The sequence below is a fragment of the Patella vulgata genome, chromosome 8 (assembly GCF_932274485.2).
Source record: "Patella vulgata chromosome 8, xgPatVulg1.2, whole genome shotgun sequence".
Taxonomy (NCBI): domain Eukaryota; kingdom Metazoa; phylum Mollusca; class Gastropoda; family Patellidae; genus Patella; species Patella vulgata.
The window spans coordinates 37366866-37511044 of record NC_065886.2 but is presented as its reverse complement, the minus strand read 5'-3'; the positions used below and the strand labels follow the sequence as shown (position 1 = coordinate 37511044).

General features: G+C 35.8%; 5 protein-coding genes and 3 long non-coding RNA genes across 11 annotated transcripts in view; 2 read left to right on the top strand and 6 right to left on the bottom strand.

The window, feature by feature from the left end:
• Nucleotides 1-31123: 31123 nt before the first annotated feature.
• LOC130010301 (uncharacterized) lies at nucleotides 31124-49232 on the bottom strand. 2 transcript variants are annotated; one of them, XM_056102730.1, is made up of 10 exons: nucleotides 49097-49232; nucleotides 47329-47358; nucleotides 40482-40856; nucleotides 39592-39915; nucleotides 38853-39236; nucleotides 37861-38196; nucleotides 37434-37493; nucleotides 36791-36901; nucleotides 35498-35725; nucleotides 31124-34243 (listed from the first exon to the last, which is right to left on the bottom strand). In XM_056102730.1, the coding sequence occupies exons 1-10, from the start codon at nucleotides 49134-49136 to the stop codon at nucleotides 34227-34229; spliced, it is 1905 nt and encodes a 634-aa protein (XP_055958705.1). In that variant the 5' UTR covers nucleotides 49137-49232; the 3' UTR covers nucleotides 31124-34226. The 2 variants fall into 2 exon arrangements, with proteins under 2 accessions (XP_055958705.1, XP_050415001.2); XM_050559044.2 differs by having other exon boundaries at nucleotides 31124-35725.
• Nucleotides 47500-98357, top strand: LOC126829288 (uncharacterized). Of its 2 annotated transcripts, none has more exons than XM_050559078.2 (4): nucleotides 47500-47547; nucleotides 59400-59768; nucleotides 94224-94589; nucleotides 95444-98357. In XM_050559078.2, the coding sequence occupies exons 1-4, from the start codon at nucleotides 47514-47516 to the stop codon at nucleotides 95626-95628; spliced, it is 954 nt and encodes a 317-aa protein (XP_050415035.2). In that variant the 5' UTR covers nucleotides 47500-47513; the 3' UTR covers nucleotides 95629-98357. The 2 variants fall into 2 exon arrangements, with proteins under 2 accessions (XP_050415035.2, XP_050415033.1); XM_050559076.2 differs by lacking the exons at nucleotides 47500-47547; nucleotides 59400-59768 and adding exons at nucleotides 81449-81596; nucleotides 91897-92265.
• LOC126829270 (uncharacterized) lies at nucleotides 65844-81418 on the bottom strand. Of its 2 annotated transcripts, none has more exons than XM_050559041.2 (9): nucleotides 80162-80268; nucleotides 79350-79733; nucleotides 72754-73077; nucleotides 72114-72497; nucleotides 70977-71315; nucleotides 70522-70581; nucleotides 69899-70024; nucleotides 69182-69355; nucleotides 65844-67449 (listed from the first exon to the last, which is right to left on the bottom strand). In XM_050559041.2, exons 1-9 carry the CDS (start codon nucleotides 80262-80264, stop codon nucleotides 67412-67414), a joined length of 1932 nt encoding a protein of 643 aa, XP_050414998.1. In that variant the 5' UTR covers nucleotides 80265-80268; the 3' UTR covers nucleotides 65844-67411. The 2 variants fall into 2 exon arrangements, with proteins under 2 accessions (XP_050414998.1, XP_055958704.1); XM_056102729.1 differs by lacking the exon at nucleotides 80162-80268 and adding an exon at nucleotides 81064-81418 and having other exon boundaries at nucleotides 65959-67449.
• On the bottom strand, nucleotides 82739-85740 carry LOC126829302 (uncharacterized). The gene is made up of 5 exons (XR_007683344.2): nucleotides 85666-85740; nucleotides 85188-85222; nucleotides 84709-84761; nucleotides 84177-84245; nucleotides 82739-83408 (listed from the first exon to the last, which is right to left on the bottom strand). It is a non-coding gene; the product is annotated as an uncharacterized LOC126829302 (long non-coding RNA).
• A 1344-nt stretch (nucleotides 98358-99701) lies between the features above and the next one.
• On the bottom strand, nucleotides 99702-102126 carry LOC126829310 (uncharacterized). The gene is made up of 3 exons (XR_007683351.2): nucleotides 101869-102126; nucleotides 100338-100520; nucleotides 99702-99875 (listed from the first exon to the last, which is right to left on the bottom strand). It is a non-coding gene; the product is annotated as an uncharacterized LOC126829310 (long non-coding RNA).
• A 5061-nt stretch (nucleotides 102127-107187) lies between these two features.
• LOC126829292 (uncharacterized) lies at nucleotides 107188-112111 on the top strand. Its single transcript, XM_056102970.1, has 5 exons — nucleotides 107188-107414; nucleotides 110385-110487; nucleotides 110940-111078; nucleotides 111356-111505; nucleotides 111856-112111. The coding sequence occupies exons 1-5, from the start codon at nucleotides 107229-107231 to the stop codon at nucleotides 112049-112051; spliced, it is 774 nt and encodes a 257-aa protein (XP_055958945.1). The 5' UTR covers nucleotides 107188-107228; the 3' UTR covers nucleotides 112052-112111.
• Nucleotides 112112-113922: 1811 nt separating this feature from the next.
• LOC126830439 (A disintegrin and metalloproteinase with thrombospondin motifs gon-1) lies at nucleotides 113923-121329 on the bottom strand. Its single transcript, XM_050560826.2, has 6 exons — nucleotides 121095-121329; nucleotides 119931-120116; nucleotides 119064-119329; nucleotides 116218-116388; nucleotides 114923-115064; nucleotides 113923-114314 (listed from the first exon to the last, which is right to left on the bottom strand). The coding sequence occupies exons 1-6, from the start codon at nucleotides 121327-121329 to the stop codon at nucleotides 114265-114267; spliced, it is 1050 nt and encodes a 349-aa protein (XP_050416783.2). The 3' UTR covers nucleotides 113923-114264.
• Nucleotides 121330-141615: 20286 nt separating this feature from the next.
• LOC126829301 (uncharacterized) overlaps nucleotides 141616-144179 on the bottom strand; it is a 3299-nt gene continuing 735 nt past the window's right edge. The window contains exon 3 of the long non-coding RNA XR_007683343.2: nucleotides 141616-142632. This is a non-coding gene — a long non-coding RNA (uncharacterized LOC126829301). The remainder of the gene's footprint in view (nucleotides 142633-144179) is intronic.

Below are 144179 nucleotides of genomic sequence, written 5' to 3'. Positions count from 1 at the left end.
AGTAAATTACCTTTAAAAGAAACCTACGAAATAAATATTCGAGGATGGTAAAATCTATCGTTAAACGGGATACGGATTACCAAAGTTTTAACGATAAGGTCATACAATTAAGGATGTTGGAGCAAACACGGGGGAATGTAATGCTAGTGGGCGTATTTACCAGTCGGATAAGCCAATGTATTCTATTTGTGTATGTGTATGTATATTTTCGATTTGATTAAAGTTAATCGTTTGGGTTTTCCACATGATTAGCGCAGTTGACATGCCATATTCTACATGAATTTAGTGTTTACTGTTCGTTAATTCCAGTGATGTCACAGTGTATTCGAGATCAAATAGTGAAGGTCGGTGCAGTGGCTAACGTTACCTTTGATGTAAGGAATGTCGATGTGGATACGTTCATAAAGATAGCTCATGAGAACAAGGTATTATTTGTTGAGAAAAGGGGGTCATTGAGTCGAATCAGTAACACAAGAAGATATCTCGTCAGTGAAAACAACAATGAAACATGTAACATGTAACAATGAGTGACTTTGGTCAATATTATGCTTCAATTGGAATGGAAAGAGAGATCACTGGGTGTGGTATTCAACTTATTATAACAGGTGATTTTAAATAAATGAATGCATTCAGAAGCCGTGTTTATATAGTAACCAGGGTGGCTGTAAGGTGTGGCTCCAATTCTATGTTAGTTATCCCTGAATAACGGTTTCTGTGCCGTTAAGTGTACAGTTACATCTGTTCCTTGGAACTATACAAACACGTCTCATAACATCTCTTTTTCTGGGTAACATACTTTAAATCTGTAGCATTTGGTTTGGGGAAATTAGGTGCCAATTCAAGAACTAGCTCGAGGTCTCACGGTCTGAAATCCACGTGCATTTCTTACACTTAATGATACATTATTCAAGAGCTAAATTTGCCTATTGCAGGTCTTCCTGTAGGATTTAAATGCTATATAAATTATTAATAACACATTTATTGACATGACAAGACCATAATCAATTCTCGATGCAATCGGGTGCTCGAGATTTTAACTAGATTAGAACGGTTCGGCCATTTAATGATTTAATTTAAAAATGGTGAAGCGAGGCTAAGACTGGAAAATACCAGTAACGTGGTTACGGTAACTAAATCGATGCACACATATAGTCCAAACTACAAACAGTTATAACTTGGTTCAGAATAAAGTAATATGAATGAAATATTCAATATATTTATTCATTTTGCATTATTGAACTATTATAGCAAGAACTGTCACCTCTTTATCTAAATCTTACACAATGTATCTTTAAATGGTATATTAGCTATAATATTATAATAATTACCGTATTTATTGTAGATGCCCCAGCTACCACAATAGCACCACCACAACAGCCAGTGCTAGCTTTTGATGGTGAGATGAGTCGTTTTAAAGGGACGATTGTTCTAAAATGTAATGCGATATCTCAAACAACACCAGATAATCACCTCCTACCCATATTCCTGGTTTAAAAATGGAACATACTGGAATTTATCTAAGAGTAGTATTCTGAACAGTACAGATATTGATTTAAGTTATAACGATGATGTAATATACTGTGTGGCTACTGATTATCCTGGATGTGGATCAGCTTTACAAGATTTAAACTCTTCGTCTACTTTAAACACAAGTAAGTACTTACCACTACAGACAGGTCCGGGACTGTACAGCGCAGTGGACGCTTACGTCTAGCTCCGGATCCATTCACTTGGTCTGATATGTAGTATGTTGTTTGTGGTGCCTGTATTGTGTCCCGTCAGTAAGGTTGCTTTATTGTATTTGTGTGTGGTGCGGTCCACCTGTACTATACACTAGGTTATACACTAGGTACCGAGTTTATATCAGTTTGTAAAAATATTTCCATTGATATGTAAACTGATGACTGGTACCAAGTTGATATCAATTTGTAAAATACTTCCATTGACATCTACACGTCAGCTCATCCCTAAAATTATACCCTGACTATGAAAGATGTAATTTGTTTTTATTAGTATTGGGCTTGGATTAATATGCACAGCTCCGTTGGTGCTGACGTGCCGTTAAACACTATTTCCTTTATTGTAGACTAGCTCGGTACCCGAATTCGCCCGGGGCCCAAATTCGCCCGGGGCTTAAATTTCCCCGGTGCGCAAATTCGCCTTGGGCCCATGTCCACCCGGGCTCCAATTCGCCGGGGAACCAAATTCTCTAAGGGCCAAAATGCGATGACCTAACATATTCACGAGGTCATGTTGATGGGCGAACATACACACATCTTTGATTTTATTTACATATTTTTTTTTTCATTAGCTTTGTTATTTTAATGTTATTGATATATACATAATATTTTAACATACAAAGATTGTGTTTATGATTTAAGTTTTCCGGATATGACTGAGTACCTCGCGTGGCCAACAGAAACCTCTGGATTATGTAATGTTTAGCACGTAATTCAGATATATGTCCCAAAATACCAGGAACAGCCTACTAGTATCTACTATTGATATTAGATTTCAACCAATGATCTTTCTTTTAAATAGTAAAAACAGATTCCAGATGTGAACAAGTTTTGGGAATTTCTAACAATTTTACCATACGTGTAGAATGTGAGTATTGAGTTTTAAGACAGAGTGAGTAAATTTTAAGATAGACAATCTAGCTTCAGTTTAATGATACGTGTATGGATGGGGCTTGTGTGTTGTAGTCATTTAATATGGAAACACATGTACCATTGGTTGTTTTAATCCTTATATAGTTGATAACAAAATTCTGAAATTTTATGGAATTCAATAGAAATTTATAAAGCCAACGTATTACTCACTGAGCCACCTCGGCTGCCTATTCCTGACATAGACGATATATATATTTATATATGGTGGTGTGCTTCTAGAACATCTAGTACCACGTTAGATATATTTATGTTACAGATGGTCCGTATAATGTAAGCCTACATCCAAGAGGTGATAATGTTACAGTAGTTATTGGACACACATTATCAGTAAATTGTACCAGTGAATGTAACCCACCTTGTAATATCAGTTGGTATAAAGAAGACGTGGTGTTGAGTAACCAGACACAACTAAATATACTGGTTCGTAATGTTTCAAACGCTGGAGAATATAAATGTAGAGTAATAAATCAACATGGTACCACAAAAAAATATCTTATTGTAGGATTATCAGGTAAGCTGTTCTCTCATTATATAAAATCCCCCCCCCCCCTGTGTTATTTCGTAATATAATTAAAATTGGACCATCAGTTTGTTCACCTTTTATTGGTACAGTTGTCTATTCGCAACAAGAAAACATTGTTCACATGTTTTAAAATTAGGCCATTGATCAATTAAAACAATTAAACGGAGCTAGTATCAAACAGGAAACAACTTCCCCAAGTTCTTAATCCCTCTAGATGCTATCTTTTTAAACCCCGAGTTTCTTGCTTTAGACGGTGTGCCTGTAGATGATGGATGTGTCATCGACAGTATTATACCGGTTATGGCTTATATTGTATTACCAATGTTCCTTATAACCCTACTTGTAATCACACCGACAGTTTTCTACTACACGTATAAGAAAGGTAAGTTGGTTTTTTTTTATTAAATGTGGTCGGGGGAGGGTAACGCGTGCGCGTTTGATAATAAGGTCTGTCTTTGAACCAAGTGGCGTGGTTTCTATTCCCTGCGTGTACGTGACAAGGAGTAGGCTCGACTGTCCAATCTCATGGGTTTTCTCCGGGTCCTCCCATAGCTAAAAAATCCTACGCGCAAGCGACTTATTGAAATTAAATTGAACCATGTTGGTCCCGAAATGACAGTTTGTGTCGAGTGGACGTTAAGCCCCATTTCTCTCTCTCTCTTATTAAATATGTTGATATTTTACAGACCAATTTACACACCAAAATAACTACATAATTTCTAATCCTTTAAGTAAGACGGGAATACACAATAACACATACTTAAGGAAAACTATTTATTTAGGCGACATTTCGATGAGTATCCTCTCAACGTTATCTAGCTAATACACAGTAATACAAAATTGTGAGGCAAATATATGAAGAAAATTTCTATTATCCAAGGCATGCACCAGTCGTGTTATTACATAATGCCCTCATCTGTCGTCACTCTAAAGTTATCCATTAATATAAAATAGTGATATTTTTTTTAAGAAACTAAACACAGCAAAGTGAGTTTGTTTGAAAATCAAGAATTGTGAAAACCTTTTCAGTAGGATTAATATTTAATTACTATTACTACCATTTATTTTTATTTTCTCTTATTAGTTACCCATTATTCCCTTTTATTATGTTCTTCTGTCGTATTAGTTATATATTTCTTTTATTAAGATGTTTCGCTTTTTAATTTTTCATTAACGACCCTTTAAACCATACATTTATATTTTATTTTTCAGAGACTAGACGGCTTCTTACATTACAGACCAATCCTGAATTGTCCCATTTCTTGTAAAGTCTTAGTAGTAGTCTATCACATGTCCCAATAAGTATTTATCTGTTTATCTTTTTCAAGTTCTTATCTGAGCATAACCACCTCCTCTGTCCCACAACAACTGAACCTGGTAATACACACGGAGACCATGATTTGGCAACATCTGGGGTCGGCGGCAAGTTCGTTCTAAATCTGGACACAGGACACGCTTTTCACCACTTTTTCCTCAAGTTTTCCCATGGGCAAGCTTTTTAGTGTTTACTTTGAAAAATGACCTGGTGGTAACCATACCAATTTGATTAAAACACAGATCCTATTTCGTTTCGTTTTTTCTTATAGTTTGAAATTTCATTTTACTTGTCTTCAGTACACTAGGATCTGAAAGAGTTGTAGGCCATCGAAAGTATAGATCTGTATTTTAATCAGATTGGTAACCATACATTTACGTATGCACTTTAAAAAATGCAGTCCCATCAAAATGATTTAATATTTTCTGAATATTGAAAACCATGAGGATGTTTTCTATTATTAGAAGGATGTTTCGCCAAAGTTTGAGTTCAAAGAGATCAACATCACTTTGCAAAATCTTATTAACGCCGTTTGTAAACAAACTTGGGATTTTTTGCTCTGGTTTTAAAAATCTGAGTTATAGAATTTTATAACTGCTTCTTCCGGATTGGCTGCAGTCTTCGTCAAAAGGTCGTCGAAGTGTTAATTACAAGCAGAGATATAACCTTACATATTATCTACCAATCGGACTGCTTATCACTCCCACTAAATATTAATATTGAGGTAATAAAACTATCCTGGCACAAAGCACCGACATATCATATTGATTGTCTGTTTAGCCTGCATGTACAGAAAGGCTTATCTTGAAACTCGGTCAAGTCATTCACCAGATGAACATCCACACCAAATTCGCGTTGTCTACCTCAGTGGGAAATTGTTTGATGAATGTTTAAGACGAGCCTAAGTTTGTGCGAAAGGCGCGGGGATAATCATGGTTCAATAGGGTGAGACAATCGAAATGTAATATTTACAGATTAATCGAAATCCGTAAAATTGCAAAGATGTGGTATATTACTTGTTCTAGAAGAGTTTACCCGCTCGTGTGCACGACACCTCTTCTTGTTTATTGAAAGGAAATAGAATGGAGTTTAACGTCCCACTGTTCTGCTCCGATTGGGCTAATGAAGAAGGCGCTGTATCGATTTCCAACTGCCAACGGATCTCTAACATGCGAGCCAATGTGTACACGGAACCTCGGTCCTGCACCAAGGAGGAAAGGCAACCACATCGGAAATTTCCCATGGACTTTCTTGGTCAAAGCAGGGATTGAACACGGGACCCTCAAGTTAACCAGCCAACGTCTAAGGCAATATAATATAGCTCATCTATACATCCATGATATACATTACCTTGATTTGGTCTTCTATCTTCTGCATGAATATAAATAAAATGAAATTAAAGATGTTTACTTTTTGTACCGATAAATAGATATCTAAATAAAAATCATGAGTTTACTTTATGTATTCGTGTGTTAGTTGGTGTATCTCAATCATATAAACCAGCAATTTTAAAGACGTGAATGGTCACCAAATAAATAAATAATAGTTAAATAGATTTTATTATAACAACTTTTAGAACAATACAATAAGCATTATGTAAATAAAACACATTGAGTTACCTCCCCTGGTGTTTTCATTGGTCTGTCCCTCGAATCTAGGCCTCTATATCGGATTGATATTTGTAAGAATATCTATCGATAATATGTATTCGGTTTCCTTTATGAAAACATTGTGTGGATATATATCTTCGTCTGGTTGTAACCAGAGTGTTTATTCTATTCGATATTTTAGGATAATATTATTCAGATGAAATTTAGGACAATATTATTCAGAGCAATAACAAATGATGATTCCAATTGGTATCAATCGGTACCTCACTCGTTCAGAAAATACTTTGTCTAGCGACGATCACTCATACGCCACATTAGTCACCTGAAACATTTCAAACGACGATTCGTTTAAAGTGGCTTCGACAATATAAGAAATGTTTTATGAGCTACACGTTATTTAATTTAAGTAGATTAAATCTTAGCCAATCGAATTTTTTTTTCCGTTGCAATGTTATTATTATTATGTTGAGTGATCAACAGTGTCTTGTTTAAAGGGACCTTATGTGACATTAGATAATGCTAACAGTTCTCGCTATAATAGTTAAAAAATAGATAATGATAAGGGAATATGTTGAAAATTTCAGTCAAATCACTTCAGTCTGAGTCGAGTTATCGGCGTTAGAAGAACAGTGTAGTCTCGGTTGTCATTGCCACCGTTGTTAAGATAATAAACAAAGTCTCGATTATCCATTTTTAAATTAAATCATCAACTGTCAATCATATTTAAATTTGTTGAAAATCTCCAGCATCCGATGGCATCGAGAGTCGATTATGGTCTTGGTAAGTTAATTAATGTCTAATTAATAGTTTATATAATATTTATGGCATATTGTCTGTTCAATCTACTGGTAATGCATTTGGTGGCTGCCAGTGGGAATCGGGCTTAAGACTTAATTCCAGTTATATACACTTCAAAATTGGCGACTTCTAAAACGTGCCACTTGAAAAAGCTAAAATATTTTTAATTTTGGTAAAATCAAAAAAAGAAACACAACATTAATCCGTTTGACAAATGTTTCAATCGCTCATATTTCATTTATGCGTATATTATCGCCAATTTATCCACATTTACTGCGCGATTGTTCGGCTAGTCAATTCAGAATAGTGCTACGATTTTACGGCCCATTAAGCCCCGTAAGGGCGCTACCTTGGTCAGTTTTTTTTCGGAATTTTTAGCGCTATTTAATTCTCCCAGTTGCTCCTTGTCAAATAAACAATGTTCCCGATCAGATTGGTTTATCAAATTAGACTCGCCAGTCGATTCGTCTTGGAATTAATGTCCATGACATGTGTGTCAAGTGGCGAAAGAGGGTTTATTTCAAACATGGTAGGAATGTTAATCTGACAAAATTTGAGTGGACAGCCCTAGAAGAAACAAACATTATTCCGCTTGCTCTGTGGAAATGATGAGTAATCTTATATAGAGCACGGTTCATCAATATGTGTAAGACCAGATTAATACTTTATAGATGGTATAGACCCTCCTTTAAATTACCTTTGAATACGATTTATCCACATCGAACTGGAAGTTCTTATATTGAAATGAAATGTGACAGTAAGTGGCCCACTGCAGATAAACTTTGAATGCGGATTTAGATCCCGTATCATACAATAGCTAACAACCTTATCGACATATTATCTTTCTTGCATTGGATTTATTACTGTTATTTTTTAGCCTTTGATTGGTGCTTTTCATTTTGCTTTGAAAAAAAAAGATTCCCTGTTTAAATATTATTTATTATATATATTTGTTGAAATTATTGATTTTTGAACGTAGACCTACCGATTTAAGTACTTGTCATAAAGATACTCAGTCTGGAAAAGGAGACTTCGTGAGGTATGTTGGTTTTCACAAAGTTTAGTTTTCCTAATGTAATTCGGATGGGAAGTATTAAACCATATTCGAAAAAAAAAAATTGGGGTTATATCAAACGAATGCTATTTTATTTCGGGTGGCTATTTAGAACGTACAGCCGTATTCGCCAGTCTGGTGTCCATTTTTAATAGGTGAAGGACGGGGGGACTATCAATGGATAACCATCTAGTCGTTCTCTTGGGACGAAAAAGCAAGGTTAACCCCTGTACCCACCAGCGTGCACATAAATCAGCCACTGGTAGTTAAAAGTATATAGATGAAGTGCAAGCTGAAATGCCGCTATCCATATGTATGTTTTCATGAGTCTCGACTGTGTGAAGGAAAGTAGGAGATTGAGCCCAATTTCATTTTGAATCCCTGGGCAAAAGACTGTCACCGCCATTTCAATTGCTGGATTCCAACGAGATCATGATACCGAGATAGGTTTCTGAGTTGCGACCAACATAAATGCGTCAAAAACTATGAAGAAAGATAGTAGCTTATCAGTGTTCCAATCTTTTATTCGATGGTGATCGAGTAGCTCCACTCTATTGGTGACCATTTCAGTTCGTCTTCCACCTGCTCTTCATTCAATCATCATCATATTGAAGCATGTTATGTTTTGTGATTTTTTCCCCGATTTACAGGTATTGGCGCGGCAGCTACGACTATACGACTTGATCATTGTGACTTGTAGAGAGTCAACAAGCTATAAAACCCCGCTATTTTTCGAACAATCAGGGGCCATTATCCAGGAAATTACATTCGAAATGCGCGAATATCGAAAGGAACCGAGATCCTTTGGGTATAACTACATATTTTAAGTTCCATTGAAATGAGATAAAAATTCTGACTTCTAGAGGGTCAACAAACTTGGTAGTACATACTTCTACACTATTTGCGTATAAGGGGCAATCATTTATTCGGGCAGTTTCGGTCGAAATCTCAACCATCATTAGGGTGTAGCAGTGATATATTGAAACGGTTTTTAAAATTGGATACAAATTGTAACTTCTAGAGGGTCCACAAGCTAAAAATGATATTTTTCGAACAAAAGGGGGTCCCAATCCAGGAAGTTACGTTCCGATATAAATATATATTTTAAGTTTCATCAATATTGGATCAAAATTGTGACCTTCATATTTCATACTTTCACACAACTTGAGAACAAGGAGCGACCATTTTGTCGGGTAGTTTAGGTTCGATTTTCAGGAAATTCGACCTTAGTCGTCTATATGGTGTAAGAGTGATATGTACCGTTTTTTTTAAATCGGATAAAAATTGTGACCTTTATACGAACCACAAGCCAAAAGCGTAATTTTCGTACAATCAGGGGCCAAAATGCATAAACTTACGGTCCGATACATGCCAATATCGAAAGGAATCGAGGTCTTTGGGAGATAAACCTTCATTTCAGGTTTCGTCAAAATCGAACAAGAACTGTGACATGTAGAGTGTCCACAAACAAATTGTGGGGAGACGATGATTTTCGTCCACATAGAAATGTGGGCGTATAAAACGTTCAGCAGACAGCAAACTAACTTTATGTAAAATCCTAATTTCTACATAAATAATAATACTATAGTAACTATGTTATAGGATTTAACACATTTAAACCTAATATGTCAACCATTGCTATTTTAATCCAGCCGTCTGCCGGGAAAAAAAACGCGCTGTTTTAATTTATATAAAAAGTTGTGATACGCAATATCCCATCTGTGGGCATTGTTCAGTCAAATTATGTGGAATTATGCACTATTCAGCACGTGTATCATTGACCTTATTATTGGCATATTAGAATAGTTTACAATATTTATTTTCAGAATTATCGTGATTTTTTCTTATCATTTCATTTCTAATGAAACAATCATTCCCATTTTCCATTACAATTCAATTTCAATTTTGTGATTCGAGAGGCGGCGTGCAGTCAGGTCAACCTTCTTTTTATAATATTGTGCAAATCTGTAATGTACACATATGGCCGGAGACCTTTGACCCGGTAAAAAGATAAGAACATAGAATGGTAACATTTCAAAAATAGCTGAGGGTGTGGAACTGCGCAGTATCACAATTTATTATATTATAAATCATAATTATAAATAATTATGTTAATCATATTATTAGTGTATTTAATAGATTGTGATAGTATTAACTACTAGTACTGTGATAGTTTTTAATACGCCATCTTTCTCTTATCGATGTATTAGGTCGTCGCCACTGTCCGCCCGGACATCTGTTAAAAGATAGTTAAGAGGTTGCCATTTTTATCCGGATTATATACACATGATTATACCCAGAAAATCTTGGATGTGGTGGATTTTTGCACATAGTGGACTATAATAATAACTACTAGGTTATTGCCCCTAATTTTACATAAATTATCTACAGAGCGGTGGGTTCCTTTTGCCAAATACCTAAAATGCGTATTATTGATCGAGATTGAAGACTTTGTTTAAAATCACAAATGTACGTCCTGATTTACTGGAACGAAACGATATTTATTCTCTCTATTCAGCAAATACTACTGCCCTTATCGCAAGTTGCCACCTTTCTTTTTGAACCTAACGTATAAACTTATTTAAATAGATGAACAGCGATTTTAATAAACCTTTCTCAATGATTAAACTATGTAGAAATGTTAGAAAATAAATCTAAAAAAAAATACCCTTTATAACATTTAAAATGTCACCCCATTAGATTACTTAGTTCTATCCAATCTTAACCAACAAAGTAACCGTAAAGCTCTTTTTGTATTGGACCTGAATAGTTCCTTTCCAGTCTCTGATAGGACGCCTGCCCACTGATCGTTCCTATCCGTCCCTACAAAGATACAATATAAAAATACCGCTCTTCCCCTGCTCTGTTCTGGGGTCATTTCTTAATACTGACCGAGTATTTTTCATGGGATTCTTCTCTGTTCGCCAAACGGAATCATTTGTCGCCACATCTGACACTGCGACACGCAATAGCGCCATACACGTGGAAGGGGTTCATTGTCAAACTTGACACTTCAAGGAAGGGTTGATGAAAACTGCCGTATGCAGGTTTATCCTACCCATGTTTGCTTTCCTATCGGTTCTTGCATAAGATTTACTGTTTAGCGTATCTTTGCTTTAGTGTGTTATATAATTTAATTTGCAAAGAGACTTCTTCAACATGATGAACGTCTACGTGCTATTGGCATGCTTCAAATGGGTTCTACACAGCGAGCAGTAGCCAACATGCTTAATGTGTCACAGTCTGTGATCAGCAGACTGTGAAACCGGTACCAACAAACACACAATGTTGATGATAGACCTCGTTCAGGTCGTCCTAGATACATTCGTACACAGGCCCTGCGAAATCCATGACAAACGGCCAATCAGCTTTCTGTAAACTCGTACTAAGTTACAGGAATTCGAGTTACACCGAAACGATTAGAAATCGGCTACATGCAGCCCATTTGCATGCTCGACGACCACGTGTTGTGCCTCCATTAACTCGCCAGCACATGTCAAACAGGCGTAAATGGTGTAGGCAGCGTAGAAATTGGGACAATCGTCGATGGGCGCGTGTAATGTTCTCAGATGAGTCCAGATTTACCCTGGATTTCGCCGATAGGCGTGTAAATTAGCGTCATGCTAACGTTAATGTCAGACAGCATGATAGATTCGGGCGTGGGTTTTTGAAGAGTATATAAATGACCTGCTGTGTGCGATCGGCACATCGATAATGCGTAATTTAAATTTCCCATCGCCCAAGAGATCCCCTTTTCCAATCTCGGCTCCCAGAGAGAAGTTTACTGTTAGTTTCTCTCTGGGGCTATATCACGTGATGTATCCTTTCGTCGGTCGCTTCAGAGATCCAAGATGGCGGCTTAAACTCGCGTTTCTTCAGAAATTTACGCTAATTCTTGGATGTATTGCGGATCTAGGAATCTTTCCACTAACACTAGACACTTATACTCGCATGCTTATGTATCATAAAAGGCTTAACGATGCTAGGATGAAAGAAATATTTCCTCTACTTTCAGCAATCAATAATTTAACATCGAAACTCTAAATAAACCATGATCATTTGCTAAATAAAGAGAATATAAAGAAATCCTCGAATCAAAACTTAACTCCATCTACCACATATCCTCTAACTCGAATAACAGCAAATTACGTACATATTTCATTTCTAAACCTAATGTTACAAACTCTTCAGGCTATTTGTATTCGGTTGAAGGTAGAGATCATCAGAAAGCCATGACTTCGACTCAGTAGGCATCACCTAGAAATAGAGAGGGGCCGATACAAAAATACTCCCGCTAATCAGCGTCGATGCAAATTTTGGGACTTAAATTCGATCGAAAACGAGCAACAATTTTTGCTAAACTGTAGCATGTATGAAGAACTACGTAAAGCCCATTTATACCCAGCCTTCTCAGTAAATCCTGAGATTTCTTACAATTTTCTTAATTGCTTTAACCCACTAAAATCGATTGCCAAGGCAGCGGATTTATACGTGTTTTTGGCTTTTGACAAGAGATCTAAATAATCAAATTTATTGGTAACTACATGTAACTGAAACCTCTTAGATATACATGTACCATACTGTTTGTATGAATGTATGTTTTGTCTATGTAGTATGTATTATTAATGTATATGACTGTGTCTAAGTGTATATGTATGCATGCTGTCCATAATGGGCGTTTTTATCTATCGCCGAATCACTCACATTGCGCGCTAAATAGTTCCCGGTAAATCATCAAATCCGCCTTTTTCGAATGAACATTTGATGTCAAATGTTTACTGTTAGTATCTCTCTGTGTAAACACGCCGGCCATTAATCAGTCCGATCGCACATAAGAGGTCATTTTATTTTTTAGTGGACAATAGGGCCGTATCCTCACGCAAATAGTGTAAAAGCATGTATTACCTTCTTTTCTAGAGTTATAGCCCCTGCTTTTTACGGAAAATGTGAAATTTGTATAAAGTTTTTAGACCCTCCAGGGGCTACAATTTTTGTTCGATTCCAATTAAAACTTACCAAATATGTTAAGGATTACAAGACCTTGTCATCGAGATCACTTCGTTCCGGTAGACAAGAACATACATTTCTGATTTTTAACGGAGCTGCCCATCTCGATCAAAAAGGCGATTTTATAATTTTGGCAATTTGTCAAGACAAACCAATCGCCTACCCTCTTAAGATTACAGCAGTGGACCGCCAAGATTTCATTAATCAGTTACCCTTGTCCGTAAATGTGACGCATTGGGGTCGTGAGGGGGCGAGCTGTTCTCTGCCTATTTCGATTTCTGAATTGTCCCTCCAATGCTAAAAAAAAAAAAAAAATGCAAGGTCCAGTGATAGCGAATATAGTCTTGCGTTTGATACTTTTAATTAGTTTATTTTATGTTGTTGTTTTTATTTACAGGAATCCTTGGCATCCCATCTGGTTTTTGTTTCTTAACATGTTTCAACTGCTGTTTCTCCTAATCACTACATCTACTTGCAAGTTCAGCGAAGGTCGGTCATTTTCCCTATTCGACTCATCCGATGAGAACACAACCCGAATGGCTACGCGTGTCCCATTAAAAGCTAGATCGGCCTTCGAGTAAATTAATACTTTAAAATGATGTTATTGATTCTAGATATTTCGATGCAAATACAGCAGAAAAATAATATGTTAAACCAATTTTATTGTAGCGAGAAGGCTGTGGAACATAAGTTAGATTTTTTTCGGGACTAACAAAATGGCATATCTCAATCTCGTGACAGGAAACCCAATGAATGCAATTGAGGTCACGACCAGTGACCTCTTTAAAAGGCGCATGGCTCTATTCTTGGAGAAGGGTTCGATGGCCGAATGGTCTGTCATTAAGTTAACTGGTGTGGTTTCGATTCCACAAGGAGTAGGGCCGAATGTCCAACCTCGTAGGTTTTCTCCGGGACCCCGGTTTCCTCCCACTGCTGAAGACCCTTGAGCAAAGCGAATTATTGAAATAAAACAGAACTATATGTTAGTCCCTCGTTTGTATCGAGTAGACGTTAAATCCCATTTCTATCTATCTACTCTTTGGAACCTTTAAATAGGACGAGCTTGGGTCTAAAACCACATATCAATGCAAAAAAGATGTTTATAGAGTGATTCATATTCAATTGTTAAAACAGTCACTGTAAATTCTAATCAATTATGTTCAATGAAATAGGCGAACATTCCAGATTGAACGACGGCTGTTTATGCCTGCTTAGTCCATTCTACACAGTATTTTGTTAAATAATTAATTTGTCGTTGTGTCTTGTATAAGTCTTTCTTTGTTCATTACAAATGGCAACTGAAACCATTGAATGCACGACTCCTGTATCGATTATAAAATGTAGATTGTCTTAAATATTGGATATTATAATCCTATATTTTTATAGCGATGGGGATACAGAAATGGGGTGCTATGTCCACTCGACACAAACTAGGTCATTCCGGAACTAACATGGTTCAATTTTATTTCTATTATTCGTTTGCGCGTAGGTGTCTTTAGCAGTGGGAGGAAACCGGAGGACCCGGAGAATACACACGAGGTTGGACAGGCGATCCTACTCTTTGTCACGTACAACCGGGGAATCGAAACCACGCCAGTTGACTCAATGATAAACTTTATGATACAACGCACACGCGCTAACCATTTGGCAATCCAACCCCCTATTTTCATAGCAAGATAACACAACACTAATATTGATTAAAATGTACCAATATTGAATTCGAATTCTGGTTTCAATTAATATCGAATATTATGGAAATATTATACATACAAGTGCATATATAGTGAATTAATGAATGTTATTTCCAGAAGATGGACGTTTTTATTTCTACAAGGACAAAAGGCTCTTCAACGATGCGGCACAACAGTGTGATGGTATGGGTATGGAATTGGCCACAATAGCAACACAGGTGGATTACCAGGCATTAGAGGCTTTTTATGGGAGCGAGAAGTAGGTATATTGCGCTAGATTGGGTCACATGTTGATTACAAGTTAGAGGGCTGGTGACGTTATGTAATTATTTTCATTTTGAACCTCACGTATAGCTGATAAAGAAAGGACAAAACTACAATAAACGTGTATTTTTGATTTGATCTTCAGGTGTACATTTTGAGGTTAGGTAATTTTAATATATTGCAGGAGATATATCTGGATTGGTTTTCAATATAACGATACCGAGAAGAACTACCAATGGATTGACGGAACATTTATGGACGTTGTTGATTGGGGCCCGGATGAACCGTCAGCTGATGCCAATAGTTGCGCCTTTATGGATAATGAAGAGTGGAATTGGTATACGGATCCATGTAGTAATGAGAAACATTACGTATGTGTGAACTTCAATCTCGGTAAGGTTGTATGGTTAATAATCAATAATCTGGTCTCCTTACAATACATCTTTCCTCCAAATACGGAAACTGACCCGAGAGAATGGTGTATTATTTTATGTTTCGCTTTATTACCCCCGATTGGGTCACAACTGGTTATAAAACAATTCCACTACTTCCTCGGACCAAACTGAAATGAAACAGGATTTTATGGTCTCGCTTTTCAGCACCAACCTGGCTAATGAAGATGGACATCCTTCATGTATTGTGCTATGAGGGGAATGGTGTCCAGCGAGCGGTGTTTTGGCATGCTGTTCATGGAATTCCAACTGTTACAAGTAATCTAGACATTGTATCTTGCCACGCCTCTATTATGCACATCTGGTAAGGGGAACCCGCACTGGACATAACGGAGGTCGATATGTTGGCGTATCACGTGATATAAGCCTGCCATAAAATTGTCATTGGTTCTCTTTAAATACTCAACATGGCTATATGACGTCAATAATACTATGCACACAATTCACGATAAATGGTCTGTACAAATCACATAAAAGTCTATAATCTATAATACTTAAAGATGCGTTATTCAAGCGCTAAATCTGCCTATTGCATGTCTTTCTGTAGGCCTTAAATATTATATAAACTATTAACTAGACATTTATTAACAAGACCATAATCAACTCTCCATGGCATCGGACACTCGCGATTTTAACTAGATTAGAACGGTTCGCCATTTAATAGTTTAATTTAAAAATGGTGAAGCGAGACTAAGCTTTAACAACCAGTACGGTGGTTACAATCAGTGCACACATCTTGTCAAACCATCAAAGGCTCGTATCTTCCCTCAGAATAAAGTAATTTGAATGAAATTTTCATTATATTCATTTTGCATTATCTAATTTTGAGTTATTGTAGCAAGAACGACCAGCTCTATCTAAATTTTACAAAATGTATATTTGACATAATTTATTGTGAAAATTTGACTTGGCCGTCGTGACATCAACTTAACTCATTTAATGTGATTATGATTATGAACAGAAATAGGAATAAGTATGGATTCAGACCACTATTCTACAGGCGCTGTGTTCCATTGAACAGGACATTCATATTTCAGGGTCAGTATCTGATATTCATAATACTATACGAATGAAGAAGAAGAGAAAGGTTGTTCCCATAACCATTTATTTAATAATAACAGACTTGGTGTTTGATTTTGTTAGAAACATGACAAAATCTGTGATACATTCAGGCGTTACAATAGACTCTGACGCGTCGCGTTACAGAGCGAGAGACAAATGGGGTTTAGCGTCCACTCAACACTAACTAGGTCATTTCGGGACTAACATATTTCAATTTTGTTTTAATAATTCGCTACCGCGTAGGTTTCTTTTAGCAGTGGAAGGACCCAGAAAAAACCCTCGATGTTTTTCATAATGAGTATCCCGTGAGTATCCCTAATTTAATAGCCAATTGTATGATTGGGAACTCTTTTATTTTTCCAGTGCCTGTCTATACGTATGATTCTGTCCAGGTCAATCACGCCGAGGCACAACAACGATGTCTACAAAATAAAAGTATTCTACCAATAATTACCACAAAAGCTGAGGAAAGATCCTTAATCGCTTTCCTGAACACGCTTAATTTACCAAAGTAAGATATCCATTTGTTTTATTTTGTACTAATATTCTCGGCTTACCCTGCTGTGAAAATATATTGAATTTGCAAGGGTTGTAGCAATATACGTCGTCGGCCAGATATGGAAAGCCAAAAAACTTCTAAAAGCCTACCACATAGGACGATCGATGTATTCTCTCCTACCACAGATCTTTGTTAGCCTGTGACATTCTAGTCATTTCTCGAATATTGTTGTAATTCTTTTTCTATGGGTTTTTCTGTCACAACAGTTACACAATAGTCTACATTACAATAGACCCCAACTCCTGTAAAAGTCTAACCAGCGTGGCTAAACTCAGGAATTCGCTACATCATATGGTCGTCTAAAGAAACCAGTCGTGTCTGCCGAATTCTACCCCGCTCTCTCTTTTATATGTACCTACTCCTAACAGCTGCATGATAACAGCTAAATTCCAAATATGGAATGGACATGCACCATACCCTGGATATCAACATCGATTGTTACCTAATTCTGTCAACAAATATGATATATGTTTTATAACAAAGAAGCATGTAAATGACCAACATGTTTATTAATCTATAGCTCAGTTAAAATATCAAAACAACCAGCATGACGTGCTATAGTATCGTGATTATCAATTTTAGAATTAATAATTGGTTAAAGATCACAATCATGGTTATTGTTACCGCCATCATATTGTTACGGGGTTTGAATCTTATAGTCCGGTAGAACTATAGCTGAACCTGGAAATTGTATACAATTTTTTTTTTATGATTGGTTTTAGTAGCCTAGGGTGACCTCTTTCAGAATCTGTCGGGTGACCCTCAGTCACTCTTGAGCGTTTGGAGAAATTCAAGATGGCGTCACAAATAACTCCCTTTGTATTTTGTCTAGGATGATAATGTTGGTGTCTAAACGTATGTTCCCGGGGTCAAGGAATACACTGAAATCATTCATTATGTTGTAGGGTGATTAGATGATAGTAAAATCCCAAATGACGCTTTAACTCGATAGCGGCGATCGGGGCGATTATTTAACCAAACCAAAATATATCTAGAGACAAACTATATATTTCTGGACAAAGGGATATATGAGCGATATGATAACACCACATACATGCCTATCAGGGGATACAGGGCCAAATGAAACGGCTCTGAAAAGGAGGACACAAGCTGTGTTTTGAACATTTAACAAAACAAATTCTACCTGCATAGTATGAAAATAACCCACACAAAACTAGGTAATATCCAGTTTAATCCTTTATTTGTGTTTCTGGATGCAACCAACGACAACACAGGTGCAAAATACTGTACATTATAAGCCATCCCAGTAAAGCTACAAGCAAGCGAACTACTTGAGGTGTCACTCTTGCATCCACATCTGATGAACGACAGATGAGCGGATGTAATGTTCCCAATATAGTGTTCTTATAGCCCAGCAATACAGTTCCGGATCAAGTTCCGGTTGATTACGATCTTCCAGTGAACGCCACACCATAGCATGGTGGTGACCTTTTTTTTACGTTCCCTGCAAATGCATCTTTCGTTGGAGCAAGAATTCATGATGGGGGTGATGACGATATATATCCAGTTTTGGATGCTTATACCCCCCCCCCCCCCCCCGAGCGTCTTTCAGGTATAGATTTGCAAGAGCTCTGTCCATAACTCCCATAGGAACATACACCAACATTATCATCCTAAACAAAATACTATGGGAGTTATTGGTGATTACTTGAAAACGCTCACGGGTGTCCGAGGTTCACCCGGCAGATTCTGAAAGAGGTCACCCTAGGCTACTAAAATTAATCATAAGAAAATATTTGTAGACAATTTCCAGATTCAGCCATAGTTCTACCGGACTTTAGGTTCAAACCCTGTAACAATATGATGGCGGTAACAATAACCATATTGTGATCTTTAACCAATTAAATCTAAAATTGATAATCATGATACTATAGCACGCCATGCTGGTTGTTTTGATACTTTAACTGAAGGCGCGTGGAAACGCGTACTTCGAATTTTCTTTGTGGATACTGTTGAGGTCTGGCTATACGTTATACTTATGTCAAGATGTAAACGAAATGTGAATTGGTGCTTAATCAACACAACATCGCTGATACTAAACAATACTCCATATTATGTGAAAGACACGTGGACTAGCGCAAATCAACACAATACTAGGGATTAACATATTAGAATAGGTGATATGAAGACAAGGTTTACAGAAGACGCAAAGATAAGAGTTAGAATAGATCAATAAATCGATAGTGGTGTTGAAATCAGTTGATCTGAGGTATCGATAAGTAATGAAATTCGGTTTAATATCTTACTTGTCTACACCCACCGTGATAATGGTGACGGACACGCTTAGTGCAAATGTCAACATACATGCCAACATGTACACGAGATCTCAGAACGACTAGACCCTGTACCTTGTCAGACCCACTCCTGCAGCAGTTTTTATGCTCCCTTATCTTAGTTTTATTTATTATTGGCCCACACTTTCGAACACGAAATCATTTCTATATTGACACTGGCTCTATCACGACATTGGGCACATAAATCAAGACATCAAATTTAATTAAATGGACACAAAATTTGAAATATCAAATTTAATTACATTTGTACTTTCATATTTTACCAAACTATAAAACATTGTCTTGTTATCAAGTTACACCGCGGTGGAGATTTTACACCGAATTCGTTTTTATTTTATTTCAACTAGAGATGAAGAGTTTTGGATAGGGTTGTACCGAGATGATACTGATGATGAATACAAGTGGATGAATGGTGTGGAACTTGCTGACTTCTATGAGTGGGATTACGTTGAACCTGTTGGACCATATGTTCATATCCATGAGGGGCTCAAGCTACACGCCGGCCCGGATAACGAATGGTCATATATTTGCCAAAACAAATCGGCTACAGGTAATATATTACTATTTGATTCACGGTGGCTAATGAAGTTACATATTGGAAGCTACCAAATTGGTTTATAGGTCTAGATCACGACTGCACGAAACAACTCCAAAAAGTACTGACGTGCTTCGGTGCGTCACGTCACGCCTTGCCACGTCAACAATCAAGTTACACCATGCATTACTGAGTATAGTAAGATCCAATACCTATTAAAGTGGAAAAATCGGTCATTTTGAACCCTTAATAAAACCGGAAATTATACTTCATGACCGAAATTAAAAAATCGAGTCTCTAAGAAATGTTGCCATTTGGAGTAATTTAATTAGGTTCAATACAAATAAAAATTTTCGAATATCGGAATTAAAATGGCGGCTAAATATCGATTTGACTAATATAGCCCAACTGACCTGAAATTCAATCAGTCAATCAATCATTTAGAACATTTAACCGCTGCAAATGCGTCTTAATGCTAGTCTGTAAGTTGTCAAATACCGGTCAGACTGTTGCAACCGCATTTACAAATATTAATTTATGCCCGAAAAATGTTGCACAAAGCAGAGTGGTTGCAGATAAAATGTTTAATTCATAGCCAACGCAGTACACATTTGCGGCATACAATTTTTAAAAAAAGTAAAATTAGTGTTTTATTAGATTTCGGGCACTTTACTTGGCTAAACAGATAATATGTTCACTTTACTCGTCTGGCCAAAACTTCTGATTACCCAAAAATTAGGACATCTGCCCCCACCCTTTGCCCCCCCCCCCGCCTATACGTAAACATATAACTTTTTAAAAAATTAGTTATCTATGACACAAGTAATGTGTGATAGGTAGGTATCACTCAAAACAACTTAGTGTGCTCGTTATATCGTAAGGTCTGTCATTAGATCCAGTTACGTGGTTTCGATCTAAGCTTGTACGTGACCTCGTGGGTTTTCTCCGAACCTACCTTATGTCAGTCCCAAAATCACCCAGTGTCGATTGGACGTCAAACTAATTTCGCTCTTGTAATGTTCTGTTTAGAACATTGGCGTGAACTTTTGCGAAAAGGCCATAGTCCCTCACAGCACACTGTTTAATGTATGTCCGTCTTAATTATCTCAGTCGCTGAAGTAGTACGTTAAACCCTATTCCAAGTCAACTCTGTGTAGAAAAAACTTCAGATATCTGCTGACGATTGATTAGAAGTAAATGTTACGTTTGTTTAATTTGACAAACTAGATTGTCCATGCCTGTTTATATCTGATACTTTACTTTTGAAGGATTTCAAAAAATATAATCCTATTAAACAAATTATAAAATTTACGCTGTTTGTGTTGCTATATCTAGGCGTGGAAGAGAGAAAATCAGGTTATTACTATTTGGAATCTGCTAATGCTTGGCCTTGGGGAGTACCAAGAAAGGAGGTATCTATCAAGAGGAGAATTGAGTGCGCTGCCTACTGTTCAAGAGATCCTGGTTGCTTTCAATACACTGTCTATAGATCAAACTGTAAAACGTTTGGCAATGTTTTCAAATCAACCTTTTCAGAAGGAATTCGTTTATACAAGAGACGTTTAATTATCGCTTAGGATTGTGTTTAATCTGATAAATATACCAGTTTTAGACACATAGGTAAACGGCAATACTGCAATTGTAATTCATATCAGTGGAATTTAGTTTGACATCAATGTAAGCGGTTGGATATCCCATTTTGCCATTTATTCCGACACATAAACAGTTTCTAGACTGGCATCCGACACTCCATGTTAAAAGTACTTGTTAATGGAAAATCAACTGTCTGTCGCTTTAGAATTAAAGTGGAACGGCATTATTATTAACTATTTTAAGTAGTGTTTCTTGTTTTTCTTCACAGTTACTATTTGTACGGTTAAAAAACCACAGAGAGTCGAAACCTTTACTGTATTGTTCACAATATAATCTGGAGCGTTTTAATAACCATTTTGATGTATTATATGTCTTGTTTCACAATAGTTTACGGTATTTTAGTGAAAGAAACAAATACAACAGGAATGTTTTTAGTAGTTGGACACAAATCTATAAATAAAATATAGTATAATACCATCAATTTCGCCCATAGCACACTGTATGACGTATGTCGGTCTTTATTAGCCCTGTGGGCGTTATACCACATTTCTTTTCATTTCATGTAATTATCGAGTGGAGAAGGTGGGGTAAATAGAAGTCGCTGTTCTATCTAAGGTTTGAACAAAAATTAAAGGGAGGGAAGAGTGTATGGGTGGAAATCCTGTAGAAAAGCCGAGACCAATAGTGTGGGTGATGAATTAGGCTTGGATGGTGGGGTAAACGACAAACCTCGGGATAATAATAATCTGAACATGGGTAAGTTACGGCTGCTAAGGTTGATGTTTTTGGACGGGAAAGCTGATTTGGTTGTAGTAGGGCAAGAAGGGTGCTTATCGAACTTCTTCAGTACACTCTCCACCTATCCTCGGTATCCCCTGTGGAATTGCTCATTTCTTCTCCGCTAACGAGTCAATATTATGAAATTTTAGATGACAAATTAATACAAACGTTTACACCAAATTCCTCTTCTGGTGTTATTTCCAAGGGTGTCTGGATTCCCTTTTCTGATTTTGTATTCAACTTAATACCAAGTATTTCATTACTTTCATCTGGTAATGGACATGAATGACTGTCGTTTAGCTCTTTTTTCGGATTGTTGACTGAGTTTTTTTAAAATGAATATTAATTTTCATTGGGATAATGTGGGTCGGTCAAATTTCGTAATATTTGCTGTAGTCGGTTCATTTTTTAAATACAGGAATAACATACATCCAGTTGTTGGAAAGAAATGCTCTGTCATCGTTTTTTAAATGCCATTCCCCATTAGTTACTTCCCTCCACCAGCTTCCTTTCTATTTATCGATCTTTCTGATTGGTCGATGGAAGATAATTTTAATATTGCTTGAAGCAAGGACACAGAAACAGCAAAGATCACATGCTTCAATGTAGATGACTATAAATAACACAGCAATCAAAATAAGTCAGAAACCATCCAGGTACATGTTTGATGGCGGAATGGTTAACGCGCGCGCGTTACATCATAAGGTCTGTTATTGAGTCAAGTGGCGTAGTTTCGATTCCCTGGTTGTGACAAGGAAATAGGGTCGCCTGTCCAACCTCGTGGCTTTTCTCCAGGTCCTCCGGTCTCACCCACTGCAAGCGCATTAATGAAATAAAATGTAGGTATGTTAGTCCCGAAATGACGTTAAATCCCACCTCTCTCTCTCTGTCATATAAAATAACCCAACGAGATTTATGTAAGAACATCTGTCGATAATATTGGTAAAGAGATCCTTTAATCAAAGTCCCTTTGTATATATATTTTCGTCTGAGATGCAACCAGAGTGTTTGTTCTATTTTCCGATTTTAGGATAATATTATCAAAATATGCAGTACTTATCATAAAAGTTGTTTATTTTACAAAACCTAAGGGGCCATTCCCACTGGCACCACAGGAATAAACTTAGGGATGTTTTGTTTGGCTACGTTTGAATTAGTCGTTTCGGTAGGCCTTATCTGGTTGGAACGGATCAATTGAAATGACGAATTCGTTTAAAATGGCTTCAATAATAAAGTAAATGTTTTAGCAGCAATATGTTACTGACTTTAAGAAGAGTAAATTAAATGTGTGTAGACATTATGCTTCAAACCATCACCAGTATATTATGGTTACAGCGAGCGGGAATCAATATTCCCGAAGGAACAACTGCGAGTTTTACAATATCTAGCCGTTGATAGTTTAGTCTGAAATTCCCAAACTTCTAGGTAGGTAGTTATCACACAGGATGCAAGAAATGAAATGGGGTTTAACGTCCTACTGTTCTGCTCCGACTGGGCTAATGAAGACGGGTATACGCCATATAGTGTGCTATGAGGGACATTTTGCCCGGGCAGCGGCACTATGGCCCACTCTTATATCGAATTCCAACTGCCAAGGGATCTTTTACGTGCAAGCCAATGTATACACGGGACCTCCGTTTTCCGTCCCATCCAAACGACTAGACGGCTGCCTTTGTCTGGCCCTCCGTCCTGCGCCACTGACAAGGCGGAACCACGCCGGAAAATCCGATGAACTTTCTCGGCCAATGTATGGATCGAACACGCGACCTACAGGCTAGCGAGTCAGCGTCTACCCACTTAGCCACGTGGTAAAAACACTTACAGGAATAAATTGCTTTACAGCCTTTCAAAGCTTTTCTTTAGTTGAAAAACTCACGGAAAACAAAAGATAAGCAACCTTATACTAAGATGTACGGAGATCAAACCCTTTATAGAAGATGGTAGGAATTGGGCTTAAGACTTTCTAGTGATGCTCATTTTAAACATATTTGGTAAGTTTGATATGTTGAATACGCCATAACCTGGCGTGCGTGTCGTGTGTTTGCTTTCGTTTCCAACTAAAATAAAAAGAATATTTTTTTGTGGCTTAATACAGAAGACAAAATATTGTTTCAACTGAAGTATTATATACCCGCTTGGTGCAGATAGTTCTAGCAATTATTGTTTGTTCAACATAACGATGTATCAATATTTTTCAAAAATAAATGCTGTATGGAGAAGGCGGCTTTATGAGATATGTCGGTTTTCACACCGTTTTTAAATTTCCTAATATATAAAAGTATGGTAAATGGTAGGCCCAATTCAACGGCAATCAGTCGAATGAAATATCTACAGTGACACCGCTAGGCCGAACAAATATTTAGATTATTCGAAATATATTTTCTTTACATGAAATTGATTTTAGTCAAATGAAAGTGAATGAAAGTTTTTAGTTGATCTTTTATTAAATGTGGATGTTTGGATGTGCACGCGTATGAAAGACGGTCATCGTTATTCCAGTTGCCTGATTGTAATAAGAATAATGTAATTCGAGTGAACTTTTCAAAAATATTTATTTATTATTATCTTTTTGTCCCCCGTCTTTCGAAGAAAGCAGGGGACTATTAAAATGGGTTCGTCCGTCTGTCTGTCCGTCACACTTTTTGGGACACAATAACTCTCTTTCTAATTGAGCTAGAATGTTCAAACTTGGTGTAGGTGTTTATTAGGTCAGTGCCTTGATGGAGTTCGAAGATGAGCATTTTCTGCTTAGGGTAAGCACAGATAAGCAATTTGATTGGTTGATGCTTTGGGACACAATAATTTTAGTTCTAATTAAGTGAGAGTGATGAAAATTGGTGTATAGTTTCATGATATCAATACCTTGACTAAGTTCGATAATGAGCATTTTCTGCTCAGGTTAAGCAGAGCGCTAAGCAATTTGATTGGCCGAGACTTTGGAACACAATAACTCTCCTTGTAATTAAGCTATCAAGTTCAAACTTGGCGAAGGTGTTTATTAGGTCAATGCCTTGATGGAGTTCCAAGATGAGCATTTTCTGCAGAGCTAAGCAATTTGATTGGTTGATGCTTTGGGACACGATAACTTTAGTTCTAATTAAGTGAGAGTGATGAAATTTGGTATATAGTTTTATTACATCTATACCTTGACTAAGTTCGATAATGGGCATTTTCTGCCCAGGGTAAGCGGCGCGATAAGCAATTTGACTGGTCGAGATTTTAGAACACAATAACTTTCATTCTAATTGAGCTGGAATGTTCACACTTGGCGTAGGTGTTTATTAGGTGAATGCCTTGATGGAGTTCGAAGATGATAATTTTCTGCTCAGGGTAAGCAGAGATAAGCAATTTGATTGGTTGATGCTTTGGGACACGATAACATTAGTTCTAATTAAGTGAGAGTGAGTCTATACCTTGAATAAGTTCGATAGTGAGCATTTTCAAATCAGGGTATGAAGAGCGATAAGCAATTTGATTGGTCGATGCTTTGGAACAAAATAACTCTCCTTCTAATTGAGGTAGAATGTTCAATCTTGGTGTAGGCGTTTATTAGGTGAATGCCTTGATGGGGTTCGATGATAAGCGTCTGCTTACGGTAAGCAGAGATAAGCAATCTGATTGGTTGATGCTTTGGGGCACGATAACTTTGGTTTTAATTAAGTGAGAGTGATGAAACTCCGAGTATACATTCATTATATCATTACCATGACTAAGTTCGATGATGAGGCTAAGGAGTGATAAATACTTTGATTGGTCAAGACTTTGGAACATAACAACTCCGCATTTAATTAAGGTAGAATGTTTAAGATTAATATAGATGTTCATTAGGTGAATGTCTTGACTGAGTTCAATGATTAACATTTCGAGCTAAAGCTAAGAGGAGCTAAGAAATTTCACTGGTCGATGCTTTGGGACAAGATAAATTTGATTATATCTGATAGAGAGCGATGAAACTTAGTGTATAGTTGATAATCAGTTTGATTGCTTGCTACTTTTGAAAAAAAAATAAATGTGCGATTAATTAATATGTGTCATCTATTTATTTTGGGATTTCTGCGGGGGACATCAGCCTCACTGTTGGCTTGTTTAAACAGGAACGTATCTACATAATGCATTTTTATTAATAGAGGAAATGAAATGGGGTTTACCGCTCTACTGTTTTGCACCCACTGGGCTAATGGAGACGGACATACGCCATACAGTGTGTTATGGGTTAAACTTTGTCCACTCGACACAATCTAGGTCATTTCGGGACTAACACATGGCTCAATTTTATTTCAATAATTCGCTTGCGCGTAGGTGTCTTTAGTAGTGGGAGGAAACCAGAGGGCCCGGAGAAATCCCCCGAGGTTGGACAGGCGACCCTACTCCTTGTTACGTACAACCAGGGATTCTAAATCACGCCAGAGGACCATTCGGCCATCCAATTTGTAATTTTATAATTTTAGTCAGGTTGCTCGTTAACATTTTCAACCGTTTGACCGCCATATTGGATTTTACAAAAAGGCTTTAAATTGATATTTAGCCGCCATCTTTAATCCGGTTTTACGCAAGTTTTAAAGCTAGTTTAAGTAGCAACAATCCTATGAATTTTGATTTGGTTTATTTTTTGCAACTTTTTTAAAGGTTTCCCTGACCAGCTATTATGTGGCCTTATCCGTCAGTGACCTTTACACATTGGATGACCCGGGCCTCTACTAACATCTTATTCAAAAAAATTGAGCTTGAAATATAACTTCCGGCTTTAATGTTGAAAATGGTAGTTTTTCTTTCCACTTTAATAGATATTTAATGTTAGATACTCGACAGTACATGTTGTATCTTGATTGTTGTCTGACTAGACGTGACCTGACCAATCCGATTAAACACGGATCCTATTTCGTTTCGCTTTATATAGTTCAAAATTTCGTTTTAATTGTTTTCACAACACTAGGATGTGGAAGAGTTGTTATATAATAGTTGATGTGAGGTATTAGCCAATGAAACGGTCTGTTACGGCGAGTTCTTGGCGTGCTCTGCAGAACAGAAGAATAAAACAGAACTTTATTCACAACTCAGATCAAATACATGACATGTGAGTGATAGTTGATTTACCTGTTTACAAGATGGAGGCTTTTAATTTCTTAGTCAATGGACATAACTTTGTTAAGCATTATCTTTAAAAACATACATAATTTTATAATTATTGATTGTTTGCTTGAATTAAACAGTTTATTATATTTAAGAGTATTAGGTCTTGTATCATGATTTCTACAGTACATTAAAGAGAACTAATATATAATGTACAGGACAAATAATTATAGATAGATAAAATAAATAAAGCGTAAAAATCAAAGACAATGGAGAATATTAAAAATTTGTAAAACAAATTATTGATGAATAAAACCATCTCATATAAAAGAGGCATAACATTTGAAATGTTCACCAAATGTTTAAAAATAAAGGTTGATTTCATCAAACAATAATACATCCGGGCATCTTACTAGCACAAATATTTCATTCCATTTCAGGGTTGAATTGTTTTTATAGCCGACTGTTACTATTAATTATTGATAATTCCTCTTTAACATTTCAAGTTTTCAGGCCAAATTCTTAGTGTTTAAGATTACACTGCAATCTATATAATGAAACAATATTTAGAGAGGGTGGGGTATTTGACATTAAAAACAAAAAAGGCAATGGTGATAAGTAACTTATGGGTTTCCATAATAAGATCTATAAAAGAATTTGATGGCTTTATATTCACAGCAATTTGAGTCTGAAAGAGGAGTAAGCAATAATGCTACCTGACTAAAATACTTTCCCTTGCATTCACATGTAGCCATACATGCGAGTCTCAAAATTGTTAAATTATGCTCTTTTTATTTCCGGGGATCACGTGGCTAAGTGGGTAAGGCGCTGGCTCGCTAGCCTGGAGGTCGGGTGTTCGATCCCTGCATTGGCCGAGAAAGTTCATCTCGATTTTCCGGCGTGGTTTCCCCTTGTCAGTGATGCAGAACGGAGGGCCTGACAAGGACAGCTGCCTAGTCATTCGGATGGTACGAAAACCCGAGGTCCCGTGTACACATTGGCATGCACGTAAAAGATCCCTTGGCAGTTGGAATTCGATATAAGAGTTGACCGTAGCGCCGCTGCCCGGGCAAAATTTCCCTCATAGCACACTGTATGGCGTATGCCCGTCTTCAATTAGCCCAGGTTAGGTGCAGAAGAGTAGGACGTTAAACCCCATTTCATTTCATTTCATTTCTTTTTATTTCCTTCCCTAGACTCAGTAAGGTATTTTACTTTTATTCTATCTAAATAACTCTGTACAAATGACTGGTATGTCGCGTAAATTATTCATTTCCGTCCTTAGTCCGAAATTTTTTTCCGTATGCAAATGAGCTTCGTCGTAGATCCCATATAAGGTATATGTTCCAATATGCTAAGTTCTGTTATGCATTTAACTATTATGCAAAATGCAGAATGGAGAAATGTAATGTGCAAAATAACTATTATATACTGTATTTGTATTATTGAAAACTGTATTCTGTATTTTAACACGGTAACATTGGTATTGTGGAGCAATGGAAAATGCAAATTGTACTGCTGACATATGCATCTTGCACCGTGAACATTGAAATAATATTGGCAACGTTATCCTTCCATACCAATATAGCATGTACTTGTTGTTTTCAATAGTCGGGAATAATGCTATACAAATATTTAGCATGTAAATGTAGTATTCAAAATATAAATACAGAAATATAGTATGTACTTGATGTTTTCAACAGTCGGGAATAATGCTATGCAAAAACAATAGCATGTACATTGTACTTGTTGTTTTCAAAATATAAATACACAAATATGTATGCGTTGTCTCCAGTACTCGGTAATAATGCTATAAATTTAATATAGTACCATAGATCTTAAAGTACAAGCAGACCCAAATTCCGTAAATAGTGTAAGACGAAGTTGGTATCACCACGGTAACATGCCAAAACACTGAAGTTCCCATGGAGAAGTACACTCTTCCTCCTGCACGACATCCATGATTTTATATCACGTACTCAAATATTCTCTCAATATGGACAAATTGCTTTACGTGATTTAAAACCGCTGCCATGTCGAACATACGGCATGAAATAATTAAAGGGGTGTTTATTGTTGGGGAAAACCGAGAACAAAACCCCCGAAAGATCATCGTTAACTAATAATTAATCCATCTTACAATTCACTGATAGGTTTCTTCCCTTCCAACAGCCTTGATAGTAATGGATCCACGTAACACTTCGTGATACTCGCAGCAGGGCTAAATTATACCCCGTGTTAAAGGGCCAATCCAGATAATATTTTAGAGAATAAAACTGCTTATTTTTGTGTTAAAATAGCTTAAAATCTCTACTTTAGGGCCGAGCAACTAACTCAGTATATATGATACGTTTTCAAACAACTTAAACCTGTCAGTCTTCATCTGGAAATGGAGATCTGTGTCCCAAGGAGTATTATTTGGTGTCTGATAAAACCAGACTTTTATTTTATAAAAATAATGTGTAGGTCAAATTTACCTTTCGTTATCAAGTACAGCAGGTGGGTCATTCACAGTATAGACCTCTAAACGAACGGGAATCGAATCTCAGGTCACCCAATGAAACAATTGACCCGAAATCTTAAAAGGGTTACGTGTCCGGATAAGCAGTTTTGACGTTCATGTCCACACGACTCAATATTTTGAGCTGAAATTTTGAGACAAGGTAAATACACCACTCCTCTATATTTTGGTGCTTAAATTTCATACGTACTCGGATTGTTGTTTTTGAGACTCTGTTCAAATCGGGATAGTCCCTTTAAGTGCTTTCGGTGACTATGGGGAAAATTGATTGACATGCCTTTCGCAAATCTCAAATGTAACTCCTACCACATCGTGTTTTACCCAACACTCATATAGTCAGGAAGTTAATCAAGTATCCCTATCTGATTTCCGATCCCCATAAGTAGCTACAGCTACAATCCACGTACATCCGAAAGGTTAAATCAACGTCTAGAGCCAGATTAATAGTAAGGCTGTAATTCAGAACTATTACCGATGTACGTAAATCTACAAAGAAGATATCATTTTACATAAATTTAAGAGGTATTTGAAGAAGTTAATAAACAAAAATGATCTCTATGTTTAGTAAGAGTGATAAAATCCTTCATAAAAAGATACATTGTCAAATAAGTAATAATTGTCATCTATTCTGAGGGATTTGAGGTTTGGGACAAGTCTCACTGCTGGCTTGTTATATATAGCTTTTGTTGAGGTTTCAAGTTTATAAAACTGGGGAAACAACAGTCATCTCTTTACGCCCACTGTCACACCTTTACGGACCTAATGATTCCGTTTCACACAAAACACAACCCTACTTAAGATCACTGCTTTGGTCATGAATTCTTCTTTGAATAGTGTATGCCTTTAAATAGTGCAGCACAAGGTGGGGATCTGAGCGATAGGGGAGTTTATTGCTTTTATTTTTTAATGGTGGATTTGGAAGAGGCGGGAACTTTCAGGCCATTTATTCGCAAGCGGCTAATTGAATCTATTATCCCCAATATCATCGTCTTTGTGCCCAAGTATGTAGAGGAAATAAGATTTTTTTTTTACACAGCCATTTTATAATCTCGACTTTTGGCGGTCAAATTTGAAATCATATCCCAGATAATGTATTGTACAGTATGCATATCATGTACTACCCTAAATTCTAAGATGACAAATACCAGCACTTGTAATATCTTGGATCTATAAATAAAAGAGGATTGGTGAGGTCATGGACCAAAGTGGACGGTTAACGATTCATAGTACTTGTTTGTAACATCCCTGGAATCACTGACAGATCCGTGTAATATTTTATTGTTTGATTTGGAACAATCCATGTGAAAAATAACATTGTTTATTACAAAATTAATCAAAATATGTAGAGATTATATATCATTATGTACAGTAAATAAAATAAAATGAAATGGAATGGGGTTTAACGCCCTACTGTTCTGCCCAGACTGGACTAATACAATAAATTGAGAGAATCATTAATCTATATATAAATAGAAATATATAAAAAATATCACTATGTCCAATTATTAATTTAAATAACAAATATCATAATAAATATAAGAAAAAATAATTTAAAAAAGATAAAATCTTAATAAATGGACAATAAGTAATTAATATCGCTGATCGTCATTTTAAATTTTTCGAGAAGACATTGTTGTTATATTCAATTTTGTTTAAATTACTCTTACCCATGATTGGGGAATACTTGATTTTATTAATTGATAGTTTCTAACAATCGTGCTATACCTGCGTTTAGGGTTTTAGACTTGATTAAATTGGTAATACAAAACCAGGCTTATTATTATGTAAATTGTCCGCCATCAGTCTAATGCCAGAAATAGTGAACGCATCAATGTTTAGGGGTTTATTATTATACTTAATACTATTTATTGTTAAACAACGGTCGTATAGCTGTATTTACTATTGAATCTGGAGGAAAGGACCTTTGTTTAAATTATCCCAAGATTCTAATAATTTTTTTTTTAAAATCTAATAAATGCTTCAATAAATAACTATTTGGTATACAGTACTTTTAAAACATCTTTATCAAGATTTACATGTTGAAGTTACGATCAGGAGAGCTCGGTCCTCCCTCGCACTTATTCCCAATAGCCGACGTTTGTTTTATACGGGACGTTTACCGTCCCAAAGGAAGTTACGTGTAGCCATACTTATTTCAATTTCAATATCTGGGGGTATTGGCAGAACTGCCAGAAGAAAATATAATTTATCTAAAACTAGGGATTAAAGCTATATACAATATTAACTGATTTACCAACAGACATTATTTCGACTTTTCAACACTCATTTTTAATCCTGATGCTATGCCAGAGGATTCAATAATTTCAAAAACACTATTTCCTGAATTTTCATTCGAGAGAGTTAGTTGTATCATCTGCGTGTTGGTATATCAGTGAAACCCCCTCACAACCTCTAATACTAATATCTGTAAGAGGACATTGTTTTATAATACCGGTAATACTGAGTGTTTCTCCTGTCCATGCATATAGCATGACTGATATCGGACACAGTGACGGATCATGGCGAGGGCAATAGAGGGCCCGATGATTTGGTAACAAAAAATATTTTTTCTTTTAATATTTTGTAGAAAAAAAATAATGAAGACACATTTCCCAAAAATCGTGAAACAAAGTTTTGAAAATATTAGGTAGGGGGGGCCTCCAAGGGGCATTGATCAGAAAAAAATTACATCAACAATTCCACGTTGGCACCGGGAAGTTTATATCAGAAATCTTTCCATAGAACTAAGTAAGTATTTCAGGTGGAAATTTCAAAATATTTCTTCCTAAGGAGAGAACCAACCGGGGCCCCCTAGGGTGTCATCTTGAAACTGGGGCCCGGCAGATACGCTGCCTCAGGGCCCGGCGATCTCATAATCGGACATCCCTGTTTTATTCCCCTTGACTAGTCAAAGAAGGGAGTCAAATAACCATTACCCTTTAAATTACTAAATAGAATCTTAATTCATGATATAAATATGTCACCAAACCAAAAATACTCCAATACAGTAAAAAGATGGTTGTGACTCACTCTATCATAGTCTCGGTCACCCAGAACCCCCTAGTCTTCAACATACGGAGGGTCTCGGACAGTTGTCAATATTTGACGTAAAGTCCATTGCCCATGCGTAACCGGGAGTTTGGTTTTTAATGTGGTTGATTATCCAGTCATTTTAGCCAAGTCAAGTAAGAGTTGCGCCCCTTCCAACAATAAATCCCATAATTCTTGCATTAATATAAACAAACATGAATCGTGACGACGAGTTAGGATTAATTTTAAAAGCATAGATATGGCCCATGAAGAGAGAAATTTACAATAAAAAATTAAGAGTGTTAGATATTGAGCTGGCATGCAATCAAATGGATTTTTTGAAATGACATTCTTAAATTAATTTCATGGGCGTAAACATCTTGTTTTAAGAGGAGTTACCTCCCTTAGACACTGTTTATGATAATGTGAAAGACCGGATTATCTAGCCAATTTTCTCAAATGTTGACAACCTGTCTAACTCTATCAAAGCTTTTTCTGCATCAAGTTTTAGAACAAATCCATACTTGTTTTCAAAGTCCATTATACTTGCAATACGTATTATTGTTCGAAACCTGGATAATACCGTATAATCTGTCTGAAACAGGGATATGGGTTGGAATTTTTTTTTAACTGTCGCTTATCTCCCTTATCCTTATAAATGACCATATCATAAATTTTCGCATTGATGGGAACAAGGTCTCCAACTTTCAAATGGTTGTATAAAAAAATGCCAGTCCTGTAAACCTGGGCTCCTCCTTTTAGACAATGCTTTAAGGGCTTTCGTAAGTTCCCCAATTGCAAGTGTAATATATCTGTCACAAAAATCTCTACCCTACTCTGACAGGGTTCTATTTATCTTTTTACATACATTATTAATTTCATCTAAATTTTATTTTACATCTTTTGTATATAGCGATTTATAAAAAGCTGCGCATTCATGAATAATCGAACAATCTGTTAGTATTTCTCCTTTACTATCTATTAGTTCCTTTATGTAATTTTCTAGATACATAAAGTATTGGGTCAGTAATCATACTATGATTAATAAAATATTCTATTCACTATCTAAAGATTCTGCATTGTAATTTTTTATACATGTGACTAATTATACCTCCAACCCATAGCTATTAATCGCAGTTGCTCTAATATTATGTATCAATTATCTCCCCACCTGCCTGATGTCCTCCCCGTCCAACATTATCTCCCCACCGATCTGATGCCATCCCGAACAGGAAATAGACTATACCCTGATTGACCAAGTCCGAGTAGAATAAGTGGGAATAATATTATTTTAAACCAGTCGAGCAAATAAGAGTATACGGAATTAACTTATTTGTATCTTTTCATCTGTGTTTTTTTGTATGAAAAGGTATCTTCAATTCTTCCTCGTATCTAAATCAAAATAAAAATATATTTTATCAAAGCATTAGTTGAGAGTTATGTAAGTTTGCATGATCTATACTTCAATGCAATCTGATTAAAATACAGATCTATATTTCGTTTCGTTCTTTTATACTTTCGATGGCCTACACTACATGAAGATCTGACCGGTTGTACTGGAAGGTCGCGTCAGGGGTCGTACGAGCGGCTTTTGACCTATGACGTCCGATATTGATTAATCAATCAGCGTTAACGTTTCTAGTGGTTTACCCCCAGTTCCGTACATCGCACGCCAAGAATTCGGCGTAACAAACCGTTTCATTGGCTAATCCCTCACTTCAACCAGAACGCCGATAATATAACAACTCTTCCAGATCCTAGTGTAGTAAAGACAAGTTAAGCGAAATTTTGAACTATAAAAACGAAACGAAATAGGATCCGTGTTTTAATCAGATTGCAGATAATGGAAAATGAATATATTGAAAATTTCGTTCATATTAGTTCTGCGCGAAGTTATCATTGTTTGAAGTTTTGAAAATATGTGGCATAGGTTGTTTATTATCGTAACAACGGCAATTGTTTATTGTGACTAAGCCTCAATTCACCATTTTTAATTTAAATCATTAACTAGCTATCGTGTTTCAATCCGTTTAAATCTCGGCCATCTGATGTTCTAGAGAGTTGATTATTGGCTTTTCTTGTGAATAAATGTCTGAATAACAGTGTATATAACATTTGAAACCAAATGAAAGACCTGCAAAAAGCAGATTTAGCTATAGTCACAAAGCGCAAAAGAATCAAAAATAATCATGTTTACCAGCATTGCAGTAGTCGAACCTTTCTGAAAACCCGCATAGGGTGGCACAGGCGGGGCTGACAAGAAGGATAGCGCATAGTCGTCCGAACGTGAAAACAAAATAGGCGTGCTTGTAAAAAAGAAACCTGTAAGGTTTAATTCGAAAAGAGCGGACACGGAAACGTTGCTGTCTGGGGAAAATTATCCCCTTCGCATTGCACACATAACCATTGAAATTTAACTTAACATGTTAGTCTCAATATGACCTAAGGTGTTTGGAATTGAATATTTTAGAGACAAATGCCAATGACGCATCGTTACTTTACATCTCTAGACCTAGATCTTGGATATTGAACTGATATAATAAATCAAATCTAGATCTTAAGACGCCATAAATAGAAGATTCGTCATATCAGACCCCGTTGTTGTTTTCTGGGTTTCCTATCAATTAATGATGTTATTATACATACTAATATAAGATGTATCTGAATACTGGGTTGTGGGATGGCCGGATGGCCGTTGATCAACGGGTTCATAACTTCTATCATCGCTTTCATTGTCATTATCTGGATGGTTTTGTGATCTGTTATCTAGATGAATAGCGGCTAAATAACCTCTATTATCGTGTTGTGTGTCATTCCTGCGATTTCCAGTTTGGTTTTGAGTCGATGATAGTTCAGGGTTATCTGTGGTTTTGGCTGAAATGAAGTATAATATTTTTTTTTAGCTGTGTGTAAGTAATACGTCGGATCGCTAACTTGGAGGTCCAGTGTTCGACCCCGGTGTTTGACGAGAAAGTTGATCGAGATTCTCCGGCATGTTTCGCCTTGTTAGTAATGTATGACAGAAGGCATGGTAAGGAAAAACGTACAGTGGTTTGGATGGCGTGCATATAAAAGAACCCTTGGCATAGTTGGAATTCGATATAGGAGTAGGTTGCAGAGCCGCTGTACGAGCAAAATTTCTTTCATAACACACTATACGACCATCTTCATTACCCCCAACGGAGCAGAATAGATCAACGTTCAAAACCATTTCATTACATTACTTAGCTGTGGTAATTTGCCGGTGACTGTATCAAAACCTTCGAGTCAAAATCAATCTACGGGTAAGCTCGCCATGTCTACAACATTTTATATTACTTCTTACCAAATATTCATAAAAAAAACACAACACAAGGTATATATGAATGGATATAACTTCTTCTCTTTTATTTAATAACGACGTTTCGTAACCAGACAGATCATGTTTTCAAGTTAACGATATAAACGTGACCTGTATGTGTTACGAATCGTCGTTATTAAATAATAGAGAAGCAGTTATATCCATTCATATATACCCTGTGTCGTGTTTTATTATGAATAGTTAACCGTGTTTCTAGATGTCATTTAAAGAATTCTTACCAAATGTTTGAGAAATCAGTCATCCTTGCCAATCTAAAATTGTTTTAAATTCATCAACATTGGTATGGCGGTTTGCAACTTGTTGTTAAGTTTACTTCCGACCAATCACATACCGCGTTTTAAAGAACTAGTTCGATAAAGACATGTCTTTTGTGGCGACATATTCAAGAACACAAAAATTCGAGGGGACTCAAATGTGCAACTCTTTATTTCAGATCTAGCACACTAAACGCTGTACAAATTTTTTCCTTCTTAAAACTTTAAGCTGATCTACTGGGAACGAAACCTGATACGGCGAAATCTGACAAAGTTATTCTATTTTCCATACCTGAATAGGGCCCATCACATGCTTCTACTCACCTTGAACTCGTCGTCGGTAATATATTATTACTAAAACCAGGACAATTACCACTATTACTACTAGGGATCCAAGGATATACGTGGCTATTATTATATTTCTATTAGGTCCTTCTGAAATAATGAATTGGGAATCTCATGATAAACTATACATTTGAGCAACAGTAAGCAGATAGAAAACGTATTCAAATACATATACATGTAGTCTAAGGAAAGATTATGTGAAGATCAATATTTCTTTTCCAATAGAAGCATTGTTTCAAAACTTGTTTCAAAATCAAGGGGGATAATCGATCAAGGGACATTGGATAAGGGTAGTTATTCTCCATTTGTAATTCGATAAGGGTAGTTATTCTCCATTTGTAATTTACTTAAAAATTTGAATTTTGACCGGTTCAAAAACAATTAATATGCGTAATTAATCCTGAGCCAAATCCATAATAAATGCAAAATTATGGACAGCAGTAATTTGACTTTTAATGGAAATTTTACCAAATGATTCAATAAGTATATCAGGTGTACCAGAAAAATATATATATACATATATATACAAAATTAATCCGACTTAATTTCAACCAATTCCAAATACAGAATCAATGTAAACCTAATAACCAAGTTCCAATAATATTATCAACACAAGACCAACCTTTATCTGTGGTATCTTTTGTGCCAACAGGTCCAGTAGTAGTAGTTGTATTCGTTGTCTCTTTTCATGAAAAGAATAGAAAAATAAATTAGCATTATAATTTCTTCGTTAGGCACGCCACAAGTTTAAACAGTCAACAACAGAAAAGTCGATCCAAAATAATAATAATATAGGAAACATCGAGACGTAAACGAGTCTACGTAAAACAAGTGTAACAGCTAATAATGAATGAGACTGTTACAAATTTTGTTCAAGGGAAGTAAGTCTGGCAGTAATCCCGGGTATAATGGTCAGAATTGAAGAATTTAAAATGTCAAAACGTTTTCTGGAATGTAAAAATCAAAGTATGGCCAGCCGGTGACCGAAGCGATGACAACATGCGACCACATTAAAATGTAGTCCAATCAAATTAACCCTTTTCACTGACCTGTAAGATAAATGGTAACATTACGCATGTATGCATATTCTCGCCCTATGATACATCTGAACTGTAGCCCATCATCACCATATTTGACTGTAAACGTTAGAGTACTACTTGTAATGTTCCCACATTGGCCAATGGAAGGCGGTGTTATGTCACCGCTAGAGATGTCATCCTTATTTTGGTATGGAAGCCAGTTATTTGTATTAATTCGGCTAATTTGCCAGAACCAATCTTTTTGTGGATCACCACTGTTTCCACTGCATTTAATAGTTAGTTTAGTATTCACAAGATATAAAGGTCCGTCCGGAATAACGGACAATTTGAGATTCCCTGGGTTGCCTACAAAATATAATAAAGTGATTCTATATCCGATCCCTGAAAGTATTTATCAATGAGCTTAACAGGACATTACTGCAATTATGTTGGAGAGGACTCACGCGGAGATGAGTCAACATTGGCCTAGCCTGTTCCCCAATTCATTTTCAAATGAAATAAATTATTGTTTACAAAACAATCTTTTCTCGGACGTGCTGCTATATAACGCCGGCAATAGATTAAAGAATACTGCACACAGGGAACCACCATGAACAATGAGTGTAATATTTTGATGATTACGACGATTACATCTTTAAGTCAGGCATACGATTGACGAATTAGTTACGTCACCCAATGTAGTAAATCATGCGATAATGTCTGAACGGCTCAATAGTTTGATCTTTATTTTTGGGCAATAAGAACAGGTTACCACATCCCATATTAACTTTTTGTTTACAATTTAGATTTCCTGTATATAATTGGATTACCCGTTTAAACTTTAACCGTGTTGCGCCTGACCTAATGGAAATGAACCTCTCTCAAACGGCGTCCTTTGGGAAGTTCTGGTAGTTTTGTACTCGGCAAACAATAGAGCCCACCCCTTTGGGAGTGGGTGGTATGGGAAGCTTGTTAGGAGTATTATAATTGACAGAGCCATAAAAGACGACGCAAAAACTTACTATCAACTGTTACGTTCTTTTTATCTTGTGGGCTTTTTTCAACTTGCAGGTAGTTTGTCCAGCATTGATATTCAGCTTCATCATTGCAATCGGGGTCATTGATGGCAACTTGAAGGTAAGACACGAGTGGTGAAGTTGAGATAAAGCCGCCACTGATGGTAAATTTAGGAGACGTTATTCCCACGCCGGGCCGAATCCCCTTTGAAGATATGGTAGCGATTATGAATTCAGCACCTCCTGATCGTTTAAAGATCTGAAGACTTTCAAGAGTTTTAACCCCGGTGATATTAGTGACAACAGATGGGAAGCACCGCATTGAGAGATTCTTAAAACCAGCTCCAAGGTCTTGAGATGGTAGGATTTCTAGATCTACTTCTAGTTTATCTAAACAAAATATAATTATAAATACAATTTTAAAATGATTTCCAACTAATAAGTTACAACCAATAAATTATCGTCGGGAATGAAACCAGTTTCAAAGTCCTAGAATAGTAGTATTTGTAGACTTCCTACTAGGCTATCTGAACAAAAGGCAAGACAGTGGAATCTGGATGAGCTCTATCGATGGTAAAGGGCAGTGACGTCCATGGTCCAAGAATATAAAATATTCCGCAGATGTTGCCGCTGCAACGTGACAAACTCGTTTCCAGAAAGAGTGAGCATACAACGCCCCCTCCCCTCTCTCTCTCTCTCTCTCTCTCGCAGTACTGGGTTAAGTAATTAGTTGTTACCGACTCACCATCCAGTATTATAGTGGTGTTCACACTATAGGATTCAGAACCTCCAACAAGACACCTAAAGGATAACCCATGATCAGTCACTTGTACTGTGTAGTTCAAGATACTTTTTCCAACATAAGTGCATTGTGAGGAATTTCTCTGAGCTACACTTGTAGAATAAAATTGGTAAGGCTTCCACACTGACTCATCGGGTAATTTCGTTTCCCAGGACAACGCCCGTTTAGGGTTTCCAAGGTTACCACTGCAAATCAGATCAATGGTGTCGTTGATGTTGTATTTATCCTTACTTGGGATGGTTACTAGTTTTATATCACCTGGGCTGCCTTTAAACAAGAAATAAGTAATTATACATAAACGTTAACCAAACATCAGAGAAATTGTTATGTTCGCCCTTCAGTAATCTAATGAAAATGTGGGCGTATAAAAACAAGTAAACGGAAATTTTAAACTTAAAAAAAATCAACGAAACGAAATATGATCGTTTTTTTTTAACAGATTGCTTTGAAATTTTTATAAAGTATATTGTTATTTAATGTATGTTATTCTAAATGACATTGACAATATTTCTTTACACATTCCTACCATTGTACCAGATTTAAGATGGCGATTTCCGCAGTGAATCCTGTAAGAGCAAATACTCTGGTTTTATTAATGTTGCCTTATTTCTAGTAATTTCTTATTGATAAATATACATATGAGTATAATTATTTATATTATATTTATTGCTCAATAGTTTGTCAAATAACTATTATAGGAATCATTCCCGCATTTTCAAGCAAATAATAATAACACGTGAAAAATTAGCAAAATTACCTCCCTAGTTTTAACACATGATCTAACTTTAAGCGATATATAGAAAAACTAAACAGTAGTATAACCACAGGCTTACTTTGTATAATTATATTTTTCTCGTCTTCAAGAGTTACGACTCCTCGGTTCGTCACTCCAACTGTCTTACAAACATATCTTCCATCATCCTCACAGCTAGGGTCCTTTACTTCAATATTTACGTAAGACTGCTCTGGTGACGAATTATTGAAATGGCCAGTCACAGTATCATTAAATGATACATCCTGCGGTCCGACAACGTTTCCGGCATCATCAATAGTTGCTAATATTGTTGTTTTGTTGTTTTCAAAGGAAACTTTTATCATCTGTATATTGTATAGAGTGGTGTATCCGGCTTGCAAAGATGGGGAGCAGTTAACAGCTAAAAAATGGGTATCCCCTGTTTGCGACCTTTTAATCTGTGCTGTACAAATACCTACAAAACATGGCCTTCGCTGAAAAAAACCTGTGTTGAAACAACACAAACAAGTTACGTTTCTCTATTTAACAACACAAACTTGTGTTGAAACAACACAAACTTGTGTTAAATGTTGAAACAACACAAAACTTGTGTTAAAATTTATCAAACAACACAAACTTGTGTTAAAATCTACACATTAATTGTGTTAAAATTTCTGAAACTTGTGTTGAAACTTGTGTTGAAATTTCTGAAACTTGTGTTGAAATTTCTGAAACTTTTGTTGTTTCATACAAACTTGTGTATAACCTCCAACAAAAACTTTTGTTGTATTTTACCAATTTATATTCAATATAGCAACCTTTCCCATGCACCCCCCCCCCCGTTTGTTCTGTTTAAACTGTAATGTTTGATAAATGACATAACAATAATTTTGTTTGTTAAATTATTATTTATTCAATAAATGATGTGAAAAATTAAAATTAATTCCAATACTAATAAAATTGTGTTATACAATGAAAAAAAATCCCCCCCCCCCCACAATCATACAATAAATAATAGCTATTTACACACAAAACAAGCACTAAGACATTTGGAATATTAATAAACAAAGTTAATTCCAATACTAATAAAATTGTGTTCAATAATAACAAAATTCCCCACCCCCACTCTCCAATCACAAAATAATAAAAAAAAAGCTATTTAAATTTTCTTTTTAAAATTAACCTTAAAAAGAACTGAGAATATAATAGATATGTACACAATATCACTACCCCTTGCCCCCAAAACATACATTTTAAATATATTTAAATTTAATAACAACCAAACCAAGCACCAAAGACATAAATTATGCACTAAATTGAACTACTTTTAAGAAGAAATATTCCCTTTAAAAAATTAGGAATTCAAAAATTTCTACAGTACACAAAAGGGAACTAATAGATAAGATACAGGACAAATAAATTGAACTACTTTTAAGAAGAAATATTCCCTTTAAAAGATTAGAAATTCAAAAATTTCTACAGTACACAAAAGGGAACTAATAGATAAGATACAGGACAAATAATTATAGATAGATAAAATAAAGCATAAAAATCAAATAAAATGGAGAATTTTAAAAATCTGTAAAAAAGAATATTGATGAATAAAACCATCTCATATAAAGGCGGCATTAACATTCGAAATGTTTACCAATTGTTTAAAAATAATGGTTGATTTCATCATACAATAATACATATTTATAATTATCGACTGTTACTATTAATTATTGATAATTCCTCTTTAATAATTCAAGTTTTCAGGCCAAATTCTTAGTGTTTAGGATTACACTGCAGTCTATATAATGAAACAATATTTAGAGAGGGGTTGGTATTTGACATTAAAAACAAAACAAGGGATTAAAAAAGGCAATGGTGACAAATAACTTTTGGTTTTCCACAATAAGATCTATGGCTTTATATTCAGAATTTAGAGTTGTCTTCTTTCTTTGGTATTAATATTTACTAAATACATGTACTTCTCCAGGGATGTTCAAGTCTTCTCTGAAATACATAAAAGTGATGATTATGAATACACTTATCGACATATGGGGTTTCAATTCGGTTTTTACTTGGAACACCAGGCATGGGTACAGAGTTATTTAGATGGCAGAATAAAAGTTAAATAACTTACTGAGTCGGGGTGGGGGGAATCATAATTTAACAATCATAATTATCTTGAGACTGATATGTATGGCTACATGCGAATGCAAGGGAGAGTATTTGAGTCGAATGCCAGTCAAGTCGTCCACAAGCAAAGTCGTCCACACGAAAAATCTGGTTAAGTCGTCCACAATCGTTGGTGGAGTCGTCCACACTCGTAGGTGGAGTCGTCCACACGACTTAGTATAATTTCTGGATATAGTAATACGTTGGTGGAGTCGTCAGGTAGCATTATTGCTTACTTCTCTTTCAAACTTAAATAGCATGCATCATCAATTTACACATTGAACCAAATGGCCAATTTCATGGCATTATATGAGTCTACAACCACATCAAGCAATTATCCAAATAGCTATGCTCATTTGAAGTTTACATCTGTTTCTGATGATTACACAACCGCTTCTCTGTGAGCAAAATAACCTAATAGCAAGTATATAAATGTGTTTTGTACAGTCTGTACACAGTAACATATCTGAGAACCATATCAAACCTATTAAGTTTAATATAGGTATTTAAAAAGTTTTACCTTTTATTATCATGGTGGTATGATTTGAATAAATACGACATATCATGAATATAACTGATTTCAAGTTTGAATTATTATTTGTGTAAGGCCACTGGGCATTTACAAATTTGAATAGCTACTCTTCATAAAGAAAATACATGAATAATTTTCCCAATTCACCTGGATTTTATTGTAGGCCTTTGTACGAATTCAGATTTCCTTTTAAAGCAATTAGACTGAACTATCGCTGGATTGTATTGCTAAAATCTACTACAATCTGAAAAATGGAACACAACTATAGTAGTATCAACTGTCCAAATGAATTGAACGTAGGTCATGTCTGTATCTTCAAAATGGCGCCTAGAACACAAAACAACCATTGCAATTCAGGATTGACTGGTTGCGAGGGTATTTTCTAGGAATGATTTTTTGAATATTTAATCACACAGAAACACAATTATGCACATATGCGGTTATGATATAATATTAAATTAGCTTACCTCAAATAACTCGAAATATACTGTTTGATCAGTTCGTCCGCCCGCCATATTAGCCACACGTCCTTCGGCCAATTAAAATGGGCGTAGAATTTGTTTTAACCGAAACGAAAAATTTGCGTTATAAATACATTGTATTAAAAATACAAAAAAATCACAAACCTGACATTCTTGTTTTCTGAACATACTATTTTCCCAACAATATCACTTTTGGAGTTGGTTCTAACACCGGACTAATCCAGGGAGGAAAAATCCATGACCACTCGGACCAAAGACCACTCGGGCCAAGCCCAAACAAAATACCACCTTGCTTGTGAACAGGCCTACAGTTAACTAGTACAATAGGGTTTAACATCGCAAAATACTGCAATAAATATTTCTTCCTTTTTTAGAGTAATTCATTTCGATTGGTCATTTACAGGTAAGCAAATGTCAAATTTCGATTAATGAACCAATTAAATTAAATAAAAAGAATAACTCGGCTATATCTACGCCCATTCAGATATATTTTAAAACCAAGATATAACACTATTGTTCACACCCTACGACAATTTTCTTTCTTGTGTCAAGTTTATTGGGACAATATCAATCAGACACTTCCAAATGCAGACATTGTAATAACCTGTCCCTGTCTATTGTCTGAGACAAAATGTGAAAATAAACAAAGAGTAGATTTAGAATAATCTTTTATTATCTCTAATTAAATAAATAGTTTATAATTAGATAATAATTGACCAAAACTTCGATCTCTTTATATCAGTATACTGTTATAAAATACATAGTGAGAACAATGGAGACCAACAACATACCATTCAACACTAAGAACCTACTCTTCCCGAGACCAGATCTGAAACTGCAAATCTTCGAACAAATCCACTCCCTAATGGACACAGTTGGACTAAGTAGAATAGTGACGTAAGAGGGGGTCACGGTTAGACGGGCCCGGCATCTAAACACTAAACTACATAAGGGATTTATACCAAACTGGCAGGATAGTGGAGTAAGGGGGAGTCACGATCAGACGGACTCGGCATCTAAACACTATTCCACCAAAAACAGACACCAAACCTACAGAGTGTGATAGTGGAGTAAGGGGGGGGGGGTCACGATAAGACGGGCCTGGCACCTAAACACAAACCCCACAAAGATGACATCTACCAAACTAGCAGGATAGTGGAGTAAGGGGGAGTTACGGTCAGACGAACTTGGCACCTAAACACTATTCCGCAAATAAAACTGATACCAAACCAAGAGAGTGGGACAGTGGAGTAAGGGGAGGCCACGATAAGACGGGCCTGGCACCTAAACACTAACCCCAAACGATGACATCTACTAATCCAGAAGCAGACGAGATCATCTACCAAACGATATGTTTTGTATTAAATAAAGGGAAGAACTTCCCACTAAACCAAATCCATGGCCTATGGCCAAATGGAAAGATTGCAAAATCATATTCTAAAAAACAGGAATCAGCTTCGGCTCTCCTATGTCTTGTCTGCGATATCACTTATGTGGAAGCGGACGTTAAACACCAAGAACGAAGGAAAAAAAAGAAGAAATAAAGTGAATTCCCCAACATTCAAATACAGGAAGAGTGGTTTTACATAATAGGCTAAGCCAGGGCCCTGTTTCACAAAAACTTAAATCGCCTTAAAATCGTCTTAAACTAAAATTCCATCCTAACTTAAGATAGATGCGTTTCACAAAACGATTTTAAGCATTTTAGATAAAATCCACTAAAATAACATTATAAGTTAAAATTGTATCTTAACTTAAAATAGTGGCGTTTCACAAAACTATTTTAGGGACAATTTTAACTAAAATCGATTTTAACTTAGGACAGCCGCCACCCTCTTCTAACTTAATATCACGACATTAACAAACCTTGATTAGAGCTACGTTGTGAGATCTATTGCGACATATAGATATATTTGGAATAATGATAATATTGCCAATGGCCCGGGTTATATAATTTAAACATACTATCATTCACAAAAATAATTTTCATTCAATTTCTTTTCATTGCATGGGAAATATAGCTGTGGCCCACCCGTTTATTTTATTGTAAGGCAATATAAGCAATTAGATGACGCCCCAAATTTAAACCTCAAGAAGAAAAAACCCCTCAAAACCCCAGTAAACAAAACTCTTTGTTACTATTTTATATATTACCATGATTCAAGTATAAATTATATTATTTTCAAATAATTAATAGACCCCAAAAAAATAATCTAAACCCATTTCATATCTAAAATCTTGGTAGGCCTACAATTGTTTAAAATAAGAGAGAGAGGGTCATTTCGGGACTAACACATGGTTCAATTTTATTTGAATAATTCGCTTGCGCGTAGGGGTCTACGGAATTGTGCACTGCGCAAGCAATTTTAACTAAAATCAATTAAAATTGCATTTTAAGTTACAATCGATCTTCGTGAAACGCATAAAATTTAAAATTTCAGTTTGATTTTAGTTAAAATCTATTTTAGTGATTTTGTTTAAGTTTTTGTGAAACAGGGCCCAGATCCCTAAGCCGGTTCCCCAATCCCATTCAGATTTTCTCAATAAATAAAAATAATTATTACAGATAATAAAGTAACATAATAAATGTTATCTTAAAATTCAGCGTAATTAATTATATGAAAAAAAAACCACAAGATTTTATAAATCTACACAAGTTTTGTGTTAAGGCATTGAAAAGAACACAAACTTGTGTTAATGCAATGAAAACGAACACAAACTTGTGTTGAATATTTTTAACACAAGTCCTTGTGTTGAGATCCAACACAAGATTTTTTTCAGTGTTGGCATTATCGTCAACAACATAATATTCATTGTTATGCATACATAAAAATAGTTTTGTAAAAGACATAAATAGAATAGGCCCTATACACTTAAAATGGAAAATGGCTTTTTCGGGGATTGGATGGTCGGAATTCATGTCGGCATGGAGTGGGACACCTGTTACAAAACCATTGGACAACTTTGAAGCTGCTTAACTCACGGGCTACAATATAGCAGAAAGACGCATTTACGGCAGTTAAATTTCCTCAAAAATTTTGCGGGAGGTAGAGACCCCCATACTCCGCGACGATTGATTGGTTGTTTGGGATTCAGGTCAGCCACCTAAAGTAGGATATATTGGACCTCATTGAAATTGCTGTATTTACGGACTGAAATAGCAGGAAGCTCGTTTGCGGCAGTTAAATTTTCCTCGACGGTCTTATCTCCGTGGACTGTAAACGATTGATTGGTTGACTGGAATTAGAGTTAGCCACATAAATGGGGCTATATTAGACCACTTTGAAGTTGCTGTATTCACGGCAAATTAACCCCCGCCTCTCGCAGAAGACTGGTGCCGCCGTCTGTAATCCGAAATGTTTTCGGTCATTTCGGGTTCTGCCCCCCACCCCCACCCCAACAGTCATCGAACCGGTACGCTCATGGCTCCTTAACATTTTGAATGATGATATACAGACGTATTAAAAATATATAAACGTATTTGAAAATAACTGAATACATAATGCTATACAGTATGCTATGCGGGAAATGTTTTTGCCGAACAGTGGCACTACGGCCTACGCTTATTTCGAATTCCAACTGTCAATGGTTCTTTTACGTATGCACGTGACCTCGTATCGTAGTCCAGTCTGAACGACTATACGTATTTCAAATGCCAGCCCCCCCCCCCCCCCCACACGCACACACACACACATCCTGCACCACTGACAAGGTAATTAGAATAGCACACTATTCGATGAATATATGACCGTGTAAAATAAGAAACTCACCTGATACAAGAAACGTATAAATGATGATAGCTACAGACATGTTATTCGAAACGTCTTTCTCTTTATAATGTCATAATGCTCTTGTATGTGTAGACATAAATAGATATTAAAATCAATATAATGTTACTAATTATAAAATTTTGGTAAACCCGATATGCGCCATATTGAAAATTCAACGGAAAGGAATGTATGTATGGATCAACATCGTTTTAATGACAGGTACGCTATTGTATATATATATATATATATATATATATATATATATTAAAATCACTAACGTTACTAATTGTAACAGTTATAATTATTAGATATTATTAGTTATATATAATCGTTATCTGTATTAGAGTAATTATCAGCGCTTCACGATTGATCATAATCTTTATAACAGCAATATGTCACAATCGTTTAATAACAATATTGAATAAGTGGGGATGGAGGCGGTGGTGGTGGGGGGGGGGGTCTATGTCAATGGGATTGATAGGCTGTGACTTCATTTCGTAGATAATTTCCCGAATTAAGGATTATTAGTCAGGTAATCTAATTTTAAACACACATTTTATTGACAACAAAACACATACTTATGGAAAACAGCTACTGGTGTATTTAAGGCGACGTTTCGTAGAGTATTCTCTCAACGTTATCAAGCTAATACAGAAAAACAGGTATGAGGCAAATATATATAGACAAAATACAACAACATAACCGAAACCATACATAGCAACAACATGATCAAAGGCCTACACCAACACTTATTAAGATATACAATAGCAGATAGAGAGTTAATTAACTTATAGTCCATGGCCAGTGAGGATGTCTTAACAACAAAAATGGAAACCATACCTTAAAACAATTAGATCAAAGGGTTGTGACACAATTTGGTAACAATATACAAAAGTAAGAAAAGAAACCTCATTAGAGAACGGATACAGTACCACAGAAACACCAAACATCGGCTTCACAACCAATATGAACAAAAACTGTCTCAACTTAGGGATCTGGTGTCCGAAGAAGACTACACACAACTCAGGTCCAAACAGCTGAAGTCACTAGACCACCTTAGAGAGACAACACGAACTAACCAGGTGAGGAAGTTTGAAAACCTTAAAATCGCCAAACAGGTCCCCCTACCACCAAGAATCCCAAAGAAGATTACCTTACAAAAACAGTTATCAACCTCAGTAGCCAGAACCTAACTGAGGACCAGATTTCACTCCTTTCCAGAGGTTTACAGTTTACGCCAACCAACCGGCCAGCCAACCAAGATCTGCTCATCGCCAATATTGAGAGAGGTCTGAGACAACTAGCCCCCGGTGGCAAGATTGATTTTATCCGACACCAGATAGCTGACCTTATCACCAAATCCAAGACGCAACGAGATGCCAACAATCTTAAGAAGTCCCATAAGATTGCCCTGCAGGATTTGAAGAAAGACAAAAACATTACCATAGTAGCAGCTGACAAAGGAAAATCTACAGTCATAATGGATAAGAACGACTACCAAAATACTGTTTCCCACCTTCTCAATGATCGCACTACCTATAGGAAGATTAGGAAAGACCCAACTAACACCTTCAATGACAGCCATACCGCACAACTAGTTAAGCTCAAAGACGAGAAGAGACTCACACCTTCCCTATTTTACAAACTTAAGCCGTCCCATCCTAGACCACCATATGCCAGAGCCACCATTAAAACACATAAGAACCTCATTAAAGCCAGACTGCTAGTATGTTCCAGAGATTCCGTATATTATAACACTGTACAGTACCTGTCAAACCTTCTTTCCCCATTAGGCAATGAAGCTGCATCCTTTATCAAAGATTCTAAAGATTTCTGCGAAAAACTTAGAGACCTCCCTAAAGATACACTTATCCTATCGTACGATGTTATTGACCTCTTTACTAATATCCCCCGAGATGAAGCCTTAGCAGCACTACGATATAGACTCACTTCAATGGAGAACTCACTGGATACCAATCTCACCATAGAAGATATAGTCAACTTAACTAAATCCGGCATAGAATCCACTTATTTCTCTTGGGGGGACGATTACTACGAACAAATTCACGGTCTACCAATGGGCAGTACCCTATCCCCAGTTCTAAGTAAAATCTATATGACCGATTTTGAAGAGAGGGCTCTTTCCACCTCACCCATCCAACCTACAATTTGGCTCCGTAAAGTCGATGATGTCTTTGTAATTCTCCGTCAGAACGAAGACCACACCGCCTTGCTCCATCACCTCAACAACCAAAATGGCAGAATTAAATTTACAATAGAAACAGAAGAAAACCAATGCCTCCCATTCCTGGATGTACTAGTTAAGAAAACAGAAGGTAGGCTCACAACAAGTGTTTATAAAAAAAACCAACACATACTGACCAGTACATTAACTTCTACTCCCACCACCCACACAGTGGCAATACAAATCAGAAGGAACAGTCCAGATCTTAACCGTGATACAGGGATATTTTTGCCCAATGCGTATGATCAACTAATTTAAATAATAGCATGGTTCCACCACTCCTTATAAACTGTACAAGTGTGCTGTGTGTTATCTTTTGACTAGTTATTGTATTTACTATCGTGCTATATTCATTGTTGTAAATTGTTTTTGTTTTTACATTAAATCTATATCTCTATTGCATATCTAGTTATCCTATCATAAAATTACAAGTGTTAATAGACATGTGCAATGAAATAACAGTTATATTTAATCTACCCTTCATCATGTTACATTTATCTGTTGTATATACTCCATTGCCTTAATTTATTGTCTTAACTATAATAATAATCACCTCCCATATTCGGTTAATATCGCAACTACTTAGTCAGCTTTTTGATCGTTTAACATAGCGGTTTCTTTTCTTACTTTTGTATATTGTTACCAAATTGTGTCACAACCCTTTGATCTAATTGTTTTAAGGTATGGTTTCCATTTTTGTTGTTAAGACATCCTCACTGGCCATGGACTATAAGTTAATTAACTCTCTATCTGCTATTGTATATCTTAATAAGTGTTGGTGTAGGCCTTTGATCATGTTGTTGCTATGTATGGTTTCGGTTATGTTGTTGTATTTTGTCTATATATATTTGCCTCATACCTGTTTTACTGTATTAGCTTGATAACGTTGAGAGAATACTCTACGAAACCTGGCCTTAAATACACTAGTAGCTGTTTTTCATAAGTATGAGTTTTGTTGTCACTCTATCCAGTTACTAAATGCCATTTAAAGAACACACATTTTATTGTTATTTTTATAAACGACAAAGCATTGTGCCATGTATGTTTCGTATATTTGCCATTGTTTCTATTGTTATGAGGTAGTTTTATCTTGCATAGATTTGATATGCAATACACGTTTCCATTTATGACACAATGCTTTAACAAATTGCATTGTCAACCTGACCTAATATGTCTAGTACACTGAAAAAAACTTGTGTTAAAACAACACAAACTGGTTAGGTGTCGCTATTTAACAACACAAACTTGTGTTGAAACAACACAAAGCTTGTGTTAAATGTTAACACAAAACTCGTGTTAAAATTTATCAAACAACACAAACTTAGATTGAAACTTGTGTGAAAATATAAACATTATTTGTGTTGAAATTTCTGAAACTTGTGTGGTTTCATACAAACTTGTGTATAACATCAACAGAAACGTCTGTTGTACTTTCCCCCAATTTATATCCAGTATAGCAGCCGTTCCCATGCAGAATTCCTCCTTTTGCTCTGTTTAACCTGTAAAGTTTGATAAATGAGGTAACAATAAATGTTTTTGTTAATTATTATTTATTTATAAAATGATAGGTAAAAGTAAATTAATACCGCCAAATCAAAACTAAATAGACATTTGAAATGTTAACAGAAAAACAGAGAAATAATTCTAATACTAATAAAATGGTGTTATATAATGCCCCCCCCCCCCATCACTAAATATAAAAAAGCTATTTAAAATTTTCTTTACTATAAAACAAGAACTGGGTCTATAAAGATATGTACACAGTATTCCTACCCCATACCCCCAAAATATATCATTCAAATATATCTAAATTTAATAACATCCAAACCAAGCACTAATAAGATAAATCATGCACTAAACTGAATTATTTTCAAAAACTGACAAGTGCTACAAAGTCATATTACAAGTGATTCGTGAGGCATCTAGAAATAAGTAGCATACACAGAAAAATGCACTTTTTTGCAGGAGTAATAAAATGATTAGAACCCTCCCCTCATTAAAAAAAACCCAAACAAAATGAATATTTTGTAAATAAAAGGAGCAATCCATCAAGATTGCAGGATTGAAATATAAAAATATCAGAGAAAATGGCAAATATTAAATAATATGTACAAAATATTTATATACAATTACAAGTCATAAGTAAGGGGGAGCCACAAACTGGGTCAATTGGGTACAAGCCCGGAATCAAAACCACCCCCACTGCGTTCACTTTAAAGAACCTTTGACAATTGAATTATTTGACTCAATGACAGACTTCTTTTTTTTTTTGATCAAATGTGCACATGTTAACCATTCGCCCACCCTGGGTTCCCTTTAAAGAACCCTTGGCAATTGAAATATTTGATATAAAAGTAGGTTGTAGGGCAGAATTACCCTTATAACATAGAAAACTAGGATATTAAACCCTATTTCATTTTATAAGCAAGATAAAGGTTTTTTGTAATTCTGCTATATTTGATCTACATTTGGTTTCTAGATAATGCCTATTAGATACTTATGATTTCCGACCAAATTCTCTAAGTGATTTATATGTCACTTTTTACCTTCTATATTATACACAATTTTCTGGAGAGAATTAAAATATAATTGTGTTTGGGAAGGATATTTAACATTAAAAACAAAAAAAAAATATATTTTAAAAATGGGTCAATTGCATATATATTCTTTTCCAGAATTAAATTGATGATTTAATATTCAAAAGGTATGGGTGGGTTCTGTTGTGGTTATCATACATCAAATACTCTTCCAAGGATCTGAAAAATTAAGGAATGAATTCTATCATTTTATAACTTCGGCGGGGTTGTCATTATATAACACAATTTTATTGTCCCCCGCCTTTCGAAGAAAGCAAGGGACTATTAAAATGGGTTCGTCCGTCTGTCTGTCCGTCACACTTTTTGGGACACAATAACTCTCTTCCTAATTGAGCTAGAATGTTCAAACTTGGTGTATGTGTTTATTAGGTCAATGCCTTGATGGAGTTCGAAGATGAGCATTTTCCGCTTAGGGTAAGCAGAGATAAGCAATTTGATTGGTTGATGCTTTGGGACACGATAACTCTCTTCCTAATTGGGCTAGAATGTTCAAACTTGGTGTATGTGTTGATTAGGTCAATGCCTTGATGGAGTTCGAAGATGAGCATTTTCCGCTTAGGGTAAGCAGAGATAAGCAATTTGATTGGTTGATGCTTTGGGACACGATAACTTTTAATTGAGCTAGAATGTTCAAACTTGGTGTATGTGTTTATTAGGTCAATGCCTTGGTGGAGTTCGAAGATGAGCATTTTCCGCTTAGGGTAAGCAGAGATAAGCAATTTGATTGGTTGATACTTTGGGGCACGATAACTCTCTTCCTAATTGAGCTAGAATGTTCAAACTTGGTGTATGTGTTGATTAGGTCAATGCCTTGATGGAGTTCGAAGATGAGCATTTTCCGCTTAGGGTAAGCAGAGATAAGCAATTTGATTGGTTGATGCTTTGGGACACGATAACTTTAGTTCTAATTAAGTGAGATTGATGAAACTTGGTGTATAGTTTCATTACAGTAATACCTTGACTAAGTTTGATAATGAGCATTTTCTGCTCAGGGTAAGCAGAGCGATACGCAATTTGATTGGTCGAGACTTTGGAAAACAACAACTCTCCTACTTTGATTGTCCCCCGCCTTTCGAAGAAAGCAGGGAACTATTAAAATGGGTTCGTCCTATTTCGGCGGGGGACATCAGCCTCACTGTTGGCTTGTTAGTATTGGGATTAACTTTTTCTATCAATATTCCAAATGTCACAATGTTTAAAAAAACAATTTAGTTTGCCACATTGAGATTGAGTCTCTATTTTGTTACAGTTTTGCATTACACTTATTATGTCTTGTCCAGTTACAGACCCAGGCAGAATATGCTCAAATGGGTCAGAAGTTAGAACAAATGTCTTGAAATTTGGGACTAAAGTCTAATAATAAGTCAACTATTCACCCAGACCACAATAATCAACCGATTTCCATGATAATTGTTGTCTGTAGCCGTGCCACATGAAATGTGTGGTAACCTGATATCTCCGAAACCGCTAACCAGAAGTGGTCGAAATTTTACCTACTCTGAGATATTATTAATGTTATCATTATCTGTAAGTTTCATTGAAATCGGTTGATAATTGCGGTACGGAGACTTGCCACATGTGGCAAATAGTCTCCGGATTGTCTTACCACATGTGGCAAATAGCCCCAGCCTATTTTATTCGATTCCCTGCTGGAATGTGACTAGGAATAGGGTCCACTATCCAGCCTCGTGGGTTTTCATTCAAATGAAATTAAACCTTATGTTAGTCCCAAAATTACCTACCGCCAGTAATAGATCAATTACCTATCCAACAAACACCAACACCAAATCCAGGTTTATGCAGAATTAACATAACACAACATACAAAGATGGTAATAGAATGACACAGCAGTGCAGGGAAAGAGGGCGGAAACGGAACCGTCGGACATGATTCTAGGACATATTATTAAAATTAGCATGGACCTACTTGATTCGACCAATTTAATACAAGTAGGCCTACATAGTTTGTGTCAAGTGGACTTTAAACCCGTTTTTTTCTCTCTCTATTGGATATAACTACCTCATATTTGCAGTGATACAAGGCAATTACCAATTTTCCATGTTCTTGACCTGAAGAAATAAAATAATAAAAGTCAAGTTTTTATTATCATGCAATTGGATAAATACAATTCTCGGTGGTATGATTTGAATAAATACAACATATCATGAGTATAACTGATTTGAAGTTTGAATTATTATTTCTCCAAGACAAGACAACTGGGCATTTACAAATACGAAATAGCTACTCTTCATAAAGAAAATACATGGATAATATTCCATAATCACCTGGATTTTATTGTTGGTCTTTGTCCGAATTCGGATTTCCTTTTAAAGCAATTAGACTGCACTATCGCTGCATTATATTGCTAAAATCTACTACAAGAGATGGATAGAGGACAAGCTAAAACAAACAAGATTTTTTGTACAATCAGGGGCAATAATCCAGAAAGTTATGGTCTGAAATGCGCAAATATCAAAAGGGATTGAGACCTTTGGGATATAAAGATATGATTTAAGTTTCATCAGAATCGGACAAAAATTGTGACCTCCAGAAGGTTGACAACCTTCGTATTGCATACTTTTACACAATTTGCGAACAAAAAACGGCCTTTTTGTTGGGCAGTTTCATTTCGATTTTCCCGAAATTCGAATTCAACCTTCATTATGGTGGAATGGTGAAATATTTAAAATCGGAAAAAAAAGAATTGTGATCTCTAGAGAATCCCCAAGCTAAAAATGCCATTTTTCGAACAATCAGGGGCCATAATCCAGGAAGTTAAGTTCGAGTATCCGCGATTATCAAAAGGATCCATGATCTTTACGAAATTCGAACTCAACTATCCTTAGGGTGTAATGGTGATATATTCGAACTTATGACCTCTATAGGGTCCACACGCTAAAAACGCGATTTTTCGTACAATCGGGGGCCATAATTCAGGAAGTTGTGCGCGAATATCGAAAGGAAACGAGATCTTTGGGTTATAAACTTACATTTCCAGTTTCAACAAAATCGGATAAAAATTGTGACCTCTATTGGGTCCACAACCTTGATATACCATATACGAGGGGCGGCCATTTTGTCTGTCAGTTTTGGGCCGATTTTCACGAAATTCGAACTTAGCCGTCCAAAGGGTGTAATGGTGATATACTAAAACGATTTTTTAAATCGGATAAAAGTTATGACCTCTATAGGGTCCACAAGCTAAAAACGTGATTTTTCGTACAATCAGGGGCCATAATTCAGGAAGTTACGGTCCGATATGCGCGACCATCGAAAGGAACCGCGATCTTCGGGTTATAAACTTACATTTCAAGTTTCAACACCAGCGGATAAAAATTGTGACCTCTATAGGGTCCACAACCTTGATATACCATATTTTTACGCTATTTGAGAACGAGGGGCGGCCAATTTGTCTGTCAGTTTTGGGCTGATTTTCATGAAATTCGAACTCAGCGGTCCTTAGGGTATAACCGTGATTTACTAAAACGTTTTTTTTTTAAATCGGATAAAAATTATGATCTCTATAGGGTCCACAAGCTATAAACGCGATTTTTTTTTTTCGTACAATCAGGGGCCATAATTCGGGACGTTACGGTCCGATATGCACGAATATCGAAAGGAAGCGAGATCTGTGGGTTATAAACTTACATTTCAAGTTTCAACAAAATCGGAGAAAAATTGAGAACTCTATAGGGTCCACAACCTTGATATACCATATTTTTACGCTATTTGAGAACAAAGGGCGGCCATTTTGTCTGTCAATATCGAAAGGAACCGAGATAAAGCTATATTTCAAGTTTCGTTGAAATCGGATAAAAATTGTGATCTGTAGTGTGTCCACAAACAAATTGTTGACGGACGGACGGACAAACAGGGGCGACGACAATATACGTCCACATGAAGATGTGGGCGTATAAAAATGGAACACAATCAGTTGTGTAGGTCATGTCTGTTTTTCAAAATGGCGTCCTGAGAATAACAGAACGCAAAATAAACATTGCAATTCAGGACTGGATGGAGCATCGCAAGAACGATTGTTTGAATAATTAATCACATAGAAACACAATTATGAACATTAGGATATCATAGAATATTGAATTAGCCTACCTCAAAATTTATTGTTTGATCACCAGGTTGCCCGCTAAACCCATACGTCCTTCGGCAAATAAAAAAATAGCGTATAGTTAGGGTTTTAACAGAAACGAAAAATATTAATTCTAAATTTACATTACAAATAGGCTACATTGGATTAAAGAATATAACAAACCTGATATTCTTGTTTTCTCTGCATAGTTTGTTGAAAAAAATATCTCTGCTGGGGTTGGTTCTAGTTAACAATGCCGCTCGACTATGTAATTAATCGATACTAATCCAGGAAGAAATTACCACAACGCTTAAGAACAAATACTATTACTCATATTTCTTACTTTTTTATAGAGTAGTTTATTTTGATTGGTTCTTTTACAGGTAAGCAATAAATTTCCGAGATTTTGATTAATAAACCAATAGAATTAAATAAAAAGATTAACTCAGCTTTTTCCACGCCCATTCAGACATTTTCTAAAATCAAAATACATGTATCACACTATTGTTCTAACCCCCCGAGAATTGTCTTTGATGTATCAAGTTTATTGGGCCAATATAATCAAACTCTAATAAATGCAGACATTGTAATAACCTAACTGTGTTTGTGTATTGTCTGAGACAAGATGTGAAAATAATCAAAGTATACAATCAGAATAATCTAATTAAATAAAATTGCGATCTCTACTTAACGTGTGTGATAATTAAAATAAGGTTTTAGAGAAATACAACTACTCTACGAATCAAGTTAAAACTGGAATGAATTCCTCAACGTACAAATTCAGAAAGAAGTGTATTGCATAGGCTGCCAGTTTCCAAATCCCATTCAGATTTTCTCAATAACATTATTGATTGTTTTTTTTATAAAAAGAATCAGATTATTACAGATAATAAAGTAACATAATAAATGTTATCTTAAAATTCGACGTAATTAATCATATGAAAAAAACCCCCACAAGATTTTGTAAATCTACACAAGGTTTGTGTTTGTGTTAATAAATAAAATAAAACCAAGTACGAACAATCCAAACCATTAGACAAAATTCGAAGTCCTAAAAAAACGGTATAGGCAAAATAGTGTAATAAGGCAAAATAGTGTAATCAGCATATGGACTGTTCACCGTGTACAAAATACACGACAAACAGTGGTAACAGGTGTCCGGAAGAGTAAGCTTACCCTGCCTGGCGCCACACCCGCCATATCTGCATCCAAACTATTAGGCGAAATCTCGGTAAAATAGCGTGATTGGCCAATAGACTATCGGTATGCAAAATGCACGTGATGAACAGTGTTAACGATGTAGTAGACAGACATAATCAGGGAGATTGTATACGCGTCAATTAAATATATCTAGAATAATAGCCGAGAGAGACATGTTATATTTACCAATCAAGTCAATATGACGCCCATAAAACTTTTTAAAGGTTTTAATAAGTTTAGTTCGCAAGTATCCCTGTAGTTGAAGCTTAGATGACATATGCCTTGATCTACTTAAAAAATCTAAAACACCACAACCTTGTGTACAATATTTTTAACACAAGTCCTTGTGTTGAGATCCAACACAAGAGTTTTTTTCAGTGTAAGTTCATGTTCGTAAACCAGATTATCCAATGGGTGGTCTGCAACCGATTTTCTAATCTCGGTACCCACATATTGTAGTTGGTCTATATATAACAATTCTCTTTCTCTCTTTTCTCCCCATTTGCATTCCCATTTTTGTTGATTTTTTGGTCTAGAATGAACGAAGAGGGTTTGAATTTTCAACAGGTTTTGGCAGTCCGTACATTCCCTTGTTTTTATTCATTCTATACTCATTAAAAACATGGTAATGCACGAACTTTTTCTATTTTTTCTCGTTGTCTCTTATCTAGTGACAGTCAATTATTGTTGTGACATCAGATATCCTCCCACAGTCTTATATAATAACTTTTGGTCTTCGAAGGAATTATTAGTGAGCAGAAATTCGCCCGTGTATCTGTTATCACTCGTCACTTCAGTTAGTTATATAGAAGGATAACTCGTGTTTTCCGTTTGCGTTTTTCACTTCCCTTTCTTGAAATCTTAATAACGCATCTATCGTAGCAATGATCTATGTGTTAATATTATATTTGGAACATGTTTAACCAGTTCTATCACATATGTGATAATGACTGGCGCCAATATTGTCCTTTAATATCCTATGCAAAATATATTCTGAACTACTTTGCCTAGGTATTCAATACATCAGTAATTATAATTTGCTTTTAGTCTAAACAAGGAACAAGATTATTAAATACATTATCACGTATGAAACTTAAATGTATTTCATAGATTAACGGCATCGTATATTTGACAGAGTCTATTAGCTTAATGGTACAACGGTGTACCTTGGTCATTTATAATACATAAATTGTATCATTATATTGGGTGGATAACAACCTATAATTCTTCTAAAAAAGGCATCCAGACTTGTAAGCGAGTTGTTCGGGTCTTACAGGTCATTCGTCACAAAACTGACGATAAGGTATATAAACTCTTAAAAAACTATCAATTATTGTCTTAGATTTTGGTCTACAATTGGATAGATATCAGGTACGTACAGCAGGTCAAGATACGACTCTAAAGTCTTGACTGACACGTTTCTACATTGTAGGCAGGTTAGTTACTTTATTAACGTAATCTAACCAGTGCGATAAATCTTATTTAAGAATTTATCGGACGTGCAATTTACTGCTGTAAACGTACATAGTATTCAGTGCAAATTTGTTATAGAACTCTGTCAGAAGTGTGAACCGTAACAAAACCTTGTATAACTGTATGTGTCTGAAGGAATTATAAAACCAACTTGGACTTTGTGAAATTATTCCGTGGAGCCAAACGAATCAATAAAAGAAAACAAAAAGATAGTCCTAGCTATAGACAAATGATCTAGCCAGAAGAACCAGTGATTTTAGATCTTTTTTACAACAGGCGGTCTAGCGGGTTTGAGAGACATCCATATTAATTTAGTCCTTCGCAAGACAGGCTAGAGACTCTCAACCTTCAATCGATGAAAGTAACCGTCACGGTTACAATGTGACCCGGAAATGTGCACAATATAAATACCCATTGTCACTATTATTTTATTCAAATAAGGCACTTTAATCCTAATTATTTTAAATTTCAGCTGTGGTTGATGCCAGAATATCGGTGTTGCCGAATGCAACGTTTGGAATTGGCGACGAATCACTCACCATCCTTTGTAATGACTTATCTGACGACGGTTTTGATACACTATATAATATACAGCTTGAAAGAGATTCTGTGGCACTGGGTTTCATTGATATGAGTGGACTGCATTTGATTTCACCAAACACATCATCTAAATATGAAATAACGGGAGAGTTTCGCGCCTCTTCACCTTCTCGGTCCTATCTACAACTGGTTATTGATAAACCCAGTGCAGAAGATCAAGGCAATTATACATGTTCATCAGTTGGTGTGCTCTCAGCGAAGATAATTACGGATACCCATCGACAATACGTCAAAATCGAAGGTATGTATATAATTGAAGGGATCATCAGAATCAATAATAATAAAACCTGGGTAATGGTAATCACAGATAGTGAAAATTCTGTAAGTCAGGAGTTACAAAGGAATTAAGGACAACCTTGTCGCATTACGTTCAATCTGATTAAAATAGAGATTTATACTGCTTTTCGTTTTATATATTTCGAGCCCCCGACCACCGCCCCACATTAAAATACAGATCTATACTTCTTTTCGTTTTTTTTTATATATTTCGATGGCCCCAACTACATTAATATCTGGCCGATACGAACGACCTTTAACACTATGACGTCAATCATTGACAGGACCGTAACTAGACCAGAGCAACGAGGGGGGCGTGAAGTGTGAAGTGTTCTCAGGGGTGCTGTACATTGACGGACAACGTATATCTTGTTTTTATAGTCGAGTGGCTATTCGAAAATACTTCTTTGGTTTGTTTTGCTTTCTGTCGCTGTGAATGCATGTCCACATCTCCGCGAGGCACACAGTGAAAACAAGTAAATCGAAATTTTTAAAAATAAAACTCGAAACAAACAAAATAGGATTTGTGTTTTAAACAGGTTGTAATACTTTTAAGGCCTTACGCGACTCCAGTAAATCAATATGGTGTGGTAAGGGGGTTATGCCTGTACTGGATTTGTGGTAGAAACCTACACCCTCATTGGATTTATTGATGAATATTATTTGTAATATTGACACATACCATTTACAATCCCTTAACAATTATGTTTACAAATAATATTCATAGGGGATGATGTAGCCTTAAAGTGATATCGTGAATGGGAACATTTTTTGTAAAATCATGATGATTGATTAAATTAAATATAATATAAATGTATGCTTATACACATAGCATATACTTTGTCCCGTTGTCCTAGAGGATTCCCTGCAGTTAAGTTTTTATTATGTATAAAACATTCATGATATATCTTCAACATTGCACTCCATAGCGTCATAGTTAGGGACACTTAACTCGCGCATAGAGCAATTCTATTTAACGCTTTATCTTGCTCTAAATGCATCAGCATTAGTATTTGATTTTTGTTTTCAGATTCCGAAAGTCCAGTCTCAGAAAGTCCGGTTACTGGAAGTGCTGTACCCTCCAGGTGTGTAATACGCCAACCCGTCCAAATCATTACTTTGACCGTATTCTTCATATTACATTAATACTGTATTTACCGGATTTTTGATACTGCAATAATGTACTGTATTTAGCGCATTCTTAATACTGTAATAATACTGCATTTACCGGATTCTTTTTTCTGCAATAATACTGTATTATTCGGATTCTTGATACTGCACATCCTCGGTTACCCAGTGTACTCATTCCGTTCTACTCCACTATACCCTGGGTTAATCTATGGGGGAGACACGTTTTCAAGTTATCCGTCCTTGATGATTGTGTTATTTTTATCGACCAATCCCATAAGTTGTTATTTGAAAAGGAAGTTGGCAAAGGTAAGTAACTCTCATCGGAGAATGTTAGGAGTTGGCCTATTCTAAATGCGTAATTATTAACAATCAATTATATATTATGTTAATGAAGACCAGACGTTCATATAATAATATAGGGTCATCAATGTTATTTAAAATCGTTCGTTCGTTCCCGGGACTTTATGTCCACGAGATTTCGTAGACAAGTTATTGTGAATCAAATTGCCAAGTATAAGTTCAATAATAATAAACATAACAGAATGACATATTTCAGACAAAGAACGAATAGTAATAATAATAACAAAAGTCAAAATATAGATCTTATACATATTTGAAATCAACAACACATACTACAGATTTTGATAATACAATTGAATATAAAAAAATTATAAATATATACATTATTTACATAAATCATTCCGTAAATGGACATGAATATGGTTATCTACCCTTATAAAAACGAAGGCGAAACGATTGGTTTGTAAACTGTTTTCTGATTGGTTCGTAGACTGTAGCTACATTCTAGGCCAGGGCAGATAAAATTTGAACTCGTGGAAACCCTATGGATTAACCCAGGGTATGGTGGAGTAGAACGGAATGAATACACTGGGTAACCGAGGATGGATTCTGCAGTAATACTGTATATTTGACAGATTCTGGATAATATAATTAATGCTGTATAGTCCGGGTTCTTGATACTGCAATAATACTGTAAATTGACCGGATTTTGGATACTGCAATAATACTGTATTGGCCGGATCCTTGATACTATAAATCTTAACCTATATTCTTAAGGGTACTTCACAAAAGAAATGTTTTGTGCTGATACATTTTACTGATATTATTACTGAATTTGCCGGATTCGTGATACTACAATGATACTGTATTGACCCGGTCATTTTTATTTCGTATCTTGGTCCCTATTTGTGATTTAATAGTATTATTCATTTGCTAATACATTTATCACGCTCATTGGTGAAAAAAGATTATTTGTTGAGACATGCATGACGTCTTAATTACAATCTGCCTATCTTCCTTAAAGGGCGTGTACTTTGGAACCTTACGTTAGTCTAAAAGCACACATTTATGTAATATCAATGTAAATAAAGCGATTAATATTTAATGGTTAATAAAGTTATTGTAATTTATAATCAATAATATACAGTGAAATACTTGAACTGTCAAAATTGAATGACAGTCGTTTACTCCTACCTAATCTACGCGGTTTTTTTTAAATAACTATCATTACTAATTACTTCCATGGTGTCTTTAATGTACATTTCTTTTTTCACTACAAATGCCACCCGAAGCCATAGAAAACACCATATAAATTGTCATTCGGTATTAGGATCACATATTTTCATGGCAAGATAACATATTGAATTCTAATTCAGTTTTAAATTTCATATTTTATAGAAAATTTAGAGTTAGTGGTTTAGCTACTCTAATCCCAATTCTATTGAAATGAGTTTGTTTACGAGTTAAATATGTTACCCTTTTTTCTTGTCTCATTGTATGTGGGCTTCACAATGTTCTGTAAGCTTTTGTTCCCGCCTCGGTTTTACGCCGGTTAGTGGAAGTTTCTTTATCTATAGACCTAATGTTTTCACTTTTTTATGCAATCATTTAAATATTGGATATGGTGTGTAGAATATGCATATCTATAAGACACCGTACTTTGAGGACAAGTGACAAACCCCTATTATAATGGTGATAAATTTATGAATTTTTTTCTATTTCATTTTTTCAATATTTCATACGTTCAGTATTCATTCAATTAAAAATTGCTATTATTCTTATGTTTCTGTTGATCCCTCATTTTTAATTAGACGTTAAGCTACTAATCTTATGATAGACGGTTGGCAGCTGACTCATTAACGAGTTTAATTACTATCTTCTTGTTTTATTTTATTGCAATGTCTTTTATATTTTAATCTTTCCACGTTAATTGTTATTAGTAACCTTGGTGTATATTGTTAATTCCTTAGATATCATTTTATTATAAATACCTATTTGTACGGAAGCTCAAATACGAACTATTTTTGTTTATTTCTTTTCCTATTTTTATTTCCAATTTTTAATTTTGAAAAAAGTAATTTCGAATTTATATTTTAAATTTTCGATTTTGTACAGTAATTTTCAATTTTGTACAATAATTTTCAATTTTGTACAATAATTTTCAATTGTGTACAATAATTTTCAATTTTGTACAATAATTTTCAATTTTGTACAATAATTTTCAATTTTGTACAATAATTTTCAATTTTCAATTTTCAATTTTGTACAATAATTTTCAATTTTGTACAATAATTTTCAATTTTGTACAATAATTTTCAATTTTGAACAATAATTTTCAATTTTTTAATTTTTAATTTTTATTTTTTATTTTCAATTTTGTAAAATAATTTCTAATTTTGTAAAATAATTTCTAACTTTGTAAAATAATTTCTGATTTTGTAAAATAATTTCTAATTTTGTAAATTTGTTTTCAGAACCATCAGACCGCCCCGGTTCACTTACATCTTGTCCAACCTCGTGGGTTTTCTCCAGGTCCTCCGGTTTCCTCCCACTGCAAAAGACTCCTACGCGCAAGCGAATTATTGAAATAAAATTAAACCGTAAGTTAGTCTCGAAATGACCTAGTTTGTGTCAAGTGGACGTTAAACCCCATTTTCTCTCTCTCTCTCACTCACTTACTGGTAGTAGTTGCGATGGGACAAAAAATTGAGGTCTCGTGTACATATTGGAGTGCACGTCAAAGATCTCTTCGCAGTTGGAATTCGATATAAGCTTAGGCCGTAGCGTCGCTGTCGGGATAAAATTTCCTTCATAGTACACTGTACGATGTATGTCCGTCTTCATTAGTCCAGTCGAAGCAGAACAGTAGGACGTTAAACCACACTTCATTTCCCTGTCGCCGTGGGACCCACGGTGGCTATGCGAGTAAGACACTGTCGGCCGAGAATGTTCATCGGTATTTTCAGGCGTGGTTTCCCCTTTGTAAATGGTGCAGGGCGGAGGACCTAACAAAGACAGCTGTTGAGTCGTTCTGATGCGACGAAAACTCGATGGCCCACACATTGGCGTGCAGGTATTTTCAGGCGTGCCCCCCCCCCCCTTGTAAATGGTGCAGGACGGAGGACCTAACAAAGACAGCTGTTGAGTCATTCGGATGCGATGAAAACTCGAAAGCCCACGCTCTGGCGTGCAAGTAAAAGACCCCTTAGCAGTTGAAATTCGGTACAAGAGTAGGCCGTAGCGCCGCTGTCCGGGCAAAATTTCCCTCATAGCACAATGTATGGCCTATGCCCGTCTTCATTAGCTCAGTCGCAGCAGAACAATAGGACGGCAAACCCCATTTCAATTCATTTTATTTTATTAAGTGGTCCCATTTCGTTGATAACAGACGCTTGTCTATACATGTATTCGGCCTATCTCGTCTATTTTTATACTTTTATTTGACCTCGGCTTCACGCCATCCAAACGCGCTGCCTTGAAAGAAAATTGCGACTAACACGCCTTTTTAAGAACTGTTTTTGTTAAGCGACACGTGTTTATAATCAGTAAACCTACGACCGTACCACAATCTCAGGCGTATAGCGGAGAGGCACATCAAGCTACGCCGTACAGGCGAGCAACATGACACGATGATGATCAAGGAATCAGTCGAGGTTTGCCGAATGATCCTCGAGAAAAACAAAATTAAAAATTAATTTACAAAATTAAAAATTAATTTACAAAATTAAAAATTAATTTACAAAATTAAAAATTAATTTACACAATTAAAAATTAATTTACACAATTAAAAATTAATTTACAAAATTAAAAATTAATTTACAAAATTAAAAATTAATTTACAAAATTAAAAATTAATTTACAAAATTAAAAATTAATTTACAAAATTAAAAATTAATTTACAAAATTAAAAATTAATTTACAAAATTAAAAATTAATTTACAAAATTAAAAATTATTCTACAAAATCCAAAATTATTCTACAAAATCCAAAATTAAAAATAGAAATTAGAAATTTTTTTTCAAAATAAAAAATTAAAAATAGAAATGTGAAATCGAAAAACAAAAAGTAGTTCGTATTTGAGCTTCCGTATTAACATCAACGAATTTAGAATTTTTACATTCTACCTTAGCAACCATCATTATGAAGTCGTTTGGTGTCGCTACTGCGTGCTCATTTGGTGATTGCGCACCTGGTCAGGACGGGCTTGATAGAGACGAGTGTATCCTCGTCGAAACGTCGCTTAGTATTAAACATCATGACACGATGATGATCAAGGAATCAGTCGAGGTTTGCCGAATGATCCTCGAGAAAAACAAAATTAAAAATTAATTTACAAAATTAAAAATTAATTTACAAAATTAAAAATTAATTTACAAAATTAAAAATTAATTTACACAATTAAAAATTAATTTACACAATTAAAAATTAATTTACACAATTAAAAATTAATTTACAAAATTAAAAATTAATTTACAAAATTAAAAATTAATTTACAAAATTAAAAATTAATTTACAAAATTAAAAATTAATTTACAAAATTAAAAATTAATTTACAAAATTAAAAATTAATTTACAAAATTAAAAATTATTCTACAAAATCCAAAATTATTCTACAAAATCCAAAATTAAAAATAGAAATTAGAAATTTTTTTTCAAAATAAAAAATTAAAAATAGAAATGTGAAATCGAAAAACAAAAAGTAGTTCGTATTTGAGCTTCCGTATTAACATCAACGAATTTAGAATTTTTACATTCTACCTTAGCAACCATCATTATGAAGTCGTTTGGTGTCGCTACTGCGTGCTCATTTAGTGATTGCGCACCTGGTCAGGACGGGCTTGATAGAGACGAGTGTATCCTCGTCGAAACGTCGCTTAGTATTAAACTCAGTAATTGTGTATCCATAAAATTGTACCCTATATTAATATAGACCGTACAGTATATAAATATTAATTGGCTCAATTGTAAAAAAAAATAAAATTCTCCAATTCCTGCACTTGCCTTAAATAAAAATTAGCAAATGCTGGTTAGCTTATATTTGAAATAGTATTTGCAAACCACATCACGTTCGATGTTGTTTGGGGGGTCGGATGGCCGAATAGTTAGCACGTGCGCGCTGTATCAAAAGGTCTGTTATCGAGTCAACTGGTGTGGTTTCGATTTCCCGGTTGTACGCACCAAGAAGTATGTTCGCCTGTCCAACCTCATGGGTTTTCTCCAAGTCCTCCAGGTTCCTCCCACTGCTAAAGACCCTTCGCGCAAGCGAATTATTGAAATAAAATTGAGCCATATGTTAGTCCCGAAATGACTTACTTTGTGTCGCGTGGACGTTAAACCCCATCTCTCTCTCTCTCTCTTTCTCTCCCCCCCCCCCTCTCTCTCTCTCTCTCTTCTATGCATATTCAATTTTAACACTCCGCCAAACCATTCAACCTGACGAAGAGCGAGTCGTTTGTATCAACAGAATGGTCCCGATCAGGTGCTCAATCGCTAAGTTGAGCACACGGTGGCGACACCAAACGACGTCATAATGACGGTTGCTGGGTAGAAGTATCAAAATTCTAAATTTGTTTGACGTTCATTTAACATGTAAAGCGACAATGAAGTAGACATTTTTCGTCTTATTAATAGAAATAAGATGAAACAGAATTAAAATTTACATTGAACAAATAAAGAAGTTGGATTATACATTGTCTTAACTTAGAAATTACATGAATGGGAGTTAGAAATTACATGAATGGGAGTAAGAAATTAGACGATAGCATGTTAGAATTTTGAATCTAATATACAGCCATATGTATCAACCAGTGATTGCTTTCCATATAAATTGTATAATTCTATGGAATACATTTTACTAGGCTTCTCTAGTCATTATCAAGCAATGATAAAATATGAAAATATAACAAGACAATATATACATGTACACAAAAATACTAGAGAAGCCTAGTAATAAGCAGTAATTTTATTCCATAGAATTGTGACCTGTATACTCCAGTTCAATTACTAAATGCCATTGAAACAATTCAAATAAATTCTGTTGTGTTTTTTGATGTGCTCAATCGCTAAATGATTACATGATTGACCAAGTTCGAGTTGAGGAAGATATAGGTTATAACGTGAGTATTTTAAACCAATCGAGCAAGTAAGAGTATAAGGAATTAACTTATTTTTGTCTTTTCATCTGTGTTGTTTGTTTGCAGTAATCTCCGTCAGATCTAAATTAAAAACATAATAAATTAACGCTTTTTCTTTTATTAAAGCATTAGTTTAGCGTTACATGAGATGCATTTTGTAAGACTTAGATAAAAAGGAGGCCATTCTTACTATAATAGTTCAAAAATAGATAATGACAATTTCATTCAAATTACTTTATTGATAGCAAAGTTATCACTGTTTGAATTTGACAAGACGTGACGTAGATTGTATATTATCGTAGCAATGGTACTTGTCAATCGAGACTCAGCCTTGATTCACCATTTTTATATTAAATCATTCCATTGCGATCGTATTTCAATCCATGTCAATGTCCGTAATCCGATGGTCTAGGGCGTTGATTATTGGCTTGCTATGTGAATAATTGTCTAAATAATAGTGTATGTCATTTGAAGCCAAATTAAAGACCTTTTACCAGCGTGGTAAATTGCTGCAAATTTTTTAATCACAATATTGCAATGATCAAACCTTCTGGGTTTTACTAACCCGCGGGGCACACAGGGAGAGTGTACATAGTTCTTCGGGTGTGCAAAAAACGTGTGTACACGTAAACAAGGAAGCCTCGTGATAGAATTTGAAAAGGTTCTCCTCTTGGCATATAGAGCGGGGGCCCAGGGGTCAACCTAGCTGTAAAGTGTACCAATTTTCTCCTATATGGTATTAATGCATGCATATCTGGTATCATCAGAATGTAAGTCTGCCGGTTATCTGGTGGTGGGTGTGGTATTCCACCCCAAAAATGCCATGTCACCCAATTAGGCTAGATTAGCTCAAAAGTGTACCACATGAAAATCGTACAGTAGGGTACCGTACATCTTCAGGTATTACAAAAACACTATGACAGACATTTCTAGTGGTGGGGTGACCCTGACAGAGCTATGTAATTACCAGACATTTGTAGTGGTGGAGTATCATTGACAAGAGTCATCTAATTTCCAGACCACAACTAGGCTAGATTAGCTGAAATCTGTACCACCTAAAACTGCGTTGAAGTTGTTCAGTACCACCACAGAAAACATTGAATGACCACTGCAGACAGTTTGTGCGGCTGGTTAACCCTAACAGACACGCCAAAAATGCCACGGCCCCCAACTAGGATATATTAGCGGGCACTGTAACCGTGATCCAAAAAAATTAAAAATTGTGCCAGGTTGCGTAGAATACTAATACCTAGCACGTATGGAAGAGGCTCTTGGTCTAATATCACATACAGATATTGGAATCTTTTATTCCGCCTAGTGGCGTCAATTCACTAAATTAATTGTCATTTAAAGTCCCGATGCTCCATTCTAAGCAATAGGAATCACTTGAAAACTACAATATTGTGAAAAATGAATCTCTTATATGAATATCAGTCCAAGAATGGTTTTTAAACCATTTTTAATTCAATTCAGTATTTATAAAGATATGTGGAATTGAAATTTCATAGGTCTATAAGCTGCTCGCTATGAAATAAACCCGCCACCATTTTGTTGTCCACGACAATTTAATGATCGGTCTGTTTTCAATCCGATTATTTCCAAGCCGGGGTATTATCTAGCGTTGGTATTTTGATTTTATTTTCTTAATTGAATGTTAAATAATCATTCTGCTTTCATCGTTAATTTAAATCTATACCTAAATCTTGGCTATCGAATCTATACAAGAAATCAAATCTAGATCTTAAGACGCCCTAAGCAGACTACATTGTTGCTTTTTGATTTTCTTATCTATAAATGATATTATTATACATACTAATATAATCCGAAGGCTGGGTTGTATTATCTGATGATTCGCACGGCAATTCATATGGTTGATCAATGGTTAAATAAGGTCCATTATTGCTTTCAATGTCATTATCTGGTCTATCATACCTACTATCTCCAGTTTGGTTTTCGCTAGATGGTTCAGGTTTAGCTGCAGTTTGGGCTGAAATGAAGTATAATATATTTCTCTTAGCTGTGTGCGAGCCGCATTGGCGCAGTAAGCAAACAAATTTGGCTCGTTAATCTGGAGGTCCCGTTTTCGATCCCGGTGCTGGCCGAGAAAGTTCATCGAGATTCTTCGGCATAGTCCCCCCTTTGGCGATCACTCTTAATCAAAATCAATCTATGGGGGAGCTCGCCTTTTCTACAACATTTCATATGACTTGGTATCAAATGTTTGAGAAATCAATCATCCTTACTAATCTAAAATTGTTTTAAAATCAGGAAGATGTGTATGGCGATTTGCGTGTTGTTGTTAGGTTTACTGCCGACCATTCACAAAGAACGAATTCGATACAGACATGTTTGTTAAGGCGACATATTCAAGAACATAAAAATACGAGCCGACTCAAAGGTGCGGCCGTTTATTCCCAATCTAGCGAACTAAACGCTCTGCGATGTCCATTCTTCTTAAAATTGTAAGCTGAAACACTGGGAACGAAACCTGACATAGTGAAATCTTACAAAGTAATTATATTTTCTATACCTGAACAGGACTCAGCTTGAACTCGACGTCGGTAATAGACTATTACTACAACCAGGACAATTACCACAATTACTACTAGGGATCCAAGGATAGACGTGGCTATTATTATATTTCTATTAGGTCCTTCTGAAATGATGAATTGGGAATCTGATGATAAACTATATACATTTGGGCAACAGTTAGCAGATAGAAAATATATTCAAATAAATATAGCCTAAGGAAATATTCTGAGAAGATCACTATTTTGTTTTCAGTAGACGCGATATTACTTCAAAACTTGTTTAAACATCAAGGGGGATAACCGCCCAAGCCATATTGGATTAAGGTATTTACATGTATCCCCATTTGTGATTTATTAAAACATTTGATTCTTGATCGGCGCAAATATTATACAATTAATATGCGTAATAAATTCTAAGCCAAATCCATAATAAATGAAGAATTAAAGACATCAGTAAATTAACTTTTAAAAGAAACTTTACCAAATGATTCAATAAGTAGTATCAGATGTGCCAGAAATATAAAACAGGATTAATCCGACTCTGCTCCCCACCAATTCCAATTACAGAATGAATGGAAACCTAACCACCAAGTTCCAATAGTATCATCAACATCAGACCCACCTTTATCTGTGATATCTTCAGTACTAACAGGTCCAACAGTAGTTGTTGTATTCGTGGTCTCTTTCCATAAAAAATGAATAGAAATATAGTTTATCATTAAAATGCCTTCGTTTCGCACGACACAAGCTTAAACAAGCAACTAGGGAAAGGTCGCTCTAAAATAATAATAATATCGGAAATAGGCGTAAACAAGTTTTCGTGAAACAAGTGGGCCAGCGACGGGGCCTAATAATGACTGTGACTTGGTTACCTAAGTTTGTTATACCAGGGGAAGTATGTCTGGCAGTAACCCCAGGAATAAATATCAGAATTGGACATATTAAATGTCAAAAAGTTTTCATGATAATATTTCTCTCTAGAATGTAAAAATCAAAGTATGGCCGACTCTCGAAGGGGTGATGACAGTATGACCACAGTAACATGTGGACGAATAAAATGAATAATTTCTCACTGACCTGTAAGGTAAATAGTAGCATTACGCATAAGCATAAGATTTGCTCGTCCTATGATACATCTGAACTGCAGCCCATCATCACCATATTTGACTGTATACGTTAGAGTACTACTTGTAATGTTCCCACATTGGCCAATGGATGGCGGTTTTATGTCACCATTGGAGATGTCATCCTTATTTGGGTATGGAAGCCAGTTATCTGAATTAGTTCGACTAATTTGCCAGATCCAACCTTTTTGTGGGTCACCACTGTTTCCACTGCATTTAATAGTCAGTCTAGTATTCACAAGATATAGGGGTGCTTTCGGGATAATGGACAATCGGAGATTTCCTGGGTTGCCTACAAAAGACAATGCGACTTACAATTGACTGACGATCCCTGGAAGTATTTATCATTGAAGCTTTGGTTGAGAAGGTGTTATGCAATTATTTTGGAGAGTAGTCAACCTGGACAGGTGTCAACAAAGGCCTAGCCTGTTCCCCAATCCATTTTCAAATAAAATATTTTTTGTAAATTTTTATTATCGTTTGATGATCGTAAGCTGCCATTTAATCCCAGTAATAGACTAAAGCATACTACACACTACATAGTTTGAGAATATATCAAATTTTTAAAATCTTTTCTTGGACAAGAGCTGAAGATCATACGCTGCCATTTAACCCCAGTAATAGTGCGCACAGAACTCCGTAGTTTCAAAATATATCGCCACCACGAATGGCCGCTATACTGAACAGTGAGTGTAATATTTTAATGATAACGGCGATTACTTACCACTATATCCTCGGCAATTTCAAGTCGGTCACTATTGACGAATTAATTACGTCACTCAATAGTTTGATCTTTATTTTTGGGTCATATAAACAGGTTACTACATCCAATTTTAACGTTTTATTTACATACTTAAAATTCAATTTAGATTTCCTGTAAATAATGGGATTCCTCCTTTAAACTTTAATCATGTTGTGCTTGACATTATGAAAATGAACCATCTTAAATGGCTTCCTTTAGGAAAGAGTTCTGGCAATTTTGTATTCAGCAACCAATAGAGCACACCCTTTTCGAAGTCGGTGATATGGAATGCGTGTTAGGAGTATTATAATTGGCAGAGCCATAAAAAAACAAGAACCAAAAACTTACTATCAACTGTTACGTTCTTTTTGTCTTGTGGGCTTATTTCTACTTGAAGGTAGTTTGTCCAGCATTGATATTCAGCTTCATCATTGCAATCCGGGTCATTGATGACAACTTGAAGGTAAGACTCAAGTGGTGAAGTTGAGATAAAGTCGCCACTTATGGTAAATTTAGGTGACGTTATTCCCGCCCCGGACCGAATCCCCTTTGAAGAGATGGTTGCAATTATGAATTCAACACTGCCTGATTGCTTAAAGATCTGAAGACTTCCAAGTGTTTTAATCCCGGTGATATTAGTGAAAACTGAAGGGAAGCACCTCACTGAGAGATTCTTAAAACCAGCTGCAAGGTTTTGAGATGGTAGAATTTCTAGACTTGCTTCTACTTTATCTAAACAAAATGTAATAAAATTATAAAATAAACTTCAATAAATTGGGTGGATGAATACACATATAGAATGATTTCCAACTAATAAGTTACAACCAATAAATTATCGTCGGGAATGACAAGAGTTGTAGAGTATAAGCAAGGTAGAATTTGTAGACTTCCTACTAGATTATCTAAATGAAAGAGAAGAAGTGGAACCTGGGTGAGCACCCCTCTCTCTCTCATCTCTGGCTTAAGTAATTTGTTGCTACTGACTCACCATCCAATATTATAGTGGTGTTGACACTATAGGATTCAGAACCTCCAACAAGACACCTAAAGGATAGCCCATGATCAGTTTCTTGTACTGTATAGTTCAAAGTACTTCTTCCAAAGTAAGTGCATTGTGAGGAATTTTTCTGAGCTATACTATTTGAATAAAATTGGTAAGGCTTCCACACTGACTCGTCAGGTAATTTCGTCTCCCAGGAGAACGCCTGTTCAGGGTTTCCCACGTTACCACTGCAAATCAGATCAATGGAGTCGTTGATGTTGTATTTATCATTACTTGGGATGGTTACCATTTGTATATCACTTGGACTGCCTGAAAATAAGAAATAAACAAGCCACCGGTGAGGTTGATGTCCACCAGCCGAAATCACAAAATAAATAGATGACACATATTAATTAATTGCACATTTATCTTTTTCAAAAGTAACGAGCAATCAAACTGATTATCTATGCTTAGTCTAAGCATAAAATGTTCGCGATCAAACTCAGGTTTTGAAGTAACTGGTAGTGAAACTATAAAGTAAGTTTCATCACTCTACATCAGTTAGAATCAAAGTTATCTTGTCCCAAGGCATCGACCAATGTAATTGCTTAGCTCTGCTTTGCTTTAGCGGGAAATATTAATCATTGAACTTAGTCAAGACATTCAACTAATAAACACCTATACCCCAAAAGCAGAGTTGTTATTTGCCAAAGTCTTGACCAATCGAATTGCTTATCGCTACTTAGCCTTAGCAGAAAATTCTCATCATCAAACATAGTCAAGGTATTGATATATTTAATGTATACCCGGAATTTCATCGCTCCCACCAAATTAGAACCAAAGTTATCGTGTTCCAAAGTCACAACTAATCAAATTGCTTATCCTTGCTTAGCCTTACTTGAAAATGCGCATGATGGAACTCTGTTAAGGCATTCACCTAATAGACATCTAAACCAAATTAATTTTGAACATTCTACTCAATTAGGAGAGTTATTGTGTTTTAAAGTCTCTGCCAATCATATTGAAGTCTCTATTTTGCCTGAGCAAAAATGCTCATCATCGAACTTTGTTAAGGTATTGATGTAATGAAACTATACACAACGTTTCACCACTATCACACAATCAGAATCAGTTGTCAAGATCCAAAGTCTCGACCAATCGATATAAGAGTAGGCAGTAGCGCCGCTTCCGGGCAAAATCTCCCTCATAGCACACTGTATGACGTATGCCCGTCTTCATTAGCCCAGTAGGACGTTAAACCCCATTTCATTTCATTTCACTTAATTAGAACCAAAGTTATCGTGTCCGAAAGCATCAACTAATTAAATTGCTTATCTCGGCTTACCCTGAACAGAAAATGCTCATCTTCGAACTCCTTCAAGGTATTCACCTAATAAACACCTACACAAGATTGAACATTCTAGTTCAATTAGAAGGAAAGTTATTGTGTCTCACAAAGTGTGACGGACAGACAGAAAGGCGGGGACAATTATTATTCATACAGTTTAAACAACAATTAGAGATTTGGGTGTTTTTTCATTTCAGTAAAACTATTCTTTTAGACTTGGCTTGACAATACAATATGAGCGATCAGATCTATATTTCGTCTCATTTTTTGTATACTTTCGATGGCCTCCCTGTTGTAGTGAAGACAAGTAAAGGGGAATTTTAAACTACATAAAAATACGAAATGAAATAGGATCTGTGTTTTAAACATATTGATTTACAATTATAATAAAGTTATGGCTAATGACATGCCAATGTTCTACATTTACACAAAGGGGAAAGTCCAATGCATTTTTCTTTCAATATACTTATGTTGAAGTTATTTAAATTGAGTTAATAATAATATGTTTATCTGTCTCATGATATCTTCAAAATATCAGGCGTTAAAGTTATTTCTTATTTTTTAAAGAAATAGTTATGATTTACCAGCCTAAATTTAAGTTGCTCTGTTTTTATACAATAGAGGTAGAAAATGGTGATAGTATCATATTTGTATCACATAAACTAGTGATAAAGTGTACATTGTATATAGTTTCTTGGAGGGTAAGTTAAAGCATCTTTGAAGCTGATAATCTTAACAATACTCAATAGATTATTGTCCCGTCTGTCACAAAATACACTGGAAGGTTGTTATATTAACATATCTAAGTAATATTTAAAAGATTAATATTAATAGCTATCTCATCTATATGGCTGATACAGAACATATAATTAATTAGATCTAACAGAATACACTGAAAGGTTGTTGTATTAAGATATCTAAGTAATATTTAAAAGATTAATATTAATAGCTCTCTCATCTATATGGCTGAAACAGAACATATAATTAATTAGATCTAACATGAATCGACAAAGTGAAAGTTTCAAGAAGCTTGTATTAATATTTTTGAATTTCATTTGTCATTGATCTATTTTTATTATTTGATAGTTCAGCTGGAATTATCAACAAACAAACTACGGTAACTCTTCAACAAAAAAGTTTGCCAACTTTAGGAATTTCTGAGAAACCCGAGTCAAAGCCACTTCAACTGGGAATTTTTAAAATGTTGATTAATAGGATTGCAGATTGGGTATCTGAATCTATCATATCCAAATATGCCCCATTTAGCATATTTATATTTGTTCTGAGCATATGAAAAATTACTTCAAAATTATCTATTTATTTATCATGTGAAATAATTTTAACAGCAATCTTTGCTTTATTATAAATTGTCTAAACACTATTATTTAAATGTTATAAAGTTTGATTTCAAAAATAATGAATTCACGATATGATACTTAATTTATAGGAGAAATGACATCATTATCGCAACGTAGTTTAATTTTGATTTGAGATAGAATTTTTGTTTTGAATAAATCCTTTGAAGAATGCATACAAATTAATGAACCGTAGAGATCCCTGTACGGGGATAATTTTAAGTTTCATATTTTATGAAACACTATATTATCTTCTTTTGTAGGAAATACCATGTTTTAATTCCCGTCTATCCCCAGTATCTTATAGAAAATGGGATTGTCATTTTATATGATAAGCTTTCCTGTCACGCTGGAGATCGTCTGTATTGTATTCTTAAATTGGAAGATCAACGATTTTCAAACAGGTTTCCATAAATATTAAAGGGGGATTAGGTAAGATTAGATAAAGAGGTGACAGTTCTCGCTATAATAGTAAAGAAAGTAGATAATGAAAACAGAATATGCTGAAAATGTCATTCAAATTTATTCACTCTGAACCGAGATATTATAGCGATTCAATTTTAGGCTATAGCGATTCAATTTCAATTGTCTCTTTAAAATATGTAAATATTGATCGAATAAATATTGTTAAAAAAAAAAAAAAAAAATTTAGGCTAGAATCGATCGTCATTACCACCGTCGGTACGATAATAAACAAAGTCTCGATCATCTATTTTTAGATTTACTCATCCATCACAAAACGTATTCAAATCAACTAAATATCGAAGGCTAATCGAGAGTTGATTATGGTCTTGATAAGTTAATTAATGTCTAATTAACAATTTAAAGAAAGGCTTGTAATAGGCAGATTTAGCTCTTGCTTAATGCATGTTTAAATATATATTTAGAAGTAATTCCCCTATAGCACAAGCAAAAATGTTTTTTATAAGAGAGAATTCAACACGCTGGCTGGTCTCTATGAAGTATACAGATTTAGCGCAAGTTGGCCGCTGTATTTTATTCACGTGTCGTCGATTGGCCGAACATCTTATCAAAGGGATATTCTAAACACGATATTGTGGGGGGTTTTTAACGTTTAATACACATTGCCGTCGCTTGAATTCATGCATAGTGAACAGTACACTGTGACCCAATTCACACCACATGGCTAATTGTTTAAATATGTTTTTTGTTTGACGGCTTGCAAGTGACAGCTATTATAATAATATCGATATCGAGAATTGTGCTACATATATGAATATTTATATAATCCTATAGATGTTGGTATGTATGGTCGTTGTAAAGGTTTAAAGGGATCGTTTACCTAATACTGGAGCAAAAAATCTTAAGAAATGGAGGAGTGTAATAAGATTATAGAGAAGTCATATCTCACGCACTTAAATTTAAAGATGTGATAGGTTGACACATAAAAAAGATTTATAATTTGATAAACATAACTGGTTCTATGCGAAACCAAAATATCACCAGATCACTTATGATAGGAAAGTTACCATTCCATATTTGGCATGAGTGACTGCAATCATACGATTAATTACATCATAATTAGCCAAAAGAATAATTAATAGCTGTGAATCTGAGCGTATATAACAAATATAATGTGCGTTCGTGGGTAGACTCAAAGCAGATACCGTTGTGGTTCAAGATACCATCTGGATTGAGTAGACCCCATTGATTTGTAGAAGAGCCATATGATGCAGTGTGTTCCGTCAGTAAACTCGGTCTGCGAATTAGGGGGTGTAGAGACAAACATCTTAATTTTAAGTGTTGTAAACTATATATCCAGGGCTTGATATAAAATGTAGAAACGAACTATAGCATTGTTGTACCTGGTCGACAAACGGCTAAGCCGCAAAGATTAAGAAGAAAATACACAACGTGAAAAGTAATCCAAGAAGAGAATTGCAAATATAACAAGAGACAATACTAGACGATCACATATATAACAGAAGAGAGTATGCGTCACACGTCGGCTGTGGGGCGTTTTCCCACGTACTTTCCACATCTAACTAGCGACGCATATTACTACACTATTTCGTCTGCTTGAATGTGTTTGTGTTTGCTAACAGTGTATTTCAATATAAACAGACCAAAATTATGGGCTAGTGCGATAAAATATGTAGTCCATTTTGGCAAAAATAACGACGTTTTCTTATTGTTTCTTCCATTTCTCCTGAGAATGGCTGGGCTCGAATATAGACCCACAAGAAATATCTTTTATTCCGATACGGTGTCTGACGTTGACATAAGTTGGAAATTTATATATTTATTTGAATATATTATGTAACCCAAGTCCGTTGAAATATAAGCAAATATTGTAGCACCATGAGTATTCTGTCAGACGTGGAGAGCAGGTCGTCAAATCCGGTCGCCACATGTATTTTCCCTTGTTGTCTTTGCTTCCCCTTTAGGTTGTGTATTTACTTCTTACTGTTTTCTTAAGACGCTGGTCTTTCCACGAATAACAATGCAACAGTTCGTTTTTACATTTTATATATCATAGCCGGATACATGGATACAAGCATAGTATATATTACAATACTAAAGTCATTCTCAAACACTAGCCAGCCAGACTCGCTGGTAGAAATTGCTACATATTTTCCCTTCTGGATTCAAGCTGCTGTCTGACGAATTCTCACAAGTATGATAGTTTTGTAGCTTCGGATTTTGGACCTTCAATAATCTAATTGGTCAAATATGATGTAAATAATTAGAGAGATTGGTTAATTGAGCCAAATGACGTCGAAACCCAACCTTATATGGTTAGTGGAACTTTACTGGAGAAACTTCCCATGAGATATCTGTTATCAACCTAGAATTGAATGTTTACCGCATTATGACTCTTTTTTTATATAACCATCTGTCACTCATTCGATAACTTGATTTAAGTACAAATATGTGAATCTACTAACTTGCCAGGGATAATAATTAATACAATATAATGTTATCTTTAATTTAAAGAGCAAAAATTCTAGCAAAAGTCCTACAACATGCCAGGACGAGCAAAACCATTCAAGCAGACAAAATATTTGTCACTTGCCGGGTGTCAAACAAACCGCGTGATGTAAACAATTAGCTGTATGGCATGAATTGGGCCAAAGCGTACTGTTCAGTATGAGTAGCTTTATGCAATGGATTTGTGTATTCAACGTTAAAAACGCATAATTTCGTGTCTATAATATCCTAATTATTTGTCAATTTCATCAGATTTTCGAGCAAACGACGATGCGTGAACAAAATAGGGCGCTAAACATATATTTATGTGAAACCTCGATGCTTCCTACAGAGACCAGCGTCACTTTCGGTTTAAATTTAAAGAAAAAGAAAATCTCGCCTACAAAAAGCTTTTTGCTAATGTTAAACAGGGAGTTATTTCTGATTATATGTTTTAAATGGACGGAAACTTTGTTTAAAATCGTTGGTCTTCCCCTATAAGGACATTGACAATGTATGGGATTTAAGATGACAATTTCTGCAGAGAATTCTGAAAGAGCAAAAACCCTGTTTTTAGTAGAAATATTGCCTTATTTCTAGTAATTTGTTCTTAATAAATACATGTATATCTAAGGAAGAACAGACTTTAGGTGTAGCTTTGTGTTGATGCAACTTAACGCGATAGTTACATATTTTCTAAGAAAGTTAAAGCATAATTATTTATATTATATTTATTGCTTAGTAGTTTGTCAAATCACTAGTATACGATCATAGAAATTATTCTAGTATTTTATAAACATAATGATAATATCGGAAAACGTAGCAAAATTACCTCCTTAGTATTAACATATTTTAAACATATGACTAATAATAAAAAAAAACAACTGTCGCTTAAGCCCCATTGTATAATTCCCACAAGCCATCTTTTGATATAAAAAGACTAGACAGTAATACAAGCACAGGCTTACTTTGTATAATTATATTTTGCTCGTCTTCAAGGGTTACGACTCCTCGGTTCGTCACTCCAACTGTCTTACAAACATATCGACCATCATCCTCACAACTGGGATCCTTTACTTCAATAATTATGTAAGACTGCTCTGGTGACGAATCATTGAAATGGCCAGAAACAGTATAATTAAATGACACATCCTGTGGTCCGACAACGGTTCCGACATCATCAACAGTTGCTAATAATGTGGTTTCGTTGTTCCGAAAGGAAACCTTTGTCATCTGTATATTGTATAGAGTGCTGTATCCGGCTTGTGAAGATGGGGAGCAGTTTACAGCTAAAAAATGGGTATTCCCTGCTGGTAACGTTTGTGACGCATCAATGTGTGCAGTAGAGATACCTGTAAAACAAGTTATGTGCATTATATGCATTGTTAAGAATACATAAGACTTCTTAAAATAGTTGACACAAAAAATCTAGGAAAACTTTTTTCTCGGAGAATTGAATAATAATCTGTAAATAAAGAATGTTAAAGTGACATTATGCGAGAACCAAACTTGTGATGGTAGAATTTGTAGACTTGCTTTTCGTTTTTGCAATATATATATATATATATATATATATATATATACAGAATATATTCCAACAAATTAAGAAACGGTAAATGGAATGAAACCAGCAGTAAGTCTATGGGATGGTAGAATTTTGTATATTGTTTATTTTATCTTAACGAAATATAACACAATATATAATATAAATCCGATCACACAGGCTGCTAAATATACACTATACGAGAACTACGAGAAAGAGACTAAAAGTTTGAAAGACCTGTACAAAGTCGATGGTTTCCATCTAGTTTCCTACAAAGGTGTACACAATGTTGCCAACGATGTTGGAAGGCTTGAGTGCCAGCCAGGAAGAAATTGTTCATTAGTCACCCCAAAAAAGTCGTTCACGGCCAACATAACGTCATCATTACTAGGAAAATGACGACCGGCTAGTTTCTTTTTGATTTCGCGAAGCATGTGACCATGGTTGTAAATCTGGCCAAAAAATTATCAGGATGAGCTTCAAAACAACGCAGATCGTCACTGGACGTGAGGAATCTTGACACGTTTCCGATCCGCAGTCAAGAACTTTGACACCCATCTTCCAGAAACATCGACATTTCTAACTCGTTGGTGATTATGTGCGCAACCCTCTTATGGGAGATGCCCACAAAACTGGCAATATGTCGATTTGTCGATCAGCCACCACATCATGCACCCGGGTAAGGTTTTTTGAATGGTTGCTATTGATGACCTTCCAGGGCGCGGGTCATGGTCAAGACCCTCTCTCTCTGCAACGCTTACATTCCATAGCCCACTTTTGTATTGTGGAAAAGGCATCATCCCCTAAAGTGGAGACCATGTTGGCATGATCTGTGTTGGGGTTAGTCCTTTCAGTTGCAGGTACTTGATGACTGTCCTATAGCCACATTTGTCCATTTCTGGTGATTTCAATGGGTAGGTTCACAAGATAGTGGGCGTTTGTCTTGCTTCAAATATAGCCCCCTATCCACTTGGAATCTTGAAATACAACCGTATTCAATACATTTAAGGAACTAAACAAAAATATCGTAAACAAAGACTATTGCATGAACCAAGTCCATGCAATAGACTTGTAATTACAGTCATGTAATTAGAACAGTAGTGCATGGATATATGACCGTGTAAAAATAAGCAACTTACCTGATATAAGAAAAGTATAAATGATAATCAAAGTTACTGAAAAGTGTTTTATAGAAAAACAAGCCATGTTAATTGGAGTGTCTTCCTCTTATGTCATACTCGATTGAGCGTTCCGGAATTTAATTCACTCAACCCCAAAAGATAGTTAGTAAGGGGGATTTGAGACTATAACGCATGCGCTGTCAGAATAAGAAAATACCTCCACCAACCATGACAGATGAAACATATTCGTTGTATTTAATACATCACGATTCTACTCACACCACCTCGGTTTTCTGGACTGACAGAACTATGACAGGGCTGAATTCCGCGTCACACGATTGCAATTCTGTCCATTCCGCACGTTGAGTACTGGCAATCGAGCAGTCCAATAGATATATTACAAATGTTATTAATTTTAACAGTTTGGGTAAACCCTTTATACCATTGGGAAAACCCTTTATACCATTGGGCAAACCCGTTATATGTCCGCCATCTTAATGTCATGATACTGACGAAGATGTATTTATGGATCATCCTAGTTTTAATAGCAGGTAATGAAGAAAATACTTTGTATAGTTGTCTTGTGAATTATATATTAGAATCAGCATGGCTCTGTGTTGATTAGGTTTGACGTTTAAACACCATTTGAATCGGGCTTGGAAATATTACGACACACGTCAGCCAATTTTCTATAATAACCACGATCACGGCTTACTCGGTCCTTCTTTGATCAATCTTTAGGATGGTTTGTTGTTTTTATTGTTTGTGAGATCAAATAGAAACTAAATGGCTTGATTTTTTATTTACGAATGATACACCTAACACAATTTGTAAACAAAAAACATAACCTATCTCATTTCGCTCCGTGTATATTTCACTTCGCCAATGCCAATGGAATAGACCCTCCCATTCCGAGACACCAAAATGTGTACGAAATTGTCATAATATAAATCACACTTTTTTTAGTTTATATGTACATATGTTAACCAGGAATGGTAAAACATGGCTGTTAGACAGATTCCTTTGGTAATGTTATTTCCTCAACCAAAGATTAGATTGATTCAGTCAGTGACATTTTTGGGGGTAGGCATGGGCGTCACACATCGGGGGGTCCGCCCCCCCCCCCAATTGTTTTTCCGGGGGGGGGGGGGGGCGGAATATACTTGGACCCCCCCCCCAAAAAAAAAATAAAAAAAAATAAATAAATTTACATAGAAGGCCCAAACTCCACTTATTTACAACAATTATTAGGATTAGTTAAGATTCTATCAGTATAAAACCTGTACAAATCCCAATATGGTTTATATTGCTAAAATAAAACACAGAGAGAATCACCCTTGAAACATGAGTATAAGATGGCGTCACGCTAAGACACGGTAAATTTCGCTGCGTGGATTATTGCTTGTTCATGAAGAAACTCTTTTAAAGAATCTACACGAAAGTTTAAAGTGATACGTGATTGGATTATACTATAAACTAATCAACTTATAATCAGTAAAAACAACAAAAACAGTGAGTTTTTTGCGATTGATTTATTATCCCCTGGTTTTGTTTACATTTTCAATGGCGTCCCCAGCAACACCGACACCAAGCAGGAAAAGACCAAGCACTATCTCACCAATAGACATGCAACGTGAAATATTATTAGCATCAAGTTTGTCCGATTCTGTCCTGAAAAGAACTAAACAAACCAATATAAAATCAATGTTTACCCAATCCGGAAATGATGTTGATAAAACATATAGACCTACATCTGAATACGAAGATGATACTTTGTCTGACATTTCGTTACAAGCTGACCTAACCAACTCTGACTTTAATAACTTCTCTGGTACTATTGACAAAGAGCAGACAAATCTTAAAGAAATCGACACATCTACTTCAGTAACTGACGAAAAAACTGCAAAAACACACCCTATAAACACTTTTTCTGAACAGGAAGATTCCATTTTTGATAAAACCGTAGAGGCACTCACTCATCAAATTGCCCTATCTTTTCACAGCAGGCAAGTTAAGGATGCTATCAGGCCTTTCATAGAACAGATGGTCCAAGAAGAGATTACAAAACAAATTGCTCCTCTCCAAAATGAAATCGAGTCCCTAAAATTACAATTAGCCACAACATCCCTCCATCTCAATGCATCTGTACAAGACAAGTGTGACGAGCTCGAACAATATAGTCGAAAAAACTGCATACGCATAAGCGGAATTAAAGAAGATTTAAATGAAAATGTTGAAGGTAAAATCATGAAAGTTCTCACCACTATTGATAACTCCCTAAGTCCAAACAACATCGAAAACTGTCATCGTCTAGGTAGAAAACAAGACAACAAGCATCGCCAAATAATTGTAAGACTTAAAAGCTACAAAACAAAAGTACATATTATGAAGAACAGGAAAATGGCTCAAACAGCAATAAAAGGCGTATATATAAATGAAGACCTGACTAGATACAGAGCATACGTAGCAAGTATTACACGCTGGTCATACAAACAGGGTTTTATTGCTGCCTGCTGGACCAGAGACGGTAAAATATTCATACGTGAAAACAGTACTGTTCCAGGAAAGAATGGCCCGACTCGTAAACTAACAAGCCCGGTTGAAGTGCCCGGTTATAAACCAACAAGTGAAGAACTAATTAATTACAATCTAACCAGTTCACTGCAAGCTCAGACCAACTCTCCATCCGCTGAAATATAGTGTAACATAGAAAATCTGTACATCATTGTTAATATCAATACCTGTGAAGATAACCCTGCCCCCTCAATAACCAACAATAATTCATAAGTGTCTACCCTTTAGAATATAAATTTCCAAAATGTTTTGCCTGTCAAATTTGCATGAAAGATCTAAAAATGAATTTATAAACTTATAGATCTGTGAATTTTGCACATTGATATTAAAGGGAAACAACTCTCTTTAATGCACCATCAATATCCCATTGAATTTTTAATATTACTTATATATATTATTATATGTATTAGCTATATTAATTTTTATGATTATGATATCTTTATTAAGCTTACTTTAGATTGAATTTTATAGCCAACAAACATTATAGTTCTTGTAATAAGTAATTGGAATTCAATAACAAACTTGCATAACCAAATATACACACCTATAGACTTTACCCATATTATATATTTGTTTGTAAATTAGCCTGTCTGTATAAAGCTGGTCTGAAATGTTCTCTGAATCTCCTGCAAAATAGTGCAAAACATAAAATCAAGTAGTTAATCATCTTTAGTAGCTTATTGCAAAGTTTGTAAATCAACTGACTATAGTAAATCAGAAATCATAATACTACACTATTTAGAGTTGTCATTTGTATTGTAAAAGACTGATAATAAGCTGGGAGTACATGTATATGATGCTGTATATGATGCTGTATATGATGTTTACGGGTTTACTGCCAGTGTTATTAACTGCTATGCATGTTATGTTAAGAGTAAGATTATAATAAAACATACTGTTTTAAGTTAGATGAAACTGATTAGAAACCAGACAAGTAGAATCCAATCGCTAATTGCTTAGTTCCGAGTAGAGCATACTTCCTTTATATTGTTTAGTTTTTATCTATATTTATAACTGACAACTCAAATTCTCAATTACTATAATATGAATCTTTAAATATCAAGATAGTTTAATATGTAAAATACTTACCCTTATTAGCCCCTGTGCTATGCATGTGCATTAACTGTCTGCAGTTTACTCATCTAAAAAAAAAAAACCCAAAAAACCCAACAATTATTGAGATTGTAAAACTTTTGAAATGATTAATTTTGCTATTACTATAACCCCAATGTTAGTTAATGGTTAAATAACACTGTAGGCCTAAAGGCTTTTATGCAGTAAAATTACCAATAACCCCATCCGTCACAGTGCAAATTGTTTTCTTAGAAGAGTGTCAATACTCAACTTTAAACATTGACCTAAACAGAGGCCTGCTTCACGAAACTTTGATTAGGACGGAATCTAAGTTTTAGTAATATGATTGGATAATTAGACCGATTTTATTGCCTAGTATTTACTAAGATTTGAATTTTATCTTTGGTTATATTTTCAAGAAGCAGTAGCCCTGAACTGTCAATGCTAGGGAACTATGTAAATAAAATTGAAGCATATGGTAATCCCAAACTTACCTAGTTTCTCTCAACAATAACAGTATCATTTTTACCTGAAATAAGAATTACTAAGTAATAACACAAATCTGTTGAACTTGAAGTGACAAGTCAGAAATATTAGAAAACAAAACACCAAATTATAAATAATGAAATGACAGTATGCTGCAAAATTGCAAAATACTCCTAAATAGCCCTTGCACGTCATCGTTAATAATGGTAATTGGTATCAAGCTTTGTAACTGTGCCAACTCTCCTAAATATGCACATTGTCCACGTACGATTAACTTTAAGCAGGTAGCTATAGGCCTACTAGGTAGTCTATGAATGAACGATTGTTATGTTACTACTAGTGTTAGTATTCAAATTTTATATATTATAAACAATGTTGGAAACTTTTGCCTTGTTGAGTAATTAACGGTTATGGGCTTGTATCAACAAACTGCACAACTCAAATTAAAACTGTTTATCAAACCAAACTACATGTGAATTTACTCACCACCTAAATTGGCCGTTATTTTCTAAACTGTATTGTGCTGTAAACACCATGCTCTCTTCCCTTGCCGAGCTCAACGTGCCAATCAAAGAAAAATCACGTGACTCTTCCATTCGCACATCAACTTTTGCTGTTTTATTATTTGTTATTTCTCCTTATCTGTGTTTTTTTTTTTTGGGGGGGGGGGGGGAGGGGGGCTTTTTGGTATGGTTTTTTTGGGGTTTTTTTTTGGGTTTTTTTTCTTTACGGATTATTTTTAATTGGTATCAGTCCTTGTTATTTTATGGGATTAATTTACTTTGTACCAATCCACGCACAGCGCCGCATCAATGCTATACCGTGATTATCGATCTTTTATTTGTAAATATGTATATAGATGTGATAACCAATATTTTTGTAAATATGCATATAAGTACTATTTAACATATCAAAATGATTTAAATCATTACCAATGTACATCATCAAATTTTTATGTGTATGTGTGTTTTCCTGTTTATAGCTTTGCTTGTTGTTTGTTATTTTTTCAATACGTCCCAAATATTATATCTATGACCCTCTTATTTTCTGGTGATATTGAAAGCAATCCTGGCCCTCCCCGCAATTTGTCTATTGTCCATCTGAATATAAGGAGTCTCCGCCACAAAGTTGATATTTTAGCAGCTGAACTATCTGAAAAATTTGATATTATTCTCCTCACTGAAACATGGCTTGATAAATCAGTAGACACCAACACATTACTACTAAGATCTTTCCACGCACCTATAAGAAACGACAGGACGTACGGACAGGGTGGGGGTATTGTGACTTACATACGGGACACGCTTTCTGTGAAAAGAAGACCTGACCTGGAAGTCGACGGTACAGAATGCATATATATGGTTACAACTAAATACTTCATACAAAACTATTTTGATAGGTACATTTTATAGACCTCCAAGTTCTACTGCCGAACAAAACAATAAAATTTTTGATTCGATTGCTAAATCAGCATGCGATAATGTCGATAACTGTTTTATATTTGGCGATTTTAATATCGATTTTATGACTTCAACTCAATCATTTTTACACAATGCAATGATACTTTTTGATTTTTCCCAAGTAATTAATACTCCAACGCGATTCGGAAATCATAATAACTCACTTATAGATTTAATTTTAACTAACTGTCCTAACTATATAAAAGAATCAGGCTGTCTAGATAATTTTTGTAGTGATCATTGTCCTGTGTACTGTCGACTTTCATTTCAGAAACCAAAATTAACATGCTACAGACGAGTTGTTTGTCACTTTAACAATATTAATACAGAGGAAATGCGACGGGACGCTACTGACACGGACTGGGAAAGCCTAATTAACACAGATTCGATTAATACAGCTTGTGTTAACTTCACAAGTGAGCTGACAAGGCTAGCAAAGAAACACATTCCGAATAAAACAGTAACTATTAGACCAAATGACCAACCATGGATGAATAATGCGATTCGAAAATTAAGTAGAAAAAAAAATAAAATACATAAAAAGGCAGTTCAAAGAAATTTAGAATCAGATTGGCATAAGTTCAGTACTATTAGAAATGAATATATAAACCTAATCAGAAATTGTAAAAATGCACAACTTCCTGCTCTAGAAAGAATACCCAACTCATTAACTACTATTACCCTCAACCAGAAGGAAGTTGAAGACATAATTACTACTATTGATCCCTCGAAAGCCAATGGTCCCGATAACATCAGTGGAAAACTAATAAAACTAATATCCAGCGAAATTTCTGAACCTCTATCTAAATCATTTAACTACTCTCTTTCGACGAAAACAGTACCGAACATCTGGAAATTTGCCAATGTAACTGCCATATTAAAAAAAGGTGACCCATCAAATTGTGGAAATTATAGACCCATATCTCTACTTAGTATCCTAGTTAAAATATTCGAAAAATGCATCTACAAAAATGTCTTCAACTTCCTAAGGGAGAATTCTGTTCTAACTAACCTCCAGAGTGGCTTTTTGCATGGTGATTCATGTGTTTACCAACTTACAGATATTGCACACTACTTTTGTCAGGCCATTGATCAGGGATTCTATACGAGAGCAGTGTTCTGTGACATCAGTAAAGCTTTTGACAGGGTCTGGCATGCTGGACTCTGTCACAAGCTTGAAGCTGCGGGGATAAGGGGAGACATCCTTCAATGGTTTCACAACTATTTAGAGGGAAGACAACAATCAGTTGTTGCTGGGGGTGTCTCTTCCACCGCAAAAACCATTCCCTCGGGAGTGCCACAGGGCTCTGTTCTCGGTCCCCTCATTTTTCTCATTTATATCAATGACGTTGTGAATGATATTTCATCAAATGTTCGACTCTTTGCTGATGATACTTCCCTCTATCTGAAAATTGATGACCCTACTGAATGCGCGAATATCCTAAACAATGACCTGAATAAAATTAACGCGTGGGCTAAAACATGGCTGGTATCCTTCAACCCACTGAAGACCGAAACACTAGCACTGACAACCAAACAAAATCCCATTTTACCTACCCTGACTCTAAATAATGTTCCCATCAAGGAAGTCCCCCATCATAAACATTTAGGCTTGACATTTCAACAAAATTGTAAATGGAACCGACACATTAATGACGTTATAGAAAAAACCAGCAAATCTGTCAATTGTTTAAGATCCCTTAAATACAGACTTAGCCGGAAATCGTTACAAACTATCTATACCTCTTTTATCTTACCCCATTTTGATTATTGCGACGTCATCTGGGACAACTGCACAGACCAACTAGCTAACAAATTAGAGCACCTACAACTGGATGCACTTAGGTCCATATGTGGTGCTGTAAAAGGTACCAGCCATAGACTGTTATATAAAGAAACCGGTTTTATTACGCTAAAAGAGAGACGCAGAAGACATAAACTCAAATTCATTTATAAAATTATAAACGGCCTTTCTCCATCCTATCTCCATGATTTAATCTTGACAAAAAGCGCACACTATAATCTCCGAAAAACAAGCCTACCTGAAAATAAATGCAAAACAAATATCTTCTATAATTCCTTCATACCATCGTCAATAAGAGAATGGAACAAATTAAGTTCGGAGACAAAAAATTCAACATCTCTAAATATTTTCAATTCGAAACTCATGGCTCAAGATCTGATACCACCTAAAACATTCTCTTTTGGAACCCGTGTAAACCAAATCATACATTCTAAACTGCGTCTCTCTTGCAGCAATCTAAACGGACATAAATTTTTACGCCATATTTCTGATAACCCATCCTGCAGATGTGGTCATCAATTTGAAGACACTGAACATTTTTATTGAATTGCTCCTTATATTCAGATGCCCGAAATAATACAATAAATAATTTACCTACTATTCACCGAAATACTACAACCCTATTGTATGGAATTGACAGCATAGAAAACTCATTCATTATTTTTAAAACTGTTCACTCGTTTTTTGAAATCACCAGACGATTCGAGGGACAATTATAACCATTCATTGTAAATATATTTTCACTTGTACATTATTTGCCTATTACTAAACTGTAAATCCATTCCAGAGACAACTATAACACACTCACTGTAAAATAACTGCACTTGTACATTGTATGTTTCTTTATGTAAATACATGTATCTATATCTGACAGGGAGAAGGGTTTAATATAGGCTATGCCTGTTCCCCAATCCCTATTCAGATAGAAATCTGAATAAAAATATTGCTTATAAAAAAAAAACTGTGTTTGTGTATTGTCTGAGACAAGATGTGAAAATAAACAAAGTATATAATCAGAATAATCTAATTAAATAAAATTGCGATCTCTACTTAACGTGTGTGATAATTAAAATAAGGTTTTAGAGAAATACAACTACTCTACGAATCAAGTTAAAACTGGAATGAATTCCTCAACATACAAATTCAGAAAGAAGTGTATTGCATAGGCTGCCAGTTTCCAAATCCCATTCAGATTTTCTCAATAACATTATTGATTGTTTTTTTTATAAAAAGAATCAGATTATTACAGATAATAAAGTAACATAATAAATGTTATCTTAAAATTCGACGTAATTAATCATATGAAAAAAAACCCACAAGATTTTGTAAATCTACACAAGGTTTGTGTTTGTGTTAATAAATAAAATAAAAGCAAGTACGAACAATCCAAACCATTAGACAAAATTCGAAGTCCTAAAAAAACGGAATAGGCAAAATAGTGTAATAAGGCAAAATAGTGTAATCAGCATATGGACTGTTCACCGTGTACAAAATACACGACAAACAGTGGTAACATGTGTCCGGAAGAGTAAGCTTACCCTGCCTGGCGCCACACCCGCCATATCTGCATCCAAACTATTAGGCGAAATCTCGGTAAAATAGCGTGATTGGCCAATAGACTATCGGTATGCAAAATGCACGTGATGAACAGTGTTAACGATGTAGTAGACAGACATAATCAGGGAGATTGTATACGCGTCAATTAAATATATCTAGAATAATAGCCGAGAGAGACATGTTATATTTACCAATCAAGTCAATATGACGCCCATAAAACTTTTTAAAGGTTTTAATAAGTTTAGTTCGCAAGTATCCCTGTAGTTGAAGCTTAGATGACAAATGCCTCGATCTACTTAAAAAATCTAAAACACCACAACCTTGTGTACAATATTTTTAACACAAGTCCTTGTGTTGAGATCCAACACAAGAGTTTTTTTCAGTGTAAGTTCATGTTCGTAAACCAGATTATCCAATGGGTGGTCTGCAACCGATTTTCTAATCTCGGTACCCACATATTGTAGTTGGTCTATATATAACAATTCTCTTCCTCTCTTTTCTCCCCATTTGCATTCCCATTTTTGTTGATTTTTTGGTCTAGAATGGACGAAGAGGGTTTGAATTTTCAACAGGTTTTGGCAGTCCGTACATTCCCTTGTTTTTATTCATTCTATACTCATTAAAAACATGGTAATGCACGAACTTTTTCTATTTTTTCTCGTTGTCTCTTATCTAGTGACAGTCAATTATTGTTGTGACATCAGATATCCTCCCACAGTCTTATATAATAACTTTTGGTCTTCGAAGGAATTATTAGTGAGCAGAAATTCGCCCGTGTATCTGTTATCACTCGTCACTTCAGTTAGTTATATAGAAGGATAACTCGTGTTTTCCGTTTGCGTTTTTCACTTCCCTTTCTTGAAATCTTAATAACGCATCTATCGTAGCAATGATCTATGTGTTAACATTATATTTGGAACATGTTTAACCAGTTCTATCACATATGTGATAATGACTGGCGCCAATATTGTCCTTTAATATCCTATGCAAAATATATTCTGAACTACTTTGCCTAGGTATTCAATACATCAGTAATTATAATTTGCTTTTAGTCTAAACAAGGAACAAGATTATTAAATAAATTATCACGTATGAAACTTAAATGTATTTCATAGATTAACGGCATCGTATATTTGACAGAGTCTATTAGCTTAATGGTACAACGGTGTACCTTGGTCATTTATAATAAATAAATTGTATCATTATATTGGGTGGATAACAACCTATAATTCTTCTAAAAAAGGCATCCAGACTTGTAAGCGAGTTGTTCGGGTCTTACAGGTCATTCGTCACAAAACTGACGATAAGGTATATAAACTCTTAAAAAACTATCAATTATTGTCTTAGATTTTGGTCTACAATTGGATAGATATCAGGTACGTACAGCAGGTCAAGATACGACTCTAAAGTCTTGACTGACACGTTTCTACATTGTAGGCAGGTTAGTTACTTTATTAACTTAATCTAACCAGTGCGATAAATCTTATTTAAGAATTTATCGGACGTGCAATTTACTGCTGTAAACGTACAAAACCTTGTATAACTGTATGTGTCTGAAGGAATTATAAAACCAACTTGGACTTTGTGAAATTATTCCGTGGAGCCAAACGAATCAATAAAAGAAAACAAGAAGATAGTCCTAGCTATAGACAAATGATCTAGCCAGAAGAACCAGTGATTTTAGATCTTTTTTACAACAGGCGGTCTAGCGGGTTTGAGAGACATCCATATTAATTTAGTCTTTCGCAAGACAGGCTAGAGACTCTCAACCTTCAATCGATGAAAGTAACCGTCACGGTTACAATGTGACCCGGAAATGTGCACAATATAAATACCCATTGTCACTATTATTTTATTCAAATAAGGCACTTTAATCCTAATTATTTTAAATTTCAGCTGTGGTTGATGCCAGAATATCGGTGTTGCCGAATGCAACGTTTGGAATTGGCGACGAATCACTCACCATCCTTTGTAATGACTTATCTGACGACGGTTTTGATACACTATATAATATACAGCTTGAAAGAGATTCTGTGGCACTGGGTTTCATTGATATGAGTGGACTGCATTTGATTTCACCAAACACATCATCTAAATATGAAATAACGGGAGAGTTTCGCGCCTCTTCACCTTCTCGGTCCTATCTACAACTGGTTATTGATAAACCCAGTGCAGAAGATCAAGGCAATTATACATGTTCATCAGTTGGTGTGCTCTCAGCGAAGATAATTACGGATACCCATCGACAATACGTCAAAAGCGAAGGTATGTATATAATTGAAGGGATCATCAGAATCAATAATAATAAAACCTGGGTAATGGTAATCACAGATAGTGAAAATTCTGTAAGTCAGGAGTTACAAAGGAATTAAGGACAACCTTGTCGCATTACGTTCAATCTGATTAAAATAGAGATTTATACTGCTTTTCGTTTTATATATTTCGAGCCCCCGACCACCGCCCCACATTAAAATACAGATCTATACTTCTTTTCGTTTTTTTTTTATATATTTCGATGGCCCCAACTACATTAATATCTGGCCGATACGAACGACCTTTAACACTATGACGTCAATCATTGACAGGACCGTAACTAGACCACACAAAAACATTATCGCCTAAACCAAATATTTATCGCCCGCTCAGCCAGCAACGTAACCATAATGCTTTTGCACGCGGTGTCCTGGTAGACAGCATGGCCACATGGTGTTTGTTTATATTTTTTAGGGGTTTTAGGAGTTAGGGTTAGGGGTTTTAAAAATGAGTTAGGGTTAGGGTTGCGGACCCCCCCCCCCCCCCAATATATATTTCACGGCTACGCCTCTGAGGGTAGGGGTACATGTTTCAGCATAGATCTCTAATATTACAATCAATACAGCTGATTTATGATTTTTCTATTTGAATTTTGTCCAAGGTTTCTAAAAGTATATTTCTTGCCAGCCCGATTATCTAAAAAGAGGAAAATTATTGGTTTTTTGAAAGATGCTTACATGTAAATTTTGTACATTTTTTATGATACAAAAATTATATTTTTGAAAAAAATTCCAGATTAAAGGGCCATCATTTTTGCAATTATTCCTTGATTTTGATTTTCTTTTACCGGCATGTTGCCAGAACACATAGGAAGCAAATACAAAGGCCTTTTGGTGATACATGACGTTCCACCCCTATATAGGACACACCTCACCTAGTATTCCTGCGCCGTCACCCACGAATGTAGGGCAAAATCTATTTTTAATCTTTCTTCCCCTTTTGCATGGCAATGTTTGTGGATTTTTGGTTTAGAATCGAAGAAAGGGTTTGAAAATTCATTTTCTACGAGGTTTTGTCGAATATTCATGATTTTGAGGCGGAAGGATACGAGAGTTGAGAGGTTGGTTAGGTTGAAATGTAATGCGGAAAATTGCATGTTTAGTAGCCTTTACATCCAGTTTGTGTATCTCAAGTTGACCATTATGAATCTCGTACGTACTTTTGAGCAAATGGTTGCCACATCTTGCTCCATATGTGGTAGAAAGCGTTCTACCCAACGAAAATTTGGGAAAAAGTTAGAGCCGGTCTAAGAGACGAGAATTAACATTAAAGTCAATGGGGAAATCATTGGGGATCTGTGGTCATCAATAGATATAAGAAACAGTTGCCCAACTATAGCTGGGATCAAAGTTCACTACTCTAAGTTCCGTTAACCATGAGTCTACGATAACGTTTAAAAATGTTCACGCACGTTACCAGGAAAGATACTTTCTAGATGGAATGTGCGCAATATAAATACCCATTGTTACTATTATTTTATTTAAAGATACATTATGGGAGATCAGATAAAGAGCTGACAGTTCTCACTATAATAGTTAAAAACTAGATAATGTAAAGGGATTTTGCTGAAAATTTCAGTCAAATTGATCCTCTCTGAACCGAAATTTTTGCGATTGAATTTTCGGCCTAGCCGCGATCATCATTACTAAAGTCGGTACTTTAAATCATGAATGGAGAGAGAGAGAGAAAAATATGGTTTAACGTCTACTCGACACAAACTAGGTCATTAATTATCACAGGCTAGCGATGACATCGAGAGTTGATTATGGTCTGAATAAGTTAATTAATGTGTAATTAATAATTTAGATAACATTTCAAGCCTAACGAAAGACCTGCAATAGACAGATTTAGCGCTTTCATAATGTATATTTAAATAAGACAACTTAATTCTAATTATTTTAAAATTTCAGTTGTGATTGAAGCCAGAATATCAGTGTTTCCAAATGAATCATTTGGAATTGGCGACGAATCACTAACCATCCTTTGTAATGTTTTATCTGAAGATGGGTTTAATAGACTCTATAATATACAGCTTGAAAGAGACACTGTGGCACTTGGTTTCATTGATGTGAGAGGACCAAACTTGACTTCAGCAAACACATCCTCTAAATATGAAATAACGGGAGACTTTTACGCCAGTTCACCTACTCGATCCTATTTACAACTGGTTATTAATAAACCCAGTGCAGACGATCAGGGCACTTATAGATGTTCATCCCTTGGTTTGCTTTCAACCGGGATAACAGATACCCATCGCCAGAACGTCACAGTAAAAGGTATATAATTGTTCGATATTGTTATTCCTTGACAATCAAAGATTGTTACAAGTCTGGATTTACACCGAAATTAAGGGCAATCTGATTAAAATGCAGATCTATTTTTTTTCCGATTTTTATATTTCTATGACCCCCACTACATTAATATTTGGCTGTATCTGGTCGATAGCAGCGACTTTTAGCCCAATGACGTCAATAATTCGATTAACCAATCAGCGTTGGTGTTCCAAGTGGCTATACGGAAATACAACTTTTGATTTGTCATTGCCTGCCCCCAGTTCCGCGCGCCACACGGTAATAACTCGAATCAACGGGCATCACCCAGAACGCTGGTTATGTAACAGCTCTAACAAATGCTGGTGTTGTCAAGACAAGTTAACCGACATTTTGAAGTATAAAATGAAAACGAAACCAAATAAGATCTGTGTCTTAATCAGGCTGTAATATGTTGCGAGTCTTACTCGACTCCAATTTTATGATTGGAGTAATTAAATATGATGTGTTAAGGGGGTTATATTTGTTTTGAATTTGCCTTAGTTAACTTACCTGTCCAAAACTAAATATTTCACCTTCGAGTCATTGATGAATTCTGTTCGGAATATTGACACACACGTTTAGAAATGATGTGAGATCGTACATGAGAACATTTTCGGAAAATCGTGGTGATTAATTAAATTATAATATAAATTTATGCTTATGCACACACTTTGCCTTGTTCTTTTCGTTTGTCAACAAAAGATACACTGCATTTAATTTTTTATTATGATTGAGTTAAAACTTCAGGAAAAATCTTCAACACCTTTTATCTTGCTCTAAATAAATCTGCATTGATATTCATTTTTATGCATATTCAGATAGTTCAGTCTCAACACGTACAAGCACAGTCTCAACAAGTACAGTCTCAACAAATACAAGTACAGTCTCAACAAGTACAAGCTCAGCAAGTTCTGTCACTGGGAGTGCTGTATTATCCGGGTGTGTTAAACATCAAACCTTTCAAATCGTTACTTTGACCGTATTCTTCATTTTTTTACAGTAATACCGAATTGACTGGATATTTAATACTTGTGGACACTCTTAGAAGTCAAAATTTTTATCCGATGTACATAAAACTTGAAATCTATGTTTATAGCCCAAAGATCTGGGTTTATTTCGATATTCGCGGATACCGGACCGCAACTTCCTGGATAATGACACCTGATTGTACGAAAAATCGCTTTTTTAGCTTGAGGTTCCTCTAGAGATCAAAATTGTACCCGATTAAAAAATAAAACGTTCAAATAAAATAAAACCAAGTACGAACAATCCAAACCATTAGACAAAATTCGAAGTCGTAAAAAACAGTATGGCAAAATAGTGTAATCAGCAAATGGGCTGTTCACCGTGTTCAAAATATACAGCTAACAGTAGTAACAGGTCACCGTTACACCCAAATAAATTCGAATTTCGTAAAATTCGGACTGAAACTGCTTGACAAAACGGCTCTTTGTACGCAAATAGTGCAAAATAATACCAATGTTGTGGACCCTCTAGAGGTCACATTTTTTATCCGATCTTGATAAAACTTAAAATATATGTTTATATCCCAACGATCATGGTTCTTGTCGACATTCGCCTTATCGGACCGTAACTTCCTGGATTATGACCCCTGATTGTACGAGAAATTGCTTCTTTTTTTAGCTTGTTCTCCGCCCATCTCTTGCAAAATATGAGCGTATCTTGCATATCAACCACTACTGATGGATTTAAAGTAAAGTTGTGTTGTAAATAGAATCTTGTTCCTCGTGAATTGACTTGACCACCTCACTTAAATTAAGAGAGGCAATTGAAAGGAGTGCACGTTACAATTCAATATACAACAATATATAGATCTATCTATCTATTGTCCTTATTTGTGATTTAATATTATTATTTATTAACTAATACATTTATCACGCTCATTGCTGAAAACAAAAGATTATTTGTTAAGACTTGCACGTCTCTGTTCTTTGGAACCTTACGTTAGTCTAAAAGCACTTATTTATGTAATATGAATGTAAATAAAGTGAATAATATTCAATGTTTAATAAAGTTATTGTAATTTATAATCATTGATGTTCGGTGAAATACGTGAACAGTCAAAATTGAACGACAGTAAGTTGTTTTTAAAAGTTTATGATTACTAATTACTTGCATCTTTTGAGATATTCTGTCTTTGTTCATTACAAATGGCGCCAGAAACCATAGAATAGACGACGCGTGTACTGTTTATAAAATGACATTGAATATTAGGATCCCATATTTTCATGGCAAGATAACATATTGAATTCTAATTCGGTTTTGCATTTCAAATATTATGGAAAGTTTTCACTTAAGAGCTTTAGCCCCTTCAATCCTAATTCTATTGAAATGAGTTTTTATGCAGTTAAATGTATTACACGTTTATGCTTGTCTGATTGTATGTGAACTTTACAAATACATGTAGTTAACCCTGTGTTAAGCTCTAGTTCCTCCTTGTAGGTTTTACGCCTCTTAGTCAAAATTTATATTATCCATAATGTTTTCATTTTTTTATGAAATCGTTTAAATATTAAATATTCAAGTATTACAAAAACACCCCGACAGACATTTCTATTGGTGGGGTACCCCCAACATAGTTATGTAATTGCCAGACCACAGCTAGACTAGATTAGCTGAAATCTGGACCACCTAAAACTGCTTTGGAGTTGCTCAGCACCACCACATGAATCATGAATGAGCACTTCCAGACAGTTTGTGTGATGGGTTACCCATAACAGACACACCCAATATGCCACGCCTCCGAAATAGGATAGGTTAGTCGAAGTCCGTGCCGCCTAAAACTGCTTGGAAGTTGAAGTCCGTACGATCTGCAATTTCTGGGACGTTGTTCAGCAACACCACAGGGATCATGAATTACCACTGCCAGACAGTTTGTTCGGTTGGGTACCAAAGACAGACAGCCCAAAATGCCACGTCCAGCAACAAGGCTACAACCATTTATATCTTCCTTTGTACATTATTGATAAAATGTAAATACATGTATCTATATCTGACAGGGAGCGGCGTTTAATATAGACCATGCCTGTTCCCCAATAACTGTACAAATCTGAATAAGAAAATTCTTTATAAAAAAAACTTTGTATTGTGGTGTACCCCTGACAGAGACGTTCAAAATGCCACAGCCTCAAACTAGGCTAGATTAGCTAAAGTGTGTACCTCCTTACACTGCTTGGAAATTGTTTAGCACCCCTGGGATCACACTGCCCATTGCTAAGGAGTTCGTGCTGGGGTTCTCCCAACAGACATGATGATTCCACCTTGGGGAAATTTAAATATTCAAGATGGCCGCCCTGAAGCATTGTCTTGTTAATTAGTGGGGTAAAATATTCTTCAGTTTCACCCCCCATAATACTTGTCCTTTCATATATATATATATATATATTTATTTAATATGTTTTTACAGTCAGGACCAGTTGCTCGTGACTCATTATACCTGCTAATAATTGTTTGATCCTTTGGCTTCATTCTTGCACTTATCTATACCAATTACAGTTTATAACCATCTATGTACATTGTTTATTTAACGGCTTGGGACAGTTGTTCATGCTTGCTGATTTTGCATCCCATTGGAGGGTTCGCACTGCTCGTGTATATATATATAGCTATTTTGTTTTCATTTTATTTATTTGTGTTATATGCTTGATAACGACTTGTGAAATCTTGTTGAAACGTCGCAGTGAAATAAACCACAGTAATTGTTATCCATAAATAGTGTGTTATTTGAGAGTGGGGTAAAATATTTGACAACTTCCCTCGGAGCTCGATTTGAAGATGGTTTCTCTAAGAATTCCGCCCACTGAATCCAATAACCTTGGGTATTCCTGACACCCTTGGGGACATTTAAATATTCAAGATGGCCGTCATGGGATATTGTCTGGTCATTTACTTTAATGTAGTGGGGTAAAATTCTTGTTGGTCAATGTTTGTCGAACTTTAGGGGGTAGTAACAAACAAACCCTTTTAATCGGGGATCAAAAGGCCCTGAAATAATGCATTTTTGCCAACGATTTTGACACCCTATTACAGTAATGCTGAGCTCGCATTTTTCATTATTTTTCCAGAAATGTGGTATATGTAGCAAACCCTATTAAATAATCATTACCGTTGATGCCACTAACCCGCAAAGGACGAGTTATTGTGTAAGACTATTGGTATAATTTTTGCTCTTTAAATTAGTGATAGCATTTATTATATTTTTATCAAATTGTTGGGTTTTATTTTGATAGAGAAGTGATCTCCCGCACTAAAATGACGGGTGGACAAGACGCTAGCTCGCTAGCCTGGAGGTCGGGTGTTCGATCCCTGCATTGGCCGAGAAAGTGATAGCATTTATTATATCTTTATCAAATTGTTGGGTTTTATTTTGATAGAGAAGTGATCTCCCGCACTAAAATGACGGGTGGACAAGACGCTAGCTCGCTAGCCTGGAGGTCGGGTGTTCGATCCCTGCATTGGCCGAGAAAGTTCATCCAGATTTTCCGGCGTGGTTCTCCCTTGTCAGTGATGCAGGACGGAGGGGCTTACAAGGAAAGCTGTCTAGTCGTTCGGATGGGACGAAAAACCGAGGTGCCGTGTACACATTGGCGTGTACGTAAAAGATCCCTTGGCAGTTGGAATTCGATATAAGAGTAGGCCGTAGTGCCGCTGTCCGGGCAAAATTTCTCTCATAGCACACTGTATGGCGTATGCCCGTCTTCATTAGCCCAGGTTAGGAGCAGAACAGTAGGACGTTAAACCCCATTCCATTTCCATTTCCATAAAAAGAGTTATAAAACCTAAACATAGTGGCCAAACGAATAGCTACTGCTGATCAGTTAGTACAGACTGGGCTAAGGGTATAAGTGAGTTTATTGATTTTAAGAAGTTAGGATCAAATATAAAAATATTGACACTAAAATGTAGAAAAACTCAGTCATTAAATGGTAAAGTGGTATATGGTGCTCCGAATCAACATATTTCTATTATTATGGCGCAGTTCTGAACAAATCTTAACCTATATTCTTAAAGGTATTTCACAAAAGAAATGTTTTGAGTCATTACAATTTACATCAAGAAGTTGAGATGGTTGAGTTTGTTTCGGGTTCAGTCCTGCACAGTTCGTAGTGTCATCTCCATTTGGTACTGTGCCAGACCAATGAAATCTTTCAGATCCGTCCAGCCATTCCCATATACCTTCGTGCTCATTATCGGTGGCACCAATATAACGGAATAAAGTTGAGGAAGACGCTAGAAGTAAAACACAAGACAGATCTACCATTGTAATATATTAATCGTGTACAAACGATACAGACAGTTATCAAAAAGACAGATCTACCATTACAAACGATATAGATATTAAAAATATGCACAATCAGTTCTTCTACATGTACTTTTTAAAGAGCACATAACTAGAGTAAGTAAAAAAGGTTGGAATTCGACTTTGGCGGAAAATTTATTTGATGTTGCCCCTTTCAAACGTGAGGCATGATAATCTTGGAGGGCACCGTTAATCAGGGCATCTAAATTGGTATGAAAGCCAGAACCTGGTAAATCAAAATATAAGTGGGACGGGCAACCAATGCTTGACAAGGTCTGTCATGGCCGACGTCTATGACGGATTGAAATAGGCCGTATGATCCCATAAACAAACGTTTAACGAAATAGCATTGCATTACACATTTCAGACTAAAAGATATATACAACTCTTACCTGGTAACGACTTTAAGTAGTCATCCAGCATCTGCAACTTGTCCATGGTATTAGCAATAAACAAATATCCACCATCTTGTTCACACTGATCCATGGCAGTCAACCAGTCTTTAAGGGTTTCTATGTACTGCTTATAACATACATTGTAAGTTTCATTGTAGATATAATCTACAGGGCAGCTATCTGTAATTTGGATAATATTTATTAACACCGTACAGGAGGTTTAAGGCAAAAATCACCTTGTGTACTTCTATATCCAACCATGTTATGGATTAAATTAATTATAACTCCCGAACACAGAATAGTGGCGGTAATTTTGAAGATATCACTTAACCTCTATATAGGAATCAGTCCAAAACTCTCCTTGTGCACTTCCTATTCCAGTCATTTTATGGATTAAATTAATTAATTACCCCCCCCCCCCCCAAAAAAAAAAAAAAAAAAAAAAACGATAACAGGATAGTGACTTTATATAATGTGGATAATATTCATTAACCTTTAATTCATATAGAAATCAGCCAGATCTGTCCTTGTGAACATCTTTATGCAACCGTTTTATGGACTAATTCACCCCCCCCCCCCCCCCCCGTGCAAACAGAATAGTGACTGTAATTTGGATAATATTTATTATTAACCCTTATGCAGGAATCAAGTTGTGGGTTCAACCCCATCCTCTTTTGACTCACCAAAGGCACATCTCCTACCCATCGTTTTATGGATTAAAATACACCTCTCTATGAGAGTGATAACTGGAATTTTATGACCAAGACATCGTTCAATACCTTTACGCCTTGACTGTGTGTCAGTCGCTTGCTTAATCCTCATCAGACACAGTACACAAAATATGTATTAAATGAGACTGGCATCGTTTAATTCCTTTATCCTTTGCCTGTTTATAACAAGGGCTGCAGTCTATGCGAGCCATGGGTTCAATCCAAGGCTTGTTAATTTTTTACCTCAAAAAACAATTACATGAGAAGGGCAGTTGTGTTTTTATCGTCAAGGCATTTTCAAATAAATTATCCGGCCAGGCGTCATAGGTTCGAGCCCAGAATTGAGGGCAATGTGTTGGATTTTAATTGCACTTGCGCGATTTTTTTTTTGAAAGGGACAATAACACTTTTGCTGGCTTGACAGCTCCAGAAAATAAAAAATAGCCTTATTCTAATTACTAGATGTGTCCTACCTGTTGTGTAAATTATCCATTAAATCCTATTTTACGTGTCCAGAGTTTTCAAAAATATTTTTAAATCCAACCCACATTTGAAAAGCTTTACGTTAGGCTTTTCAAATCATTTAGTTGAATTTTTCCAATTTTTTAAATTAGGTATGTTAAGATGAAATTTGTATCATCAATTAATTGGAATATTGTAAAATAGTACAATTTGTTGACCAGAATAAAGATTGGGACATATTATTCAGTTACAACAAGAGTGGTATTGAGCCTTTAAATAAACCAAAAAACATCCATATGTTAGTCCCGACATAACGTAGTGTTAAAGTGGGCATCCATTTCTCTCTTTCACCTTACCTGCTAAGCGCCAGTATGTAACTAAACCATCATACTGGTCAGATACTTGCCCAGCCCATGCTCGTTTGTAACATAAATAACATTCACTAATGCCGATGGTTTCTGGCTTGTAAGAAAATGAATCACAGTTTGACGTTTCCGAACACTTCTCTGCACATTCTTTAACTGATAATTCCATATATTGCTTTAAGTAAAAGCTGACGAGACGATCTTTGTATGGAATTCTCTTAAAGACATATTCAGGACAAGAGCATGTTATTTGTTCAAGAGTAAAAGTTACCAGCAAGAAAATCAACTTCTTCATGTCAAAAGATAATTCTCGTTTGATGTTACTAGAATTCTACAGATTTAGTAGCAGAACAGCGCTATGCTAATCGTTGTTATGACAACATGTTGTAAGGTTAGAAACTTTTTATATTCTAGAGAACCGAGGGTTCTAATTGTCCTTGGTTAAAAGGTTTATAATATCAATGGTTGCGACAGCAAGTACAGTGAGTAAGACGCTAGCTTGCTAGCCTGGAGGTCGAGAGTTTGACCCCGCTGTCGGCAGGACGGAGGGAATGGCAACGTTCTAGTCGTTCGGATTGGACGAAAAATCGAGGTCCTGTTTACACATTGGCGTGCACGTAAAAGATCCCTTGACAGTTTGAATTCTATATAAGAGTAGGCGGCGCTGCCGCTGCCCGGGCATAATTTGCCGGATAGCCCGTCTTCATTAACCCAGTCGAAGCATAACAGTAGGGCGTTAAACCCCATTTCATTTCATTTCATCAATCAATGGTTGCAGCTGATCACCGTGACAAAGTGTGAATATTATACGAAGATCTGACCGGTTGACATTACACAATTGATTAACCAATCAGTGTTGATGTTTCTAGTGGAATACCCACAGTTCCGTGCACCGTACGCCAAAAACTCGCCGTAACGTGAGTTATGTAACAACTCTTCCAGATTCTAGTGTAGTAAAGACAAGTAAAACGAAATTTTGAACTATAAAAACTATATCACTCAGCCGGGTGTTTCTAAAACGCGGAACGGAACGCGGAGCAGAACGGAACTGTTGAGAAAAAGTCTACCTTTTATACATTGTTTGTATAATTTGTCATCATAAACTAAATAATATTGTGTTATGTTTAAATATCATTATTTAAACTACACAGTACACGATTATAGAATTTTAAAAATAATTTGCATTATATTAAAGGAGCTAAATCGCTAATATTTGGGAACTAGATATTGACGCAAATGGGTCGCAACGCATTTAATAATGTAATATGAATGTATATAAACTGATTTACATTCAATTGTTTCCATTTTTACTCTAATTTCAAATCAGTTATTTCAAATACGTCAGAAGTCTCAATCGATAGTATTTAATGCGTATGCTCTCCAAAAAAGAGATGGCGTCACCGTTTAATATGACTCGTTGAATATGGCTAGCCTCGTTCTTCGAGTCCCTTGTTGCAAAGGGCGCTGAAACCCACTATCGTACACGATTCGTGTACCAATGGTAACATGTTTATTTTATCTTAAATAATGGATATTAGAAACCCATCTTTTAAGCGCATTCTCTATTGAGTTAGAGACTTAGCTACGTACCGGCCCAGGGTAAAATTAAGATCTCTCATTCATTATTTGTGTTTTAACGTCTACTCGACCGAAACTAGGTCATTTCGGGACTAACATATCGTTCAATTTTATTTCTATAAATCGCTTGCGCATAGGGGTCTTTAGCAGTGGGGAGAACCCGGAGAAAACAGCCGAGGGTGGACAGGCGACCCTACGCCTTGTCACGTACAACCGGGAATTTGAAACCACGCCAGTTGATCAATCACAGACCTTATGATGCAACGCGCACGCGCTAACCATTCGGCCATCCAACAAACCTTAAGAGATGGAGAAATGGGGGTTTAACGTTCATTCGATAAAAACTAGGTAATTTCTTGACTAACATATGGCTCAATTTCATTTCAACCGGAGGACGCGGAGAAAACCCCAGGTGATTGTTAGTCGGACATTTAGCCAACGTCCAAGTTTGCCTTTTGGATAAGCTTATGTCCATGGCTGTATTTCTTTCCCGAGAAATAGCTACTGTGTGGGCGTATTTCCACACTTTGTGTGGCTGTGGCTATACGTTATTGGCATTACGACTTCAGTAGGACTTATGTCACCCCCCCCCCTCCCAATCCCAACACGAATTAACTGCACATTTATCTTTTTGTAAAGCATCGAGCAAGTAAACTCTTCCATTGCCTTGGCCAATCAATGTACGTATCTATTCCTATTCTCAGCAGAAAATGGTCATCGAACTCGCCAAGGTCATCCCCTAATGAACATCTACACTAATTTTGGAGATTCGACCCCAATAAAAAGCCGAGTTGTTGAAACCACATAGTCGCACTTAATTCGAATTATCGTGTTCCCAATTGTTTATCAATCTTCTTAACAGAAGATATTCATGATCTACATTAGTATAATTCATATTTCATCATTTTCACCCTAATAGAGTCAAAGTTATCGATTTCTAAAGTCTCAACCGCTCAAATTCTTTATTTCGGCTTTGCCCTGGTGTCAAATGCTCAACAACAAACTCAGTCAAGGCATTAACATTAACAGTCTGTCTGCATCAAATATAAGGAGCGTCCATGTGTTTCAAACCTTCTACCACTTAAATTGCTTATCACATTGCGTAGTCGTCAAGGCATTCGCTTATTAGACACATGTTCCAGTTTTAAACAATCTGACTCAATTAGAACCAGGATTTTTTGTACCAAAGACTTAACAGACAGAGGGGCAAACCCCTCAAAATAAGAAACATACTCGAAAGACTGGGGGCAATTTAAAAAAATAGTAGCAATGTCGAATGTTTGTTTTTCAAAAGCCTGACATTCCTCAAACCATGTTTAACATTTCAATTTAATTGGAGGCGTTTGAATAACAGAAATATGTAGTGTATCTTATTTCTATGGTTACATCAATACATCATGAATGATTTAATATTTCCTTTTGACTATGTGGCTTAATGCTTTCTTTTGTCAGCCCAGGACGTGGAATGGATGAATAACAATAAACGTTAATACAATAATATACACTTTTAAATAATCAATTAATAGAAAGAATAATTCAATTTTAACCATTAAAGACGAAATCCCTGAGTTGATTTCATACAAATCGGGTGTAGTATGGATAACAAGGAACCACAGTGGCTCAGTTAGTCAGACGTTTGATCACAATCTGGAAGGTCGCGGTTTCGATCTCAGATAAGTCATATAAAAGAATCCATGATAATTGCCTGAGCACAATTTCCCCCATAGAGCACTGTATGTCGGTTTCAATCTCAGACAGGTCACGTCTTCATTAGCCCTGTTGGTGTACAGAAATAGAACGTTAAACTCCATTTCAAATATCTCGTGGTTAAAAAAGAACACCACAGACCAAAAATACTAATCAAAATTACATTCTACAGACTTTGTCGAACTTCTGTCATTTTTTTTTTTTTTACAAGTCCATGAAAAATCTAGACAAAAGCCCCCAAACCTTGCCATAAATGGTTAACCTTGTGAGACAATGCTCGATCTCTCCAAATTTGTTATGTGTGTGATATTGCAAAGAAATACTATGTATTGATAATATGAGAAGATTTCTATTGTACATACAATTAGATTATTTTTTTTAAATAATCGTCATTGATTGAAATCGTCATTGATTTTTTTGTATGTGTCGTTTTATTAGTTGAACACAAGTGCGTGTTGTGTTGAAGTTGAACACGCGATTTTTTTTTCGGTGTAACAATAAAGATTTACAGTACGTAAAACTCAAATAAAATCGCTACTGAAAGGCATATATAATCTGAAGCCTTAAAGGGGGGGGGGAGTAACGAGAGAGGATTAACTTTCACTCGACGCAAGCTCTGTCATTTCGGGACTAAAATGGTTCAGTTTCATATGCCGGGTAGCATAGGGAGGAGGGTGGGGAACCAGAGAAACCCCACGCGATTGACAGACGACGCTACCCCCTTGTCAGTACACGTGTGGGCTCGAAACCCCACCACTTGACTCAATGACAGACCTTATGATCTAAAGCGCACGCGTTACACTATTCGGTCAATTGGCAACTGTGATATAGTCATTAAGTTTAATCAATATCCTTTTATTGTGTTTACGAGAATATATTATTCTGTGTTTGGTTTTAATAACTTTTTATACATTATACATCTGATATAATATTGATCATGGCTCCCTTCCTTCAGGTGGTTTACACAGGACTAGAATAAACCTTTTTAAGAGTCCTTTAAACAAATTTAATCAGTTACATCCATTAAAATACGTCGCCGTGTCTCCTTCACTTAAAAACATATCTAACAGATCAAAAGCAAACAAAAGGAATTATCCACACGACATCAGCTTCAGGCCACTAGAAAAATCGATGTAATTTCAGGCTATTTATATTAATTAAATGTGAATATAATCAATAAGTTTTATTTATATTTACAAATGCTGGGTTTTGATAATCTTAAAAATCAAGCAAAACAGGGTTTAACGTCCTACTTTTCTGCAAAATCGTGCTAATGAAGACAGGCATACACCATACCGTGTGCTATGAGAGAATTTATGCCCAACCAGCGATGATTTGTGGGGCCTCGGACGTTTCTTAAGGTCTAACATAAACAGCGACTAAAGATGACTGTTGACCAAGATAAATCTCTTTTCGATTTCTAACATTATTGACAATAGGGGTATGAACGAAATCCACCAGCGATTCATATAACACGTAAGAATATTATAAGGACCATTAGGTGCAGAAAAGTATAGTTAAAACCCAGATCATATCATTTTGTTACGAAACGTCCCAGGGGATCACGTGGCTAAGTGGGTAAGACGCTGGCTCGCTAGCCTGGTGGTCGGGTGTTCGATCCCTGCATTAGCTGAGACAGTTCATCCAGATTTCCCGGCGTGGTTTCCCCTTGTCAGTGATACAGGACGGAGGGCCTGACAAGGACAGCTGTCTAGTCGTTCGGATGGGACGAAAAACCGAGGTCCCGTGTACATATTGGCGTGCACGTAAATGATCCCTTGGCAGTTGGAATTCGATATAAGAGTAGGCCGTAGCGCCGCTGCCCGGGCAAAATTTCCCTCATAGCACTCTGTATGGCGTATGCCCGTCTTCATTAGTCCAGTTTAGGAGCAGAACAGTAGGACGTTACACCCCATTTCATTTCATTTCACGAAACGTCCACAGAAAGGATATACGAGCACTGTTAAATTGTAATGATATCACACGCTCACCGTACAAATATTTATTTAGCGATAAGGCCTGTCACAGAAAAATACTGAACGCACGTCGACATTTTATCAACAATAATGGCTGCGACAACGTGCATATGGTTTGGTGTAATCACTGATGTTATAACCGGTTTATGGGTCTATTTGGGGCGAGAGCTTCCCTTTAAGACCCTGTCGTATGCCATGTTCTTTCCCACCATTATTGCCTTCCTATTCGTAGACAATATCTTCGATTTTGTTATCCGGGTTAGTGGAGTGGAACAGGTATGTACTATATATTGATAGTTTATATTATGATAGTGTTAAATATTAATAAAGCTATTAATACTCTTCGGAATTAAATCCAGTATCGCATTTCATGTCTCAATTTAATACGGATTCGTGATGTTTCGTATTCTGTCACGTATGGTCAGCACACTACGGAAGGCCGACAGCGTCATTAATGATTATGCAAGACACAGCCTCACAATATTTGAAACAATATGTAAGCATGATCGTCTCCTCCCCGAGTATGTATTCAATGAGAAAGTGGTATATATAAAGCTGATCCCTTTTCTACACCAACCGGCTGGTGAATACAGGCATATGCCAACCAGTGTCCAGCTACCAGGGGTTCTTTTACGTGCACGGCAACATGTGCACTTGATGTTTTTTTCGCTCTATTCGAAACGACTAGGTACTGATTCCTAATAGACCCTTCACCAATGATAAGGGGAAGTCATGTCGACAAATCCAGAGTTACTATCTCGGGACAACACCGAGACCTCCTGTTACAATAAAATGTAATCATTTACTTACAGACAAAGGAGTATGAAATGTAGTTTTTAATATATATCTTAGTTTTTATACTTAACTCAAATAAAACGCAACTCGGTGTCGACATCCTTGGTAAAGGAAACATGTTATCTCTCAGTCGTGAGTATAGTCCGGCGGCCGTTTACGAAATAACAGGGGGGCCCAAACTTTTCGAGATAAGTTTTTTTCTCGACGGTTTTATATGGAATCGGACCCGCTGAATCCATTTTTCGCTACTAGATCACTGTCAGTCTGGAGGGTTTTGAGTAATTAGCGAATTACTAATTAAATAACTAATTAAAATCCCATTCGTTTAAAATGACACATACATGTCGAAATACTCCGCTGTTTGTAATGTTTTTAAATAGAATAGGACCCCTGAGTCTATTTTAGATACTAGTTCACTTTCAGCCATATTTTATTTTGAATAATTAGCTAATTAATAAATAAATAATTAATTAAAATCCTAATTATTGAAAATAACACATATGTCGTGATATAAGATTATATGGTAATGGTTTTATATAAAATCGGACCCGCTGAATCCATTTTCGTTACTGGATCACTGTCAGTCTGGAGGATTTTGATTAATCAGCTTTAATTATTAATTAACTAATTAACAAATATGTCGTTTATAATACTAAAACTGAAACACACGTCGTTATATATCAAAAACTTTCAATATCGAAATAACCAATTCAACAAAGTAATATGAAAGACATACCTTGCGTAATCTTCTTTAACCGCGAATTATTAATGACAAGGTTGTTTAATTCGTGATTTCGTCATTCATGGTGCGACTTACTGAGTCTCAGTGCAAGCATTAAGTTCTGCATAGGCTCTAAAGGCAGCGTATTAAAAAATTAACATTAAATGCTACATCAACTTCACGCTATTGCTTGGGACTATTCATTCACTATCTAGGTCTATATCGGCATCAAAGTCATCATGAATGTCATCTTTTTCGTCATCCTGTCCGTGCTGTGTGTGTGGATTTTCACAATTCGCCGATGTCAGACATCCACAGACGCCCATAACACCTGGCAATAAACTCGACACTTTCATTGACTACAGACTCCCCAGCTTCAGCCGCCGGACTAAGATTATTGGCATGCAAGGTGTTACATCTATGACAGATGCTAGAGTACAAGTTTGGAAGACCAAAATGGGAAAAACCAAGAGATCAGCAGTAAGTTCACCGGCTCTGAAATCACTACCGCCATCACAGGAGACCTTTATTGAAAACGTTAAAAGGTCTCACTTTCAGTGCTGCTTATGGAAGGCATCTTTAGACTCGAACGCTCCAGATCTTTATCCCTGTCTTTTCGGTTGGACAAGAGACGAACTTAACAAGACCTTAGTACCTCTACCTGTCATCGATTCTGTAAAACTTGCTCCAGGCGCTGTGCTACAGGTAATCAGTTGTGGTTGTGCCAGTGAAACGCCTTGCAAAACGAACCGATGTAGTTGTACAAACCCAAATCTTGGTTGCACTATGTTCGTTTATGATATATAACGACGCGTGTTTCAGTTTTAGTATTATAAACGACATATTTGTTAATTAGTTAATTAATAATTAAAGCTAATTAATCAAAATCCTCCAGACTGACAGTGATCCTGTAGCGAAAAATGGATTCAGCGGGTCCGATTTTATATAAAACCATTACCATATAATCTTATATCACGACATATGTGTTATTTTCAATAATTAGGATTTTAATTAATTATTTATTTATTAATTAGCTAATTATTCGAAATAAAATCTGGCTGATAGTGAACTAGTATCTAAAATAGACTCAGGGGTCCTATTCTTTTTAAAAACATTACAAACAGCGGAGTATTTCGACATGTATGTGTCCTTTTAAACGAATGGGATTTTAATTAGTTATTTAATTAGTAATTCGCTAATTACTCAAAACCCTCCAGACTGACAGTGATTCAGTAGCGAAAAATGGATTCAGCGGGTCCGATTCCATATAAAACCGTCGAGAAAAAAACTTATCTCGAAAAATTTGGGTCCCCAGCTTCGGCCGCCGGACGCACATCTTGCTAGCCATGGGTGCGATATACACGTTTAAATGTTTAGTTGATTAGGCGTACCTCATTGTATTTAACGAACGTTCGTAAAATACCCCCTATTCAAAGTGGATTTTCGATAACTGAGTTAATTGAAATATTATTCAAAACCAATTCCTTATAATTATAATGTTTGTTTACATTTTAGAGTAATTTTAAACATCACATTTTCTATTAAACGAAATTAGAGAATACGGGAATTTTCCCATGCAACGACCAGGCTGATTCATTTCCGTATAACACGATCAAAAACTGTTGATTAATCCCAGTTTGTTTCAAATCGTCGTGTCGTATTGTTTAGTGCACGTTTCTAAATAATTGAAATTTAACTTCATAAGATGTTGATTAATAATATTATTTCAGATCGGTGTCTCGTTGTTGTACGGGTTTCTGGCTGGACCTATTTCTGTCGGTATAGTAGGCATCTGTGCGACTGCCGTAGTATTCCTGGGCTGGGGTGTTAGAAGTAAGTGTACCAAATTGATCAAAATCCACGATATTCGTTCTTTTGAATGCATTAAGAAAAACGTTAAAGTATTATGTTTATTTTTCTGCAAAATATCAGAAATAAACAAAACGTAAATGAATCATATTTATATTTACAATAATAAATGGTAAAATTTCTAAATTAAAGCATTTAATATCCACTTATTTAGTTTACTGGAATTTTTTTTTATCTCAAATGGGCCAGTGACTTTCCAAATAGCCATTGTTGTAGGCCTATATTCAGTTTGTTTGCGATGCTGCTTTCAAATCTCTAATGGTTAGGATTTAATGATTTGTAAACGACAGATACTTGTAAGCAAGAGAAACATAATAATGTCTTTGTTTCAGCTGCTTTTAAGCAAGAGGAACATAATAATGTATTTGTTTCAGCAAAATTTAAGCAAGGGGAACATAATAATGTATTTCTTTCAGCTAATTTTAAACAAGAGGGGCATAATAATGTATTTGCTCCAGCATTTATGCGAGCTGCTGGAGAAGAAATAGGCTGGCGATGTTTTATGTTACCCTGTCTGATGTCTTATTACTCACCAGGGGTCGCCTTACTGATATCGTATGTATTCTTGATTTTATGTTAATTTATAAACAAAACAAACTAGAACTGCAATGCAGTGATGACGGGTTTCACCCGTACCATTGAAACCGTTAAACAGATTAGCTAACCAACGTCTTACTCACTGAACCACCGCGACTCTCCGTGGAATTTGGACGCAAAGAGCCAATTTCAATCAATTTTATGCTCTAACCTATATGTGGGACTCCTTCTTTAAATACACCATTTTGATTTATGCAGTGCTGTTAAAGTAATTTGTTTTACTTTATATTTTCAGAGGGATAATTTGGGGCTTTTTTCATGTACCAGTTTTAATACTTCTAACCGGTAAAATGCAACCACCTAAACCTTATATAACAGTATTAGTACAATGTATAGCATGTGTATTATCAGCTTTCCCACATGGATGGATAGCTATTAAATCAGGGTACGTAAGTACAATAAGAGTAACCAATTGATCTGATACAATAATTGACTGCAGTTGTTAGTAGGTATTAAGATACGTATACATTACAGAAGCTAGATAAAGGGGGTGTGATAACACGGCTGCGACATGAGATTAGTGTTTTTGCGCCCCTCTCAAATAGAAGATGTCAGCAGGGCAAAATGGCGTATGCTCGTCTTCATTATCGCATTCGGAGCACAACATTAAGGTTAAGTCCCATTTCATTAGATTTATATCTGACTGAATTTACAGGATCTATTCTTCTAAAGTATGTAATATTTGCAGGATTTATTTTTATGGAGTATATAATATTTCGATTATAATATTTCCAGATATTCTCTGTGGGCTAGTACTATGATGCATGCAGCATGGAATAGATTCAACCCGGCCGTATTAGGCAGTATATATACCCAGCAACCAGGTTACATTGAAGGAGATCAGTGGTTAATAAACGGTGAAGGATTGATTGGATGTATTGTTATGTTGCCTGTAGCTGCTTTTACTCTATGGGATCTGAGTTCTTATTAAATTAGACATAACAATTTGCGCGTGTCAATTCATGTTCAGAGTTTGGATGATGTTCTCGGAATAAATGGATAATATATAATGATACATGGCTGTTCTTTTAAATAATCCAATCTGTTGTGGCTGTGAAATAATGCACTGGTGTTTACGTAACCAGCGAACACATCATCTACATGTATATGATTTTGAGACCATTTGGATAAGTTTGTTTACTATAATGACGTGTATAATCATGGAGACGACAATTCTCCTGGAGAATAATTTCAATTCAACCTCAAATTAGCTAGACATACATCTTCTAGCCTTGTGGGTATGACACCTAACACTTGCGAAATTGCCCTGGAAATTCTGTTTCGACTTCCACAACTATTCTCTTCGCCTTGGATCATTAGAGAGATGGGATGGGAGTGGGGGATTTAGCATCCAGAAAATTAAAAGTACGTGATTTTGGAAGTAATTTAAAATATATCGCTATGTCAATAAATTCGTGGGGGTCTTAGAAGCACCTGTCACCTATGACATGTCCGGTGGGTGATAAGGGACATGAAAAATAATATGATTTGGGTTTTTTAATATTCACCCAAGTCAATTTTAATATAATTTGTTTTGTATAATTTTCACCCAAGTCAATTTTAATATAATTTTTTTTTTGTAATTTTCACCCAGGTCAATTTTAATATAATTTGTTTTTTTTATAATTTTCACCCAAGTCAATTTTAATTTCCACCCAAGTCATTTGTAATTTAATTTGTTTTTTATAATTTTCACCCAAGTCAATTTTAATTTCCACCAAGTCAATTTTAATTTTCACCCAAGACATTTGTAATATAATTTCAATTCTGTTGAATTTTCACCCAGCGCGTGATGTCAATCTCAATTAGCCTCGTTTCCAAAACACTAATTTTCGCCCGCCATTGGGAAAACAACCGTGCAGGGGTCGACACAATCTTAGTCGGGATCTGACAGTGATACGTATTGAAATAAAATGAAATGGGGGTTTAACGTCCTATTCCGACTGGGTTACTGAATACAGTATGCCAGAAGGGAAATTTTCCTTTGTCAGCGGCACGACGTGTAATTTCAACTTCAAGAGTTATTTTACATGCTCGCCAATGTACTAGGGGCCTGGATATGGATATAAGCACCCATCATAGACAACGCTACCGAACATCCAGACATAGAATTTAGCGCAGTTTGTTGGAAAAAGACAACAAAAAGCAACTTGGCCTATGTGCACTAATGAATGATGGGTCACACGCATGGATCTTGACCTTACTACTGGAAACAAACACAGATAGCTTTGCCGTGAAGTCAAAGGTCCTCTTTTCTTACAGGACACAGAGGGTCTCTTTTCTTGGACTTGGGGCACTTCAACTGGATTTGGTGTTTCCTTTCAGTTTAATTTTTGGATATTTTCAAAAAAAAAGTTTATTACACTTTCCAATATAGGCCTATTTATATAGTAAATCTCCCCAGCGAGGTTCTCGCAAGATACTTGAATCGATATTTTGGTGCGTAACATCCACTCAACACAAATTAGGTTATTTCAGGACTATAACTCATTCATTTAAATAGTCAGTTTGTATGAAGTGGTCTTTAGTAATGAAAGGAAACTGGAGTACTGGACGAACAACCCTACTCCTTGCCAGGAGTATAAAAATATCTATTTGATATAAGGTAAAACATAATACATTGCAATCTGCTAATTACAGTATGAGAACCATATAAGATAAAACATAATACATTACATTGGAAACGCGGCTAATTGAGATGACGTCACGCGCTGGTTGGAAATTCAACAGAATTGAAATTATATTACAAATGACTTGGGTGAAAATTAAAATTGACTTGGGTGAAAATTATAAAAAACAAACTATATTATTTTTCATGTCCCTTATCAGTCACCGTAGACATGGCATCAATGATCAAGGAACATGTTCAATGGCAACAACGTATTTAGATCATAGACTTCAGTTTAATGTACACTTATTTTACATCAATAAGCTTCGAACATGTTCGTTTATAACATTTTCACTTTTTGTATTTTCAAAATTGCATATTGTTACGTTTGTCTTGAATTATATACAAATACAATCTCACTGTAGAGGAGAGTCATCCAAGCTGTATAAAAGTATAACTTTCATGGATTGGGTAATAATTCATACTAATTATCTGTGAAGTGAAGTATTCTAGGATTTAGCAACTCGTCCGTTGTCCTAAGAGCTTGTACCACACTGCGGTATAACTGCTGTCGATAAGGCGGGAACTGTAAGAAATATAACAAAAACGACTTCAAATTGCTATTTAATACAATAAAGTTATGTGAACCAATATATCGTAGTACAGTTAGCAGTTGTGGAATGATAAAGACAGTCGACGTCCACCCCCAATTACAGTTCTTCGCTGGAATTAACCGGAGTTTCCACAGCCTAATTAGTCATACATCTTGTCTTAATATGTTCTTTGTTGGTAGGCGAGCCGTGCTAGTTCAGTGATAAAAAAGTATTGGCTTTCTAAATGGGATGTTCCGGGTTCGAACCCGGTGTTGGCCCAGAAAGTTCCTCAGGCCAAAATTTCCCCCATTGCACACTAGATGGTACACTGAGTGCCGTATGTTCGTCTTCATTAGCCCGGTTTATAGTTCGCGTCTTGCTATTAATTGTAGTGAAAGGTTTACTTATCGAAACACGTCTAAAAAGTACATTGTATCCTTAGCTATAGAAACAATTATCTGGGAAGGTGTAAACGTGCATGTCCTGTCGGCAATGTCAATCACCTTCCTAATCATTAAACTTTTTTTTTTCTTTTAAAATTTAGCTCCGGTAGTCCTTGGGGACAAGTAACTTTAAAATACATGAAAACCAAATGACTTACTAGCAGTTAAATCTCGATCTAATTTAATAGCACCATCAGGAAAACACCCACCACAATATCCATCGCCCTGACCTACAAATCTGACGTTCGATAGCTCTATTATATCACATAAACTCTGCCAACCACCCAGCTTCCAGTTGGTCTATAATAAAATGGAAGGGAGATAATCTAACCATATTAGACCACCATTAAATTCACCATTTAATGTTAATGCTGACCACTTGTTCCGACTGAACGCAGATGAGGCAACAACTGGGCATGTCTTTGCTCCAAAGTTTGTATCGGATTGAACAGTGACATTTTCATATCAAAACCTATCAGGAAATGTCAATTCAAGCCCTCTCTTCGCTAATCGACCCAAAAGTCAACATACATGGTCATACAATGGGAGAGATAAAGCGGGTAGAAAGACGATTAATAGTAGGAACTGTATTTGATGGTGGTCTGAATTCTGAAACACTATGATTGGTAATTTTATATGGCATTAAAGCTTGCTGGGTATTATATAATGAAGATCCAGACATGTGAATGTAATGGCGAATAACTCGATCTATGACAAATATCTTATATTGAACAGATTACTGGATAGTATTGAAATTTATCACAAATATAATCTCTTTCCAAAAGGATAACTTCTGTTAGACCGCCGACCTATTTGTAGGCGAAGTAAGATAGGCGTGGAAAATTGTGTACATGGAAGGGACGATATACTAACCAACGTGGAAGCAGTGTCAAGGTGGAAAAGGGTAACCAAATAGCTTTAATGAGGCGTGGTGAATGTTAAACAAAGTGAAAGGGGCAATAACGATGTGCTGTATACGTATCAGCATAGACGAGGTGTGGTTTATTAATTTTCAAAATGGAGAAGCCCTGTTTAAAAATGAATAAATGTGTAAGAATTGTGGTTAATATTTATCATCGTGGATGAGGCGTGGTTAATACTTTACGTGGAAGAGGCGTGATTAAATATGAATAAATATGGTGGCGCATTGTAATTACTGTTATAGTGTATCTTATTACTATTTAATTTAGTCAAAATAGCAATTGACCAATGTCCAAATTGATATCTCACTAATCTTTCAAGTATTTTAACTGTTTGAATTTATACTTAATGTAACGATATATATTACGTAACACGCGCTGTGGCTATGTCCATATTATAATATTCTCTCTTTAAACATCTGTTTCTTATGTGCAATTTAATATTTCTTGTGGAATATTATTATATAGTTAGTTACCATCCCACAATATAGAAGTATGACATTGCTAATAGAATGTGAAAGAATTATACTAACCAATGGGTTGAATTTGAATCCAGTTTCCGTGACATCCACCAAAGCATATCCTTGTTTAGGGCATGTGTCATAACTGGCAATATTAGAGCAAGCCTCTGCATGACCAAATGGTTGGTGTATTCCATTTACCTGTGTTGTAAACGTGTAATCATCCGTTGTGACTTCTGTGGTCTGTTATATAAGAAACGTAAAACGGTTGAATCATTTTATAAAATTGAAAGCTACACGAGATCATGAATTTTGTACATATCAGATAATGCACACGCAGTAGAGCGTATTTGGTCGAGACCAACGCCCAACTTAAACGGGGCGGGGCCCTGACCCACACTACAATCGCGGGGTCCGTACCGCTACGAAAGGATAATTTTATATACTTTCAAATGGAACCGCGGGATCCTAGGTCTGGGCCCATTTGGCTCATGCCTAGGCTGGGCTTTGGTCGAAACAGATAAACATGCCAGCACATGTTATTTAGTAGTACCAAAGAAAATATAATCTGTACCGGGTAAATATTACAAAACCGCTACACTTGATAAATTTCACACTAAGCTAGGCATGCCTCACTATTATTTTTCTATCGACTGGGCTATGAAGACGGGCATGAAGGAAATTTTGCCCGGACAGCTGGGCTACAGCCTACTTTTATATCGAATTCCAACACGAGATCTCATCTTTTTTTGTCCCATCCGAACAACTATACGGTGTCCATTGTCAGACCATCTGGCAATGGGGGCACCACACCGGAAAAATCCCGATGAACTTATCGGCCAACACCGGATCGAACACAGGACCTGCATGTTAGCGAGCTTGCCACGTCTTACTCACTCTGCCACCTTGACCCCTTCATTTTTATACGCCCACATTTTCATGTGGACGTATTGTCGTCACCGCTATCCATCCGTCCGCCCGTCCGTATGTCCGTTCACATTTTGTTTGTGGACACTCTACATGTCACAATTTTTATCCGATTTTGGTGATAGGTTTATTTCCCAAAGATCTCGGTTTCTTTCGATATTTACGCATATCAAACCGCAACTTCGTAACTTAAAACTCCCCTGATCATTGCACTTGATCGTAAAAAAATTCATGTTTTAATCTTGTGGCCACTCTAGAGGTCACAATGTTTATCCGATTTTGACGAAACTTGAAATATAGGTTTATATCCCAAAGATCTTAGTTTCTTTCGATATTTGCGCATATTGGAACGTAATTTCGTAACTTAAAACTTCCCGGATTATTGCCCTTGACCGTACAAAAATTCATGTTTTTAGCTTGTGGCCACTCTAGAAGTAACAATTTTTATCCGATTTAAAATAATTCATCCGAATATATGACCGTTACACCAAAATGACAGTTGAGTTCGAATTTCGTGAAAATCGGATCGAATCCGCCGGACAAAATGTACGCAAACAGTGTTAAAGTATGTAATATCAAGGTTGTGGAACCTCTAAACGTCACAATTTTTATCCGATTTTGATGTAACTTAACACATATCAGATTGTACGAAAAGTAACAGTTTTAGATTTTAAAAACCGGTTAAATATATCACCGTTACACCATAATGAAGGTTGAGTTCAAATGTCGGGAAAATCGAAACGAAACTGCCCCCAAAAATATCCGCTCCTTATACGCAAATTGTGTAAAAGTATATAATGCGAAGGTGGTGGATCCTCTAGAGGTCACAATTTTTGTCCGATTTTGATGAAACTTAAAATATATCTTTATACCCCAAAGATCTCAGCCCCTTCCGATATTCTGGCATTTCAGACCTTAACATCCTGGATTATGACCCTGATTGTAAGAAAAATCATGTTTTTGTTTTAGCTTGTTCTCTATCCATCTCTTGTAAAATATGGGCGTATCTTGCCTGGAAACCGCTGGTTCTGTTACGATGCTGACGTATTGGTCAATTATGTAAAACAATCGCGAATTATATTTCTAAGGTATACATTCACACAACTGATCGAATGTTCTACCAGTCTTTTCTCAACAATTGGAAAACTGAAAATTATTTTCTTAAATTGGGGTTTAACGTCCAATTGTTCTGCTCCTACTAGGCTAATGAAGACGGTCATACGCCAAATAGTGTGCTATAAGGGAAATCTTGTCCGGACAGTGGCGCTACGGCCAAGGGATCTTTTAAGTGCACGCTAATGTATACACGGTGCACCACTGACAAGGAGGAACCACACCGAAACATCCTGATGAACTTTCTCGGGATCGAATATGGGACCTCCGGGTTAGTGAGCCAACGTCTTACTCACTGAGCACCTTGCCCCCCCCCCCCCCCCCGTACTAATATAATGCGGCATGTCTTTATTTCGATCACTCACTTACAAGAAGGGTCTTGGCAATTGCAGGAAACCGGAGAACACAAAGAAAAGCTCCGAAAATAATACCTCTTGCCACGTATGGATCTGGCATCGAAACCACAGAACTCAATCTGATTAAAACACAGATCCTATTTCATTTCGTTCTTTTTTTGTTCAAAATTTCGTTTTACTTGTGTTTACTACACTAGGATCTGGAAGAGTTGTTATTTAACCTGCGTTCTGGTAGATTGAGGTATAAGCCAATGAAACGGTCTGTTCTGGCGAGTTCTTGCACGGAAATGTGGGTACCCTACTCGATACATCAGCGCTGATTGGTTAATCGAATGTTTGGTGTAATAGGGTAAAAAGTCACTTGCGACCTCCCATGTAGTGGAGGCCATCGAACGTATAAGAAACGAAACGAAATATAGATCAGCATTTTAATCAGATTGCGCAGCACTTGACCCAATGAAAAACTTGTGATCTAAAGCGCAAGCGTTAGACCACCTGTCCGTTTGTAAAAAAAATCTATACCTTTATATTAATTCTGATTTTATTAAAATTTGTTTCTCCCCATCGGTCACCGAAAGTTGAAATAGAACATGATGATGTGTATTCTCCTTCTGGGTAACTGGCTACATTTATCTTGGGTAGAGTAATGTATTCGCTGGGCTGTGAAGATGATAAACCATGACAATATATTTTTACTCTACTGTTGTTATATATATCAGGATATAACCAATATTCACCGTCAACATAAGATGGGTTACATTTCTGTATATCTCCACATGATGATACAACTATAATATAAAGCATTATGTATTTTCACATCATGATATAACTATAATATAAAACATTATATATCTTCAAATGAGGATATAACTACAATATAAAACATTATATCTTCACATGATGAAACAACTATAATATAAACATTATCATATCGTCACATACAACTATACATGTATATTATACGACATTATATATCGTCACATGATGATATAACTATAATATAACCAGATCGTCACGTGGTGATATATTATACACGTAAACCATGCTATATCCACCATGATATGACACAGTTGTAATGTATCTCTGAAATAGCAAAATAGTCAGGCAGCTTGGGACAAAAGCGCCAAATTTTCCATAGAGGCTACCTACTAAATTAGCTTTTCATTTCTGATAGACACCACTTCCTCCAAATATGGTGTGGCGGCCATCTTGGTTTTAAGATTTCCACAATAATATATCTTAACGTCTCGCCTTAGGATCGCAATCCCGGTGTCTTAACCTAGATTTTCAGGGACAAGGAATACAATTATAACATCTACAAACGCGGATCAGATTCCTTTTTTGACAATTTCGTATTAAGATAAACAATGAAAGACAACTCGACTTTACCAGAGCAATTTAACTGTAAGGGTGTCCAGGATTGGGTTGATGTTTCACAATATGAGAAGGGTTCTGTATTGGTTGTAAAATAGGCACTTGGACATATGTAATTGGCTCTATAGATTCCACTAGTTTCTACCGTTACTGAGTTAAATACAGCTAAATCGAAAGTAGGCACCGGACCACATATTGGTGCTGAAATACAATAAAAAGCACAGGGAGAAAATTTAAATGATGAAAGTGTAAAGAACAGTATTTGCTATTGAATTTTTCAAATAAATGAAAAGTTGTATTTTTTTTCTGGGTGTCAGCGTGTTATCTTCTCGACACCCGTGCAGTACAGGGGCCATGGAAAGGAATGGGATCTAATAGTTTAGTTCGCACAGCACGAAACTGCCCCCCCCCCCCCGTATACATGTACCATTAGCAGAACGTGTTAAACGACACCCTTACAATTAATAATCGAAATAAGTTTTCCAGGCATACTTTCCTTTATAACATGCATTAGCCGCTGTTAGTGCAGAAACGCAGGACGTTAAAGGACAATATTGGTGTCAGTCATTATTACATATGAGATAGAACTGGTTAAATACATTCCAAATATAATTTTAACACAGAGGTCATTGCTACGGGAGATGTGTAACAAGCACGTGTAGAAACAGGAAGTGACGCCAAACATGACAAACACGAGTTGTCCTTCTATATAACAGACTGAAGTAACGAGCGGTAACAGACAAACGATCGAATTTCATTTCACTGATAATTCCGTTGAAGTTGAAAAGTTATTATATGGAACGGTGAGAGTGTATCTCACAATTCAAAAAATATAATTGGCTGTCACTGGATAAGAAAAATCCCATGCATTCCCCCGTTTTTATTCATTCTGTTCTTAATAAAAACATGGTAATGCACGGACTTTTTCTAATTTGTTCGTTATCTTTTATCTACTGACAGCCAATTCTTTTTTTTGAATTGTCAGATATCCTCTCATCGTCTCATACAACAACTTTTCATCTTCAACTGAATTATCAGTGAAATGAAATTCGATCGATTCCCCAGTTGTACGTGACAAGGAGTAGGGTTTTCTCCGAGGTCCCCCGATTTGCTCCCACTGCTAAAGACCCCTACGCGCAAGCGACTTAATGAAAATAAAAGTTATTAAACTGAATTTACCTTCTTTAACCGAATACTGAAATCCATCATGATTTACCAGGTTCTGTGTAGAGTATATGGTATAGGGTAGAGTTATACAGACCCTGGTTTTACGATGATAGAAGAAAGATTGATGATGGGTATAGTTTGTTATGGCGGCACATTCCAATTTACTCCTGGTATATAATACAGGCGTGTTCTCAGGTATTACGTAGTTAGATAGAAATACTATAAAATTTAACTCCGTCAAATTCATCCTTTTTATATATCTGAATATTTTATAAATCTATATGTTAAAAAAATAAATAAAATGGTAACGCATTAAAAGTGACACAAATTAAAATATTTACTAATTCGCACGATTAATAGAAAATGTGAATTATCATACTGCTACATGTATTTTTGCACACTGATCCGCAGTGAATATTCGCTAGGCCGCGACAATCACTGATAAGGATGACATCGATGTGACTTAATGAGTCACAAAATAACATTTTTCTTCCGACGAATTAAATTCTAAAACATTTTTTTATGTATTAGAAAAATAAATAAAGATGTTTGAAGTATTTGTAGGTAAACATTATTTCCTGTTTTAGTGTAAATGGGTATTAAAATGAATCTGTAACGTCTTATGTAAACAATGCACGCGCCATTGAGCCAATGATTGACGCCGCGTGATATGACGTCATTTGTTGAAGGCAGTCATCTTTTACAGAGATATTAGTAGATTTTCGTAATACTTTGTGAAACAGATTGGTATTTTTGTAGGCTGCACGAAGTTTATATATTGGAATTGTGTTTTGTATTATGATTATCGATAAGGAGATGAATTATTATAAGCTTTTGACTTGTTTTTGAATCTATATATTTTTAACAATGTATGTACTTAACATGAATATTATCTTAAAGATATATTAAATGAGATTAGATAAAGTGCTGGCAGTTCTCACTATAATAGTTAAAAACTGGATAACATAAAGGGAATTTGCTGAAAATTTCAGTCAAATTGATCCACTCTGAACCGAGAATTTAGCGATTGAATTTTCGGCCTAGCCTTGATCATCATTACTAAAGTCGGTACGATAAAAAAAACATAGTCTTGATTGTCCATTTCATAATTAAATCATGAATGAAAGTTGAGCAGCACATCGGATCCTAATCTAGTAAATATTGCAGGCTAGCGATGACATCAGGAGTTGATTATGGTCTGGATAAGTGAATTTAAATAATATTTCAGGCCTAAAGAAAGCCCTGCAATAGGCAAATTTAGCTCTTGCCTCATGTATTATATGTTTAATCAAATATTGTTTAAATACAAAACACAAGAAAAATATATATATACTCTTCAAAAGAAAGTAGGGGATATTCAGAAACAATACAAAACTGTGGAAATGCACTGCTGATTTTATTATAGGTAACCAGTGTATGTTAATAACAGGCCAATTGCCTACACATGAACATAAACAGTTCATGTGGCCGGCTTATCTGACGGTCCCATTTCACTCGCAAAGGGATGCACTGTCAAAAGTGAAAATGGACGTTTTTGATTTTTGTCTTAATAATGAGTAATTGCTCCACCAATCCTCAGACATTCGGCAATTCGTCGTGGCATGCTCCTAATCAACCGTCCAATCACGATTTGGGGGAATCTGACCCACTCCTCTTGCAGTGCCACGGCCAATTCTTGCAGTGTTGTAGGTTGACGTTGACGTCGACGAACACGTCTCCCGATCATGTCCCAGACATGCTCTCTAGGGGAATGTGCAAGTCCGTTCGGCTAGTCTTGGTGATTCCTCCCCACACCATAACAGACCCACGCCCGAATCTGCCATGCTGTCTGACGTTAACGTTAGCATGACGCTCGTTTACACGCAAGTGAAATCCAGAGTAAATCTGGGCTCATCTGATAACATTACACGCGCCCATCGACGATTACCTTAATTTCTACGCTGCCTACACCATTGACGCCTGTTTGTCATGTGCTGGCGAGTTAATAAAGGCACAACACGCGGTCGTCGCGCATGCATATGGGCTGCATGTAGCCGATTTCTAATCGTTTAGGGTGTAACTCGAATTCCTGTAACTTGGTACAAGTTTACAGAAAGGTGACTGGCCGTTTGTCCTCGATATCGCAGGACCTGTGTACGAATGTATCGATCCCGGGCTTGTGTAGTGGCTCTATGTTTCTTGGTACCGGTTCCACAGTCTGCTGACACATTAAGTATGTTGGCTACTGCTCGTTGTGTAGAAACCATTTGAAGCATACCAATAGCACGTAGACGTTCATCATGTTGAATACGTCTCATTGCAAATTAAACGTAACACACTTAAGCAAAGATACGCTTAACGGTAAATCTTATGCAAGAACCGATAGGACAGTAAACGTGGATAGGATAAACCAACACGCGGCAGTTTTCATCAACCCTTTCCTTGAAGTGTCAAATTTGACAATGAACCCCTCTCACGTGTATGGCGCTATTGCATGTCGCATGTGCAGCTCAGTGGTTCTGTTAGGGCGATAAGTTCTTCATCTGTGAACATACTCTCAAAGTATGTCAAGTGTCCATGACTATTTATCATATCACAACCTGCATAGGTATTTGCATTTCAATATCCCCTACTTTTTTGGGAAGAGTATATGAATAATTATCTATAAAAATAAGTTTTTGGTGTTGAATTAAACTTCGTCAAATTCATCCTCTCTATAGGCCTATGTTTGGATATGTAATAAATCTACATTTAAAAAGAATAAATATTATGAATAATTAGTTGAAGAAAAGAAAACGTTTTTTGTGTTGAATTTACTCAAACATACGGAAGACCATTAGGGTCAATTAAATGAAAAAAAAATATTCTGACTATCTTGTAATTACAAGATAGCTATCTTGTAATTAAAAGATAATCATTTTATATAACTATCTTGTAATAACAAGGTTATATTAGGTTATCTTGTAATTACAAGATAGGTTACATTAGGCTATCTTGTAATTACAAGATAGGTTACATTAGGCTATCTTGTAATTACAAGATAGCTATCTTGTAACTTGTAATTACAAGATACGGAGTAGCCCATTAGGGTCAATCACATGAAAAAAAGTGTTCTAACCAGTTTATTTCAAGGTCGCCCTACACTGAATTATCGGATAGCTAGGCAAACGAAGTACTTTTTTATGTTACGGGATCGGCACATTCAGGTCATGCTCCCATTAATATCATTAACTATTTCGTGCCCTCATTAAAAACCATTCATTAAGTTCATACTCTCATTAACTTTATAGTCCCACCAACTTCATACTCTCATTGATATCATTTGTTAATGATACATTGATTTCATGCTCTCCTTAAAGATACTTTCCCGCGTACAAACTATGTGATATGATGATATATTTGGACTAAAAACATATTCAAACTAATTAATCTATCAAAAAAATTGCTTCAAATCCCTCTCAAAACTTTGTATTCGTCGGGAGATACCACAAGCTATAAATAAACTGTTGTTAGACGCCGTGTCCATTTCAGAATGTATTTTCGTTACTTACTGTCCTTTTATCGTAAATATTGAGACCTAAGTAAATTCTTAATTATTTTCTGTCAACTACATTTTCCGTTGACACCCCTCAATGTTACCCAAACCGCCTAACCATTTGAACAAGAAATAACAACCACTTCCGCAGTCAAGCTAGCACACAATAAACTGGCAGACAACAGTTGGGTTGCAAGTTAGTGATACCCTGACATTTTTGCCCATTGCTTGCCCCATTGGTGTTTTTCGGGTAATCCAGTATTTTTCCAGTAAGATTGGGTGTCTATACTTTCCATATATACCAAATTTGCTATACTTTTATTCGAAATAATCACCCGATAATTACTTTCGGAACAATACTAATAATAATAATAAGGGTTCTTATAAAGCGCTAGATTCCAAACAGTACTGTTTGCTCAAAGCGCTAACAAAGTTTACGGGAAACAGTTGTAAATATGAAAATTGAAACAAGTAAGTTTTGAGTTTTTGTTTGAAGATGCTTAAAGATGAAGCAGTCCGTAGATGTAATGGCAGAGAGTTCCGTGGATGTGCTGCATTATAGGCAAATGTTTTCAGGTTATACTTTGGAACAGTTAATAAACACTGGGAACCAGAACGGAGTGATCTAGATGGAGAGTATTTGTGAATTAAATTAAATAGATAGTCTGGTGCTGTGCCGTGCATCCACTGATAAGTTAGGGTTAGAACAGGGAGCCAGTGAAGTGATTTTAAAAGTGAAGTAACATGACAATTATTTTTGGAGATGGTGACGATTCGTGCAGCTTATTCTGAAGCTTTTGGAGGCGATGAATGTTTTCAGCAGAAATACCAGCCAAGAGGCTGTTGCTGTAGTCTAGCTTGGAGATAACTAATGATCTGGTTATGGTATCTTTAAAGCCATGGAATACCATTTACATTTTTCAGAAACTTTTGAAAATCCAAGCCTGAATGTATACCAATTAATTATTAAAGATTCAATCGAATTAAATAGAGGCGCATGAAAGAGCTAGGTTCAGCGAAACGTAAAGATGGCAACGGCTTGTTTAAAAGGGATATAGTCGAAAAGGCGCTAATCCAAAACGACCAAAACTTGTATGACCGTGTAAAGTTAAAACGAACGAAAACAAAACGGCCAAAAATGTGATAAAAATTTAACTAAATATTAAAGAGTGTATGGTTCTATTATTTAGAACCTTCAAATAGACAAAAATGGTTCTAAAAGCATATATTAATGTAATATGAATATATGTAAAGTGATTATTCAATTTTTGAAAAAAAAAATTTGTAATTTCTAATCAATTATGTTCGGTGAATTACAGTTCAAATTGAACGGCAGTCGTTCACGCCTGCTTAGTGCATTTTACAGTTTTTTTTAAATTATTATGTTGTCGTTTGTGAATCAGCCTTTACTAATTACTTCCACATTATGTTGTAGGATATGTTTTTATTTGTTCATTACAAAATGGCACCCGAAACAATAGGGTACTGATAATAAAATGTTAATTGTGTCTTAAATATTGGATATTAGGATCCTCTAGTTTCACGGCAAGATAACAAAATCAATATTGATTGAAATTTCAAATATTATGGAAAATATTGGGTTAGAGACTTGGCTCCTTAAAACATACATTATGCAAGAGCTAAATCTGCCTATCGGAGGTCTTTCTTTAGGCCAGAAATGTTATACTATTGAGTAGACATTTATTAACGTGACAAGACAATAATCAACTCCGATTTTCAACAGATTTGAATCATATCTGCTGTTCAATGGCTGTTGATGATTAACCGTAAAAATGTTTTTTGTTTTAGTTCGTTTTGACTTCGCACAGTTTTAAATTTCCTGTTGAAATGGAAAAAAAAATCGCTGAACTCGGGAACTTCTGCAGACAATAAAAACAGCCAAAAATCAAAATTTAAAGAAGTTTTCCGAAAAATATAGTTTAAACATATTTTAATGACAAATATCAAAAGGATTGAGCACAAGTTTCAAAAACTTAGAAAGACCCTTTCCATACATACAAATGATAGACAAAATTTAATACAAACAAGATTGCGAAATAGTATACAATAATAAATAATTTATAAGTAATATAAGTAAAGTCAGATGAATTATATCGCAAAGCTCTATATAAAATAAGTGAAGAGGTGATAAAGAGAATATAAAATTATATTTAAAACATTGAAAAATAAAGTTTAATAAATGGGATATAAATGAACTGATGCACGTATAAAATGATAAAAAAAAAATGGGGGGTGGGGGTGCGGGGAAAAAAAATGTTATCCACCAAAAAAGCTATAGCTAATAATTTATTCTAAGATGTAACTACTAACAATAACTTTTATTTAAATCGTTTTGAAAGTTTGATATATTTGTGAACTTCCAAGGAAAAGGTTTGTATTCATCTCAGTTGTCAATTCTGAATTGCCGCACAAGAGGATATCTATATTTATCCCAGAATAATTTGACAATGTATTTAATAGTTCGGCACGAATTACATCATATAAGTGACAATGCAGGAAATAGTGTTCGGCATTTTCTATAAATTTGCCACAAGAACATGTGGGATCATTCACAACGTTTATTTCATACAAATCATTTTGCAACGAACTACACCCATGCCGTATTCTAGTGTGAATAATATGTTCATGTCTATTACCTTTACAGTAGTAGATTGGCGCTTTATGTATTAAGGAACGTAATTTTTGTTTGTATAGATATTTGAAGGATTTAATGTTGGTTGATTGCTTTATGGGGTCCTCTAATAATTCCCAATCTCGAATTGTTGTGGGGAAGTACGAAGTTTGGTGTAATGTTGTTCTACAATAAGGATATCTATATTCGTTAATGTTTCTTAAATTGTATTTTTGTGGTGTTTGTTGATAATATTCTAGAATGTCCTATAAATATGCTGGGTTTCTCTGATTTTTAATTTGAAAAAATGTAGTTACTCGCTTTTGTGTACGTCTGTCTGACAATTTATTCCATCCGGTTTCAAAATAAAGCGTTTCACGAGAACAAGTTTTAGTTAGTCCAGTGACAATCCTGGCAGCTTCTAGCTGTACCTTTTTAAGTTTTTCGGTATTGGAAACGTTACACCCATCCCACACTTCACATGCGTATTCCAATTTTGGCCTTATGAATATCAAATATACGTTATTTAGAGTTTGTCTATTAAAAGTGAATTTTAGTTTACGCAAAATATTTAATAATTTTGAGGTGGACGAGATAATAGTTTCTATATGGATGGTCCATTTGGCGTCATTTGAAAGGGTAATGCCCAAGTGTTTGTGACATTTAACCACTTCAAGTGCTTGATTATCGAATATCAGACTCGGATAATTTTCTGTTTTATTTGGAGCTAAATAAAAAAGCTTTTGTTTTGTTTGGATTAAAGTTTATAAGCCAATTATTCGCCCAAATGTTGAGATTTGTCAGATCGTAGTTTAGGGACTGTTGTATCTCTGAAACTTGTACATCATTGATGTAAGTCAAAAACAAAAAGGGGCCCAAAACTGATCCCTGTGGAACTCCTGATTGAAGAGTAATTTCTGATGACAAAGAGCCATTTACGAATACCCGTTGAGTCCGGTCTTGGACATAACTAGACAACCACGTAATTAGCATGCCTGAAACCCCATATTGACTTAATTTGTGTATCAAACCAGGTAAATATACGCGGTCAAACGCTTTACATATATCGCAAAAAACATAGCAGGAATATAGTTGCTTATCTTTTGCAGATGAGATATCATGATACACTTCTAAAAGTTGATGAACAGTAGAGTAGTTCGGTCGAAACCCTGATTGGTATTTGTACAAGAGATTGTTTTCATGAAAGTAGTTAAACGGGTGTTTGAAAACTACCTTTTCTAATAATTTACTCAAAGTACTTAATAGGCTTATAGGTCGGTAGTTTTAAACTAGAGAGCTGTCTCCTTTTTTATAGAAAGGTAGGACATTTGCTTTTTTCCAAATTGTTGGAAAAACGCCTGATTCTAGTGATTTATTAAAGATATATTTTAATGGTACACATATTGAGGTTTTGGTATATTTTAGTAACTTGTTACTAATATTATCAAATCCATTGGCTTTTTTCAATTTCAGTGTACTTATAAGATCTGCGATTTCCTTTTCTTCGACTAAAGGAATATCAAGTAGACAATTTGTTCACTTATTGAATTTTGGTAATTCTCCTTGCTGAGTGTTATTTGAAATTGACCCGAAATAATTGTTAAGTAATTCAGCTTTATATCAAAATTTGAATGAGCAATTCTTCCATTGGGGTCTAAAAGTGGAGGAATATCATTTGATACATTTTGGCCTAATACTTTCCTTAAATTATTCCAGTAATTCTGGCTATTTGTATCGTTAGAATTCAAGAAATTTGTGATTTCTTCTTTGTATTTTGTTTTTAACGCTTTTTTAAAATTATTTACCTTATTTCCTTGAACTTTGTATTTTCTTAAATCGCATTCATGTTGTGTTTTCAAAGCTTTTTTGTGTAACCTGTTTCTGATTCTTATCGCTCTACGTATTTCTGTATTGAACCACGGTTTGTCAGTTAGTCTTATAGTTATTGATTTCTTTGGTATGCACAATGTAATATAGCGATTTAGAATGTCATAAAATTTTGAACATACTAAGTTAATATCAGAATTTGCAAAGGTACTCTCTCAATCGTCTTTTTTGATAAGAGTATTTAACCTATTATAATTACCATCCTTATATACAAATATCTCCCGTTTAAAATTCCTGGGACTTGAAACTGGAAAATCTAATAATGCATAAATACCCTTATGATCGGATATGTCAGGAGTGACATTAATCGTTTCACTGGAAATTACATCTAATAGGGTTGATGACGTCAGAGTAACTCGTGTAGGTTCATCAATAACATTTCTGAGATTATTTAAAGATAAAACATCCCGTGGCTTGCAGCGTGGTGCTAGTAAGTCATCATTTAGATCACCTAAAATTACAACCTTAAGCGTGGTTTGATAGGCTAGTTCAATGGATCTTTCGAACAATGACCAGAATTCAATTGTGCTGTTTGGCGGGCGGTAAAATAAAGCAACAAGTAATACGGTGTTTGGAAATTTGCATTCCAACCAAATACTCTCTATACCTGTAACCTCAAGATCATCTCGCCGTTTGCAATAAATGTTTTTTTTAACATATAATAATAATCCGCCACCATGCGACGCCCGATCCTTCCGGTATGGAGAATGGTAACCGTCCCATTTTAGAGATGAATCTAACACATAGTTATCCAAATGAGTCTCAGTCAGTCTCAATGAAACTACAAATATGGTAATCATTGACATCGTTGTATATTGTTTCAAGTTTGTGTCTTATACAACGTGCATTTAAGTGATAGACTGATAGGTTTTCATTTGAATCGTGATTTGAAGGTCCAGGATTTTTATGAACGTCGCCTGATCTTAGAACTAATAAGGCTAAAACAGTACTTAGCAGACATAAATTATCAAGTTCACATAAAACTATTAGAGATATTATTCGACATTGCCATATCTCAGATGCCTCGTGCTTTACTGTGTAGTAAATGTCAACTATTACAGTAGCGATTAAAATATAATGAGTGTTGCACTTGCGCCAGTATTGCACGAGGGGACTGAGAAATCATCAAACAGTTAGATCTTAAATATTTAGTGGTTAGTTTTGGTGGATATAGAGACATGAGAACATGATGTAAATAACTAGTAAACAAATAAAACATATATACAGACAAAACAGTGAATTATTTACAGTTAAAGCAACAGTATAATACATAAACATTGAATGTTTCGGTCATAGTTAAGTTAATATAACAATATCGTACGATGGTATCTAAAGCAGGCAATTTGGACAAAAGATGAAAGTTAAAGTGATAATACTTAGAGGGTGGTCAGTTTAACAATCTGATATGTAATTTTGATGCAAGGACTGAGTTCCCATAGTTGACAATTATTTAGATAATTGGCTGTTTACATTTCAGTAAGTTAAATGGAATAAATAACGAAATCAAAAGTTTAAACTGAGATGATAACCCAATTAGTTAATATTTGAATGGAACTTTTTTAAGATAATTGAGAACTTATAAAAGATACGCCCATTTTAAATGCATAAATAATGTGGGCATATTTTTATACATTCCATTCTTTTTATATCATAATTAGTTATATAATAATATAAATGTATAACTACATGTAACTATGTATTATAAACTAAACGGTGGTCTAAGCTAATATTACTCTGTAAAGGTAGACAATAGGGAACCAACAAGTAAAATACATGTACATGAGTATGACTTTACTTTACAGAAAGATTTTGTCATTGTTTTAAAAATCTAAGCAAACTTATTATTACATGAAGGATAATTGGGGCAATGGCGAATGCATAAAACGATTTGAGGTACTATCCAGTTGGTCATCAACTTAAAGATACATTATGGGCGATTAGATAAAGAGCTGGCATCTCTCACTATAATAGTTAAAAACTAGATAATGTAAATGGAATTCGATTATCTATTTCATGATTAAATCATGAATGAAAGCCGAGCAGCAAATCGGATCCTAATCCAGTAAATATCGCAGGCTAGCGATGACATCAAGTTGATTATGGTCTGGATAAGTTTTAATTAATGTCTTAATTAATAATTTAGATAAAAATTTCATGCCTAAAAAAGACCTGCAATATAAATAGCGTTCTGTGGCTTTAAGGAGAGCATTAAAATTGATATTTATATGAAGTTGGTGGGAGTATGAAGTTAATGAGAGAGTATGAACTTTATGATTTTAATGGAGGCATGAAAATAACGAATGATATTTATGGGAGCATGACATGAATGTGCCGATTCTGTAACATAAAATAAAGTACGGCGTTGACCTAGCTATTCGATAAATCGGTGTATGGCGACCTTAAAATAAGTTACTCATGGGCTTCTCCGTATCTTGTATATTTCGTTTCTTTTTTTTATACTTTCGACATGAAGATCTGACCGATAGTAGTGGAAGGTCGCGTCATACGAGCGGCTTTTGACGCTTCTAGTGGTTTACCCACAGTTCCGTGCACAGCACGCCAAGAACTCGCCATAACAGACGGTTTCATTGGTTAAACCATCACATTAACCAAAACGCAAGTTATATAGCAACTCTTCCAGATCCTTGTATAGTAAAGACAAGTAAAACGAAATTTTGAAATATAAAAAACGAAACAAAATAGGATCTGTGTTTGAATCAGATTGTAATACTATGTTATATTGGTTTTTATTACAACATTCACTTGTAATAGTATGTTATTTCGTGGGGTTTTTTCAAAACATATATTATATCTATGATCGAATAGCTCCCTTATTTAATATAGTTATATATTCAAATTTATATCTCACTTTGAGATAATTTATCAAAAACTGCGGGTAGTAATTTACTTACCTATTGCGTGCGCCTCAGGTAAAATCTAACAAACTTTACTGGCAAATACCCAACACTAGGTTAAAATAGCACAACTTCTCAATTGTTACAGTTATGCGTTTCGACTTAGAAACTCCGCGTGCAAATTCAAAATGAACCAATGGCACAAAAATGTCTTGAAAATTGATTTCCGATTGGTCATTAATTTACAAAAATACTTGCTAATTAGTGCTGTTTCTCCATTCAAAGATAGTAAACATACGTCATATATTTTTACAATTAAATCACCCATGAATCAACGGAACATTCTATAGACGCATCTCTAATCTATATTTTGTTAAATATGTTATTGGGATTAGTTCTTCACTATCCATGATAAGAATATTCAACAAGTGACTAAACTAGATTAATTAGACATTAGAAATAGAAATGTACTATTAGAGAACCGTTAAAACAAAGATTTGGTATCTGTGGTTGGACTGGTAAAGAACGTATCTTTATACCAGAAAACGGTCCGTTGCCATAACAAATCAGTAAGTAACTGCTCTCGGACAATTCCCAATAGCATAAAAGGGCATTATGAATTTGAATTTTAAGTGGATTAACAACACTACATTTCCGATTGTTATCTGTTTTATTTTTGTTCTTGCTTTTTATATCAGATAGTATTTCAACATTGTAGGATTCCAGCTAAGTGAAATTTGTGATTATATCGAAATGAAATGAAATTAGGTTTAACTTTTCAAAACCAGCGGCTGCCAGGCAGGTTACGCCCACATTTTGCAAGAGATGGATAGAGAACAAATAAAAACAAACACGATTTTTTGTACAATCAGGGGCAATAATCCAGAAAGTTATGGTCTGAAATGCGCAAATATCAAAAGGGAGTGAGATATTTGGGATATAAAGATATGTTTTAGGTTTCATCAAAATCGGATAAAAATTGGGACCTCTAGAGGGTCCACAACCTTCGTATTACATTTTTTTTACACAATTTGTGTATAAGGCGCGGCCATTTTATCGGACAGTTTCGTTTCGATTTTCCCGACATTTGAACTCAACCTGCATTATGGTGTAACGGTGATATGTTTACACGGTTTTAAAAATCTAAAAATGTGATTTTTCGTACAATCGGACGCCATAATCCAGGGAATTACGGTCTGATATGTACGAACATCGAAAGGAACCGAGATCTTTGGGATATAAATATGCATTTCAAGTTTCATGAAAATCGGATCTAGAGGGTCCACAACCTTAGCGTACGAGGGGCGGCCAACGGTGTAACGGTGATATATTCGAACGCTTTTTGTTTTTTTTTAAATCGGATAATAATTGTGACCTCCAGAGGCACCAGAAGCTAAAAACGCGATTTTTCCTACAATTAGGGGCCATAATTCAGCAAGTTAAGATACGATATGCGCGAATATCGAAAGGAACCGAGATCTTTGAGTTACAAACACAAATTTCAAGTTCCATCAAAATCGGATGAGAATTGTGACCTCTAGCGTGTCCACAAGCTAAAAACGTCATTTGTCGTACAATCATGGGCCATAATCCATGTAGTCATGGTCCGATAAATGCCAATATCGAAAGGAACCGAGATCATTGGGAGATAGACCTATATTTTAAGTTTCGTCAAAATCGGATAAAAATTGTGACCTGTAGAGTGTTCACAAACAAATTATGCACGGACGTCTGGACGACAATATACGTTCACATGAAAATGTGGGCGTATAAAAATGTATATGGAACATGCAACAAACTGTTCATCTCTTAGTTTTATCTGATAATGTACTTGGTTAACTAGATTTTAAAAAAAATAGTTTATTTCGTATCGGCGTGCAGTGTCGTACAAGTATGATGGAATATTCGATAACAAGCAGTATACATGTTTCTTTGTGTATTCACTTAGTGAAGTGAAATGAACCAAAACATGTGTCTACTGAATTAGAACTACATAGACAAAAGACAATTGTTTACAATTAATAAGTTGCCTAACCCTATCAGCCACTTTCAATGGAAATTTTAAAAGCTTGTAATAAATAGTAAATGGAATGTAATAAATCATGTAAAAGACAGAGCAGAGTAGAAGATATACTCAGCCAAATTAAAAACTTGACACTGATGAATTTCAACAAATTTTTTTTTCTGGTAAGTCAAATAAATTTTGAAGTGTTTCTAACGATAGTAAGTAGTAAGAAGCCTTTAATTTCATAAAATTGTAAAGTCGCGTGGATCACGTGACTTTTGAGCATATAAAGATGAAAAACCTGAAAAACACGTGCAAACACAAACTCGTGAGGTCAATCGATGCAAGTTTGCTTAAACTGAACACGCACACGTAACTTGAACTGGAAAAACAAATTAAAATTGTTATTTTCATCTTTGTTAGAAAATGCCGCGCCTTTCAAATGTAGAACGTCTACGTGCTATAGGTAGGCTCTATGCTGGTCAGTCTGTGGTCACTGTTGCAAGAGCCTTTAATTGTTCACGCCAGACAATAATTAATCTTAGAATGAGAGTGCTTCAAACTGAACTATTGCCGACCGCCCAAGGGCGGGAGCGCCACGTGTGACGTCACTCCAGGAAAATCAAGCAATACGATTACGTCATCTTAGAAACAGATTTGTCACTGCAACCTCCACAAGTAGAGAGATGTTTGGTGGAAGGGTAACTGCACAAACTGTTCGAAATCGCTTGCAGACTGCTGGTCTTCGAGCTCGGAGGCCCTATAATGGACCAATATTGACACCTCTTCATCGCCGTAACCGACTTGTGTGGGCCACAAGACACATAGGATTTACTCAAAGACAGTGGAATTCGGTTGTCTTTAGTGACGAATCTCGATTCACTTTGAGATTTGCCGATGGCAAGGCCCGAGTGTACCGCAGACGAGGTGAACGTTACGCTCAAGTATGCGTCAGAGAAGTTGACCGATTTGGTGGCGGCAGCGTCATGGTTTGGGGTTATTTTTGTGCACATGGACGTTCTCCTCTTGTTGTTGTCCAAGGGAACTTAAATGCTGTCCAGTACAGAGATCAGATTTTGCAACCTGTTCTTCTTCCGTTTATGCAGAGACATGGGCCTGGACTAACGTTTCAACAGGACAATGCTCGACCACATACAACAATTGCTACCCAGAATTTTTTAAGAAATGCCGGTGTCCAAGTCCTGGATTGGCCGTCGCTTAGCCCCGACCTTAATCCTATTGAACACATCTGGGACGAACTGGGTCGACGTGTTCGTCAGCAAGTGAGTCCACCACTGACGTTGCAGGACCTTGAACATGCTCTTGCTGAGCAGTGGCGACGTCTTCCTCGGGTAGTGTTTACTAATGTTCTGAGATCCATGAGAAGACGTTGTGTGGCAGTACGAGACGCTACAGGAGGCCACAACCGTTACTAAACACTTTATTCCGATTGTTCTCCAAGTCTGTGAATTTCATTTTGGGGGGTACTGTGACATTACGAACGTTATCAATGTCAAGGACTTTCGGCGAGACGTATTCTTGCTTTCTGTTGATGTCAAGGTCGTCTGTGCACAACATAACACTAAAATAGTTGCCATAAACCAAATATTAAAAATCTAGTCCCAAAAATCACGAGTGTCAAGTTCTTAATTTGGCTGAGTATAGAATAGTCAACAAGAGGCGCAGTCAAAGTCTTATGATTTTAAACAAATATAATATTGATGACGTCACGCCATGCCTCCAACTCTTACAATGATCAGAATCAGTATTTGGGCCAAATTTCATGCTTTTAACAGAAATCCCAAAATTCGACCATATTTGTGATACATCGTACTAATAGTGAATCAATATATGGACCCAATAAATGTATTAACGGGAAAGAACAAAGATTTTCAACAAGGTTTCCATAAATTTTAGGCGTTTTTGTGAACCGATTAGATTAGACCGATTAGCTATTATACGCATTTGTGAACCAAGTTGATTATGCTAATCGTTACATTTGTGAGACGATTTAACTCAACTGATTAGGCAAATCGACGATTAGATTTGACTTTTTCAAAATGGCTGAATGTTCGACGTCGTAAGTAATTTTTAATGCTTATTGTTGTTTTTCTCCATAAAAAAATGTTTTTTTTAAAACACATTTGACGTGTTTAATGTTAACTTTATAGTCCACAAGAATGTTAGATCACCTCTAAGCAATTTTATTCATTTACAGTTTTTTCAATATATTCCTCGATCCTATAGGTTTTCTCAGTAAACTTTTTACATGTTTTGTCACTTCAGTTTTCAAAAAAATACTTGAACTTGTTGGACATAGGAGATGGTTACTAACGGCAACCTTTTTTCCGTTTTTGCGTAGATAACCTTCGTTTGTCTATAACAAGTCATCAATAATTAGCAGAGACAATTTTTTTTTTCTGATCGGTGTCCGTGATGGCAGCCATCTTACCAAATCGTAATTATCAAATTTCACATTTGTGGACCATAGCTAATCAAATCGAAATCATACCAAATCGTACTAGCAAATCAAAACCTAATCTAATCGACTCACAAAAACGCCACTAGATTCTATATCAAGAAATAATCCCCTCTGTATTTGTATGTGAAAAATTAATTTGTATGTGAAAAATTAATTTTAGAGTTGAAAGTTAAACCCTATTTTGCTTGATTTTTGTAATTATTTAAAACCAGTATTTGTAAATATATACTATTCAAAAAAAGTAGGGGATATTTGATTTTGGGGGCATAATACTAAAATATGCAAATGACTACGAAAAAAGTCACTATAGAACCTAACAGAAGAAACATTTCCAGTTACATGTGACGCCCAAATGCACCAATAGCTACCGCATGGAATGCAGGTGATGCTTGGGATCATCATGGGGGTCCAACCCAAGATTTGCACGACTCTGACTTTGAATGTTACAGTCATTGTGGCATTGAATTCCAGGGTGGAAACATCAGTTTAATTGTTTTAGTGACCAGAAAACAAATTTTGATATGCGTCGGCTTACCCAAAATGAAGGGTTACGTGCCCTTGGCATGCTACAGATCGGCACAACACAGGCGGTTGTGGCGCGGACGATGAATGTTTCTCAGTCTGTCATAAGCAGGCTATGGTCCAGATACCGTGATACACAATCTGTACAGGACAGACCACGCTCAGGTCGAAGAAGGGCGACAACTCAAGCCCAGGATCGATTTATCCGTACCTTGGCCTTGAGAAATCGTGTCATCACAGCAAATCAGATCAGCGCTCGTCTTCAAACAGACACTGGTGTGAGAGTGAGTGGCCAGACGATTCGGAATCGACTGCATAGGGGTCACCTTCGCGCCCGACGTCCTCGCGTGATCCCTTGTTTGAGAGATCATCACATTCAGGCAAGACGTCGTTGGTGTAGGGATCGTCAACACTGGGATAATCGACGCTGGAGCAATGTGATGTTTTCAGATGAGTCAAGGTTCACTGTTGATTTTTTGGACAGACGTAGGAGGGTGTGGCGTCGTCGAAACGAGCGCTTCCAAGACGTTAACGTCATCAGACATGATCGATTTGGGGGTGGTTCTGTTATGGTGTGGGGAGGCATCACTGTTGCTGGAAGAACGGCTTTACATGTTGTTGCAGGGCGTGTTACAGGCCAGTACTACCGGGACAACATCTTGGCAGTCCATGTTGTGCTGTTCGCACGACGTCATGGCCGCCGTTTCATCTTCCAGGATGACAACGCAAGATGTCACAGGGCCAGGATCGTTACAGGTTACCTCCAACAACAGAACATCACCACATTACCTTGGCCAGCACTGAGTCCCGACCTCTCCCCCATCGAGCATGTCTGGGACATGCTTGGACAGAGGTTACGTCAACATCAACAACGTCCTGCCAATGTCCAAGAACTTGCTGCTGCGTTGCAACAGGAATGGGACAATCTGGACCAAAATGACCTTAGACGTCTCATTAGGAGTATGCCACGTCGGATCAATGCTTGTTTGGCAAACAGAGGAGGATTTACCCGTTACTGACTTGGTTGTGATGCTGTGGTAACTTTGCTGTTTGACCCCGGGTATCATTTTACCCTTATAATGGTCAGTCTGTGCCTTACTTAGTCTAACGATCATTTGGAATAAATCGATGAATGTGAACTTCATTTCATTTTGTCATTTGTTTCTTCGTCAGTTTCATTAGGTGACTTTAATAACACTTAAAAATCAAATATCCCCTACTTTTTTTGAATAGTATAAATAAAACTTATTGATTATAGAGTTACATAATTTAATTAATATAAATAGCCTGAAAAAAAGTAGATTTAATTTAGTTAATGTATAGAAATTATATCGATTGTGGTATTGGCCTAAGGCCTAAGATGTATGGATACCTAATTCCATTTAGTTTCTTTTTGATCTGTTTCTAATTGAAGGAGACTTTGAGATATAATTTAATGGGTAAACTAATTGAATTTGTTAAAATGGCTGCTAGAAAGGTATATTCTAGTTCTGTGTAAACCATCTGAATGAAGAGGGCCAATGTCAATCTTATATCAAATACCTATTGAATAAAAAGTTGTTAAACACAATAAATGGATATTGATTAAACTTAATGAATATATCACAGTTGCCAATTGACCGAATGGTGTAACGCGTGCTATATAGGTCATAAGATCTGTCATTGAGTCAAGTGGCGTAGTTTCGAACCCACACTTGTACAAGGGTATAGAGTCGGCTATCCAACCTCCCGAGATTTATCCGGGTCCTCTGGTTCCCCACGCCCATTGTTATACTATTCGATCTTTCAGCTTCACGTTGTCTACACTACCGTAATGAAAATTATAACTACAGTTCAGGTTTTATTTCTTTCCATTTTATATAGAAAAAACCTTCTAGCATTAGTCACAAATCTTCTTCGCTCTCTAATCAGTAAATGACTGATATGTCAGGCAGTGTGAGATCTCCAAATACTACCCCCCCCCCCCCAATTCTATTTTATAGTGCCAACACCTTAATTGGTTTACGTCATAGACTTACCACGGTTCCAGTTTACAAATATGGAATAGGGATACATTACACTCTGGGAGGCACTTATTACTAAATTTGGTCAACAGACACATTCCATTCCTGACCATGCAGATGACATATGACAAATGTGTTTATTAACCTATAGTTCAATTCATGTAGATTTCTATTATTTCAGGTGTTATTTAGCTTGACCAAGAATCTATAAACAACTATTAGTCATGGTCATAATATTATTACTACACCATCTGCTACGTGCATATGAATTATTAAAATGATATTGAACTCTATGTTAGTCAGGCAAGATACGCCCACATTTTGCAAGAGATGGATAGAGAACAGGCTAAAAACAAAAACGAGTTTTTGTACAATCAGGGGTCATAATCCAGAAAGTTATAGTTTGAAATGCGCAAATATCAAACGGGACTGAGATTTTTGGAATATAAAGATATGTTTTAAGTTCCATCAAAATTGGATAAAAATTGTGACCACTAGAGGGTCCATAACCTTTGAATTACATACTTATTATACAATTTGCATACAAAGAGCGGCCATTTTGTCGGCAGTTTCATTTCGATTTTCCAAAAATTCCAATTCAACCTTCATTATGGTGGAATAGTGATCTAAACGGATTTTAAAATCGAAAAAATAATTGTGACCTCTAGAGAATCCACAAGCTAAAAATGTGATTTTTCAATCAATCAAGGACCATAATTCAGGAAGTTACGATCCGATATGCGCGAATATCAAAAGGAACCAAGATCTTTGGGTTATAAACATGCATTTCAAGTTTGATCAAAATCGGATCGAAATTGTAACCTCTAGAGTGTCCACAAGCTAAAAATGCAATTTTTCTACAATCAGAGTCCATAATCCATGAAGTTATGGTCCGATACATGCCAATATCGAAAGGAACCGAGATCTTAGGGAGATAAGGCTATATTTCAAGTTTCGTTGACATCGGATAAAAATTGTGACCTGTAGAGTGTCCACAAACAAATTGTTTGCCGACGTCCTCACGGACGGACGGACGGACGGACAGACAAACAGGGGCGACGACAATATACGTCCACATGAAAATGTGGGCGTATAAAAATGACCGCGCGTAATCATAAGGTCTACAGCAGTGATTCTCAACCAGTGTGTCGTGGCACACCTGTGTGCCCCGAGATCTTCCTTAGTGTGCCGCGAAAAACCACGTGACCCCAACTGAGTATTCACTGGTGTCTACTGTATGTTCACAGCTGTGATTTTCTTTTTTTTTTTTGTTTGAGTCTATGTGTCTATAAACTAGTCTGTGTCTACGGTTGTATGCTGTCTATGACTTGCCATGTTTTTACTTTGCAAAATTTAAATATTTTTCATTATATATTTAGCCAGGTGTGCCGCTATTTTATCATGTGTTCCAAGGTGTGCCATTGGCAAAAACGGTTGAGAACCGCTGGTCTACAAGAATCTCAATTGTTGATTGATTGAAACAAAACAGCTTTACGTCTGATGAAATGCGTGAATTCGCAATGTCACTCGTCCAATTGCGAAAACAAACGCCATCTATGCCTATTTCTTAGTGCGCTATGGGGGAAAATTTTCACAAAAAGATACGAAGCGGGTTAGCCTTATTTCGATTTTCAATTATCAAGGGTGAGTTTATGTGCACAGCAAAGTGTACACTGGGCCTCAATTTTTTGCCCCGTCCGAACTACTAAATGTTGTTCCTTACCAGACTATCCATCCTGCATCACTGACAAGTTAAAGTTGAATAATTCGATACACGAAAATATATAATTGAAAACAACCAGAAAATCATTTAGTGTTATTGAAATCTAATCTGTAAAAAATATTATAATAAAAATATATCAAAAGGCAAACATATCTTTATGGCACAATTATTAGTTACTTCTTATTCAATCGAGGGATTAAGCCTATTATAATAAAACAATAGGGAGATATATATATATATATATATATATATATATATATATATATATATATATATATATATCAAAGATGCATTTATTATGTAAGAACTAAATCTGACTATTGCAGACATTTCCTCTGGCTTCAATTCTTATATAATTTTTTATTTAGACATATATTAACATGGCATAATCAATAATTTTCAAGACCATCGATCGGGTGGCTGAGACATTAAGTGGATTAGAAATTAATGTATGTCATGTTTTTGTTAATCGTTAAAATGGAAAATCGAGACTTCGCTGAGAATAAAGTAATTTGACTGAAATTTTCAATATAATATTCATTAATTTGCATTATCTATAGCAATAACGGCCAGCCCTTCATCTAAATTTTACATAATGCATCTTTAAGCAATAACAAACAATTCTAGGCAGGAAACTAGTATAGACTTACAGTTAAATATAGTTTATGAACACGGAAATTGTTGAAACTCGATAGACTTCTTTGTTTTAATAATTTAATTAATGCACATAATTAGATGACACTCATTTATCTTTTTATAAATTATCTAGTAATCGAACTGGGCCCTTATTCACGAAAACTTAAACTAAGATACAATCGAAATTTTAAGAAATACTGCAATTCGATTGGCTGACCAGTAAAATCAATTTGCATATATCCAATTTGCATATTGGTCAGCCAATCGAATTGCAGTATTTCTTAAAATTTCGATTGTATCTTAGTTTAAGTTTTCGTGAATAAGGGCCCAGTTTATCAGTTTATCAGTAATTAAACTTTATACCAGTTTTAATTCGTTCGTTCTAGTGGAACCACGGTGGCTCAACGAGTAAGACGTTGGCTCGCTGTTCGATCTCTGCATTGGCCGAGAAACTTCATCGGGATTTTCCGGCGTTGTTCGTCATTGTCAGTGGTGCAGGGCCGAGGGCCTGGCAAGGGACACGGTATAGGCGTTCGGATGGGACGTTCTTGGGGTTTAACGTCCGCTAGAACGAACAAATGAAACTTGGTATAGAGTTTAATTACAACAATATCTTGACTAACACATAAATTCAATAAGTAGCGAGAACGGGTAGATTTGTTGCGTTCTATATTGAGAGAATCTTGTGCATCAAGATTCTACTACAATACGTATAGGTTGGAGGGGGTTGCTTATTCGCTTGGCTGTTTCGTTCTCATTATCCTAAAGTAAAATTAGTCTGTAAATCAGATAAGGTTGTTCAACAACATAATGTATTTTTTTTTCCATAGTGAATATAGATGTTTCGTTCATTCGTTCCCGAAGTTTTACGTCCACTTCCACCAAGAGTGATATCGTAGACAATATAGATGTTGCTTTTCGTTCGTTTCTAGAGTTTTTCGTCCACTTCCACCAAGAGTGATATCGTAAACAATATAGATGTTGCGTTCGTTCGTTTCTGGAGTTTTACGTCCACTTCCACCTAAGGTGATATCGTAGACAATATAGATGTTGCACTGTGCTTGAGTTTTTAAACAATCATGTTGGTAATTTAGAGCGTCTTAAGATTAGCTCTTTAAACAATAACACAATAGCTTTAATTATAAGAGTACAATTTGAATGAGCTTAAATTATATATCTCCAGACGTTTAGGTAATTAAAACTGTAATATATAGTAGTGCCAATAATCCAACCAGAGTAGGGGTAAGCAAAGTGGGACATAAAACACACCCAGATGAAGAAGGTCGATCTTCTGGAAAAAATGAATGTTAGGCAAATAAATTATTTAATCAAATGGATCTAGTGTGTGTTGGGGATCACGTGGCTAAGTGGCTAAGTGGGTAAGACGCTAGCTCGCTAGCCTGGAGGTCGGGTGTTCGATCCCTGCATTGGCCGAGAAAGTTCATCCAGATTTTCCGGCGTGGTTCTCCCTTGTCAGTAATGCCGGACGGAGGGGCTGACAAGGAAAGCTGTCTAGTCGTTCGGATGGGACGAAAAACCGAGGTCCCGTGTACACATTGGCGTGCACGTAAAAGATCCCTTGGCAGTTAGAATTCGATATAAGAGTAGGCCGTAGTGCCGCTGCCCGGGCAAAATTTCCCTCATAGCACACTGTATGGCGTATGCCCGTCTTCATTAGCCCAGGTTAGGAGCAGAACAGTAGGACGTTAAACCCCATTTCATTTCATTTCATTTCTAGTGTGTGTTAAAGGCTCGGTGCATCATTTGCATTTGCCTTAAAATAATATAATATAATACTCAGATTATTTATTTAAAGAAGCATTATGTAAGAGCCTTAAAGAGCTTTGCCTCAACCGATTGAAGCACGATGACAAGTAAATAATTTAATTTAAAAATGGATAATCGTGACTTTGTTTATCGACGGTAATATACACCAAGATTAATTATTTAAAGAAGCATTATGTACGAGCTTTGCCTCAACCGATTTAAGCACGATGGCAAGTAAATAATTTAATTTAAAAAATGAATAATCGTGACTTTGTTTATCAACGTAACACCGGTAGTAATGACAATCGATACTGTACAAGTCTTCAAACGGGCATAACTCCGATCAAAATGGGGTAATTTAACTGAAAGTTTCAATATATTCCCTTTTTGCTATCTATTTTAACTATCACAGCGAAAACTGTCAGCTCTTTATAAGAACACAAAATAAAACTACCAACGGTAGATAATAAAAAGCTAGGCCCATCGGGTTTCTCGGTTAGCAATAAAAGGTGGCGGCGTCTTGTTAGGAGCTAGCTGCATAGATGGATGAAATTTCAATTTATCAAAACTTTGTAAATACTGAACGGTATTGAACCATTTCGGACTGATACTCCTATTAAAGATCAAAACTTTGTAGTTTGCAAAGGTATTCTACAGCACTTAATAAGGTATCGATCCTTTAATGGAGAAAAATCAACATGTTTTGTTTTTTTTTTGTTTTTTTTTTTACTTACATGAAAGGGGTCTGCATATTATCTTAAAGGAGGCAAATTTTATTCTAAATTCTAACTGTAGGCTACATACGTGATCATAGTTTTGTTACATTCCAAATATTTCTATTATAATGGTCTTGATATTTGTTTTGAATATAAAGAAAACTATAGGCCTATCCGTAATCAAATGAGTGTGTATTTGGTGGTCTGCATCCAATATAAACATTTTCTGGGAAAACCCTATCTAATTTTTACTTTCGATTTTAACCCTTTCACGAATCGTCAAAATGAAACGAAGTATAATGGACAAGGTGCGTTTTGCAAGTTAATTTGTCGACTTGGAGTGTTGGCCACAATA

What these genes read in the sequence shown, in the direction of transcription:
- LOC130010301 (XM_050559044.2), bottom strand. Translation starts at nt 49,136, where the DNA reads ATGCAGCTTCATTGCCTAATGGGGAAAGAAGGTTTGACAG. An exon ending in TTATACGTTTCTTGTATCAG is followed by an intron (nt 40,857 to 47,328) that starts GTGAGTTTCTTA and finishes CATGTTTTGTAG; the next exon opens with GTATTTGTACAGCACAGATT. An exon ending in CACCACTATAATACTGGATG is followed by an intron (nt 39,237 to 39,591) that starts GTGAGTCGGTAA and finishes TATTTTGTTTAG; the next exon opens with ATAAACTAGAAGTAGATCTA.
- LOC126829270 (XM_050559041.2), bottom strand. Translation starts at nt 80,264, where the DNA reads ATGAACAATTTCTTCCTGGCTGGCACTCAAGCCTTCCAACATCGTTGG. An exon ending in AAACCATCGACTTTGTACAG is followed by an intron (nt 79,734 to 80,161) that starts GTCTTTCAAACT and finishes CTTGTTTTACAG; the next exon opens with GTATCTCTACTGCACACATT. An exon ending in AAAGAACGTAACAGTTGATA is followed by an intron (nt 71,316 to 72,113) that starts GTAAGTTTTTGG and finishes TGTCTTTTGTAG; the next exon opens with GCAACCCAGGAAATCTCCGA.
- LOC126829288 (XM_050559076.2), top strand. Translation starts at nt 81,449, where the DNA reads ATGTTATTAATTTTAACAGTTTGGGTAAACCCTTTATACCATTGGGAA. An exon ending in CATCCTAGTTTTAATAGCAG is followed by an intron (nt 81,597 to 91,896) that starts GTAATGAAGAAA and finishes TTTAAATTTCAG; the next exon opens with CTGTGGTTGATGCCAGAATA. An exon ending in ACAATACGTCAAAAGCGAAG is followed by an intron (nt 92,266 to 94,223) that starts GTATGTATATAA and finishes TTAAAATTTCAG; the next exon opens with TTGTGATTGAAGCCAGAATA.
- LOC126829292 (XM_056102970.1), top strand. Translation starts at nt 107,229, where the DNA reads ATGGCTGCGACAACGTGCATATGGTTTGGTGTAATCACTGATGTTATA. An exon ending in GGGTTAGTGGAGTGGAACAG is followed by an intron (nt 107,415 to 110,384) that starts GTATGTACTATA and finishes ATATTATTTCAG; the next exon opens with ATCGGTGTCTCGTTGTTGTA. An exon ending in CCTGGGCTGGGGTGTTAGAA is followed by an intron (nt 110,488 to 110,939) that starts GTAAGTGTACCA and finishes TATTTCTTTCAG; the next exon opens with CTAATTTTAAACAAGAGGGG.
- LOC126830439 (XM_050560826.2), bottom strand. Translation starts at nt 121,329, where the DNA reads ATGAATTTGACGGAGTTAAATTTTATAGTATTTCTATCTAACTACGTA. An exon ending in AAATCAGAATTAATATAAAG is followed by an intron (nt 116,389 to 119,063) that starts GTATAGATTTTT and finishes CTTATATAACAG; the next exon opens with ACCACAGAAGTCACAACGGA. An exon ending in GATTCAAATTCAACCCATTG is followed by an intron (nt 115,065 to 116,217) that starts GTTAGTATAATT and finishes ATTTTATTATAG; the next exon opens with ACCAACTGGAAGCTGGGTGG.